This window comes from Canis lupus, chromosome 38, assembly GCF_011100685.1.
Source record: "Canis lupus familiaris isolate Mischka breed German Shepherd chromosome 38, alternate assembly UU_Cfam_GSD_1.0, whole genome shotgun sequence".
Lineage (NCBI taxonomy): Eukaryota > Metazoa > Chordata > Mammalia > Carnivora > Canidae > Canis > Canis lupus.
In genome coordinates, this window is record NC_049259.1 from 17,451,604 (window position 1) to 17,565,247 (window position 113,644).

Genomic DNA, 113,644 nt, shown 5'->3' on the forward strand with positions numbered 1-113,644 from the left:
TACAATGTGGAAAATTAGAAAAAAAGGATTATATATATGACAATAAGGTTATATTATTACTGTTGCATATTTATAAAATATTTAAAAATATTTTTACAATATTTATAAAATGGACTTTATTTTTAATTTAAAATTTTAATGACAATTATTCATTTCAAATCATCAGCTCCTCCCATCAACCTGAGAAATACCATGTCGTGGAAGAAAAGGGAGTCCTTTCACCTCATTTCAGCAAGAAATTCAAGGCTCAGAAAGGCTAAGTGATTTATCTAAGGTCTCATATCTTTTAAGTAGATGAGTACAAATTCCAACCCAGGTTTTCTGATTCAAATAAGGTCTATAAAATGAAAATGCTACAGGTTCTGGATAGCTTATCAGTCAGTCAGTCTCTCCAACTATTGTCCCTCCTAGAATATTCTTCCAAATTACAGTGCCACATCCATCTCATTAGCAAACTCTATCTCAAATTTAAACCCTCCTCTTGCAAATTGAACTCCAATAAAAAATTTTTAAAAAATTAAAACCTCCCTAACATCTTCCCAGTTCTACATGCCTCCAGGCATGTCCAGTGCCTCCAGCCTCAGTGCTGAATATATATAATTCTGTAAAATTATTTACACATATGATAGCTATTCAAGGAAAAATAGGACAGGGGACTTGCTGGTTTAAGAGATGCAGTTTGGTGATTTTGCTGATAGCTTAGTATCCTATTAGAAATGTGAACTTTGCATTAGGTATGATAGCTTCAGTGTGGTCTTCAAGAAAAATAGCCACTTTTCTAGACCATAAATGTTAGTTCTCCACGGAAAGAGTTTCAAACAAAATACTTTCATACAAAGGGGCACCTGGGTGGCTCAGTAGGTTAAGCATCCAACTGTTTTTTTTTTTTAATTGGAGTTCGATTTGCCAACAAATAGCATAACACCCAGGTGACAGTGCTCACCTGTCAAGTGCCCCCCTCAGTGCCCATACCCAGTCACCCCAACCCCCGGCCCACCTCCCTTTCCACCACCCCTTGTTCATTTCCCAGAGTTAGGTGTCTCTCATGTTCTGTCTCCCTCTCTGATATTTCCCACTCATTTTCTCTCCTTTCCCCTATAATCCCTTTCACCATTTTTTATATTCCCCATATGAGTGAAACCATATAATGTTTGTCCTTCTCCGATTGACTTACTTCACTCAGCATAATAATACTCTCCAGTTCTTGATTTCAGCTCAGGTCTTGATCTAGGGGTCATGGGATCAAGCCCTGGGTCATTGGGCTCCCATTCAGTGAGGAGTTTGCTTCTCTCTCCCTCTACCTCCTAACTCACACTCTCTCTCTAAAATAAATGAATAAATCTTTTTTTAAAAAAGCTTTTGTACGGATGTAGATCACCAACTTATTAAGTTTACATGAAGTTCTTTGGAATATAACTACCTGTTGAAAGAATGGGTTAGAGCAGTGTTGTCTAGTACAAACATAATGCAAGTAATTTTATGTTTTTTAAGATTTTATTTATTTATTCATGAGAGACACAGAAAAAGGCGGAGACATAGAGGGAGAAGCAGATTCCATGCAGGGAGCCTTACGTAGGACTCGATTCCTGGACCAGGATCACACCCTGAGCCGAAGGCAGACACTCACTGCTGAGCCACCCAGGTGTCCCAATGCAAGTAATTTTAAATCTGATAGCCAGGGATCCCTGGGTGGCGCAGCGGTTTAGCGCCTGCCTTTGGCCCAGGGCGTGATCCTGGAGACCCAGGATCGAATCCCACGTCAGGCTCCCGGTGCATGGAGCCTGCTTCTCCCTCTGCCTGTGTCTCTGCCTCTCTCTCTCTCTCTCTCTCTCTGACTATCATAAATAAATAAAAAAAAAATTTAAAAAAAAATTAAAAAAAAATAAAAAAAAATAAATAAATAAATCTGATAGCCACAATTTTTTTTGATAGCCACAATTTTTTAAGGCATAAGGTAATAGATGTGTCTGCCTGGTTCCGCCAGTAGAGCATGAGACCCATGATCTCAGGATCATGAGTTCAAGTAGTTTTCCATGGAAAGTAGTGGGTAGTGTTTACTTTAAAAGAAAAACAAGAGGAAATAAGTGAAGTTAATTTTAGTGACATATGCTATTTAATTCAAAATATCCAAAATTTTATCATTTCAACATGTAATCAACAACAACAACAACAACAAAAAACTATTAATGAGATAGTTTACATTCTTTTTATTTTTGTCCTAAGCCCTAGAAATCTGGACTAGGGGAGCCCTGGTGGCCCAGTGGTTTAGCGCTGCCTTCCGCCCAGGATGTGATCCTGAAGACCCAGGATCGAGACCCGAGATCGAGTCCCGGGTCGGGCTCCCTGGAGGGAGCCTGCTTCTCCCTCTGCCTGTGTCTCTGCCCCTCTCTGTGTCTCTCATGAATTAATAAATAAAATCTTTAAAAAAAAAAAAGAAATCTGGACTAGCCACATTTAAAGTGCTTGATAGCCACACATTGCCAGTGGCTTCTGTACTAACCAGAGCAAGCTTAAAGATATCTACTTATCCAGAGGGATATTCATGGTGTGTTTTTAGGGGGGAAATGCAAGGAAGGGGATATTAGACACTAAGAGCTCATAACGTTTAGAGGAAAAAAGAACCTATGCATGTCAGGTATGTTTGTGAGGCTGGTAGGAGCATGACTTTATACAACAGGCTTTTAACACTGATTATTTCATAAGGATAGGATTTAAGGTGGCTGCTTTACAGACCAGCTGTTACTAGCTATTTTACATATATCTTTGTATTGTTTCACACATTACAATAATCCTATATTAATTTTGTAGTTTTTCTTTATCTACTAAATAAATTGCAAGAGTTGAGTAGGGCAAGAAGAGGAGAATTTTAGTTGATACAGCAATTAGATAGGACACAAGCTTTCAGGAAAAAGGAAAATTAAAGAAAATTTCTATTTTACTCAACACTCATAATAACAAAAACAAAGTTGTTTAGAGATTATGTAGAAAAATAGTGAGTTGTCATTTAAATCTTAAAATCAAAAAATATTAGGGAAGCAGAAGTCACCTCCTCCTTCTGCCCCATCAAAGGAACTCTCCTACCACACCTTGATAGGTAGACATTTGGTATCTTATCAGATACAGCCAGTGCTGAAACCTCACTCCTGTGCCAAGAATCCCATTCCAACCCATCTGCCTACCCTCCTGACCAAGGTTCCACTCCACGTTCAAATGAAAGCTCCAGAACTTAGAGTCAATTAATAATAGGGCAGAAGTAATAAAAAAGTACAAGTGAGACCAAGCTGTGGGATACTCCAAGGAATAGGAGGCAGACAGTATGGTATCAATATAGTTCTGAAGGTAGATGAGGATCACCAAGCCCATTCAGTGGAAAGGGACTAGGCTAGAGAAAGGAATTCAAGGAAGTCTTGGGCTAGTTCCCCAAGATTACCCTCCCCACCACTCCTTGATAATTCTGCTGCCTTTTCCTGTAATTCACCAAATTGTGGCATATTCTTTGCACAGTGTGAAGTGATGTGGAAAACTGTATCAACAATCCTGAAAATGCTGACAATATACCCCAAACACAAATGATCACTCAGATGATTCATGGAAACTAACTAGAAACAAGAGTTGTCTAAATAACTGGGTTTTTATTCCAATTGTTTAGGGAAGCAGGCCCCTTAAAAACAAGATAGTATGTGAACTTTAAACTGCTCTAAAAAAAACAATCTTAATTAGAAAAAGGAAAAAAAGACAGCATGACAGCCCTTTTCTCATTCTGCTGGAATTCTTTTCTATAGTCCTTTCTAGAGGATTATTCTCCATGTCCTGCAAATCAATGAGACTTCTACTTACAAATCAATTCATCCAGGGGCCATATCAAATAATGAGCTAATGTCTTTCTCTTTGGCTGACTCTCCTGCTAACATGTGTAAAAGAAAGTCCCACCATGGTGAACTTGAGACTTAATTTCAGAGTTCTGGAGGAAATAAATCAGCAGATACTGGTGATTAAATATATATATATATATATATATATATATATATATATATATATATAATCTCAGCTGTATGGAATCAAGGTCTAAGGAAAGGAAGCAAGGAAAGAGAAGCCCAACAGAGGACACATGGATGAAGTCTGAAAGGTGTAAATGGGTAGTGAGACGTGTAACAGACATGTAGTTTGTTGTTTGCAATTAGTCATAGCTCTATGTGGCTAAGTCTCTCTTCCAGAAAAAAAAAAGAGAGAGAGAAAAGCTGTACAAATAAAAACATTATTAGATATATATTACTTAAAACATCCACTTAGGGAAAGAGCATTATCATAATCATCGGGGGTCTCATGTTCCATGTCTCCCAGTATCCCCTTCTGGTAGTGTCATTGAGGCCATTTAAATCTTCCATGATGCCAAAACTTGATAATAACATGATTTATTCCAAATAGCTCTTGATTCCCTTAGCAGCCCATTATGAATCCATCACACGTTAATCGATCCAAGGTCTTGAACATCTCTATAACTCAGTCTGTGCTACATTTTAGAGAATAAAAGTTCCATAAAGTAAACTCTAGAAAGGCTTTGCTTGTATTTGTCCTTAAACTGTCTATCTCAGGCTTTGAAGGTTGCCTCGAAATTCTGTTACTGTGAGACTTGTTATCAAATCCATGTTTGTACCACATTTGTTCCCTTTATAATTAACTCAAATTCTAGTGTACCACCCTCAATCTCTATATACAGGACATCCAGAAAACCAGCCATATTGGACTGTTCTTATGCCTAGAAGGTTTGCACAGTGAAGATTTTCTGTTAGAAAAAGGCTTCAAGGGATGCCTGGGTGGCTCAGTGGTTGAGCCTCTGCCTTTGGCTCAGGGTGTGATCCCAGATTCCCGGGATCGAGTCCCACATTGGGCTCATTGCATGGAGACTGCTTCTCCTCCCTCTGCCTGTGTCTCTGCCTCTCTTTCTGTGTCTCTCATGAATAAATAAATAAAATCTTTAAAAAAAAAAAAAAAGAGGCTTCAAGAGCCCTAGCCCCAAATAAGTTTCCATTTCATGTCAAGGTATTATGTCCATATGGAATTTCCAAGCAAGATTCAAAATGGAAGAGTATTTATAAGAAACATAGCACCTATTCAACAAATTGCCTGCCAGACTAAAAGCATTAATCACTGTCTCTAGCTCTTTATCTTCTTACCTCTGCAGGGGAGGGAAAAAATTTTTCTCTACCCTTCTAGGTTATTTTGTCTGGTCTATTAATTAAATTGGAATAAGACATATTAACAGGAGAAAAACAAATCGATTATGTATGTACAGGAGCCTCATAAAAAATATGAGACCCAAGGAGAAGTGAGCCAGTTGAGGATTATATGCCATCCTGAGCTAAGGAACAGGATAAGTGCCTGGGTCTACAAAGGGAGGAGTCATTCACAGAACAATAAGATCAGATGTTTGGCAATCAGCTGTTTGCCCTGCCATACAGAGAGGTCTTTCAGATAAAAGTTATCTTTTGTAACAGTTCTCTTTCTGGGCCAAGCCCTCTATATAAATTCTTTTAGAAAGTTTAGGGAAAGCTAAAAGTTCTTCTTGTGTCTACCAGTTCTTGATTGCCTTCAGCTCAAAGTAATCAATATGCCAAAGTGGCATATTTGGGGGTCATATTTTGTTCTCCTCACCTCCTATCCATCCTCTAGTTTAAGATGGAAGTTTAAGTCACTTCCCCCAGAAAGCCCCCATGAGCTCCCAGGTAGAGGTTGTATGCTCTCATGGACTACCCTAGCAACTTCTCATTGCTTTTTCTTCACACCACATTGTATTATAATTGCCTTTTGTTCATCTGCAGCATGTCCTCCAACCCAGATTGAAGTCCTACGGCAGTCCTTTTCTCAGACATGTGCCTGGTACCTAGCAAGGCACCCCAGACAGCGTAATAAGTTTATGAAGAATGCAAGGATGAGCCACTTTATCATAAATGACAAACTTTTTACCTGCTGTAACAAAACTATTAAATGTGCATTCTTTGTGGTTCTATAACTAGATCATGTGCCTCCTTGGTGGTTCTAAAACTAGATCATGCACAACCTTAGTGGTTTTCTAAGCCACACATGGTCACATCCCACATGAACCACCATTACAACTTCCATTCTCGCAGCACTTTTAGTACCTCCCAGATATTGATCAAACTTCATAATTCATTAATACAAAGGAATAGTTCATTGAAGATTTGTGGGAAAGCAGGAGAAAAGGTCTACATTCTCACAACATAAGCAAAACTTTCTTTAAAAACCCTGCATAGGGACACCTGTCTGGCTCAGTTGGAAAAGCATGTAACACTTGATCTTAGGGCCATGAGTTCGAGCCCCACATCGAGTGTAGAGGTTACTTAAATAAATAAAAAAACTTTTTAAAAAATAAAATCCTTTGGATACTTTTCTATTCTTTCCCATAAAAATTCTCCTAGCACAGCCACTCTACCCCCTTCTCTTCTCTCAGGCCACCTCTGCAGCTTCAGTAGCCCCCTGGTCAAGCCCATCTCCTCACCAGCCCTTACTCAGTGTCCTTCCATCTCCATTTTTAGGTGGAAATGATCACTGTAATTTGCTTCTGCCCTATCATCACCCAGCCCAACACATAAACATTTAACCTTGAGATCCACCCTCATTAGAAAGCCAAACTAACTAACTGAACTAAACAAAAATAAGTTCTTTTTCCCTAAATCCTATTTTTTAATTGTTTAGAATTTATTTATGAGAGAGAGTGGTGGGAAGGGGTAAAGGGAGAGGAAGATGGAGAAAAAGCAGACTCCCCACTGAGAGCAGAGCCCAATGCAGAGCTCAATCTCATGACCCTGAGATCATGACCTGAGCAGAAATCAAGAGTGGGACGTTCAACCAACTGAGCCACCCAGGTGTCCCCCTAAATCCTATTTTTAGATTGTAAGCTTATACAGTGTTAGAGGTCATGTCCACTTAACTGTCCAATTCCATATCCAGTCTACCTTCCCAGCCTCAACTCCTGAGAGATTGACTAAAAGATCTTTCATTTTATTCTGAGGATTCTGTGACAATAATCTGTCTACTCAGAAATGGGAAGGGACAGGGATTTGAGCAGAAACTGTTTCAAGCACTTTGAAATACCTCCTACCAGGTGGACATAAAATACTATGAATTCTAATTGTCTCAGTACGGTTCAACCAGAGAAGCAGAACCCTTGGAGCTACACATATTAAGTGATTTATTACAAGGAATTACCTATGTAGTTGTGACGGCTGGCTGAGCATGCCTGATATCCCTAAGGCAAACAAGGAATCAGAAAGGAAAGATGTCAGTTGGGCTGAAACCCACAGGCACAGGCTGATGCTGTCATCCAAGGGAAGATTTCCGGCTTTCCCATGGGTAAGCCTCAGTCCTGCTTTTAATGCTTTCTGCCGGATTCAGCCAGGCCCACCCAAGTGATCCAGCATAATCTTCCTTACTTAAAGTCACCTGATTAGAGGCATTAACTGTATTTGCAAAATAGCTAGATCAATGTGTCTTTTAAGTAATCTCTACACCCAACATGGGATTCAAACTCACAACCCTAAGTTCAAGAGTCACTCATTCTACTGAATGAGCCAGCCAGGCCCCTCCTAGAAAGACCTAGATCAGTGTTAGTTTGATTGCATAACTGGGGACTAGAGCCTAGCCAAGTTGACACATCAAGGAAGCCATCACACCATAATAAAAATGAGAAGCAGCAGCACTGTTGGTGTAGTCCATGCTAAACACTTTGCATATGCTCTCTCCTCCACTTGCCACAACCACCCGAAGGGATATTATTATCTTCATTTTATACAGACTCTTCAAGTGATTATTGGTTAAAATGCCATTGTAAGGCAGTGGTTTGTACTTCAATTCATTTTATAGTTGTTAGCTAACTACTTTATATTAGGAGAGAGAGGAACATGAATGACAGAGAGGAATCCCTCCTCCAGCATCTAGCGGGGCAAACTTGTGAAAAGGCTCTTGGCAGGTGCCTCAATATCCCTCCACTACCAGCCAGGGGGCACACTTACCATCTCCTTACAAAAGTGCTCTTGCAGGGAGATCAGAGGTAGAGAATTGGTGCAGAGACTTGGATTGCCATTTTTCAGCAGCAGTATTGACATTTGGGTCCTGAGACCCTTTGTTGGGGGACTGTCCTTTGCATGAATAGAATGCTTACCACTATCCCTAGCCTGTACCCACTAGATGACTGTAGCGTCCAACCCTTCCAATTGGGACAACCCAAAAATGTCTCCAAATGTTGCCAAATGCCTCTGGAATTGGGGGTGGAGGAGCATAGCGAAACCCAATTGAGAAACACTGGTGTAGACCAAAAGTTCACAAAGATGACTCCTATAAAGAAAGAGGCAATCCAGTCATCACTCTCCTTAAGAGCATTCTTTTGGAATACAGTGCACTCTCTCTCACCCTCAGGCACCCCTCCCCTTTGGATAATATCCACGTATCCCTCAGATTCCCTGAGCTCCTCAAGTGTGGGAAGCCCTTCCACGTACCCCTTTTTGAGGCATTCACTGCTTGGTTTCCTGGCCTGTGCCCCCACTAGACGTATGTTCCATTCCAGCACTAACTGTTTCTTACCCAGGACTCCAGATCTTTTCTGCCTATCACAGTGCCTAAGATTCATTCTCAATTAATGCTCTTTTTTACATAATGCTAACTTCTAAATTTTATTGGTTGTTTTTGCCCTTTGCCAGGCAAAGGGTAAAGAAAAAATGAAAGAGTTCATTGTAAATGAGGAGTGAATGAACGTTGAAAGGGAAATATAGAATAAGCTATACATTGTCAATCATGGTCAAAATTGTACTAATTATCTCAATACTGAGAGTATTCCTAAATACAATGTAAAACTTAACAATTTCCAAAGAATTTGTATCCTTGTGGGATATTGTGATTTATAATAAATATATATTTTGGTCTTTGTCTATGATCCCTTGCTCACAGTTCCCAAAACACTTGGAATTTCCTGAGAAGAGCAATGGGAGCATCTTTTTTTCCTTGAGAGAGGGAGAGAGAGAGAAGGCATGCCCAGGAGTGGAGGGGAAGGGCAGAGAGAGAGAGAATCCTAAGTAGGCTCCACACCCAGTGGGAGCCTGTCACAAGGACCGTGAGATCATGACCTGAGCCGAAACCAAGAGTTTGATGTTTAACTGAATGAGCCACTGAGGCACCCTGGAAATATCTTTTGTTCTATTCGGTCTTTTACCCTCTGTTATTGAAATCCCTTCAGAACCATAAAAGTAAAATGAGTGTCTTGTTATTCACAACAAACTCCTTTCTACCATGACTGGGTTTATGTTAATGAGGTGACTTTTGTTTTTTGTTTGGGGGGTTTTTTTCTTTTCAAAAATTTTTTTTAATATTTTTTTTCAATTTTTATTTATTTATGATAGTCATAGAGAGAGAGAGAGGCAGAGACATAGGCCGAGGGAGAAGCAGGCTCCATGCACCGGGAGCCCGACGTGGGATTCGATCCCGGGTCTCCAGGATCGCGCCCTGGGCCAAAGGCAGGCGCCAAACCGCTGTGCCACTCAGGGATCCCTCTTTTCAAAATTTTTTAAAGATTTAATTTATTTATTCATGAGAGACATGGAAAGAGGCAGAGGCAGAGGCAGGGGAGAATCAGACTCTCCGCAAGAATCCTAATGTAGGATTCGATTCAAGAATCCTGGGATCATGGCCTGAGCTGAAGGCAGACACTCAATCACTGAGCCACCCAGGTGTCCCTCTTTTCAAATTTTTATTTAAATTCTGGTTAGTTAACATACAGTATAATATTGGTCTCAGGGGTAGAATTCAGTGGTTCATCACTTATATACCACACCCAGTGCTCATCACATCAAGTGCCCTCCTTAATACCCATCCCCCACCTGGCCCATCCCCCACCCACATCCCTCCATCAACCCTCAGTTTGTTCTCTATCCTTAAGAGTCTCTAATGATTTCTCTCTCTCTCTCTCTCTCTCTCTTTTAATAATGTGACTTTTGGAACCAAGGATGGTTGCCTAGGGAGCCAACCTGAATAGCAGATTAGAACTTTTATTCTCCCCACTGATGTCTGGGGAGAGGAGAGGGGCTGGAGATTGAAGCAATCACCAATGGCCAATGATTTGCCTGTGTAATGAAGCCTCCATAAACCCCCCCCCCCCCAAAAAAAAGGACAGGGTTTGAAAAGCTTCCAGGTTGATGAACCAGAATGCTTCCATGTGCCATTGTATGGGGTCCCAAATTTCAAAGGACATAGAGTCATCCTTCCTATCCTTTACCTGGCTGTTCATTCATATCCTTATATCCTTTGTAATAAACTGATAACCTAGCAAGTACACTAGTGTCCTAAGTCCTATGAGTCACTCTAGCAAAATAATCAAACCTATGGAGAAGGTCAGATGTACAGGTGACAACATGGACCTGAAATTGGCACCTGGAGTGGAAGACTGAGCCTTCAACCTGTGGGATCTGATACTATCTCCAGGTAGATAGTTCCAGAATTGAGTTGAGTTGTAGGACCCCCAGCTAGTGTCCACGAATTGCTTGGTGATGTGGAGGGAAGAAAAACACACTTTGTAATCCTCCCCAGAATTGGACCTATGAAATGCATTTTACATTAAAACTTCAGTGAACAAGATTTGTCCATATGTAATGAGAGGAGGGGCTTCTTCAAGTATTTCTATCTTGAGGGGTCATTATTAGGAATATCATTGATGGGGGAAGAGTCATTCAATATTCAGTCCTGTTGACAGGATATCAGGTAAACACCCTGTTGTGAGGCAAAGACATGGCTTCAACACAAACTTAGTCACTTCTGAACCCTTGAACCATAGCAAGAGGGTCACCGAATTTTTCCTCCCCCTAGAGTCAGTTCCTACAGGCCCAAAGGGACATTTTTATTTGGTACTTAGCCTGGCTTTTACACAAGGGACTAATATGTTATATTATTTTGGGCCAGATCCATCAAAACTAATGAGGCCTCTGCACTTTATGGCTCTTCTTCTCCATCATAGACTATTATCGGTGACCTATGAGTTCTCCCCTTCTGAGAGCTGCCCCAGGGGCTCAGCCACATAACTCGGGCATAACTGCCTCCCGGTCCTGCAAGCAGCCCTGCATTTCTGTACAGATGGCCATGCTGAGAATCAATTCATCAGATGGCTCCAAAGAGCTCAATACAATTAAGAATATACAATCTGGAAAAGCCCCAAGCCCAGGCAATTCACCCAGTGTTCTCTGTTCTGGCCTTCCAAAAGTAATTGGCTCAGCCCTGTTCCTCCAGTGGTACGAAGAGTGACCTAGAAGGAGAGGGACAGACATGCTCCTGTTCAGTACCCAGTGGCCATTTTGAAACTGCAGAAGGAGAGCAGATGGAGAAGTAACCTCACATGAATATTCATAAGAAGAAAATCAATTATCCACCTTATGTGCCACCTGCCCTATCAACCCAACTTAGCACACAGCTGTGAGAGGCAGGGGGAGCATTTACGCAAATCACAGGCTCCACCTCAAAGGCATTCACAGAGTCCAAGGGTCCAATGCCAAACCTGGAATTTTGGCACACCTGACCTGAAAAGGTGGAATATGTTGTGTTTGTGACCTTTAAAACAGGAACCAAAGCCATAGAAAGATGGCAGGGTGTAATGGAAAGAGCAAAGCTTTCCAAGTCAGACTAGCCTGGGCTCAAATCCCAGCGTTGACCCTTCTTAACTCCTGCCCTTTTGCTCTGACTATACTGGACAGAGGACCCAGACTCAGCCTCCCTGTCCTCACCTGCACAAAAGGGAGAGACACCAAACTGTGTCGAGGGTGGGGAGACAGGACAGAGGAACCTCGTGAGATGATAAATGCAAAGCACTCAGGCGTGGCAGGAATAAACAACTCTTAGTCCCTCCTGCCCAAAGACACCATGACTGAGCAGAGAGCCTGCATCTACAGGCACCAAGGCCATGGAAACAGATTGTCTAGTGATGGATGAAGATGTGAGATTCCTAGAAGTTCATGACTCCAATATAGGACTTTTTAGGGACCCAAGACCTATTTAAAGGATTTGATATTAATATAAAATGTTTCTTGACAATTTTCAGTTGTTATTTTAAATAATATAGCTCCCTTGCATAGATCCTTTATTCCTGCATCCGGAGCTCTTACAAGGACAAGGCCACCGGGGTCTACCCAGCATTAAAAAATATAAAGAAGGGGCACCTGGGTGGCTCAGTGGTTGAGCACCTGCCTTCAGCTCAGGGCGTGATCCCGGGGTCCTGGGATGCAGTCCTGCATAGGGCTCCCTGCAGGAAGCCTGCTTCTCCCTCTGCCTGTGTCTCTGCCTCTCTTGCTCTGTCTCTCTGTGTCTCTCATGAATAAATAAATAAAATCTTTTTTAAAAATAAAATTTAAAATACAAAGGATCTCAAAATCAAAAACTGTGCTTCCAAAAGCATTTTACACAGTAGCAGAAACGAATGGAACCAGAGAGCCAAGGTTAAGGGCAGGGACCCCCATTTGCCCCAGGGCCCCTTTCTGAGCTCAGGGTATGCAGCTCTCCCAGTGGGAGGCAAAGAATGGTCTCCATCCCCCCCAAGCAGGTGTTCCCTGGCATTACCCTATTCCTAACTGTCTTGCGAAGCCATCGCAACACCAACTGGGGCTTCCTACAATGAAAACTCCGGCTTTCAAAATAATTTCCTTAATATGGAAAGGATGGGGGTGGCAGTTAAAAGGAGGAGGTCCTGTGAAGACAATTTCTATTCTTGAGTGCTTAATGATTTGCCTCCAGGCTGCTGTGGGGTTGTTTGTTGGTTTGTTTGTTTTGGCTTGTCTTTTGTTTGTTTTCCCAGTTTGCTGCTTGCTTTTGAAGAAAGCAAGCGATGGGAGGGAGAAAGGATTTGTGTGATTGATCACCCCACCAGATAAACACCCTGACCTCGTGATTCAGTGATGCCAAGAGAGAAGTGAATCCCTCGAATTCAGGGCTGCAGACCAGCTTCCCTTTGCCAAACCATAATAGGGAGCAAGTCGTTGGAGGCACCTGGGCCCCTTCCTTGCCTCTCAGACAACCAGGCGGCCACTACGTCCTGATCCCTCCAGGTGGGGACAGATCACCAACGACCCAGAGCCCTGTCACCCAGAATTCTGCTGTGACCTCAGAGTGTCTTACCGTCCCCACAGGAAGCAGGACAAAAGCCTGACTCAATGTCCCACATAGGCTTCACCCTCTCCAAACCTGTCTACGACGATCACACTTCACTGATGGCTGTGGCGACCCCTCAGCTCCCCCCAGACAGAGGTGGACAACTTGGAGGCGAAAAGGCAGCCGACAGAAGGCCCCTCGTCCATCCTCACCACCTCCCGGACGCAGGGAAGCAGGCACAAGGTCCAGCCCAACGTCAGAAGCTTTGCCCTGTCTCCATTAGCACCTCAGCCCTAACTCACACAACCCCACGCTCCCTCAAGGCTGGGAGTCATGTGGGTTGGCCAGAAAGGGTGGGGGCCACCTGGAAAGAGGAGGAGGGAACAGGAGGAAAAGAAAAGCATTGGTTCATAAAACCCTGCTGTTTGGGGTCAAGCTCCCAGCCCAATCTTCTTTCCACAAGTTCACGACCATCCTCTTCCTCCATAGTCTGGCTTCTAGGGGCTTTGAGAACGGCTCTAGGAGGAAAAGTGTAGCTCCTTCCCTGCCCTTGGTTCTCTGGAAGCCTTGTCTTCATCTCACCACCCTGAGACCCCACAGCCTGGCCTCTGGGCCGCACCCATGGTACACAGGTCCCCTCCCCTGCTCTGCTCCCTGGGCCTCTTGGCACCCGGGACCTTGCCTCTCTCCTGGCTTGTGCTCCTTGGTCCACAAGCTTGTCAGGTCTGCTCACCCAGTCTGTCTCTCAGGCTGTCTCACTCCCCAGTCCACCCACCACAAACGCCTGCTTGACCCCACTGGCTCTGCAGAGGTCTTGGTGAAGAGCACCAGAAGGACCCCACAGGCCACTGAGCCAGCATGGGTCACCATCATTCCCATTCCCTTGGTTCTCTCCCATGACATTTCCCTGCCATTATTCCCTAGAAACCTATTATTCCCTAATCACTCTGTGTGATTAAGACAAATAGGGGGGAAAAGCAAGCAAAATCTTCATGCATCCTATTCCAGGGAAGCCTGGGCCTCTTGCAGCAAGCCGAGCCTCTCAGTGACCAGCAGGCTCGGGCCGGTGTTTATTCACAGAGCCGGGCCCAGCTGGAGTGTCAGGGAGAGACCAGAGAATTACTTAGGGGAAGATGGATGTGCCCCCTGTGAGCATATGGAGGTCAGCAAGTCGCTTTGTCCAGCTTTAAATCTCTGAGGTGTGACATCTTGGCACACATAGAGATCTCCTTTATTTTGCTTTCGATGGCCACTCTGGACACTGCATATATTTGGGCCCTGACAGCCCTGCAGAAGGCCTCTCCCCAAACAGTGGGGGCATCTGGTGCAGCCCGTACCTGAGGGCTTGCCTGCCCCGAAGGTTCGGGAAGAAGTAAGGATCCTGCCCATCACTTCCATGCTGCCCAGGCCGGAGGGGTACAGTCAGAAGGGGGTTGAGGTGAAAGATGAGCTTCAGGCGCCCAGGTGGCTCTGTGGTTGAGCGTCTGCCTTTGGCCCAGGATGTGATCCTGGGGTCCTGGGATCGAGTCCCGCATTGGGCTCCCTGCATAGAGCCTGCTTCTCCCTCTGCCTGTGTCTCTGCCTCTGTGTGTCTCCATGAATAAATAAATAAAATAAAATTTTTAAAAACCCTTATAACACCAGTGGGGAGCAAGGGGTCAACGACATGCCAGGAAGAGCAGAGAGCCCCCTGCACAGCAGGAGAAGGGCCTCAGAGCCTGGCTTAGCAGCAACCATGTCCCCTATCCTCTGGCCACCAGCCTGACCCTGCCAGCCCGGCTGCCTGCTTCACAAGCCCCTTCCCCCGAGCACCAGCAGGCAGGAGCACCCCCCCACGCAGGGCATCCAAGCCCGGCAATCACAGACCCCTGGCAGGAGCAGGATGCTTCATCCAACATCTTTATCCTCCTGGCTCATGTTGGCAAGTGATTCTTTAGCAGAACTTGGGGACACGTTTCATAACCCACAGTTTCAGCAGATGGGAAAGGGAAGCAACTTGGTGAAATTACTTGAGGATCCTTATAAAAGCCGTGGGACTTGGTTGATCCACCTGCACTCTGGGCCCAAGGGCAGCTGCCCCTTCTTCACAGGGGTCCCGGGGTTTGTGGGATCTGGCCACCTCTCAACTACGTCTCATGACAGAGAGAGAGCCCTACAAGGTGGAAGATCTTGACTGTAGCCATGGGGAAGACAAAACAAAGCCAAACCTGGACCTGACTGACCCCTAACTAAGTCCTTTACTGTTTGTATCTACCTGTTTCCATCTCACTGGTTAAAAAGGCAAGAGGCGTCATGAAGAGGGACCAGGTAAAAAAAGATTGTCATCTGGAGTGACACGGTGCAGGGTTCAAATCTCAGCTCTGCCGTTCGCTAGCTGCGTAACTGTGAGCAAGCTCCTTGGCTTCGCTAAACCTCAGTTTCTTGATCTGTAAAATGGAAATGAAAATGTGCAGCTCAGAAGGCCAATACGTGACATAAATAAGACAATGTCTATAAAACATCCAGCATGTTTCCTGAGAAGGAAAAAGCTCGGGGAAATGCTATTCCCTTCACTGTAATCCAGGTTCCCAAAGTGTGGGTATGATAACATGTAAAATGGGTTTTGTACTCAAAGAAGTTTGTGAAGTGCTTGGTGAAACAAATTAGCACCCTTCTCTTCTCTGCAGGACTTCTCAGGGCCTTAACAGCCAACAGCAGCTGTGAATTTCCAAGAGGCACTGTAGTCTTCAGGCTTCCCAGGCCCCTGTGACCACAAAACTCTCTTCCTGGAATATCACTCTAGGGCACAGGTCCTTGGCTTGTCATTGAGGAAATGAGATTTTAAATTAAAGGAAATTAGCAATTAAATGTCACATCTAGGGCTCAGATGCCCCCTTCCTCTGGAGTCTATAAATGGCCACCATTTCCCTTCAGAGAAGCCATCACCAAAAACAGAGAATCCAAACGAGGCCGTCTTCCCCTAAACTGCTGCAGAAAATGACTGTTCATTCCAACCCTGACTTTTTCCAAGACGTGGTACCCACTGCCTCAGCCTTCACTGGTCACATCTCTGCTGACGTCCCTCAGTGCTTATGTCTCAGGGAGGAATTGGAGTCAAAAGCTAAAGAAAAGAGAGGGGCGAATGGTTAAGCATGGTGTTTAGGATCTTCTCTGAGTTTATGCTTTACATCCAATTTACTCTTTATAGAGATTTTTGAGCCCATTCGTAGCTGCAGAGAGATCATCAGCCATCCTCTCAACTTTGCAGAGCCCCATAGAGGAAGCAGGCTGAGGACTCCCAGGGCCCTCAGAGGGCAGAGTTAGAAACAGCCAGTTAGAGCAGTTCAGCCGGAGAGCAACCGCCCTGGGAGGAGGGCACGGGGTCCCCAAGGCCATCGGTGAGCCTGAAAAGTGCACTGTGCGATCCCGATCGCTTCCGCACATCAGCCATAGATCCTGCGTTGTCCTGAAAGAAGCTGGGACCACGCCAATGTGGGTTTCGTTTTGCAGAAAAAGGGAATTAATATGCACGCTCAGTCTTTCCCGACTATCTATCAGGTATGGAGAGCCACTCTAGACACTCCGGTCCAATAAAGCTCTGCCTAGAGACCTGCCTAATAGCTTTACACTTTAGAGTGTGGATTAGATTCAAGGACAGTTTATCCCGTCGTGCAGATGAGAATGTCAGACGGCTCACCTTCACCACTGTCCCCTGAATCCAGTGGCACTCTTAATCCTGCCAAGTCACACGCAAAGTACAATCGTATCAACTGGGGAGCGGTAGATGAACTGGAGAAAGAGCTTTGAAAATAAGGATTAATGTTACGCAGTTTCAATGTCAAAAGCCTCATCTCCCCACCCTCCACCCCCACCCCAGCTGCCTCCAGCAGCCTTCCTCCACACTTAGTAACACCCCCACGTGGAGGGCAGGGCCTGGCCCCAGGGAGGCACATGCTCCTCGCTGCAGAATAAAGACCCGTCTGTTGAGCACTTAGGTGGAGGAGCCCCGTGTGGAGGTCTTATCCTCATGCCAGCTTGATGAAAGACAGTCTCCCATTTAACAGATGAAAACATCGAGACTCACAAAGGTTAAAAACATACCCAAGGAGGTTCTCACAGCATCTAAATCACAGGTAGGCTAGGGATGGTGAAAGAAATGTACCCCCAAGGGGCACCTGGGTGGCTCAGTGGTTGAGCATCTGCCTTCGGCTCAGGTCGTGATCCCAGGGTCCCCGCAGGGAGCCTCCTCCTCCCTCTGCCTGTGTCTCTGCCTCTCTCTGTGTGTCTCTCATGAACAAACAAATAAAATCTAAAAAAAGAAAGAAAAGAAGGAAAGAAAAGAAAGAAAGAAAGAAAGAAAGAAAGAAAGAAAGAAAGAAAGAAAGAAAAGAAAGAAAAGAAAAGAGAAAAGAAGAAAAAAAAGAAAGAAAAGAAAAGAAAAGAAAAAAGAAAAGAAAAAAGAAAAGAAAAGAAAAGAAAAGAGAAAAGAAAGAAAAGAAAAGAAAAGAAAAGAAAAGAAAAGAAAAGAAAAGAAAAGAAAAGAAAAGAAAAGAAAAAGAAAAGTACCACCAACCTCCCTACATCTGAAATGCAGGGCGCCCACCTCACTCATCATTGTGCTGCCATTTCCAAGTCTTTGAATATCGTTGAAAATGGGAGATGTGGTCCTGGCTCGTGTTGTCACCCCCCAAGGGTAATTACTCTCCTGCACCTAGGGCTTCCTCTTTACCAGGCATTATCTACAAAATCTATATATGTTACATACCTTATCCTCACAACAACCCAGTTGACAAGCCCTGAGTCTTGTCCCCCATTTTACAGATGAAAAAATTAAGGTACATCAAGGTCTGATGCCTTTTCAAAAGTTTAAGAGACAGAAATCAAAACCAGACCAGACAGGCTGGCTGCAGAGGCCACACAAACTCCAAGCCGGCAGTGTTTACTACTGGCCTGCTTGTGAATTCCCGGCAGGTGGACTTTTTTCCTTCAATGTAGTAACAAATCCTATTCATCTTGTATATATGTGTGTGTACATAAACACACACACACACACACACACTAAGCAAAATACACGGCACATAAGTACTTAATAAATTTTGATTTCTTCCATTAATTAGCCCCATTCATTTTTTCTCTTATGTTCCCGTCTTATGGGTGAGAAATCGTCTTTTACTTTGGTCCCATTTTACAGGCAAGTACTTCTTACATCTCTGCAGAGCTTTCAGAACTCATCAAAAAATAAAAAGCAAGTTCACTTGCAACAAAATGCCAGAAGCTGTATCTGAGAATAAGGTCTTCTGAACCAAACACTTCAAACCCTCGGGGGGAAGTTTAAGGAAAAAACCTGGGAAATCATTTTGAGACAATCCCACCAACGATCACCAACAAACTGCCTGCTGAAAGGCAAAGTCTAAGGAGATTCTTTCCTCTAAGGTTTTGACAAGAACTTGTTTCAATCTTGATGCTGCTAGAACCACCTGGGAAAAGTCAAATATACACGGATGCCCAGGCCCCACCCCAACACTGATCCTGTGGTCCAGGGTGGGCTCCAGCACATCGGCAGCTTTTCAAAGGTCCCAGGTGGTTCTAACACGTAGCCAGAGCTGAGCCCTGATATATGGCACTCAAAGCAGGAAGGATTTGTCCATAGAGAACATTCCCAAACCGCAGCCCAAAGGAGGGAGCCACACCCAGGAATGGGGTGTTGTGTTCTTATTAGGTCTCTTGGGGCACCTTCACAAACAGAAGGTGTATGGGTGGGTGGCTGATGTTTGGGCACCGAGAAGACAGAGAGGTAAGTCCACGGCAGAGAGAAGGCAGCCGCAGGTGAAGACTCCCAGAAACCACCAGTTCACCAGCTCTGAGGTCATCCTGGAAGTCACTGGCCACCACATGGAAAGAGCTTCTGCTCCCCACCCCTCTGTAGAGCACCTGGGAACAGCCTACCAGCCCAGCCCATGGTGTGCACCCAAGGGCACACTCACAAGGATCGTTCATCACTGGACACCCAGTGATGTTGTAAGGCTCTCGGTTTGTCATTTGAATAAAGAAATTGGAAAGTCTACAAGCAAAGATGGTCAACCTGTTCTCAATAAGTCAATGGGAAGAGAATAATTCAGATACTGAGGCCATCTTGTGAGGACTTGTTTCAAACAACAAGCATTTCATCAGAGCAGCCAAGAGCTAACTGAGCTAAGGTGACCAGGATTGTATAAAATGGTTTTACGTGTGATCCAACCTAAACTTCAGGGTAACCCTAAAAAGCAGAAACTAGTATTAATTTGGATTTTACAGATGAGGAGACTACAGTGTATACAACTCGGCCAAGGTGAAACAGCAAGTAAGTGATAAGGCTGCTTGATACAGAGTCTGTGTCCTTCTCACTCTGCTGCCCCGGGATTTGCAGGATAAGAGGCTCACGGCCACAGGGACAATTGGGAGAAAGAAAGCACGGACGTCCACAGACTAGATCCTCTGTCCCCCCAGGGACAGGGAGTTGCAGGCAATAACATGACCGTGTTGTGGTTTGAGAGAGAGACTTGAAAATCCTACCAGTCCTCCTGGATTTGGGAGACCAAGTTGGGGTCACTGAGGTCATCCAGTTGACTGTCCCTCTTCTAGGGAACCCCCACCCCGAGCCATTCTGGGGATGTGGAAACCAAGCTCTAAACAAGACTGTGGGAAGAAGGGTCCCCACCTTGCTCGGGTCAACCATCTCTCCACCAGAGGAATCAATAGCACTGAAACCACTTGACTCTGGGTCCTTGGGGTACATCCTGTGAACTCCACTTGTAATCTGCCCAATCTGGCTCCAGCCAAATCTTATGCCTATTTCAAGAACTAACTCATTGCCCACTTTCTTCATGAACCTCCACTGACCACCCAGGTGTCTCTCCCTCAAGTGAACACTTCATCTGTTCCTACTGGGCATTTGTGATATTTGATATTACTCATGAACTCCTGTCCATGTAAATCTTCCTCCCACACTGTGTGGTAATTCCCCGAGGGCAGGAACCGTGGCCCACATGTCCTTGTATTGCTCAAGGTTACCCAGGACAGTACTTCTTGCAGAAAAGATACTTAAATATGTGTTGATTAAGGCATACACTTCAATGCACTGGGGAAAAGCTCAGATCTGAGCTTTAAACCCAAGTACATTTGCAAGCTGCCTAATTAGAGACAAGGTCATCCTTAAAGACATCTCTAAATCGGCTAATTGCTGAAGACATCTCTAAATCAGGCTAATTACATAAATAAATGCATATAAAGCACCTAATAAGTACCTGAAACACAGTGTGCCCTCAATAAATGTTAGTTCCCTTCCCCAAGGCACCCTCCTTGAAACTGATGACACATTTGGTGGCAAATGTGTCATCAGTTAGGGCACAAGCAAGTTGGCAAAGCTCAGATATCAGGTCCAAGAGGCTCGACTTTTAGACAAAGTGTGAAAGACAAGGTGATTCTTGACTCTAAAGGGGCCTGAACTTGATGGGATGAACACTGGGTGTTATTCTATATGTTGGCAAATTGAACACCAATAAAAAATAAATTTATATAAAAAAATAAAAATAAAAATAAAGGGGCCTGAAATGAGTTTTATGTGACAGCGAGATACTAACCAATTAGAAGTCAAGATTATCTGAAGAACCACTTCCAACCCAAAGCTTTGACCTCAAAAGGGTGCTAAGATCCTCTACCACTTTGTCACTGCAGGAAGGTGAGTGTTCAACCCTGAAGCATCACTGGCCCAGACAGCCCTGGTTTAATATCCCAGGGTTAGGAGTCTGGCCTATTCTAAACCAAAAAGGAGCAGACAGGAGCTCCCTTGGTTGGACCTGGACCAGCAGGCTCATGTCCCCTCACATGTTGGCAAATGTCTTAGCTGGCCATGAGGAGAGCCACTCTGCAGGACACCCAGTTGAGTCCATGGGTGTTTATAACACAATGAAGGTGTGCAACTGGGGATAGAAACAAAGCTCTGCACCTACGTGAAGGGGGGTGTGTGTCTGTATGTCCTTTGAAGTATTGTTCATGATCAAACAGGAGCTCATGGTATATTCTTTCCAGGGCAGCTTTGAGACATTCTATAATCTGAGGAAAAAGGCGGAACCTGTGCTTCTCATATGCGGCAGCTGAGTCGTGTGCCCAGCTGCTTCCTCTGGCAGACCTGAGTCAGCCTCCAGGCCCTCCTGCCCACCTGCCAGAGGGCTGTCCACAGTGACTCACACGTCCCCTGCGTGTGAGAATACTTGCCTCACAGGTGCTTGCACACATTAAACTGAGGGGATGAGTATTCCTAAAGTGCTCGTGCTCTGTGCTCGCTTCTCCGACCGTAACAGCTACTGTTCCATCATTAGAGGCCAAGAAACAGAAGAACTGCAACAATTTACTGAGCATGGGTAGGGACCAAGGCTAGGCAGCCACAAGCAAAGATGAAAAAGAGCTTAAAGTGTTGAAAACGGCATTTGCCCGTGTCCATTGGAGGCCCCTCCGCTGGGTGTCACACTTCCTCCCACGATGCCACTCGGGGCTGTTTGGCCCCTTTATCTGCAAATCTTCTCCGTTTCCCACTGCTGCGAGCTCCTTTGGAACGGTTCTTGCAAGCTTCCTGGCCATTTTATCCACCTTTACACATGACAGCACCAAGGCTTGAGTGAAATGACATATCCAAGGTCAAAGGGCCAGTTGGTGGTGGCGGCAGAGCTGGAACGCAAGACTGCTGGGCTCAGAGCCACCCTCTCCGTCCTGTCGCTGGGGCCCTTCAGAAAGCACGGCCTCCCTGAGACTCCATGGGGAGGGCGACAAGAGGGTGGACAGGTCAAGAAGATTGTGAACTTGGTCCAACCCAGTGAGTCCGACCCCCACCCACAGGGGAGTTGGAGAGCCCTGCGGAGACTGGACTGCACTTGGTCCCCTGAGCAGCTTGATGGCCCGATGCCACAACAACCCTCAGCGCCTCCCCATCCTCACTCCCATGCACCGCCTCCCTCCTGCGATCCTCACTTCGCTTACCTTCCAACAGGGGCAACGAGCCTGCTCCCATCCCACCTGCGGACACTGATGCCCGGGGCCTCCTCGGGGCAGAGCCAGCCAGGCCATGAGAAGGGTCTCCACGTGGCACCTGCACATTTGCACGACAGTCATCGGGGAGGAACCCCGGCAGATCCCAGACCTATGTATGGCCCAGCCTGGCTGGTTCTGCTCCTCTTCGGAGGCCGGGCCTGCTGCATGGTTTCATTTAATTGCATCTTTTTATTTTTATTTTTATTTTTATTTTTTTTATCGTTTGATAGCGGTAGCCAGATGCCTGTAGGCAGTTCTTGCCCTTTTCCATCAGTTCAAGCAAGAAAATGTACCTGCCATGGCAGTATTTGCTTCACTGGGCTGCTGACTTATTTTAAGAACTAAGTCTTGCCTGGTACCCTATTTTTCACTCGGGGTGTCTTGCAGCCGCGGGGCCCTGGGTCCCGGGCAGGGCTGCCCTCCGCCGCGAGGACGTAGCGCCACCTAGTGCCCGCGCGCGCCCCCTGCAGCCCACGTCCCTCCCCGCGGTAACCTTGACCGCTCGGGGCTCCTCGGGAGCCTTTTTTACAGGCCTTCTCCTCTCCTCGCAGAACACAGCTGGCCTGGCAGGGTTGCACTTATCTTATTTTGAAGATAAATAAGTTAAGACACAAGGCTCCAGCGAGAAAGCTGAGTAAGGCTCCCACTTGCCAGCTTGGTGTCATACTTTCTAATTTGGGTGGCTTGTCATTTATAAATGATGAGCTCATGAGACAGGAGACCGAATGCAAGGCCCAGGTGCCCAGAGCACAACCATGGGGCAAGACAGCCCTCCCGTGGGACCTGATGCAATCGTCTTGGCGCTACTGACGCCCGTTCATACCAGCGTCCCCAAGCTCTAGGTTTGGGGATTATCCTCACAGCACCTCTCAGGGGGTATAAACACCAGTGTTACTACTGCCTGCAGGTTGCCGCAGGAACCCATACGCCAGGAGGTAGAAAATCTATCCCCCCCGTGGAAGATGAAAGCAGAGATGGAGCTGCTCACTGTCCCCTAGGCTCGCCGTTGCCCCTGCTTCGTCATCAGCGCAAGAACCAAAAATTGTGATCCTAATACCACCCAACAGCTCTGGCCTTCAAAACCCCAAGTGGTAAAACATGAGAGACACCTAACTCTGGGAAATGAACAAGGGGTAGTGGAAGGGGAGGTGGACAGGAGGTGATGGGTGATGGGCACTGAGGGGGGCATTTGGCAGGATGAGCACTGGGTGTTATGCTATATGCTGGCAAATTGAATTCCAATTTAAAAAAAAAAATTTAAATCCCAAGTCTTTTCAGATACCTTGAACAGGGTTTTTTTTAATCCTTGGTACACTAAGGTGGGATAACTCTTTGGAGGTGGCCAGGGAGGGAGGGGAACCTGTTCTGCGTGCTGTAAATGTTTAGTAGCATCTCTGACCAACACCCACTAGACGCCAGTTGCATCTCTCTCCCCACCCATTATGTCAACCAAAATATCTCTCAACATGGCCAAATGCTCCCCGGGGGTACAAAATCTCCCTGCTTGAGAACTGCTATTCTAGAAGGCAAATACATCGGATTATAAAAATAATACTAATAACAACTCCTATGACTGCTCCCACTTAAAAGGCATAAACTGTATGTTAAGAGCCTGATGACAATATTCTATTTAATCTTTGCATTCAAGAAACCAAGCTGTGTTAACTCTCTAAGGAAATATTCATGTTAGATTAAAAAAAAAAAAAACAGAAGCTCAGAGAGGTTAAATAACGTGGCCAAGGTCACACAGCTCGTAGTGGAAGAGTTACCATTTAAAACCAACCTTTAGTCACTCCACAACCTGAGCTAATCACCGTCTTCAGATCCTCGGACCATAGATCACAGATGTTTCCAGAAGAGTCTTGGTTCTCAACGGTCCTTGTAAAGTATGCTCACACTGTTCAGATACTACATCCAGATTTATCTTTAAAGACATAAACATCATGGCTATTCTCTGTAAGAACACCAACCCTAAGTGTTAATGCTGAGGAGATGTTGCTATAGGATAATGGTGAGAGCTCTGGTCTGAGTTCAGACCCTGGAGCCAATAACTGACTGTACAGTCCTCATTTGGGGTCAATTTCTTAAGCTCTCAAAATCCCTTTATCTTCATCTACAAGATAAAAAGGACTGGTTAGATCAGGCGCTCAGCCGTGGCTGCACACGGAAATCACGTGGGGACATTTGAAAGAGGAATGCCTAGGCCTCACCCCAAACCAATAAGCCAGAATTTCCGGGGCTTGGGCAATGACATTTCTCAAGCCCCAAGATAACCAATGTGCAGCCAGAATTGAGACCCATGGGGCTGGATGGACTCTAAGACTCTCCAGGTCTGTGTTTCTGCCTTCAGGCCCAACTCCCCTTAAGCTGGATGGCTTTTTCTCCCCCTTCCCACCAGGATCATGGGACATAAGAGAGCTTCTCGGTCTCATAAGACTGCCCCAAAAGCTTTGAACAATTTTCTGAGAGGCCCTCAGGGTCTCAACTGCCATCTGGCCCCAGAATTAACCATTTCTAGTACCATTCTGGAAGTAGGCAAGTAGTGCTCCCCCACCCCACTGGCCAGGGGCCGGAAACTCTTCCAAAGGAGTGCAGGGAGCAGGGGAAAGACAGCTGCGTCATCTGAAAGACGATCCTCTTCCTGGCTTCGTTGAGCCCTTGCCCTGTCTGACCTTAATAACGTTCATTCTAATCCATGGTCTTTCAAGAGGTGAGAGAAGCTCCCCTTTCTGGACATGACTCACCCACTCCTGTGTCAGCTCCCAGAGAGTGATAACGTCTCACTCAGCGGGTGCCTGAGAGGAGCTTTGGCTGCAGAGAAGGGGCTCTTGGGCCCCGTGAGCCCCATGCTCTGTATCCCCTCCTCTGCCTACTGCCACCCAGCCTTCTGGGAGAGACCCTCTTACGACAGGGGGGGCTTCACACAGTACTTCCAGGTACAACTAGGAGTACAAGCAGTGTGCATCGTGAAGCACTTCCCGGATGCCAGGTCCTGGGTAAAGCATTTACACACATCACAATCGCTTCTCGGCCTTTTGGCTAAGATCAAGTGTACACACATCACTTCATTTATTCTTCCCAAGCACCCCCATGAGAGGCTATTGTTGTTCACATTATTGTTGTTCACATTTTATCATCATCATCATCATCATCATCATCGTCATCATCATCATTTGGTTTTATATGCGAGGAAACCGGGCTGTCTGTATCCACTGTTCCTCTTTCCCAGCCGGCCATGGACCCCATGATACCAACAATTCTCCAAATGACAGTGGCTTCCCCCCTCTGGCCCCCTGGGGTTCTGCAAGAGCAGAGACCACATCTGCGTTGGCTCACAAACTGGCAGGAGAAGCAGCACAGCTCAAGGCAGGCAGGCTGGCCCCTGCACACCTACCCCTGCCCCAGGGAGAGGAGGGCTGAGAAGCAGCTTCCTGGGAAGTGGGCCATAAGGGACACAGAAGACAGTCTTCAAGGAGGAGAAAGTGGTCAGTGGGGTCAAGTGCAGCCAATTCACCAAGGTTTTACACACGTAGAGCCAGGGTGGGTGGGGAGCAGAGGCCCAGCTGAGTGAGTGGCAGCTGAGGGAGGGAACCAGGGCAAGCAACTCACTGGAGTGGAGGCCTCGTATTCCCTTCTCTTTCATGTGATGCTTTCTGTGGGAGAGACTGGAGCGTGCTAAAAGCCGATGGGAAGGGTCCAGGGGACAGAGAGAGGCTGGATGTCCCCGGGATCAAGGGCAGAAAGGGGACGGCTGGGATCCCGATGAGGACAGAACGAGGAGGGATGGCTTGATCCGGGGCCAGGGACAGCCCCGCTACTGCAACCTGAGGGAAGGCGGGAAAGCAGACCGGGCCGCGCACGTCCAGGTGGGCAGCACCTGGCGGGGAGGCCAGGCCACCGGGCTGACCACCTCCCTCGCAGCCGCATCCACCTGTTGGCCCCACCGCACCGGTGAAGACCGGGAGCCTTGGAAGCACGGAAACCCCGGTGCCTCCAGCAGGGCGCAGAGCTGGGCTGGCAACCAGGTCCATCCAGGAGTGGCCGGTCACCCCCTGCAGTGACCAGGTGTCTCCACAGGTCCCCAGATTCGAACTCAGGTCTACTAGACCTCAAAGGCCCAAGATCTTTCCCCTGCCCGCCGGCTTCCTTCTTTGGATCTGGAAGTGAGGACACGCAAGGCTGGGGGAGCCCACCAAACAGGACTTTGAGCTAGTAAATTCGTTCTGCAAGCCAGGTATCAAGGTGGTGGGGCTGGGGGTGCATTTTCTCCATCCTTCTCTTCAGTCTTCACCCCTCCCGACTCCTCCCTTTCAGAACAACCTAAACACCACCGGTTGCCCCTGTCCAATTGCCAAGTGGCTGAGCACTCCCACCCAATGCCATCCCTGCACGACTGGTGCACATTATCTCCGGATGCAAAATTGTAGTCCTTTCATGAATTCCACCCAAAAACCCAGCAATCTTACTAAAAACCTACCCAAGAGAGGGCTATTTGGTGTGGGATAGGATCAATATCCAGGAGATGAATTTGGGTACAATGATTTTAATAAGTGAGTGCATTCCATTGGGCCCACCTAAGTCTGGCAGGCATTCACCATTGAGCTGCCCACCCACTTTCTGAGCTGTCTACCCGAAGACTTTCCCATCTGGGATGGTGAGAAGGGTTATGCCCTGAGTTATTCTAGAGGATGCTACAGCCCCTCCTGCCAAGTATCCAGGCAATTGGAGGAGAGGGTCAGCTGGAACCAGAGTCCCTGACCCCAGCACCCCAAGTTCTAAAGCCCCCCGTCTGTGCCCTGGGTTCCTTCTGGCCTCCCCATCCAACAGTGGGAAAGGGGCTTGGCGGGGAGTGGGGTGGAAGAGCTCAGACACTGGACCAGGTGGCCGGCTTCATGTAAATCTGTGTGGGTTTATAAAGCAACATGAAGAGCAACTTGCTTCCTGCCCCCTCTCCTTCTTTAGCTTTGGTCCTCCTTCCCTCTGGGTTTCTGCTGGCCACAGGGGTCCTATCCTCTACCCTCCACCTCTAGCTGGGTTGTGGGTGGGTGTAGGGAGGGACCAGAACAGAGGAAGGACCCTCTACCTCCTTCCCTCCTTCCCCGTCCTGACCCACCACCACCACCACCACCTCACCCCCATCCCCAGGTTCTGCACTAAAGAGCCTACCGTTTTCTTGGATGAATTTAGAAAGCCCCTTTGCCCTCTGTTTTGGGTGGTGGGTTGGCTGGCTAGATTATACATGTGTTTGTGCTTTGTTTGTTTTGTTTTGTTTTTTAACTTTCTTTGGCCAACCTTTGAGTAGGAAACAAAAACCATGGAAAGTCCCAACCCCCACAACTGCGATGTGCCTTCTGTGACCATTGCACTGCACCATGTGGCAAGCCCCTTCCACTGCTGGGCCAATGCTTCCCTGTCTTCAAAATGAAGCCCAGCTAGATAAGCTTGGAAGTCCTTCCTGGCCCTTGCACCCTCACACCCTCTGACCTTGAGTTTGACTTTGGAGACAGAACATGGCCTGCTTCCAGGAGGAGAAGACACAGGACAGTGAGTCCAAGGAGAGGGCGAGAGAGGGTGGGAGCCCCTGCCCCAAGCCGGGGAGGGGGGGAGCTGTCTGTCCTGCTTCCTCGAGCCCCAGGGCTACAGCAGACTCCTGTGGAGAAAATGAGGGCCGGGGTGAGCAAAGGAAACTCTCACCTTCAAGCAAAAAGAAATAGAACAGCAAAGGGATGCTGCTGAGACTTCTGTTTCCATCTTGTCCTCTCCCTCCACCTAAACCGGACCCTAGGATGCCTCCCCTTCCTATCGTGTTTGCTTCTGGCACTTCACAATTTCCCAGCACTCTCAAGTTCATTATTGGGTTGAATTTCCTGGACTGCTGTGAGATAGAACCAAAATGATCACCTCCATTTCGAAGGTGGTGGATGCATGGTTAAGTGCTCCATAAGCCCCCACAGGGGGGAAGAGGGGACAGGGAGAAGAAAGAGGAGTCCTAGGATTCAATGTAAAGCTCTCCCAGACTTTTTCTTTAAGGCCGTGCTACACAAAAGCAGACTGAAGTCTTTATAGGATGTCCACCCTGCCTAGCTTTTTTTCACCTTGTCCTTTCATCTTTGTAGGCTTTATCCTACAGTTCACAAGTTAGAGATGAGAGAAGGAGAGGTTCCATTTTTCTATCACATCCCTCCTCCTGCTGGGGGGCTGCTGGGGATTTATCATTTGTCTGGAGAAAGAGAGGGGGAGGCAAGTGAAGGTTGCTGGTGAGTTCTGCTAACAGAGGCAGTCAGGGAATGAAGGAGGCATTGCTCCTGCCTTAACTGAATGCCTGCCTGCATTTGTTACTGATTGTGTCCCTTCAAAATTCTCAAGTGACAGCCCTAACCCCAGTGCCTCAGGATGTGACCAATGCGAAGACAGAGTCTTCACAGAGGTGGTCAAGTTAAAGCGAGGGGGGTCCTAATCTAATCTGACGTCCTTATAAAGTGGGGGAATTTTTTTTAATTTATTTTTATTTATTTATGATAGACATAGAGAGAGAGAGAGGCAGAGATACAGGCAGAGGAGAGGGAGAAGCAGGCTCCATGCCGGAAGCCCGACGCGGGACTCGATCCCAAGACTCCAGGATCGCGCCCTGGGCCAAAAGCAGGCACAAAACCGCTGAGCCACCCAGAGATCCCCCTAAAGTGGGGGAATTTGAACACAGAACTGACACGCACGGAGGGGAGAGAATGTTAAGAAACAGAGAGAGAAGCCAGCCGTCTATAAGTGCCAAGAAGAGAGGCTGAGATGGGTCCTTCCCTCAGAGCCCTCCAAAGGATACCACCCTGCCCACACCCACATCTTGAATCGGACTCGTAGCCTCCAGAACCGTGTGGCAATGCAAAGAGTGTTAGCCAAATTCCAGCTTGGATGCAGAGGCGGTGCAAGTGGAACTGAGATGAGAAGCCTTCTCCCCAAGCACTTTCCTGATTTCTCCTAGCTTACAAAATTAACATAGATGTCAGTCATTCAGCATTTATTGAGTACCTACTATGTGCTACACACTATTCTGGTTATAAAACAAAACCCTTAGGCCTCAATAAAGCACATTACCTAATGGGAACGTAGTACGGGGTAAAAGGGACAGGATAAGGACCATGGTGCAGTTTCAAACAGAAGGTCAGGAAGGGTTTTGTTGAGCAAGTGCAGGTGAGCAGACACTTGTAGGAGAGAGGCCCGCAGAGCACTGGGCCGCACGGCCTCCATTCTCTCCTTCCTGCAGGAATGGGTCATGCTGTAACCATAACTTCATTCTTTGGGCAAACAGTTCATTAATAAGCAAAAAAGAATGAGGCATAGTTTTATGATCCCAGCCATTAAAGAAAGAGCAGGGACGCAGCTTTACTCATCCACCCTATCTCCAAAGTCCAGGGGTGTGCCAGGACTCCATAAATACTGTTAACCCCATTAATTCATCCATAATCAATAGCTTATCTAATTTATGAGAAGCAAAGACACTCCCCATAACTTCCCTGGAAGTACTAAACTTGATACAATGTGTCATATAAACAACGGCTCCCAGGCTTTTTTCACACGTAAAAGAACCACTCAGACTAGGACCAGAACACGATTCAATTTTTGCATGTTCCCTGCCAGCCCTTGTCAGTGGCATAACTTAGTGTTTTGTAATCCTAGACATAGGACCTTGACTTTGGGATTTTTTTTTTAATGCTTGTCAAACTGTAGGCACTTTTCTCTAGCAATTCATAGTCTTTCGGATCATCACTGATAATGGATGCATGAGGTCAGTGGTTTGCACAGGCTGCCAGCTAACGCAATATTGCTTCCAAAGTCCCTGAACGGGAGCAGCCCAGGTAACGAGCAGGCTCCATAGCTCAGTGGTTAGAGCACTGGTCTTGTAAACCAGGGGTCGCGAGTTCGATCCTCGCTGGGGCCTTTTGCTCGCGCCTGCTTTTTTTTTTTTTTTTTTAAGAAACCCTCCCCTTCTCGGAACAGAAGCTCCAAAATGGAAAAGCCATTTCCGAAAACGTTACTTCGGGCAGGATTAACAATTGACTCCTCCTGAAATGCAAATGATGGGCGTCCTCGAGGGCGTTAGAGGTGACCCGGAAGAGAAAATCCTGGACCTACACAAACAGCAGGAAAAAGACAAAAAAGCCGCCCTCGGCGACCCCGGTGCCACCGGGACCTGCCGCCCGGGCCCCGGCAGAGGAGACGCGAGGCTCCAGGGGCTCGTTTCCAATTCCCTGTGCAAGCCGAGCCCCAGCCCCGCATCCCGAGAGGTTGGGGGGACGCGGGAGGGCGTCCGCCGCGGGATCCTGGGGCGGCGGGCGGGGCGGGCCTGGGGCGCTTGCGGTGGGGGCGGGGGCGGGGGCGGGGGCGGGGGCGGGGCGGGGGCGGGGCGGGGGCGGGGCCTGCAGTGATGCCCGAGCGGGCCTAGGGGGCGGGGCGGGGACGGAGGCGGGGTGCGCCTGCAGTGATGCTCGAGCGGCCTCGGGGATGGGGCGGGGGCGGGGCGGGGGCGGGGCCTGCAGTGATGCCCGAGCGGGCCTCGGAGGCGGGGGCGGGGCCGGGGCGGGGCCTGCCTTGCGCCTGCAGCGATGCCGCGTGGCCGGCGGGGGAGGGGCCGGGGCGGGGCCGACGCTGCACCTGCAGTGACGCCGCGCGACCGACAGGGGCGCTGCCGGCGGGGGCTGGGCAGGGCGGGTGGGCCTGGAGCGCCGGCGGGGGGCGGGGCCGGCGCTGCGCCTGCAGGGATGCCCGAGCGGGCCTCGGAGGCGGGGGCGGGGCCGGGGCGGGGCCGGGGCGGGGCCTGCCTTGCGCCTGCAGCGATGCCGCGTGGCCGGCGGGGGAGGGGGCCGGGGCGGGGCCGACGCTGCACCTGCAGTGACGCCACGCGACCGACGGGGGCGCTGCCGGCGGGGGCTGGGCGGGGCGGGTGGGCCTGGAGCGCCGGCGGGGGGCGGGGCCGGCGCTGCGCCTGCAGTGCCGCCGCGAGGCCGGCGGGTGGCGCTGCCGCGCCGGCTCCCACCCGCGCCCCGCCCCGCCCCGCCCCGCCCCGCCCCGCCGGGTCCCGAGCGCGGCCAGCGTGGCCGGGGCGGGAGCGCGCGGTGACCGCCACGTGGCAGCCGCGCCGCGCGCCGGGCCGAGCTCCCGGGGCCGTGGCCCTCCGCACCGGGCGGGGGAGCGGCTTCCGCAAGCAAACAGCCGCGGGCCGCTGGGAAGCCGGAGCTTGCGGGCCCCGCTCTGCCCGGCCTCCCGGAAGGCCGCCCGCGCGGTCTGCCCAGCCCAGGCCTCCCGCCCCCGCACCTCGGACCGTCCGCGAAGGAGCGCGTGGCCCCGGGCCCGGCGGCCTGCAGTGGGGCTCGGCGCGGGCGCGCGGGCGGGAGCCGGGAGCCGGGAGGCACCGCACCTGCAAGAGCGCTGCGCTCTCCGGCTCTAGTTCTTAACTGATCACGTGTCAAGTAATATTGTAGCTGGGCTGGATTAAATAAAATACATGATTACATTAATCTGACCTGTGTGTGTGTGCGTGTGTGGCTACCGGAGCACTTCCCATCACACCGGAGGCTCCCGTGTGCATGCAGCTTCCCTAGTTCTGTTGGACGGTGCAGCTTTAGAGAGCCTGGGACCTAGAGTTCAAGGTGATTCTTAACCCGGGCTCCCATCAGGTAAACGGGTGGGCAGCCTAGCCTCCCTGGTGTGTGGGTTTCCCAGAGCCAGTCCCGTGTTGGGGAGGCAGGATGTATGGCATCGGTTAATATGAAATATCTTCCCGGCCTAATCTTGAACCCCACAGGAGCAAGAGAATGTCTTTCTTTCTTTTTTTCTTTTTTTTTTTCTTGAGTTTCGTTGGCAATGTTACATTCAGGTGTACAACATAGTGATTTAACTTCTCTGTGCTGTGCTCAGCGCCAGTGTAGCTCCCATCTGTCACCATACAACACTATGACAGTATCATTGACTTAATTCCCTATGCTGTGCCTTTTATTGTCCTGATTTACTTGGTAACTGGAAACCTGCACCTCCCACTCATCCTCACCCATTTTGCCCAGGCTCCCTCTTCTCCTCTCCTGCAGCATCATCACTTTGTTCTGTGTATTTATAGGTCTGATTCTGCTTTTTTCTTTTTTTAAGATTTTTGTTTGTTGTTTGTTTATTTATTTATTTATTTATTTATTTATTCATAAGAGATACAGAGAGAGAGGCAGAGACACAGGCAGAGGGGCAAAGCAGGCTGCATGCAGGGAGCCCAATGTAGGACTCGATCCCAGGACTCCAGGGTCACAACCACTGAGCCACCCAGGGATCCCCTGATTCTGCTTTTTGTTTATTCATTTGTCTTGTAGATTGCACAGATGAGTGAAATCATACGGTATTTGTCTTAAGAGAATGTATTTCCTCAGTTGAGGTAGCTTTGGGAATGATGCAATTGTTAAGACTTTCCATCTTGGCTTGCAAGATTCTAGGTCTGGAAAAACACTCACACTTTTGTTGGTTGTTGGCCCTTCTGTAATCAGGATAGCTGCTGTTGGGAATGCTGTGGAGGTGAAATGCTCAGGGTGCCCGAGGAAATAGGCCCCACTGGTGCAAAAACAAGATCCATAGTGATCACAGAAGGGTCAGCGCTTCACTGACACTGAATGCCTTTTTGCAAAACCATTGCAGATCCTCAAATACCATACTATTAGTAATAACATAGCAGGAAAAAGATGCCTTTGAAGCATCCCCATCCCCTCTCCCTCCAGCATAACCACTCCTCACACTTCCTCCCCCTTCCCCTTCTTCCAACCAGTCTCTGAAAAGAACAAACACAAGCCTGTGTGCCTTTTTCTGAACTTCTCAACACCTTAGCCTCCATGGAAGCCAAGAACACTCAAGCTGCGACCTAAGTGATTGTTCTCTCATAGTACCAGACAGCCCACGGGCATTGCCAGCCATCTTCCAGAAAAGAAAACCGCTTTGGCAGAGAGGAATTGTGCTTCCTGTCCCCCGGCTTCCTGGCGTTTCAGGGATACCCGTCCAGTTCCCTTCTCTAGACCCGACACCCTCCTACTCAGAACCTGTGTTCAGACGGCCTAGAACCTGAAGGACACATGAATTCTGAGTACCTTCCTCTGAGAGCTCAAAACTCTTCCAGGCCCCACCCTATTTTTGCCACGTCTTTGAAGGAAAAGTGTACAGAAAAAACGTGACAAGTGAGTTCAAGTATTTGTTCAAGAGGTGGGTCTAACCAACCGAACGGACTCAGGATGTTTAGCCATCTTTCAACAAAACAGTCCAGGTTAGAATTCCTCCCATGTTTATGGTGGTGTCTTCATCTGAGAAGACGCTAACAGTGTAAAATATCAGGGCTGGTTAGATCCCAAAGTTCACGTCTATCCTAGAGTGTTCATATGAGTTACAAAGGTAGGCAAAAGTAAAGAAAAACAAAAGCTATGAGAAAGGGCAAAGGAAAAAGCTAAAAAAAAAAAAAAAAAAATCCAGAAGTGATCTTGAGAAAATGATGACCAGTGTTTTTTTGCATCTTTCATAAACCCAGGACAAGAGAAAAAGAATGAAAAAGAGGCCTCATGTATTTAGATTAGGTTAGGTTAGCCTGCAAATAAAGATTGCTAAAGAAAAAAAATGGAATCTGCCTCTCTGGAAGTCTAAAAGAATCTGCGCAGGGTACATCCAACTGTGGGGAAAGCAGTGATTACGTGACCTCGGAACGTCCTCCACAACCCTGGCGTTTTGTGTTTTTGTTCTTAGAAAACCAAATTGCCTACACTGTTCTGGATGATTTGCAGGATTTGGAGAACTTCCTAAAGATGGGGAACATTTCCTCTCTTAGCTCTTTTATTCCTCAAATACCTGGTTAAAGGCCACAGAGACCCTCACTGAGGGCCCTGCTGGGGGGCAGGTGCACAAGATAGTGACAGGGGGGTTGGCTGAAGTTCAGCTGAACAATTCCCTGTTCCCTTCCTGCTGTGGTCTAGGACGGATAGCTTATGCTCATGACCCCTCACTTTCCTCCTCTTCAAAAGGCATTACATGGCAACACATAAACAGCAAGGTTTTGAGGTTTCAGATAATGTATATAATCTTGGCACATCATAGGGACTCAGAATGTCATTACGTCCACGGTGCTATTTGCCAGGGCAAATTAGTGGGCGCTGGAGTTACCGACGGGAGCCCACCCTGAGCCGGCCAGTGAGTGGCAGCCTGGGGAAAGGAGGGGACCACTTTAGAGACGCTTTCCTTGGAAACACGTCTCTATGGGCCTCCTCCTAGACCTGGGATGGAGGCCAGAGAGGGAGATGGGGTTCGTAGGCCAAATGATGAAGCACACCAGATTTCTTTCAAAGGATACATGACCTGATTGTGCAAGTACTGATTTATTACATTAGGTTGTAGAGATTTATAAAACAGCAGAGATGCGCAGTGGGACTTCCAGACCACCGCACAAGGTTAGCCAGGTGCGTCGGCAATGTGGGATCTGGTCTCCCGGCAGAAGCAGATATGGAGCATCCGTCCATTCAGAGAGCAAGATTCCCGTGCAGAGGACAACCACACTGGCCCGGGGTGCAGTTCCCTCCACCTGCCCCCCCCTCCACCTCCACCTCCAGCTCACATACTGCTAAGGCCTGAGTTCAACAGCAGCAGCAGCCTGCACACGGAGAAGTGGTTCTCCGCTGGCACGTCCCCAGGTCAGCCACCGGGACAGAAAAGGCCAAGGGAGACTCCTGCCAGCTCGCCTGGGCTGTGCTGACTGCCTGGCCCTGCCCTGGTGGGGTTTCAGGCTCGCTTCCTCTTGCCCTGGGGGCCTAGGGACCTTGCTCGGGCTCTCTTCTTTGTACCAGGCCTTTGAAACATCTTCCTGCTGCTTGTCGGAGAAGCCAGCTTCTTGGAGAGGCCTTTCCTGGGTGAGGCCCGGTCTGGGCTGGAGGCTGAAGTTGCATTGGATAATTTTCTAGCAGCTTTCTCCGACTGCTCCTTTAGCAGGTCCAAGACTGTCTCTGGGAAACAAACGTTTATTTAGTGAGAAACAGAAATCCTGGAAAGGAAACTCTAAAGGAAGCACCACCCGGATACCTACAACTACATGAGGGCTCTTTAATATAAATTCTCGAGGTCCCTGGGTGGCTCAGCGGTTGAGCACCTGCCTTCGGCCTGGGGCGTGATCCTGGAGTCCCCAGATCGAGTCCCACGTCGGGCTCCCTGCATAGAGCCTGCTTCTCCCTCTGCCTGTGTCTCTGCCTCTCTCTCTCTCTCTGTGTCTCTCATGAGTAAGTAAATAAAATCTTTAAAATATATATACATAAATTCTTTTCAGGGGCGCCCGGCTGGCTCAGTGATAGAGTATGTGACTTTTGATCTCAGGGTTGTGAGCTCAAGCCCCATGACCGGCCTTGATCTAAATAGATTAAAGGGTCACTCCAGGGATCCATGGCTCTGGAATAGTTCCCTTAAGATAGTCTTGCTCCTCTCTAAGCCTTTCCTGAATCCCCACCCTGCCTCTGCTCACTCGAAGGGCCCCTCGTTCCCCAGGACACCCTTCTCTACCAGAACCTCAGTGCTATATATATGTTTCATTTGCCTGCACGCTACATTTAACTCTGAGCTACAAGCCAGGTTCACGGCTGTTAGCCCCAGGGATTAGCACAGTGACGGCTGCAAAATCAGTGCTAAAGGAACGGTGTCCAGTGAGGAAGAGATGAATGGACAGAGGACAGCAGGTCTCTGAGGAAGCGTGCACTGCCCGGTGTGTGGACTGTATAGACCAAGCCACGGTTACGGTCCTCATGCAGAGCACCTTGCTGGGGTGGGAAACAGATCTCCCACCCTGGGAGGACTGGAGCGCTTCTGCCAAGGGCTCTGAGGCCTGAGCCTGAGACAGAGACGGACTCACTGGCGAGCGGCCGGAACTGGACCCTCTTGCTCTTGGTTCTCACTGGCACAGGCCTGTACTTGCACTTGCCTGGGGGCGCACGCCTAAAAACAGAAAAGAGGAGGACACAAGATTCTGAAGACGGGACAGGAAAAAAAGATCACCACAAGGCACACATCGGCAAGAGCTGGCTTCAGCTCTCTTTTATCCATGGGGATGGGACAGATGGAGGAGGAAATAAGTGATGAGCTCAGAGAGGGAGAAAGAACAGGGACACTGCAGGCTCTGGGGACACAGCGTAGTGAGCAGGTCAGGGGCACCGGCACAGTAACAGAACTGGGTTCAAACTCTGGGGTAAGTAACCTTGCTAGGCATCAATTTCCACATCTATAAAACAGAAAAAGTAATAGTACCCATCCGAGAAGGAATAAAGAAGAGCTGTGTGGGGCGCCTGGCTGGCTCAGTCGGGTGAGTGGCCAGCCAACTCTTGATTTCAGCTCAGGTCATGATCTCAGGGTCCTGGGATCAGGCCCCATGTGGGGCTCCGTGCTCAGTGGGGAGTCTGCTCGAGGATCTCTCTCTCTCTCCCTCTTCCCCTCCCGCCATGCACACACTCTCTTGCTCTCTCTTAAATAAATGAATAAATCTTAAAAAGAAAATAAAAATAAGAACTGTGTACTTGGCCTACTATAAGTGATTAAGTCACTTCTAAAATTATTCTTTAAGGAGATTTAAAAAACGACACTTGGAACAGTGCCCAACACATAATGAGTGCCCCAGAGATGACAACAATGGTGATAATGGTGGTGATGGTGGTTGGTGATTCTCTATAAAGAGAATTCCATCGAGAACTCATGGCACAGGGGCACCTAGGTGGCTCAGTGGCTGAGCGTCTACCTTCGGCTCAGGGCGTGATCCCGGGATCCTGGATCAAGTCCCAGGGAGCCTGCTTCTCCCTCTGCCTGTGTCTCTGCATCTCTCTGTGTGTCTCTCATGAATAAATAAATAAAATCTTAAAAAAAAAAAAAAGAACTCACGGCACAGCCCCTGAAGGATTGCCAGCCTCTCTGCCTACTAGAATTAGAATTTCATAACTGCTACTCCCTAGGTGCATCTTCTGAAATAACATGGACCCTGGAGACTAGGAGCACTCGCTATTCAGAGCAGAGATAGAACTTTCCAGTCAGTCCCACTGCCTCCTCTTCTGCTGTCCTTGCTCCAGCTCAGTCTCTCCTTGCTATCATCCTCAACCCAAGTGGGAAAAAAAAGTAATTTTATTTATATAAGGGACACCGAGTGCTCAGGCGCTGCACTAATGCTTCATAAATCCAACTCACTGAAACCTCACGACAAATCTATGAGTTAGGTGCCATCATGATCCCCATTTTACACACGGGAAACGGAGCCACACAACGATTAAGAAACAGATGCAGGGGATCCCTGGGTGGCTCAGCGGTTTAGCGCCTGCCTTTGGCCCAGGGCGCGATCCTGGAGACCGGGGATCGAGTCCCACGTCGGGCTCCCTGCATGGAGCCTGCTTCTCCCTCTGCCTGTGTCTCTGCCTCTCTCTCTCTCTGTCTGTCTATCATAAATAAATAAATCTTTAAAAAAAAAAAAAGAAAGAAAGAAACAGATGCAAGGCCACAAAGCTAGTTGGTAGCAAAGTCAAGTTTCAAACCCGGGCTCTCAAGGAAGGGCAGGAAGAAATGATGAAAGGAAGGGGTAAAATATCACACAGAAATAAATCATTTGTTCCTCAGAAAGCTGGCACAGGTGCATGCAGTGCAAAATAGGCTGAATAAGTAAGCAGAGCAGAATCTGGACCCAGGGCACCTGGGTGGCTCAGTGGTTGAGCATCTGCCTTCGGCTGGGGGCGTGATCCTGGGATCGAGTCCCTCATTGGGCTCCCTGCATGGAGCCTGCTTCTCTTTCTGCCTGTGTCTCTGCCTCTCTCTCTGTGTCTCTCATGAATAAATAAATAAAATCTCAAAAAAAGAAAAGAAGGGCAGCCAGGTGGCTCAGCGGCTTAGCGCCGCCTTCAGCTCAGGGCCTGATCCTGGAGACCAGGGATCGAGTCCCATGTCGGGCTCCCTGCATGGAGCCTGCTTCTCTCTCTCTCTCTCTCTCTCTCTCTCTCTCCCCCCCCCCCCCGTCTCTCATGAATAAATAAATAAAAATCTTTTTTAAAAAAACTGGATTCACTACTGGAGAAGCTCAGAACGTCTGTACAGCTCAACATGATTATAGCCCAAGTGAATGAGAGCTGCTGAAAGGACTCTGACCCACAAAGGGAACAGTGTCCCCATCCCAGGCCCCCTCTTGCTAGCTGTCCCTCAGGCAAGTAACTTAATGTGGTCAGGCTCAGTTCCTACCTTCCCTGTAGAGTGACAGTGTGAGCCTGTCCCTGGGAGAGAGAGGCCCCCCTGCACCAGCACAGTGCCTGGCACACAGTGACAACTCAGTAACTGTCATCCTGAGAGAAAGGTGAGCGAGGAGGGATGTCTTCCGTGTGGAGAGGCTTTACACTTGTTTTATGGCTGCTCTGATGATAGAAGGGAGCTAGACTGTCCCCTAGCCAAATCAGGAAACTGTCAAAGGAAAGGCAAAGTGATTCACACAGGAAACTTTCGAGTGGAAAGGACAGCACTGCCCCCGGCCCCAGCCATTTTCTGCTGCCTGAGGTGCTTTAACTGGGTGCTGGGTTTGCTCCCCCTAAACACAGGAAATATGCAGAGCCCATAGAGAAGCCAGCCCAGTACCTGCTTCGTCCCTTAGGAACTCTGCACGTGCCATTAGGAGAGCACCCCAGGCACCGCCTCGGGCACTGAGCTTCTTCCAGGAACTCTCGAGAACACTGAAACTCAGCTTCCAAACAGTGCTGAGCTGGGCCTGGCTCCTGAGCCCTGAGCCCTGACCCACGTGCAGCCCATTTGTCACACGTCTTCTGAACATCACCTGAGACAGGAGTCAGGTAGCCTCACAAGGAAGTTTTCTTCTGCGGGCCTGTCTCAAGCTGAATCGTGGGGCAGACTTTCTTGCTTTGGGGAAAAATCCTGAGATAAATCCATGCACAGCCCCAGGCTCTCACGAGGGACACGCTGCATCACCCTCTCAGGAGGGTCCCAACCACACACTCGACACCTTCCCAGATGGGAAGCTGTACTGTAGCCTTGGTCTGGGCAGTCGGTTAGCCTCTGACAGAGGTTGGCAAAAGAGCAGAAGTAAACCGAATGGAATCTACCAAGTGAATAACTATTGCCACTGAATTCCAAAAAGGCTCAGGTGGAAACACCAAGAAACCCATTAAAACCAATTTGCCGGGAATCCCTGGGTGGCGCAGTGGTTTGGCGCCTGCCTTTGGCCCAGGGCGCGATCCTCGAGACCCGGGATCGAATCCCACGTCGGGCTCCCGGTGTGTGGAGCCTGCTTCTCTCTCTGCCTGTGTCCCTGCCTCTCTCTCTCTCTCTCTCTCTGATGACTATCATAAATAAATAAAAAAAATTAAAAAAACAATTTGCCTAGACCCTCTTACGCTGCTGGTGGGAATGCAAGTTGGTGCAGCCGCTCTGGAAAACAGTAGGGAGGTTCCTCAAGAAGTTGAAACTAGAGCTATCTTATGACCCAGCAATTACAGAGCTAGGAACTGACCCCAAAGATACAAATGTAGTGACCCAAAGGGGCACCTGCACCCCAGTGTCCATAGCAGCAATGTCCACAATAGCCACACTATGGAAAAAGCTCAGATGTCCATTGACAGATGAGTGGATGAAGAAGATGTGGTCTATATACACAATGGAATACTACTCAGCCATCAAAAAAAGATGAAATCTTGCCATTTGCAATGATGTGGATGGAACTGGAGGGCATTATGCTAAGTGAAATAAGTCAATCAGAGAAAGACAATTATATGATCTCACTCAGATGTGGAATTTAAGAAACAAACCAGAAGATCATAGGGGAAGGGAGAGAAAAGCAAGATGAAATCAGAGAGGGAGACAAACCATAAGAGACTCTTAACTCTAGGAAACAAACAGCGTGACTGCAGGGGGATGGGGTAACCAGGTGACAGGCATTAAGGGGGGCACATGATGTAATGAGCACTGGGTATCATATAAGACTGATGAATCACTGACCTCTACCTCTGAAACTAATAATACACTATATGTTAATTAATTGAATTTAAATTTAAAAATGCTTAAATAAATAAGTTGTCCCAGATTTGGCCACTAGGAGCCCTTCAAAGCTGGCTCCTGTAAATAAATAAATAAATAAATAAATAAATAAATAAATAAATAAATAAAAAAGCTAGCTCCTGCAGAAAAAAAATAATAACAATTTAAAACATTTTTTTAATTTTAAAAAATAAATTAAAAAGATGTTTGCCTAGGACCTGGAGACCTCAACCAAACCCAGGGGATAGGGCCACAGTCCTTACTTAGGTGGTCACAACCATACACCCATTGTTAGATGATCCCAGACAGAAGTTTCCAGAAGCATGTTAAAAAAACAAAAAAAACAAAAACAAAAAACAAAAAAAACAGGAGCCAAAGGTCTAGGCTAGTCATCCTAAAAAAAAGCTCACAGTCCTCATTTCCCACCACAAAGAGACTGTATCCCAAATATTTCATAATTCCTAGAACACTGTCCTACACATTCATTTGCCCAATCTGCTTTTTATCGAAAGCAGAGATTTGCTTCAGTTGATCATTTCTGGTAACTCCTAGGGAGCCAGGGCTGTTCTTATGATCTGCCATGAAGATCGGGCTGATGTAGATGCGCCTAAGAAGAAAATGAGACCAAAGCTCACCTGGATGGGTCAACAAATTTGTAAATCGATCCGTGCGGTGCATAGGCGCTGGGGTAAGACGTGGCCAGGAAATAGAGCTCCCCTAGGAAACAGGAACAGGCGATCAAAAACATGGTCGAGGCACAGAGCTGATGCACAGAGAAAGCTGTCAACATGGGGTTAGAGCCCCAGGAAGGGAACCCCGGAATCCTGACAGCGAGGCCTTCACTGGGCCGTGAGCCCCCTACAGAGGAAACCCTTGTCTGGACCCCCAAAGGCTACCTCAGAGTGCACCCCATAGAGGCCCATTTGTGCACCAAACTAAACTGGCTCCCCCTTTATCATCACTTTGCTCTTAGAAACGTCACCTTAACGAATCTCCCCTTCCTTCCCCATCTCCTTACTACTGATAAGGATTCTCTGAAAAACCCTGAGATCACTGTAGGTCAAGACAGTGTATCCATCACTTTCTATTGCCCTTTCTTCAGGCCTCACTTTTCTCTCCATCTGCACCTTCCTTCCTTGGTCCCTGGAGCCCTGGTTTCCCTTTACCCTCCCACTCTTCAGGCATCCTGCTGGCTTTCTCCACACCTCCAGAAATCACCTCTACCCATGTCTCCTGCTCCTCCCATTCACCCCTGTCTGAACACACTCTGCCCACGGTCACTACCTCATTCCACCTCTTCTCCCGGTTACCTGTGAGGGACAGGATGGGATAGGGTGGACAAGCCCAACTCTGGAGTTGGAGCCGTCTGACTGAATTCTGACAACACCAGCTGCTGGCTGCGTTGTCTTGGGCAAACTTTCAACCTGGGTAACCCTGATGTTGTGGATTAATTCATTTGCAAAATACGTCACATGATAATTAGGGATTACACTAGAAGGTGATGGGGCATCTGGGGGGCTCAGTCAGTCAAGTATCCGACTCTTGGTTTCGGCTCAGGTCATGATCCCGGGGTCATGAAACCGAGCCCCACATCAGGCTCCACACTCAGTGGGGGTCTACTCAAGGATTTTCTCTCTCCCTCTCCCTCTGCTCCTCCCCACACCTCTCAAATAAAAAAATAAATCTTTTTAAAAAAAATACTAGAAAGTGATAATCAGCCGTTACTCTTACCTTCTTATCTCTACGCCGTCACATTTGTGCCAATGCACTGAATGGAACTCATTTGCTGTAGGCTCTCTCTCAATTTCATGGAAGTTAATGTCTACCAAATGGCTAATTGGAATAAACCTAGAACTTCAGGCAGCTCTGAGTTATTTCCACAACTTTCTTCCTTGAATTTGTGGAGGACAGTGACCAACATTTGTCTCGTTCTGAATGCAAGGCTTACAGGCTTCGCAGAGCCCCTGTGCACAGCCGCCTAATAAACTCTGGATTTTGTGTATTCATGAACTATATCATCATCCTGCCCTATACGAGGTCTGAGGCATTAGGACACACCCAACCCTAAAGCCAGTTTGCCTCCTCTGATTGGAAACTCGGGCACTGTCCATTAGATAAATGAGGGACTTACCAAGTGTCTGCATGTACACAATGCCATCATACAGAAGCCCCTCTAAGCCATACAGAGAATTCCTGCTTTAATTGAAAACCCCCCATTGTGGCATATTCCCTGCACCAACAACACCAGTTTATGTAAGAAGTATGTCCTAAACATGCCACAGACTTCTCATTGTATTTTTAGGGGAAAACAATGCTGGAAGCGAATTTCATCTGTAAAGTTCAACCGAAAATTTTAAAAATATATTTTAGGATCAAAAAAGACCACCCCAAAACACTGTAATATGCCATGTAAAACGAAATGTGTGTGATGCAAATTTACTGCAAGCAGTAATACTTTGAAAGCCAGCCCTCTTGAGAATGTGACTGACATGCAGAAATCCAACCCAAAGGGACCCAGCCCAGCCAGCAATGGGCAGCCCTGTCCCCACCCCTCCCTCTGCAGTCACTTATTTGCACCAGCTGTCAGCTAGAAAAACCTGGAAATACACCGCAGCAGTACTGGGGGTTCAACCAAAAAGGACGGGCCTATGGCTGGTGGCTGATAACAAAAGAATAAAATGCTCAGATCTAAAAATATGTCCCTAAGTGGCAAAGGCTATGACATGAGCAAAAAGTCTGAATCACTCTGCACAAACACACAACAGCAAGCAACTCTGGAAGAAAATAACTTGCCTTAAAAAGAGCCTTCCTGGCTTTAGGACCATCGGGCAAAGTCTGGCTTGGGAACACCCTGGCAAGTCCACTCGATAAAATTCAGCCAAGGACACTTAGTTTTGTTTGCCAGATGTACTGACTGATACTTAAAAGCTGCCTGTTTTCTCCTGCGAGAAGCCTACAGGCACAGCAAACCAAACCACCAAAGCCAGGGGTTCTGAGGCCTCCGAAAAGGAAAAGCCACAGAACACAGCAGCCCAGGATCCCAGGGCAGAGCCGCCTCCGGGGCTCCAGGCTCCAGGGCTCCAGCCTCCAGGGACAGCAAGCTCCAGCCTTCAAGGACTCCAGCCTCCCTGGGGCACCAGGCTTGAGGGGTTCCACCAGGGCAGAGACCCCAGCAACCATCCACTTTCACATCATCCACTTTCCACTGAGCATCACCCTGCCAGACTGTGGTTTCTTTTTTTTTTTTTTTTTTTTAAATTTTTATTTATTTATGATAGTCACACACAGAGAGAGAGAGAGAGGCAGAGACATAGGCAGAGGGAGAAGCAGGCTCCATGCACCGGGAGCCCAACGTGGGATTCGATCCCGGGTCTCCAGGATCACACCCTGAGCCAAAGGCAGGTGCTAAACCGCTGCACCACCCAGGGATCCCCCAGACTGTGGTTTCTCTCCTTTTTTGTATGTTTGGACTTCCAATTTGGAACTCATTTATTTAGACTTTTCTTTATTAAGAATGCTTGAATTCTCTAAAATATCCTCTGCTCCTCTAAAATATTCATCCCAAACTATAAGCTAGGAAAAGGTCCAGCAGCCGACTGGATCTCCTTATGTCTTGCTCAAGTCAAGGTCTGGCACAGGCACCCCATGACTCAGCGTGGAAAGAAACCCAGTACTGAGGAAACCTTCAGGGCTCTAGTTTACACTCACAGAGAAGCCCAGGTCTGGAAGGGACCCTGAGAGAGCATTTTATTCTCTTCTGAGACTCCAAGCATGGCTAGGATGCAGTGCCAAATACTAAAGAGATCGTAGGCCCCATCCTCCTCCCAAAATAAAACTGTATCTTTCAGAATGCAATATAACTTATGTAATAAGCACAAATTAAAAATCCATTTTCTGATTACAGAATTTGAGGAAATTTGGAAGAGCTGAGGCTGTCTCTCATACGTGCACACAGGCTTTGCTCTGCCGATGCCCTTAACAAATACCTCATCTGTCTAGTGAATAGCGCCCTAGCTGGCTGTTGACCCATTTCCCAGATCTCTCAGGAAATAAATTATCCTTGGCTCACTCATAGCACTGGCCTCCCAGACTCCTGGCAGGGTCAGGAAAGGGAGGATCACCAGAGGTGCTTCCTCCCAGGCAGCACCAGTAAGATAAACATCAGTGTCACCAGGTCGGCCCCACCACTGGCCCTGTCCACGTTCCTGTGATTGCAGATTAGATAAAATCAGGACACGGATCTCCTTCATGGTCAAAAGACCGAACAAAAGACCAGAATATAAAGCCTGATTTGCCCCATAGAGTGAGGTATGGGCCTCAACCAAGAAGTAGGGATATTTGATCTGTTGCCTCACTGGTGAAATAAGCATAATTACATCATGGGGGTGTTGTAAGTACTAAATAACATAAAGAAAAATATAAAGTGCTTAGAACAGTATCCAGTATATTATAGAAGTTGACTATGGGGCACCCAGGTGGCTTAGTAGGTTAGGCGTCTAACTTTTGATTTTGGCTCAGGTCATGATCTCAGGGTCATGAGATCAAGTCCTACATCTGGCTCTGCACTGAGTGTGGAGCCTGCTTAAGATTCTCTCTCGGGGCACCTGGGTGGCTCAGTGGCTGAGCATCTGCCTTTGATTTAGCTCAGACCCTGGGGTCCTGGGATCAAGTCCCACATCAGGGTCCCCGGAGGGAGCCTGCTTCTCCCTCTGCCTATGTCTCTGCCTTTCTCTGTGTGTCCCTTATAAACAAATAAATAAAATCTTTAAAAAAATTCTCTCCTCTCCCTCTGCTCCTCCCCCATCACACATTCTCTCTCTCTCTCTCAAAAAAAAAAAAAAAGTTGACTAAATGATAGTGAAAATACAAGTGTAGTTGCTATTTAAATAACAATAATAATAGTAATAATAATTATGACAAATGTTTAGTTCACAATGCCTGTGATGATTTAAGTTCCCATAAGCAGAAACAGAATAACCCTGTATATTTCTTACCTGCTTCATCTTCCGCAAAAGATATGATATATTTGCTGTATGTGCTGATCAGCCCTGGGAAGGCACAGGACTCAGTGTTGCCCAGACAAATGTCCTGTTTCTTCCATTTCTTGGTTTCTCTATCTTCCTGCAAAGCCATAAGTCGACTAGATGAAAAGCAAAACGCTTATTATAGGAATCCATATTTTCACCGTGCAGGATATTTTTCCTCCTGGAAACAGAGAATCTGAGTACTAGAACTGAGTCTCCCCTAGGAGATCAACACCTAGTCTCTCCCAGGAATCAGAAAGCTGCTTCAGAGTTACCTCAGTCACCCGCTGGCCCCAGATAGAGAAGCTCCTCTTATATTACAGGAGGAGTCCAGTGCCCTGTGCAGGTTGCATCACTACAAAAAACTGATCTTTTTTTTTTTTTTTTTACAGATTTTATTTATTTATTCATGAGAGACACAGAGAGAGAAAAAGAGGCAGAGACACAGGCAGAGGGAGAAGCAGGCTCCATGCAGGATCACACCCTGGGCCAAAAGCCGGCCCTAAACAGCTAAGCCACCCAGAGATCCCCTCAAAACACTAATCTAATTTTTTAAAAGATTTTATTTATTTATTCATGAGAGAAAGAGAGAGAGAGAGAGAGAGAGGCAGAGACACAGGCAGAGGGAGGAGCAGGCTCCATGCAGGGAGCCCGACATGAGACTTGATCCCGAGACTCCAGGATCACTCACGCCCTGGGCCGAAGGCAGGTGCTAAACTGCTGAGCCACCCAGGCTGCCCAACTAATCTAATTTCTATTAGTTTGTGACCTTCACTAATCGCTCAACTGGCTAAGCCTCACTTCCCACATCTGTAAAATGAATTTACCGCAGACAAAAGTTGCAAAGGTTATGTAAGATAATATACACAAATAGCTGCCCAGTGTGCCTGGCACATAGTAAGGGCTCAAAAACTAGAAGCTATTTTTGCTATTATGCCTAGTAGCAGGTAGATGCTTCATCTCCCTCCATCATCTGTCTGACCTAAAAGCAGGTTTTTAGAACAAAAAGAAAAGGAAGAGGGGTAAATTAGGGCATCACCTGAAACATTTTATAGAAACAGAGATGTTCAATCCCAGTGATTCTGGTGTGTATGCTTCGACTAGGAATCACTGAATATCAACCAAGTGACATGTAAGGAGGTGGAACTGTGGATGAGAGTTGTGGGGAAAACCTAAAGAACAATTAAACCCCAAAGATCTAACAAGTGATGACAAAGGAACTGACCAATTACTAGTTTTACCCCATTTCTGGAACCAAGAATTGCAGTATGAAAATATTACCACCCTTTCTAACAAAGATGGGGTAACAGGAGCTAGACTTACCCTCACACCCTAAACAGTCAAAAGCCTAGACAAAAGGGAATGACAATTTTTAAAAGACATTGGAAATCAGAAAACAAAGGACTACAATCCCTAAGAGATGGGAAACAAACAAGGTAAGCCCTAAAATCGTCCCAGCTTACTGCCTTAAAAAAGTTTCCAGAATGAGGAGGAAAAACACAGGCAGAGCCAGCAGACTCCTCAAGGTGAAAAGACAGAGATGAGAGTCCAGGAAGACTAAGCAGGAAGAACCTGCAGCACAGATAATGGGAAGAACAGGCCCCAGAGATCTGCAAAGTATCTCGCTTGAATATCCATCACTACTTCATAGCATATACATGTGAGGAAACTACCTAAAACAGGGGAAAGAATTAGAAAGAAAGTACCTGGAACTTCCTCAGGATCAGGCATAGTTTAAGTATAACTCAGAGAGCATTGGGAAGAGTTTCTAGCAAACTCTTGCCTCAATATTGAGGAATAGATAGTTCTAGAATAAGCACCACACTGATCCTCCATAACAAATATTAACAGCAAGACTTGAAAGGATCAAATTATTTTGAAGTAACTTAACTATGTCCCAGAACATGGGATGTCGCATGGCTCAGTGGTTGAGCATCTGCCTTCAGCTCAGGGCGTGATTCCGGGTCCTGGGATCGAGTCCCCCATCAGGTTCCCCACAGGGAGCCTGCTTCTCCCTCTGCCTATGCCTCTGCCTCTCTCTCTGTGTCTCTCATGAATAAATAAGTAAATTTTTTTTAAAACTATGTCTCAAAACAAAGCTCAAGGATATTTAGAGATACAAAAATATTCAACACCCACAACGTTAAATTTACAATGTCTGGCATCCACTAAAAAACTGTTAGGCAGTAATGAAAGAGGTAAATACAAGCCATAATAAAGAGAAAAATCAATCAAAACTGTAAAAGAATTGACACAGATGTTAACTTCGGCAGAGAACATTAAATAGTGATTTTTACTCTGATTCCGTATGTTCAAAAAGCTAAGTAGAGAATGGGAAATATACAGAAGACCCCAATCAGGTTTCTAGAGATGAAAAATACAGTGCTTAAGATTTAAAAACAAACACTGGATGAAATGAATGGCACATTAGAAGCTGCAGAAGAAAAGATTTGTGAACTGAAGACATAGCAATAGGAACTACCCAAATTTAAATACAGAGACATAAAATTTAAACATGAATAGATCATCAATGAGCTGTGGGAAAAGTTTAAGCAGCCTAATATACACATAATTTAAGTATCCAAATAAGGGACGCCTGGGTAGCTCAGGGGTTGGGTGTCTGCCTTCAGCTCAGGTTGTGATCCCGGGGTCCTGGGATCGAGTCATGCATGGGGCTCCCTGCAGGGAGCCTGTTTCTCCCTCTGCCTGTTTCTCTCATGAATGGATAAATAGAATTTAAAAAAAAAAAAAAGTATCCAAATGAGACAAAAAAAGAGGGTGGAGAATCAAAAAATATTTGAAAAAATTATAGTCAAAATTTTTCTTTATTTGACGTACACTAGAATTCAAATCCATTAAGTGCAACCAAATCCAAGCACAAGAAATATGAAGAAAACTACACCAATATATACCAAAATGAAATTGCACAAAACCAATGTTAAAAACTCAAAAGCTGCCTGAGAAAACAAGACATGTTAAACATGGAGGAAAAATATAAGGATGACAGTAGATCTCTCACTGGAATTAAGGCAAAGAAGAAGATAATGGAGAAGTTTTTTTTTTTTTAAGATTTTATTTATTTATTTATTTATTTATTTATTTATTTATTTATTTATTTATTTACTTGAAAGACCATGTGTGAGCAAGAGCAGAGGAAGGGCAGAGGGACAGGGAGGAGCAGACTCCCCGCTGAGCAGGGAGCTCAATGCGAGACTCATCCCAAGACCCCAAGATCATGACCTGAGCTGAAGGCAGACACTTAACCAACTGAGCCACCCAGGTGCCCATGGACAACATTTTTAAAGAATTAAAGAAAAAATACATCAACACAGACTTCTATATTTTGCAGAAATATTTTCATAAAGGAAGGGATAAAAAAGACAGCAAAAGCAGAATTCATCACCAATGAATCCATTCTGCAAACAATGCTGAAGGAAATTCTTCAAGCATTAAAAAAAGGACATCCTGGGAAGGAAATGTGCACAAGGCAATGAGGAGTATTGAGAAGGGTAACTCTGTTTCTTGCCACCACTGTAATACATCACCACAGCTTGGTGGCTGAAAACACTCACACTTACTCTCTTACAGTTTTGGAGGCCAAAATCCTGAAATTGGTTCCACTGGGTCAAAATCAAGATGTTGGCAGGGCTGTGCCCCCTTTAGAGTCTCTGGAGGAGAATCAATTTCCTTGCCTTTTCCAGCTTCCAAAGGCTGTCTGTCCTCATGTCTTGATTCGGGCTCATCACACTGCTTCTGTTGTTACACTGACTTCCATCTCTTCTGCAAGTTTCCCTCTACCTCCTTTTTCCAGTGATATTTGTGAATACATTTAGGACCCACCTAGATAATCCAGGGTAATCTCCCAAATCAAATACAGTCTGTTTGTGACCACAATCAAACTAAATCACAAATCAATAGCACAAAGATCCAGGAAAACTTCGGATATTTGGAAACTACATAACCCACTTCAAAATAACTTGGGAGAAGATAAGTCAAAGGGAAATTAGAAAATATTTTTAACTGAATGAAACCGAAAACATGATGTATCACAATTTATGGGATACTGTTAAAGCAGGATTTGAGGGGAAATTCATAGCACTAGACACATGTATTAGAAAAGATGACAGTCTCCAGGGACCTGAGTGGCTTGGTTGGGTCTCTGTTGCTTTCAGCTCAGGTCATGGTCTTGTGGGTCATGGGATCAAGCCCTGTGTCCAGCTTCATGTTTAACATGGAGTCTGCTTAACAGATTATCTTCCTGGCACATCTGGGTGACTCAGTTGGTTAAGTGTCTGCCTTGGGCTCAGGTCATGATCCCATGGTCCTGGGATTGAGACCCATGTCAGGCTCACTGCTCAGTAGGGAGTCTGCTTCTCCCTCTCCCTCTCTCTCTGCCCCTCCTCTCCTGCTTGTGTTCTCTCTCTCTCTCTCTCTCAAATAAATAAATCTTTAAAGAAAAAAAAAAGGTAAAGAAAATGACAGTCTCAACTCAGTGATCTCAGTTTCCATCCTGAAGTAGTATGTTATTTGAATGTGGATACAGATTAGTTGTACATGTATATTGAAAACTCTAGGCAACCCCTGAAAAAGGAAAAAAATAAAGTATAACTGAGGCGTTAAGACAGGGGAGAAAATGGAATTCTATAGAATGCTCAGTTAAATCTACAAGAGACAGAAGAAGAGTGGAAGTCAAAAACAGAATAAAGAACAAGGGCAACAAATAAGCAGCAGTAATAAATACAGTAGATATTAATCCCACTATGTCCATAACACTTTGAATGTTAATGGTCTAAATGCACCAATTAGAAGACAGAAGGGACGCCTGGGTGGCTCAGCAGTTGAGTGTCTGCCTTTGGCTCAGGGCATGATCCTGGAGTTCCAGGATCGAGTCCCACATTGGGCTCCCTGCATGGAGCCTGCTTCTCCCTCTGCCTGTGTCTCTGCCTCTCTCACTGCGTGTCTCTCATAAATAAATAAATAAGATATTTTTTTAAAAAAAGGAAGACAGAAAAAATAAAAGGGGAGCTTGGGTGGCTCAGTTGGTTAAGTCTCTCCTCTGACTCTTGATTTTGTCTCAGGTTGTGATCTTAAGGTCTGAGATTGAGGCCCACGTCGGCCCACGCTCAGTATGGAGTCTGCTTCTCCTTCTCACTCTGCTCCTTCCCTTGCTCTCTCTCTCTCAAATAAATGAATAAATAAAATCTTTTTATTTTAAGAAGAAATAATAAACAAACAAATAACAAAGATCACCAGCGTGGATCAAAAAACAAGACCCAACTATATATATGTTGTCTACAAGAAAACTTAGGCCTGAATGACTTCACTTGGAAGAAACATATGAGGAAGAAATAATAACTATTTTACACAAACTCTTCCAGACAAGTCAAGAGGAGAACACCTTCCCCAACTCAGTCTATTAAAGCCTGCCTTACCCTGATGCCAAAATCTTGCAAAGTTATTCCAAGAAAGAAATCCCTTTTATGAACACAAATGCAAAATTTTCAAACAACATGTTACTAAATCAAATCCAACAATATATTAGAAGGAGAATACATCATGACCAAGTGGTATTTACTCCAGAAATGCAAATGCAGTGATTTTTTTAAAAATCAATGTAATTCACTATATTAAAAACTAAAAATGAAGTTGAGCACTGGGTGTTATACTATAAATTGGCAAACTGCTTGGGTGGCTCAGTGGTTGAGCACCTGCCTTTGGCTCAGGGAATAATCCCAGGGTCTTAGGATCAAGTCCCACATCGGGCTCCTCACAAAGAGATTGCTTCTCCCTCTGCCTATGTCTCTGCCTCTCTCTGTGTGTCTCTCATGAGTAAATAAATAAAAATTTTTTTTAAAAAATGGAGAAAAAATTTCTTAAAAACGAAAAATGAGAAAACCACAGGATTCTCTCACTAGATGCAAAGATGCATTTGACTAAACTTGACATCCATACTTAATATAAACTCTCAGTAAACTAGGAATGGAAGGAAAATTTCCTCACCTGATAGAGGGCATGTACAAACACCCACAACTGACATCATACTAACTGGTGAAAATGAAAGGCTTCTAATCGACATTGTACTAAAATTTAAGATGAAGCAATAAGTCAAGAGAATAACAATAAAGGCATTGCAATTCAGGAAAAGAAAAAAAATCAAAGTATCTATATTCACAGGTAAAATGATCTTGTGCATAGAAAATCCAATAGAATTTACACACACACAAGCTAATAGAGCTAATAAGAGTTTGGCAAGGTAGCTGGTTACAAGCTCAATACACACACACAGACACTTAAATATGTATAACAAATGTATAATAAATATAAATATATAGTAAAACTGGAAACAGTCAAACCAGGAGAATACATGAGTAATTTGTGGTATATCCATGCAATTGAATATTACAAAGCAATAAAAGAGAAAAACTACTGACACATGTGACAACAGTGATGAATTTCACAGACATTATTGAATGAAAGAAGCCATACATGTACAAGAAAAGAATACATATGCATGACTCCATTTATATTAAGTTCTAGAAGTAGAATTAGTGTGTGATGGGAGTGGTTGTCTCTGGCTTGTGTGTGTGAGTGTGAGAAAGGACAGGAAAGGACAGGATGGTATTCTAGAGTGATGGCAATGTTCCGCATCTTGACATTGTCACAAGTATATATTGTAAAACTTTATCCAACCGTGCTCTTAGAGATTCTATCTCACCACATGTAATCTATATCTCAATAAAAAGGTTAAAATAGAAGAAAAATGAAAGGAGACATCAATCCTCTTACCCACTCACGAAGTCCCCAAAGATGTAGAGGCCATTGAGATTTGGGGATTCACACCCACGGTAGACATATCCTCCAGTGACTGACTTCCCCACTGTATGGCCGTAAGCATAGATCGGGAGAATGTCATCTGTCCAGGAACAAAGAGAGGGTCACAGCTAAAAACTGAGGCCTGCAGGTGTCTGGGTGGTTCAGTTGGTTAAGCGTCCAACTCTTGATTTCAGTTCAGGTCATGATCTCCGGGTTGTGAGCTCGAGCCCCCTGTCACACTCCATGCTGAGCATGAAGCCTACTTGGGATTGTCTCTGTCCCTCTCCCACTGCCCCACTCCCCCATCCTGCTCATGCAGGCACGTGCACTTTCTCTGTCTCATTAAAAAAAAAAAAAAGTAAGAGCTTCAGGGAGGAAGATGGGGACTTTCAAATGTAGTTTGCCTGATTGAGTGGAGAATGTTTTATCTCTTTGTCTTCAGTAGGGCAAGCAACCAAGAGAATCACATTTATTTTTCCCAACAGACCAGCCACAGTATTCGTGAGCTTCCCATTTGACTGGTCTCTGCAAGCAGAGAAGAAGCCGAAAATTCCCCCACCTGTGAGGCAGTGACCTCAGAATCCACACACCTATGTTTATCCCCTAGGCTGACACAGCAGATACTCAGGTTTAAGGATCTGAAAACCTTTTGAGGGTCTCAAGGACGCCTTTGTAACTTAGAGGACCGAAACACACTGGTGATAAAGCACAACTGAAAAGCACACCTTGATTACTGACGTTGAGGGATTGTGCATGGACTATACCACCTGACTCTACATGGGAATGTCATTTCAGTGGGCTGTTCCAACTGGGAATAATTTAAAACACACAACCACCAATCTTCCTCTGCTAGTGGTTCTCAAAATAGCATGCCTAAAGATCATGTGGGTAATTTATTTGAACTATAGATCCCTAGGTCAATCCCAGTCCCTGAATACACCCAAGATTCAAATGCATCAGGTCAACAGGCACCACTCATGCATTTCTGGTGCCAGTGGCTGGAGGGCCAAGCTGAGAAGTCCGATCCCACAGGCCATGAGCCAGGACACCTGGACCACCTGCAGGGCACAACACTCTCAGGTTGTATCCCCCACCTCCACCTCCAACTCCCACGATTCCTTCAAGAAATCACCCAGAGACCATCTTACTTACCCAGAGAGGCATTGTGACAAAGCTTTCGGTCGTAACATTCAAATCCTTCCTTTGCCCTCCAACCATAGTTCCCACCTTTCACAATGATGTTAACTTCTTCGAACCTATCTTGTCCCACGTCCCCACAGAACAGGCGGCCACGGCCCTGGCGTGTGACGGGGTCCCCTCGGTCCACGGCGCAGCGCCACATGTTTCTGACCCCGTAGGCATAGATGGCAGGGTGGGCCCCCGGCTCAGCCACGAATGGATTGTCGGGGGGCACTCGGTACCTCTTGCCCTCTGAGCCGGCACTGTTCACATTGATCCTCAACACTTTCCCCAGCAGGGAACTTCTGAAAGAAAGGAGCCCAAGCAACAGGTGCAGGATGAATACCCCAAAATGGGATTGCTGCATCATCGGCTAGTTTTATTTGTCATGTTTTTGAAGCATCTCCACCATTTCCCATAGCCGCTGCACTATTTTGCATTCCCACCCACAGCACACAAAGCTCTCCCCATCTTCAGCAACACCTGCTGTCTATCCCATCGTGGTTTTGATCTGCACTTCCCTGATGATTAGTGACACTCAGTATCTTTTCATATGCCTGTTGGACATTTGTTTACAAGAGGAGTAAGTTCTAGAGATCTGGGGTAACTTGTCCCTATAATTGACAATATTGTACTTACGATTTTTTTTAATACTTAAGTCTTTTTTAAGAGGGTAGATTTTGTGTTAAGTATTCAAAATTTAAAACTAATTAAAATAATAAAATATAAGATAGGGGGGTCTGGATGGCTCAGTGGTTGAGCGTCAGCCTTCCCCTCAGGTCGTGATCCCTGGGTCCTGGGATCGAGTCCCGCCTCAGGCCCAGTAGGGAGCCTGCTTCTCCCTCTTCCATCAGTGGAAGTGGACCCCATACGTTTTACCTTTCCTTTTAGCTTATCATTTGTCTTAGTAAAAACTGTTGAGTATAGAATGTGAGCAGAGGGGTGGCGTGCCTCACTGTATACAAAGTGAGGCATATTGTTCTCATATGATTGAGATATTGATCTCAATATTGATATTGATTCTCAATCAGTTCCAGTCTGTTAGATGATACTCTGCTTCTCTGTGTCTCTCATGAATAAATAAATAATATCTTTAAAAAAAGAAAATATAAGAGAAAATAAAATGGCACCAGACCAGAGACTGCCCAGGAGGGCCTACTGATAGTCAATGCCAAACAACCTCCAGGAATCACATGGGGAGACATGATTTTATACACACACGATATTTATGTGTGTGTATATATATATATATATATATATACACATATGTGTGTGTGTGTGTGTGTGTATATATACACACACACACACATATGTACACAAGATATATACATGAAGTCATGTCTATACTAGATAGATAGATAGATAGATAGATAGATAGATAGATAGATGGATAAGTGTATAGATTTAGGCAAAATGTTAAGGCTCACCCAGTTTGGGCTCAAAGAAAACTGGTAGGCAAAAGTTTGATGTGATCCTGGCCCGTGTGACCCTGAGCAAGCAAGATGCAGCTTCAATTTTTAAAATGTTTTCGATGGGATGGTTTCTCTCAGATTTGGTTTAATACTGAGAATTTGGGGAGGGGGGGATTTGGAACACTTCATGAATTTGCACATCATCTTTGCAGAGGCCATGCTCATCTTCTCTGTAGTGTTCCAATTTTAGTATATGTGCTGTTAAAGTGGGCACAAATACTATAAATTTTTAAAAGGTTGATTCTTCCTCTTACAGCACTGTGGTCACAAAAACAGAAAGAACAGGGCTTTTGGTGAGGCTCTGCCAGTAACTGTGATCTCTGGGCCTCAGTTTCTTCATTTGTAAAACAGAGGAGAGAAACACTACCTCGAAGTGTGGTTGTGGTGTGAGTTACTCTGCACGCAGCAGGTGAGGCAATTCCCGACAGTAGGCATTTGACAAATGTTAGCTCTTGATTATTTTTTTTAAGATTCATTTATTGGGGCATCTGGGTGGCTCAGTGGTTGAGCGTCTACCTTTGGCTCAGGGCATGATCCTGGAGTCCCAGGATCGAGTCCCACATCGGGCTCCCCACAGGGAGCCTGCTTCTCCCTCTGCCTGTGTCTCTGCCTCTCTCTGTGTGTGTCTCTCATGAATAAATAAAGTCTTTAAAATAAATAAGTAAATATAAAGATTTATTTGAGAGAATGGGGGGAGGGGCAGAGGGAGAGAGACAAGCAGACTCCCCATCTGAGCCAAAATCAAGAGTCGCCCACTTAATCCACTGAGCCGCCTGGGCACCCATTAGCTCTTGATTATTAGAACTTCAATATTTTGTTACCAGGGATAATGGGATTCAAGTGCTTGCTGGTGCAAAGGGCAGAAGGATCACATGACCTTTATCAAGGTTAGCACGGCCTTCACTGGGCTCCCTCCCACACCAGCTTGAGTTTGAATTTTGGTTCTGCCATTTGTTTGCTGTGTGGCCTTGGACAAGCTACTTTACTCCTCTGTGCCTCTATTCTTTTGTCAGCAAAATGACTATCATAATATCTACACTTCATAGGAGTCGTCCCTTCCATAAGTATTTCTGAAGGGACTCCCAGGCCAGGCTCTATTCCAGGTGTTGGGGATACATCAATGAACAAATGATGCCCTTGTGAGATGTTAGAATTACATTCTCTCTCTCTCTCTGTATTTCTCATGAATAAATAAATAAATAAAATCTTTAATTAATATATAATATAATTAATTATATATATTATATTATATATTAATATATAATTAATATAATAAAATCTTTAATTAATTAACTTAACTAAAATAAATAAGATTTATTTATTCATTCAGAGAGAGCGAGAGAGAGGCAGAGACACAGGCAGAGGGAGAAGCAGGGTCCATGCAGGAAGCCCCATGTGGGACTCGATCCTGGGTCTCCAGGATCACACCCCGGGCTGCAGGCGGCGCTAAACCGCTGCGCCACCAGGGCTGCCCCTAAATAAAATCTTTTTAAAGAATGAAATGGGTAAGACCTTGGTGTGGTAAATAATATTCTGCTAATATATATCCAACTCTAAATTCATCTCTACATAGTGTTCTCAGGTGAGCATCCAAAGTATTACTTACCAAATACACTGTGCCTGAAATGTATAGGACCGAAAACCTAAACGTTCCTCCCACTTGGTTCAACAAAGGGGGTTACATCTTGCAGCAAGTGATTTGGGTTTGACCTTCTGAAGACTTCATCTCAGCAAAAATGTACCAGGGCTCACCCCTACAGGGACAGGGACCTAGATCCATCCAGCTTACTTGTTCTGAGCATTTCCAAACTTGCCAAAGGGATTCCCAGCCCGTTCTCCATCCCCAGTGAAGATGTACAGGTAGCCATCCACACCAAAAAGAAGTTGTCCACCATTATGATTTGAGGCTGGTTCTTCTATCTCTAGGATGACTCTGGAAGGAAAAGAAACCATGCATTGGGCTTTGATACAAGCTAAAACTGCATCCTCTTGAGACACCCAGAAAGGACTGGTCCAAGCCAGTCCTGCTTCGGAGTTTCTAAGGTCACAAAGGTTGGAGCTCTATGACACTCCTTGTTTCCCAGGATGTCGCCTTCATTTTTCTTTCATATCATGATTCCATATCATTTCATATCATGATTCCATGAGCTGTAGACACAGCCAGACTAACAATCACCCTTTTCTGGGGCTGGGCCTTACTCCTGGCTCTACCAGAATTCTTAATCCCTTCCTTTGAGCAACCCAGTAGGGGTTAATGTATCAGTTCACCATGTTCTTTTCAATCCCCCAACTTGGCTATTTGGGAAAAGAGAGACACGGCAGAAAGGACAAGAAGGGAAAAGGGCAGAATGGCGGAGTAGAAAGACCATGAGCTTGGATTTGATAGAATTAAGTCCTTATCAGACTGAGCATCCATAGCTCTATGGCCTTGTGCCACAGGCTCCTGTGAGGATAATACCCATGTTCAAGGCAAAGGGCCTGGAATCCAAAGGCCACACAATAAACAGAAGCTGCTATTATGTTTAATATATTGATATTATCTATAATCATTTCTCAAACCCTTATGGCTGCTGGCCATCGCTTACATTCTATAAAAACAAGTAAGCATGGGATCCCTGGGTGGCGCAGCGGTTTAGCGCCTGCCTTTGGCCCAGGGCGTGATCCTGGAGACCCGGGATCGAATCCCACGTCGGGCTCCCGGTGCATGGAGCCTGCTTCTCCCTCTGCCTGTGTCTCTGCCCCTCTCTCTCTCTCTCACTGTGTGCCTATCATAAATAAAAAAAAAAAAAAAAAAAAAAAAAAAAACAAGTAAGCATAGCTCTGATTAGGTAACTATAAGGTGATGATGGCTATACCCCATGAAGACCCCCCACTCAAAAATCTAATTTGTCTGTCCTTATTAATCAACAATGACTCCTTGGTCAATATTATAAGCCAGTGGCTCTAAAACCAGAAACGTTTCCCTTTATCATCTTGGAGGACAGGCTGGCATTGTCTTGGAGCAGGGTACAGAGGTGCCTGTTCTTACAGGCATGTCTTACCTTTCTGATTTGGGGTCAGCTCTGTTGGGATCAGCCCGAGAAACCTTCATCTCACTAATCCGGATCTTTTCTACCTTATTCTTGCCCAGACACGAGTAATAAATATAGAACTTGCGGTTGCACTGGAATTTGGGATGAAAAGCCAACCCCAAGAAGCCTCTCTCGTCCCCTACCCAGGGGGTAGTCAACACGATACTCTTGAGGTCCAAGAAGGGTTGTTCCAGGCGACTCCCGTCAGGCAGATAGACCCACACCACCCCCAGCTGCTCGGCCACAAAGAAGCGATGGGTGCCGTCCCCTGCGTGGACCATGGAGACCGGGTTCTTCAGCCCATTGGCCACCTCGGCCAAGCAGAGCTGCAGGCAGCCCTGCTGGTCCTGGGCCACCACACCCAGGTTGCGGTTGAGATGGTCATTCCTCAGGACGTTGGGGAAGCAGTAGTCCTCATCAGGAAGGTTCAGGAGGTGGCAGAAATGGGCGCCGTCCACTTCCTGTGGCCCCCGGGGGCGATGGTCATTGGTCAGTAGGGAAATGGCAGAGTGGCAGTTAGAATGGAAGGCAGAGCAGTAGTCAGAGCAGAGGCCAGGAAGGTTCCGGAAGGGCGTCTGAGGGTTCTCGGCGTCGTAGAGATGAGCTGCATAGGGCGAGCACTCCTGGGAAAGGAAAAGAGGCTTGCTGGGTGGTCAGACCGGCCGCAGGGGGGCTGGGCCCAAGCTTTGAGCAAGGGGAAGGAAAAGTGGTCTAGGAAAGAATCAGAGGGACCCTTGGGTGGCTCAGCGGTTAGGCGTCTGCCTTCTGCTCAGGGTGTGATCCTGGGGTCCTGGGATCAAGTCCTGCATCAGGCTCCCTGTATGGAGTCTGCTTCTTTAGATTTAGATTTAGATTTTTTAAAGATTTCTAATAAAATCTTTAAAAAGGATAATTAAAGGAAAGAATCAGAATTCTGGAGTGACTATGACCAACGCCCCAAATTTTCTTTTCTTTTCTTTTCTTTTCTTTTAAGATTTTATTTATTTATTCATGAGAGGCACAGAGAGAGAGGCAGAGACACAGGCAGAGGGAGAAGCAGGCTCCCTGCAGGGAGCCCAATGTGGGACTCGATCCCAGGACTCCAGGATCACACCCTTGGCCAAAACCCAGGCATCTCAACGCCCCAAATTTTCTAGCCAGTTAGTGCTCCTGGAAGGCAAAAAGGGTTGAGAAATCTTTCATGTTCACAATACCTTCTCTAGCATTTCAACTTAGTTCTTGATACTTAATTTTTTTTTTTAAGATTTTATTTACTTATTCATGAGACACACACACAGAGAGGCAGAGACACAGGCAGAGGGAGAAGCAGGCTCCATGCAGGGAGCCCAGGCGGGACTCAATCCCAGGTCTCCAGGATCACACCCTGGCCTGAAGGCGGCACTAAACCACTAAGCCACCCAGGCTGCCAGACACTTAAAATTTTAGTAAGCGATGACTTTTTTAAAAGAATATTGATTACCCCACCGATAAATGCTGCATCCGTAAGATTTTATGTCTTTATCCAAATCTGAAGCCACGTGGCAAAAGTTCCACATTTGCTGAATCTGGGTGTTGGATATATGGTGCATTTAATGAGTTAATTTTCTGTGCTTTTCCGTATGTTTGAAATAGTTTACCGGTAGTAGTAAAATTACCAACTGGACATGTGATCTATCACTTCCATAGATTAGGCATCTAGTCATTTCTTCACTTACTAATTAAAAATATGTAAGTGCTAAAAAAATAAAATAAAAAAATAAAATAAATAAAATAAAATAAATAAAATAAAATAAAATAAAATAAAATAAAATAAAATAAAATAAAATAAAATAAAATAAGTGCTTCATCTACACAAAGCACCACGCTGGGAGTTAGACAAATCTCAGCTGTGGCTACGGGGTCACACCACTGCTCTTGACACAAACACACAAGACCTGCTGCTCGGGGCTCCCTGAACTACAGTGTTTTTTAGGAGAATAGAATATTGTGGGCAGACAACCAACTCCCAATAGTCATGAAAGACAAGCAACCGGGACTAAGTAAGAAAGGCCAGTTTAAGGGGCACGCTTGTGGGCCTCGGATGGAGCCCAGGGCCTGCAAAGCCCCTTCTCATCACTGACACCCCTCCCAGGGGCCGCAGGGGCAGGACCATCCCTGACACCCCCCACCCCCCAAGTTCTCCCCACCACAAAGGGGCAGCAGCATTTCTCAGATGTGCAGGACTTCCCTGCTCACTCTTATGCCAACCTTGGCCTCAGCAGCTTGCAGAGCAAACTCCCTGCTGTTGGAAAGAGGGGAGCATGTGGAAAGAAAGGGAAGGGGCTTCTAATAAACAGACTCATCTAGGTTATTCTGATTCCTCAAATCCCTAAAACAGGAGAGCTGCTGAATTCGGCTTTTGGAACCTTCACCCAGTAGGCAAAGTGGGAAGGAGGGTGGAGACACTTTTACCAGAGGGGTGTCTCAGAAATTCACAGTCTTAGTGTTGTTCCTGAGAGCCCAGCGTCTGCCCTAAGTGTCATCCCAGAGTTAATTCTCCAGTTGACAGCGGAGGGTGGCGCCGGCGGTGGGGTAGTACAGCCCGGTGATGCCACCCAGGTGGCCGGCGACTGGGTCGGGATCTGCGATGTTCCCTGCGAAGGGCCGCTGCACTCGCTCCGGGTCGTGAGCTGGTGGTGGTGGTTGGGGCGGGGGTCTCGGGTCACAGGTCGGCCTGGATTTCCCGCCTCCTCGCCCCCAACACCTCATTCAAGCACCCCCACCCGCAACAGCCTCTTTGATCGGCTCCCCAATGCAACTCTCTCCCCTGGGCCCTGGGCTGCTGTCCCAGAGTCGGTGATGGTGGGGGGGGGGGGGGGGCGGTGACGCCTGCCAGGGAGGTGGATTTGGGCCCTTGGAGAGCCAAGAGAAGCACAACCCCTGTGAGTCATTGCCACCAGCGGCCTGAAGCTCCAAAGCCCCAGCTCCAGATGCTGGGGGGGCCCCGACCCCGCAGAGCCCCCAGCACAGAGGAGCCAGATGAGGACCGGGCCCCAGCAGGTGCCACCTCTGCCCCCAAGCCCTCCGTAAGCCACCACAGTTGCGCCCGGTGCCCCAGGGGGACCCAGCCAACGCGCTCTGGGAGCTCCACGGACACCCATCTCCGCCTTCTGCCTGGGAAAGCACAAGGGCCAGCAGAGCCCGGGGATGGGGGCCACCTTTGGGTCTCCCAGCAGAAAGCAAACCCAGCACCCCCTGCCCCCCGTCTCCGTGTGTCCGTCCAGAGCTCCAGGGGAGGCAGCTGCCAGGTGAGCTTCTGAAGGGACCCACGCCACCCAGCCCGGCACCCGCACTTTGCTAGGCGGGCTCCCTTGCTGCTGCAGGGCTACGCCCAGGCCCACCTGGCACAGGATGTCCTTAACGTAGCCGCCGCACAGCTCGTAGCCCTTGAGGTCTAAGTAATCCATGATGTCCTCGTAGCGGGCGGCGAGGCGACGGTCCTTGCGCTGGTCACAGCAGCCGAAGGACTCGTAGTCGGAGCAAAACTCGAGGTGCAGCGCAGGCTGGAAGGGGGGCCCGAAATCCAGGCACTGGGGGTGTCCCAGCAGCAAGCCCAGCTGGCCCAGCAAGAATGTGAGGCAGAGGTGGGAGACAGCATTAGAGGCAAGGAGCCTGGGGGCCCAGCCACTCAGGCCCCCCCCAGGAACGCACCTCCTCCGCATCTGGGTCTTGGGGCTGGGAAGCCGCAGGTGGCCGTGTGCTCAGGTTGGCTCCGGGAGGTGCTCTAGCTCCCTTCCTCACTCCCCACCCGCCCCAGCCCCAGGCCCAGCCCCAGCCCCAGCCCCAGCCCCAGGGTGTTTTCTTCCTTCCCTCTGCCCCCACCCCCACCGAGTTCCCTGAAGTGGTTTCTGAGCTGTGTCCCTTCAGCGGTCTGGGTAGCTGAGCAGCCTGATAACTGGGGAAGGTAACCATCCCGGCTAATCCCATCTGAACAGGAAGCTGGTGCAAGTCCTGACCCCCCACTGCCGAGTTTTCGGGGTGCCTGGCTGCTTAGGAAAAGGTACAGTGGATAGAGTCCCTGGCAGACGAGCTGTGATTTCATTAAAACTGCAAAGAATTCCTGCCGTGCTGGGGGGAGGGGGAGGAAATTCACACTTTGTTTACACTTTCTTCGCAGGCCTGAAGCCGCCCAATCCGAGTGTGAAAGGGCAAGGATCCCCGAGCTCCTGTAGTGATGAAAGGTGTGGACCTGGAAAGATGCAGGGGAGGCAGGGGGAGGCAGGGGGAGGCAGGGGGACTGTCTGGTCTCTGTGATCCGGAAAGTTCTATCCTTGCAGTGGTGGGAAGAGAGGACATCCTGTGAATCTGGCGTCTACACCAGGAGCAAGAAGAAAGGAGGGAGCCTGGCCTGGTGGACATGCAAGGAGTCAGCGCGGGCCACTGGGGACAGTGCCATCAGAAAGCACGGAACCTCTGGGCTCTTTCTTTTTGCCAAATCTATACTTGCCCCCCCGGGGCACCTCCTCACTTAATAGATGTTTCAACATTAGCATTTAAGAATGTGTTTCACTTTACACATGGTCCTTTGATAAATATTTCTTAAATGAGGGGCGCCTGGGTGACTCAGTCGCTTGTGTCCAACTCTTGATTTCGGCTCAGGTCATGATCTCAGGGTCGTAACCCTTGATGCTGGGTGTGGAGTCTGCTTGAGAGTCTCTCCCTCTCCTTCTGCCCCTTCCCTTGCTCATGCTGTTTCAAAAAATAAATTTAAAAAAGTATATATATATATATATATATATATATATATATATATATATATATATTTCTTTAATGAGTGGAGGAAGGACATGGAGTTCCAAACTCACACAACCCCAAACCCAGACGGAGGCATGAAGCTGGGCATAAGCCTGCAGAAGCATCAGGTACCTGAGTTCACTTCTGGTACTTTCCATGGTTCTATTCCACCCTGAGATCTCCTGGGGTGGGGAGGGGGAGTTGCCCTTTGAAATGCAGATGAAATCAAAGGTGGGCTCCTGCTCACCATCCCAAATAGCCTTTCCAGACTGTGTCGAGAGAGAGAGCACAAGGAGCCTCAATCTAGTCAAGTGGGTCCTCACAATGCTTTGGGTTACAAAGGCCCCAAATGGCTCTTAAAATACAAACAAACAACATTTTTATAACTAAGGGAAAAGTCTGGAGGATTTAGTCATTAAGAATAATTGACAACACATCCCTGCTCTCCTATTTGTACTGCTCAATATCATCCCTACGTGAATATTGCTTTTTAAATGTAATACAGCACCCATGAGTCACTGGTGACTCTCCTGTTTCCATGGGATTGTTTGCTGAAAGGTTAGATAATGTCATCACTCTAGAAGCCTTGGGCAGGAGGAGTCACAAACAGCCTGCAGATTGACGTTCCACGGCCTTCTCAGAAAGGTCCTGTGAGGCATAAGAATGACTGCATTCTCTCCTTCCATGTGGGACCTGAAAGTATTTTTAGATGTTTTTTTTAAACATGTTATTTGAGAGGGGGAAAACATGAGCCGGGGGAGGGGCAGTGGGAGGAGCAGACTCCCCACTGAGCGGGGAGCCAGACGCTGGGCTGGATCCCAGGACCCCAAGATCATGACCTGAGCTGAAGGCAGATGCTTTACCGACTGACTGAGCCACTCAGGTGCCCCTCTTTTAGATTTTATTGACATTTATGTCTGTTTTCCCTTTGCCACAAAAAATGAGTTCAAAAGGAATGCTTCCTTCTTGGAAAATAATTCTTAATGATTGTGTTTAAAGAATTAGGGAGGCCCCGGGGGGCTCAGAGGGTGAGCGGTCTGCCTTCAGCCCAGGGTGTGATCCTGGGGACCCGGGATCGAGTCCCACATCGGGCTCCCTGCATGGAACCTGCTTCTCTCTCTGCCTGTGTCTCTGCCTCTCTCTCTCTCTCTCTTTCTCTCTCTTTGGCTTTCTCATGAATAAATAAAATCTTAAAAAAAAAAAAAAGAATTATACAGCACAGGGGAGCCTGGTTGCCTCAGTTGGTTGAGCACCAGACTCTTGGTTTCAGCTCAGGTCATGATCTCACGGGTTGTGGGATTGAGCCCTTTGTCTGGCTCTTGTCTCTGGCTCAGGGGCTCAGGCTCCCGGCTCCCCAGGGAATCTGGTTGTCTTCCTCTCTCCGTTGCCCCTCTCTCAACTCATGCTCGAACAAGCACTCTCTCTCTAAAATAAATAAATAAAATTTAAAAACCAAAAACAACCCAATCCTAAAAAAAAAAAAAAAAATACAGCATAGCACTAAAAAAACAAAACAAAATATTAGACATAATAATTTCTATCCACCCAGGACATGTAAATTCAAATCAGATCTTCTTGTTTTAGGCAAAAAGGGATTTCAAAATTAGCAGGAAAACATCAGCAAGCAGGTCCCATCAGACACAGTGATGGCATAAATTTCTGACTATTAAGAGATGCAACATTTCAGGTGGGACTACATAATATTTTAGATATAATTACATAATACATGTGATTTTAAGTTTTTTTTTTTTTAATTCATGAGAGATGGAGAGGGAGAGAGAGAGAGAGAGACAGAGACACAGGCAGAGGGAGAAGCAGGCTCCATGCAGGGAGCCCCACGCAGGACTCGATCCCAGGACTCTAGGATTATGCCCTGGGCCAAAGGCAGGCACCAAACCGCTGAGCCACCCAGGGATCCCCAATACATGTGATTATATAATAATCATGCAGTTACTAATTTTACCACGGATATGTTATTATCATGCTCAAAGCGTTATGCTGAAAGAGGAATGTTTAACAGAAAACAGATGCACAAAATACACTTTTTCAAGGAGTTTGTGCTCTGAGAAGAAAGGTTAAAAATAAGAGTCCAGGGATCCCTGGGTGGCGCAGCGGTTTGACGCCTGCCTTTGGCCCAGGGCGCGATCCTGGAGACCCGGGATCGAATCCCACGTCGGGCTCCCGGTGCATGGAGCCTGCTTCTCCCTCTGCCTATGTCTCTGCCTCTCTCTCTCTCTCTCTCTCTCTCTGTGACTATCATAAATAAATAAAATAAACATTTAAAAATAAGAGTCCAAATAATACTAGGCAGATGATATTAGGATAACAATAAGGAACAAACTTGCTACTAGAAATCCCTCGAAGGGAAAGATGGCATCAGGCTGGAGTGGCTAAGAAAATCCTAATAAGGGTTGCCCAGGGTGTTCAGATGAGGTACAGGTGGAGAACAGGAAACAAGTTTTGGCTGTTAGATGAACTTAGAAGTCTGGAGCTACAAGCTAGGACCAGACTGGGTATCTGAAATCACTTGAGCTCCAACCTTGGAGCCCAACATGGAACTCAAACTCACAACCTTGAGATACAGAGTCACATGCTCTACCAATTGAGCCAGCCAGGCATCCCAAATAGATGAATTTTTAAAAATGAACTTATTAGGAGATGCTAGCTCTAGGATTTGTAGGTCACATCCATCAAGGGTCTGCTTATTTTTGAAATATTTAAAATATATTCTAATTAAATCCAGCAGAAAAAGCCCTTGTGCTTTTTTGGATGCACAAGGCATGGATGCATCCATGGATAAATAACTCAATCCAGAGAGGCCACTTACCCCTTCATTAAAGAATGATCTGGTTTTGTATTCATTTCTTAGTTTCTTTACCTTTTTTTTGTTCATAGTAAATATTACCACTTACTGAGAGAAAAACAATACACCAAGACTCATGCTAAATATTCTTTGCCTTTCCTCAGATCACCTCATTACAGCATAAACCTGAGGCTAAATTACAGCACAAACTTGAGGTGCTTTGTTTGAATCCAGACCTTTCTGACTCCATAAAGCTTGCTGATTATTTTTTTTGGTTGGTTCTTTTTGCTAAGCATCATTGATAAAATTCAGACAATATACAACTGACTCATTTTGTGTATGCTTTTTAGTATATTCAAGAGTGAATTGTGCAACCATCACCCCAAATTGGGGATATTTTTCATCACCCCAAAAGAAGCCCTGTACCCTTTGGTATCACTCCCACCTCTTCTTTCCGCCTACCCACCCCCCTCCCTCCATCCTAGGCAACCACTAATCTACTTTCTTCATCTTTGTAGACTTGCTTATTCTGGACATTTCCTATAAATGGAATCATATATTGTATAGTCCTTTTTATTGTTTAAAGTGACCTGAAGTAGGGATGCCCGGGTGGCTCAGTGTTAAGCGTCTGCCTTCAGCCCAGGGCATGATCCTAGAGACCCAGGATCGAGTCCCACGTTAGGTTACCTGCATGGAGCCTGCTTCTCCCTCCCTCTGCTTCTGCTGTGTCTCTGCCTCTCTCTGTGTCTCTCTCATGAATAAATAAAGAAAATCTTAAAAAATAATAATAAATAAAATAAAGTGACCTGAATTGCACAGGATGGGATAAATCACAATCCCTGGCTCATAATTCACTGTCAACATTAGTCCATGAAGAGCTTGCTGCTTAATTAAGAAACTAGACCACAGGGGATCCCTGGGTGGCTCAGCGATTTAGCACCTGCCTTTGGCCCAGGGCACGATCCTGCAGTCCCGGGATCGAGTCCCACATCAGGCTCCTGGCATGGAGCCTGCTTCTCCCTCCTCCTGTGTCTCTGCCTCTCTCTCTCTATGTCTATCATAAATCAATCAATCAATCAATCAATCAATCTTAAAAAAATAAAATAAAACAAAAAAATATTAAAAAAAAAAGAAACTAGACCACTATCAGTAATTCACGTCCCTACTGTGTTTCTCTGCCATCCTACAGCTCTGCTTCTCCCATTCAGAGGTAACTACTTGTGTTCACTCTTCTCTGGTTTTTTATATGCAGTTTCATCACAACCTGTATGCATTTACAAATATTTTAGTCATTAGTTTGAACGTTATGAAGTCTGATCTCTACGTAGCCACAAAGTAGTAAGTTGGGACTCCCTTCTTTCACTTGGTATGTTACTGAGACCCACCTATGTTGGTGTATAAATCTATGGTTTATTCATTTTTCTTTACATGATTCTACCACAATTTATCCAGTCACACACCAATGGACATTTGTGGGTTTTTTTCTAGTTTTTCTATTATGAACAGTGCGACTGTCCCTTGGCATACATGTACAAGCATTTCTCAAGTGAATCCTCAGGGAGAGTATTAGAAAATGGTAAAGTGTTCCCTAAAACAATTTTCCCCCCACAATTTCCCCTTTTTATTGATTTCTGACATCAACACACTAAACGTACTAAACATGGGTATGGGGATGCGTGGGTGGCTCAGCGGTTGAGTGTCTGCCTTAGGCCCAGGGTGTGATCCTGGAGTCCCGGGATCAAGTCCCGCATCAGGCTCTGTGTGGGAACCCTGCCTCTCCCTCTGCCTGTGTCTCTGACTCTCTCTGTGTCTCTCATGAATAAATAAAATGTTTAAAAAAAGAAACAAAACAAACGTGGGTAAGTACACTCTACTTCAGAGGACAACAGAGTTCTAGAACCAAGTAAGCACTGGCTCACAACATGCTTGCCGATTCCAGTCCTCCAACAGCACTTTATTTTTCTTCTAGCATTGATTCTTCAGTTTCAATACTGCAGCAGCAAATCATTCCTCAGATAAAGAAAACTGAGATCCGTATTTTCAAACATTTTAAGAGAACTAGAGATAGGTTAGTGACTACAATATTTTATATCTCACCAGCCATGTACAAGAGACCCTGTGGACCCACATCCTCCTGAACCTTAGTATCTTACTTTTTGCTAGTTGAATGGGTCTGAACTGGCAGTCCACTACACTCTTGATTTGCATTTCCCTGAATTAAGTGCTTATGGTCCATATTTGCCCTCTTCTGTGAAATACTTGTTCATGGGCTTTGCCCATTTCTTTCTATTTTGAATTTATCTTATTCTTTTGTCAGTTTACATGTTGCAAATACTTTTTTTTTTAAAACCAATCTCTATACCCAAAGTGGAGCTCAAACTTACAACCCGGAAATTAAGAATCACATGCTCTACTGACTGAGCCAGCCAGGTGACCCACAGATACTTCTTTTAATAGACTGTATTTAATTTTCTTAAAGGTAACATTTGATAGGCAAAAAGTCCTAATTTTAATTTAGTTAGTTTACATATCATTTAATCTAGATAGAATATATGGGACAACTGTTTTTAAGGTAGTGGACAGACCACACACAAGACAGGGATTACTGAAGTGAATCTTTTTTTTTTTTTTTAAGATTTTATTTATTTATCATGAGAGACACAAAGAGAAGCAGACATAGGCAGATGAAGAAGCAAGCTCCCTGTGGGGAGCCCGATGTGGGACTCAATCCTGATCCCAGGAGTCCAGGATCACATCCTGGGCTGAAGGCAGGCACCAAACCACTGAGTCACCCAGGCGTCCCTGAAGTGAATCTCTTAAAATAAGTTCTACAATAGCCTAACTTCCCTATCTTAGGACAACTTCTCATGAGCAGTGCATGGAGGAGGAGTCCAAGCAAAGCATGGCAATCCCACGAAGCTAGTGAGCCCAAGATCAGAGTTTGGGGCAGCTGAGCGAGGAGAGAACTATGCAGACTGAGTAATCTCAAATATGTGTGAAGCCCTCCAGTCCATGGTTAATGGCTAGATGGTACACAGACTGAAAGATGGGTATGTTTTCATGGGAAGTATTAACTCAACTATTACACAATTTCTATATTTCAGAGGTTTCTAGGAGAAAACAAGATTTTAAATTATCTTTATTTAGTTCCTGTTATTTAGTGTTTAAAGACCAATCATGATGGATGGTCACTTAAGATTTGTTAAGTAGGAATTACTCCTAGGCATTCATTATATCTTTCATTATTCAAAGCAATCCAATGAGATAAATTCTACTCTCCCTCACCTGCAAGTAAACGAACTATGAAAGCTCAGTAACCTGCCCAAGAAGTCACAGAACTACCTAATGATAAACCCAGAATTCAAGCCTAACAGTCTCCCGAGGCCTCCCACTTGGCACAGGCACCCCAAGATACCACTCCCTATGACAAAGGCAGACTAGGTCAGTATGTTTCATGAATTTTCATTTAGTTCTACTCATTATTTAATGAGCTAGAAATTGGTAAATAGGTAGGGGCTGACAATAGATTATCAAGCCCAGATAATATACTATTAAAAAAGACAAATGTACAAAGTCAAGGTAACAATGTAGTAATTTAATAAGAGGCTGTATAGGGAGGGACCAGTGAGGATACAGAGAGGGAACCTACCAAGCCTGGCAGGGAGGACAGGTTTTGCTTGAGCTGACAGGCTCTGGGTTATGAACCCCCCTCTATTGTTTGCCTTGCTCCCTAGCTCAGTGCTCTGCAGGCTATAAACATTAAGTGAGGAGGAGGTACAGATAGGACAGAGACAGTGTGATCTTTCGAATCCACATCAGGCTGAGGTCCTGGGTCAAGTCACTTAATCTGTGAGACCCCCCACTTTCTTTCTAGATAAAATAGGGCTAATTCATAGAACTGTGGTGATACTAAGACGAAATGTAAAGCCCAAGGTACTTGATCAGCTTCAGCCATTATTATTCATGAAACTGACTTTAGTGGACCTCAAGCAAATTTCACAGCTGATTTACACTGCTCTGCCTAATGAAATTTGACCATTTGATATAAAAACTATAGGAAACTAAGCTTTCCGTAGACACCAAGAATCGTATCTACTCATTTCTCTTTCATTCCCACCTCCATTTGCCAGAGATCATGAGAACTCATAAATCCTATCTAATAGCTTTTGACTAAAGGTTTCAGGGAGCAGATGCCCTGACAAACTCAGCCTTTGGTTTGAGATTTTGTCCACATTGTCTGGGGATTTCATTCCCAGTGCTGGTCTTCTACAGAACTTACATAATCCACTCACCAACTCCCAGCAGTAAAGCTGGCCCTACTCATGTGGTAGCTGAACCTGGCTTATGTTAGTCTGCAGGGCACCTACCGGTTTCATATGTATATTATAAGGATGAGTGGTTATTTGTTGATAGTCATCTCACTAAGTACAAAATACTAAATCAAATTATTGACAAAGCATCACTCGTCCCTCAATTTTCTTGCAGATGGTTTCTAATTAGAGAGAACATAAGCAACAGGGAAAATGGGTGGTTTGTCATCTACATACAGGAGTTGCTCTAAGGCTAGTGGGCCTTCCTGGAACTCAAATACAAGTTATCTGCACCATAAAGGTGTAAGAGCTGAGACAGTCTGGAAGAAGCACTCGCTCTACTAGTTACCACAACGTACTATAAAGCTCCGGCTTCTATTCCAGGAAGGCCGTTCCTGGCTTTTGCAGCACGCTTTCCCACTGGGCTGACTGGGTGACCTGGGGACACTATTTCACTGGCACAATCTCCTCCACTGCCCAGCTGCCTACTGCCACATCCCAGGCTCCAAAAGAAAGGTGAGGGACACAGGATTCAAGGTATGTCTTAGATTATTGCTGTGCTCAGCAAAACAACAACAAACTAGAGCCCTTTGAAGTTAGGCCACCCCTCTACTGTCTCTGACCCAAATGAGTCTTCTAGAGTCAAAGGTAGCTCTCTGGCAGAAGGTCACTTGGCCCCAAACTGCCATGTCTTAATATCAAATAAGAAAGAGGAGTCCTTTAATTCCTTCTCTGTTCCCAAAATTCCTTGACAGGACTCATGACCAATATATATACATTTTTAAAGATTTATCTATTGGAGAAAGAGAGCGTGTGCACTTGCATGCACCTGCAAATGGGGGAGGGGACAGAGGGAGAGGGAGAGGGAGAGAAGAAGACTCCCCTGCTGAGCATTGAGCCTGCTGAGGGGCTCGATGTCACGACCCTGAGATCATGACCTGGGCGGAACCAAAATCAAGAGCTGGGCACTCAACCAATGGAGCCGCCCAGACACCCCTCAATGTATTCTTTATGAAGGTAAACCTAACACAGATCATTCAGAATCTCAAAAAAAGAATACAGATTCACTTAATACTACAAGTTATGTTTTATTACATAAGCAAATTATCTGGAAATGGCAATAACTGCTCTGTAACTGTATTCTCTGATTAAACAAATATATTTCTTACATGGGAGTTATTCTTTAATAAATATATTTCACAGTACAAAAAAAAGAAAAATGTATTTACAAAGGACAAAGGCGGTGAGACTGTTTCTTTAGCTACAATTATAATAAAATATAGAAAAATATAAAAATAACTTTTTTGTAGCCATATAAACGACCTCCTAGAAACATCCAGTAAATAAATGCATTCAATAATTACCCCCAGAGCTACTATTCTGTGGCTATCATCTGAGATAACTAATATTCAAGATCACAGTCCGGGATTTGCAATACTGTATTTTTTCACTGATTTCTTTATCCGCTTAATTTTTTTCTTTATGACTTGATCATCTTGCTTGGAAATATATCGAAAATACCTGCAACCTAAAAAACAAAACAAAGCAAAATAAATGGTAAGTTTTACTACTTTTCAATTCTTCAAGTAGATTTCTACACTTTAAAAATTTTGCTTCAACTCTGGCACACCAATGATCATGAAAATGGGGGGATCTGTATTATGTATACCAACATGTCCTAAACACACTCTAAGAGCTGTTCCAGTGAAATGTACGCTTCCTATATATGAAAATGTTTCTGATCCGTCATGATTAGAGCATATACCTCCACTGGTTTTCCACCTGCCTCCCAAGCCCTGGTGATATGAGTATTATACACACATTCATATATTATATGAGCCCTCCCCCAAAAGCAAACAACTGCAGCTTCTCTTTCAATGTTAGCTCGTCACACAGCCAAAGAGGCATCTGTAACAATAAGAAAGTTCTCTATAAGGAAACCTCGATGTGAAGGATCAGAATAAACAACTCACAGGTCAGAAGAGAGCAGAACCTATCAAGTCATTCTAGCACCTAGCAGAGCAGCTGGGTGGTGAGCGTGCAGCTCTGACCAGGGCGCCTAGTGCTCATCAGAAGTGCTTTTCATAATCTTACAACGCTAAGCGGATCACTGGTTAAATATTTCAGAGATGAATCAAATTTCTGTTAAAAAAAATGTAAACTGGGTATTACAAGCGATTTTTTTTATATTTGATAAATGAACGAGACCATAAATCACATAAGAAAAACTAATTTCATCATAATCTCAGCATGTATAAATCCATCTTCTCTGGGAAATTGCTAGGACATATACTGTACCTAACTAACCATTTTTATTATCCCTGAAAACAGTGTGCCAGAGTCACTAAAATTTCATTAGCTAGGAAGCAGTGGTGTCTGTGGTGTTAATATTATAACCTGTATTTCTAAACACATCTCTACTACTTTAGCATAAATAAAATGCTTTGTACCCAGACCTCTGCTTCTATCTAGAATACAGAAAGATGAAAAGAACTTCGCTCCCACCTAACACAGAGAAAAAGCCAAGTAACTACGAACTCCTACCTCATCATGAGCCACCAGACCTCATGAAGTCTCGAGGGGTGGGACTGGCTTGCCTTAGAAGAGCATGGGAAGAAAGGCAGGTACCATGCCCTACTGTTAGCATGAAGCAAAGGCAGGCCATGACCAGAATTTGAATCCTGTGATTTAAAGAGGGTAACCAGAGCCCAGACAAAACCCAGCTCAACTCCTGAACGGACTGACTCAACCAACACTACAGCCCCAAAGAAGAGATGTACCCACTTTCAGGCATGATTATGCCTGATATTCATAGAGCAGTTTTGAATCTATGAAGCACTTTGATGTGATGCTCACGTGATGCTTACAAGAATCCTGTAAGCAACATGGACAGGTGTTAACAAACCCCACTCCCAGAGAAGGCTCCCAAAGGTTAACTGTTTGACCTAAGTGACAGGGAAAGGTGACAGAACCAGAAGATCAGCCCAGGTCTCCAGACTCTGCTCAAATACAAACACCTTTAGATATCTGTTAGATGCATCTACCCTGCTCCTAAGTGAGAAATCACCATCTGAATCCTATTTCTATTCCTTGGTGTGGGTTGAGAAATGTTACAACTGCTTTCATATTTAATTGTCCCTCTTAGAGGCCAGCATTTTATTAACCTTAGTAACCACCTGAAACACTCACTTGAGAATACTAATTCCACAATAATAGCACCCATATTTAAAACCACACTGAAGAATCTGTTTAGGATACTCTGAATTCACTAGCAACAGACTCCTTACTCATGGACACGGAGACATTCAGTTCATCTCTGAGCAGACCCAGCAGTGGTCCCATCTTTGTCCTCATATAGCAGTGGCACAATCAGAGTCTTAACAGCCAAAATAATCCACAAAGAAAAGATCAATTTCCCTTTGTTTTAAGAGGATTTTTAAGGGGCACATGGGTGGCTCAGTGGTTGAGCGTCTGCCTTCAGCTCAGGTCGTGATCCTGGGGTCCTGGGATGGACTCTTGTGTCAGGCTCCCCACAGGGAACCTGCTTCTCCCTCTGCCTGTGTCTCTGCCTCTCTCTGTGTCTCTCATGAATAAATAAATAAAATCTTTTTTTAAAAAAAGAGGATTTTTAAATAAATTAATAGGAAGTATACTTTTTTTACAGGAAGAAATGTTTCATCCAATAGGAACAGATAAGTATATATTATAGAGAGTGATTATAAAACAATGAAGTCCGGTAAAGGGTATTTTTCTATTTCTAATACTGTAAGGTAGACAATGTCAGGAAACTTTCTACATCGTTGTTGGGAAAACAGTCTGCATCCTCTGCCTTGATTGGCTGCTGAGGATACTCAAGTTACAGCATACAAACCAACCACCACAATCAACAAGACAAAATCACTGTTTCTAGCCTACGGACAGTCCTGACAAGCAGATCACCTGGCCAAACTCAAGATTCATTTTCCCATTTGCCAGTTATGTCTCCAGTCTCTAATGTCCTTGGGCTGTGGCATGAATGAATGGTCACAATTTGTAATTTCGAAATCATCCAAAAGCTGTGTCTAGATAAGAAGAAAACAAAACCTGGTACCTTTTCCTAACAATATTCCAGCTACCAAAGCTTTCTCACAAGCCAAAGCTTTATCCTCTTTCCAATTGGTTTTTGCCCAAAAGAAGCTGAAGTGAAAGCCTGGCCACCAGTTTTTCCTGGAGTTCCATTCTTCTTGAACCCAAGCAAGGTGATTCCTAGAAAAGAAAAATATCAAAAGGGAAGGTCAATGATGGAGGGGAACCTATACTGCCAGAATCTGAACCTAAGAGTCTGTGAAGTCCTTTATTCAGGCAGCTGAGAAGATGGCGGACAGACTGAGCGGGCCTACCAAAAGCAGTCAACCATTTTTCAAAATGAGAAGAGTCCTGCTTGGAGAAACTGGCAAGGAGAAGCTCCTACAATATTACAAAACATCAGTCTGGGCTTCAAGATGCCGAAGGAGGCCACAGAGGGCACCTTTACTTACAAGAAATGCCCCTTTCCTGGTAATATCTCTGTCCAAGCACAGATTCTGTCTGGGGTGGTGGGTGACCAAGATGAAGATGCAGAGGGCCAGTATCATCTGCTGAGACTATGTCTACTACATCCAAAAGTGCCACCAATTAGAGAAACACCACAAGAACAAGTCCGTGTACTTGTCCCCCTGCTTTAGGGACGTCCCGATAGGTGACATGGTCACAGTGGGGGAGTGCCGACCCTTGAGCAAGACTGTGTGCTTCAATGTGCTCAAAGTCACCAAGGCCACCGGCACCAGGAAGCAGTTCAGAAATTCTGAGACTAGACAGACATTTGTCCACACCCTCAAAAGAAAACAGTTTATTTTCCCCAGTCAAAAAAAAAAAAAAAAAAAAAAAGAATTCGTGGAAAGATGACAAGGAAGATGTTCTCAAAGTAATTTCTGAGTGCCGCTATCCATGGTATGGCACATGCATGAAAGCAAATTCTTTTTAGTTCTCTTTGATTTCTGCTATCCATTTAAATAGCCAGTTGGATACACATAGTGATTAACAGCACACAGTCTGAACTCAAGATCCTGGATTCAAATCTCAGATCTTCCATTTACTACCTATGTGCTCCTGAGCAAGCTGCTTAACGTCTCTGAGCCTCAATTTCCATAGAGCTATTAACAGTACCCATCTCACAGCACTGTTATTAAACTGGCCCAAGAGGGGATCCCTGGGTGGCTCAGGGGTTTAGCGCCTGCCTTTGGCCCAGGGCGTGATCCTGGAGTCCCGGGATTGAGTCCTGGGATCGAGTCCCGCATTGGGCTCCCTGCATGGAGCCTGCTTCTCTCTCTGCTTGTGTCTCTGCCTCTATGTCTATCATGAATAAATAAATAAAATCTTAAAAAAAAACAAAACTGGTCCAAGAGTATAGGGGTCTCATGTAAAGCTCTTTGCATGTTGTCTGTACATAGTAACTGTTCAATAAATATTAGCTATTATGATTATTAAGTAACTTAAAAGTTACTTTAAAACCTTACTTTATATGCCACAAAGAATTCTACCACTCAAATTAAGATGCCATTATTACACAAATTGTTAACACACAGGTTTGACAGTTGAACCCAGACAACACTATGTGTTCGTCAATAATTTAATTGAGCAAATATTTATTAACACCCATGTTGACCCTGTGGCAGAACTTCCAGAGGTTAAAAAACTGAATAGTAAACTTCTCTGCCTTCACGAATCTTGCAGCTAGCTGGGGTTTATACGCTGCTGTAAATGTGGAAGGTGGTTTACAGTTACCACACCAAAAACATTTTATCAGCAGCATTCTTCCGTCTCCAAGATCAAGTCAGATCTGAAGCCTGACCCAAGTTCCCACTGACGAGGAAGCTTCTAACCAACTAAGATAGATATGATAAATGAAACTTAATTTTGTGATCTCTCTTCTCTCAAAGTAAAAATGTCAAGGACCACTCCTGCTTTCACTTGCAATGTGACACTAATAATATTATGATCACAGCTATAGTTTTAGGTATCTAGCTCACAATGGACTTAACAAATATTCGCTGAATGAATAACCTACAAAGATCTTTGGGGCCCTCAAAGCCTCACTAAAAATTACTGAAAAACAGCTGGGAGAAAAGCTGCTTCCTATGTGGTCTTGTAAGATGACGACACACAGGTCACCAAGAGCTTTACAAAGAGTCTAGCGAAGACTGGGAATGACCGGTTTTTGCCACTATTTCCAACTTGAAAACATACATATTCCCTAGTACTTCAGCGGTAAGGTACAGTACTTATTTTGACAGCATAAAATATCTTAATAGAATTTTTGCATGTTTTACTTGGGACTGTATTTTCTTGCTTCTGATATACTCAGAACAGCTGAAGACACAGTTCAAGAAATCTAAAAACATAAGCAAAGAACTTAAACACTGAGAAATATTAGCTAAAATACTGGGAAATTTTATTGACACTGATCCAGGAATAAATACTGTGTCTTTTACTTACTCCATTAAAGTCTGTCTCAGATATTTTGCCAAATATTTCCAAGCAGTTATATTTTTCGTGCATCCAGCAAAATCTAAGACTCCAAATAATACCTCCAATGCCAGTTTACGGTGGTCTTCTTTGTCTGCAATGGGCAGAACAATTAAAGAGTTTACACGAGGTATTGAAGTGCACAAGGCTAAAAATACATATTCAGTTGATAAAATATTACTGAGTTGTAAGCCTTCTAGTTTGGTTAACAGTTTAAAATAATTCATTATGCTCATATTTTGCTGTGATAAATCTGAAAATTCAGTAATTTAGTCCCTGCTAATGAAAGTTAGAGTGGTGGGTCTGATTTCTAAATCATTCTACTATATTCTACTGAGGGAGGACATTATTTAAGGAACCGGCCCTGTTTGGGCATTTCATATATGTTCTCTTCTAACAGGAGACGGACTGACGTAGCCCGAGTACCACTGGACTTAAGCTGACTTCCTTCTATGAACAAGTATGTTCTTTTTTTATATTGAACTGAAATGCAATAGAGATTCAAAGGTGAATTATATAAATTGAAGCCATTTATCTTGTGCTAACTATTGCCTAATTTCTATAGCATGGGTCAGCCAACTCTTCCTATAAAGGGACAGAAAGTAAACATTTCAGCTCTGTGAGCCATATGGTCTTTGTCACAACTACACAACTCTGCTGTTGTCGTGCAAAAGCAGCCATAGACAACACAAAAATGCTTCAATAGAACTCGATTTATAAAACAGGTGACGGGTGGATTTGCCCCACTGGACACAGTCTGCTAGTCTATAGCTTGTCTACACAAAGAGATATAAAACAAAAACTATTTACCTGATTTTCTCAGTAACCTATGAAATTCTAACATCAGTTTATGAGATGGTACAATCTGATACAAAATCTAAAAGAAAAAAATAATCATAATTTTGATACGTTATAAAAGCATTTCCCAAATTTCATTTTACTTTCAAATATAGTTCTTACTATCTAATAAACCCTCAGTAAATCAATCAAGGATTTAAAAAGATATCTTGCTTTTGTCCACCTTTAACTTGGGTACAGAAAGGTGTTCTAGGGGTGCCTGGGTGGCTTAAGTCGGTTAAGCATCTACCTTGGGCTCAGGTCATGATCCCAGTGTAGTGGTATCGAGCCCCATGTTGGGCTCCCTGTTCAGTGAGGAGTTTACCTCTCCCTCTGTGATCTCTCATTTTCGCTCTCAAATAAATAAGTAAAATCTTTAAAAGAAGAAAATCCCTGTTAATAACAAGATAGTCAGGGGGAGGGTAGGAGAAGTAGACAGGAACTTTTTATTTATTCCTTATACATTTTTATATTGTCTACCACATTAAAAACTTAATTTATTTGAGAAGCCTAGATAGAGAGCAAAAAAAAGGAAAGAAAGAATCAAAATCACAGAGAAAAGACAATAAATATTTATTGATCACAAAATGTCACAGGTTATTTATATAAATTAAAAAGCCCAAAAAAGGGATCCCTGGGTAGCTTAGCAGTTTGGCACCTGCCCTCAGCCCAGGGCATGATCCTGGAGTCCCGGGATCAAGTCCCACGTTGGGCTCCCTGCATGGAGCCTGTTTCTCCCCCTGCCTGTGTCTCTACCTCTCTCTCTGTGTCTCTCATGAATAAATAAATCTTAAAAAAAAAAAAAAAAAAGCCCAAAAAAACAGGGGTGGCTACTTTGGAAGATTGTGTTCAGGAACACAGCCCAGTAAGAGTGTTCAAGAAAATATTTTCACCATTCTACCATTTATCATTTTACACAATAGGGAGAAATTAAAGGTTTTTAAAACCTTTTTATGGGGGATCCTTGGGTGGCTCAGCAGTTTAGCACCTGCCTTTGGCCCGGGGCGTGTCCTGGGTCCCGGGATCAAGTCCCACATCAGGCTCCCTTCATGGAACCTGCTTCTCCCTCTGCCTATGTCTCTGCTTCTCTTTCTCTCTCTCTCTCTCTCTGTCTCTCATTAATAAATAAAATCTTTAAAAAAAATTCTTATTCTTCTAAGAATAAGAAATACTATACACATACACACATATATTTCATTTTTCTTTATTTACTTATTTATTTGAGAGAGAGAGAGACAGAGCATGAGCATGAGCAGGGGGAGGAAGCAGTGGAAAGGGAGAAGCAGACTCCCTGCTAAGCAGAGAGCCCAATACAGGGCACGATTCCCGGGACCCTGAGATCATGACCTGAGCTGAAGGCAGATGTTTAACCAACTGGGCCACCCAGGCAACCCAAGAAAGACTATTTTTATGAATACATAAAACATGATTTAAAGTAAAATCATATTTTTCATTTCAATATATTTCTCATTAGAAATCAATTTATTCTGTCTGCTTGCTGGGCTCCTTTGACCTTAGAGTGAAATTATTTCCTACAAAATGAAAGATAAATTTTATTAATTTTATTAATTACTCTTTTAAGTGAAGATCAATCACAATCAATATACCAATATCAAAGAGTATTTTTAAACCTCAGTTCCTATGAAATCACATTTGTCTTATGATTTATAGAATTCTGCAGTAAATAAATTGTGTGTGCCATTCAACACACTCTTAAAAAGTTATACGCACTCATATAATCAGCACCCAGATCAAAAACTAGAACATTATCAGAACCATAATAGTCTTTAGTTAGTTTTGGAGAATTCTTAGCCTTTAGCTCTTCAAATATTGGTTCTGTGTATCTGCTTTTGCCCTGTTCTCTCTCCTCTCCCTGGAACCTTAACCGAGTTCTCTGTACACCCTTTTATCCTTTCTGCTTTCTGGGCTTTGGCCTGATATTTTTTATACAGTTCATTTACCCCCTTCTGCTATGTTCAATCAGCTATCAAACCCATCTACTGAGTTCTTAATTTCAAACACTGCATTTTAAAATAGGAAAACGGAGATGAGCACTGGGTGTTATACTGTATGTTGGCAAATTGAACTCCAATAAAAAAATATACAAAAGAAAGAGAAAAAAAGAAAACAGAAGTTCCCTAAATCCATTTTATCTTGAACCTAATTAAGTATTCAATATAGTTGTTTTCTGTTACATTTTTTTAAAGATATTATTTTTGCGTAATCTCTACACCCAATGTACGGCTCATACCCACGACCCTGAAATCAAGAGTCACAGGCTCTACTGACTGAACCAGCAGGGCCCCTGTTACATTTTTTATTAAAATATTTTCAAAAATACCATTAGTGATTTACAATCTAAATTTAGGAAGTCACCAACTTGCTTTTTATTTTGTTAATAACTATACTCAATATTTTGTTGCAAAATGGGTAAAAATAAGTCTTGGACATTAAAATACCAACTTTAAAAATATTATCCAGTGAAATAAAGCCTGTTGAAAACTTTAAAATGTATAGTTTCCACATATGAAGTTTTGATAACATCAACTTTATAAATACATAAGTATACGTTAGAGCTAATGGAATCTTTTTTTAAGGCTTTATTTTTAAGTAATTTCTATACCCAGTGTCTGGCTCAAATTCACAACCCTAATACTCCACCAACTGAGCCAGCCAGGCACCCCAGCTAATGGACTTTTTAAAAGAAGACTGTTAGATAAGAATTTTTTGGGTAGCCCAGGTGGCTGTTTAATGCTGCCTTCAGCCCAGGGCGTGATCCTGGAGACCCGGAATCGAGACCCACATCGGGCTCCCTGCATGGAGCCTGCTTTTCCCTCTGCCTGTGTCTCTTTCTGTCTCCCTGTGTCTCTCATGAATAAATATATAAAGTCTTAAAAAAAATTTTTTTTTCCCTGGGGCCCCAGGGGTGGCACAGTCGCCTAGGTATCTGACTCCTGATTTCAGCCTAGGTTGTGGTCTCAGAGTCGTGAGATTCAGCCCTACATCAGGCTCCACACAGGGAGAGATTCTTTCTCTCCCTACCCCCATTCCTTCTCTAAATAAATAAATAAAAATTAAAAAAAAATTTTAATGCATTCAAGTGTATATTTAAAATAAGTCTTACTATATGTAAATTAAATTTCAATAAAGCTGATTTTCAAAAAATATCAAAGCAGAACTTTCCCACAAGGGTGGCAAAGGGTTTCCAAAATTCTGACCCTTTGCTCTCAGGCTCACTTGGACAGAGTGGTAGAGAATGACAGTGGAGGGCCACAGCCTGCTCTGTCCACCTCAGGGCACACACACAGTCATTTTCTATGAATGCTAGAATTTGAAAGTTGGAAAGCATGACCTAAGGATGTTTCAAATTTTACTTTTTTTTTTTCTTTAGTAATCTCTACACCTAACACGGGGCTCAAATTCATGATCCTGAGATCAAGTGTTTCATGCTCCACCAACTGATCCAGCCAAGCAGCCCTAAGGATATTTTAAAGTAGATCCCCAACCCTGTTCAAACTTTGAAATGAACATTTTATACCTTAAGCACGCTTATCAGTTTCTCTCTCGGTGCCTTCTCTCTCTTTAGAAAGTTGTATAAGTAGATATGAGCATTTGGATTTGATGGGAACTTTTCATCATAGGCATAATTGGTGAGTACCTCTCGGGCTTCATCTCGATCTCCATAGAATTCCAGCATCTATATAAAATAAGTCATAAGGTCTTGGCTAAATTCTTGAAAACAACTGTATGAAAGATAATACACGACTTTCTTGAGGGGTACAAAAATTCATTAAAATGACAAACAGTACTTACTATAAAGGGAACAACAGTCATGCCAGTTTTTGCTTTCACCAGAATGTTACAACTTCTGTGGAACACAGATTACTTACAACAAAGGCCTACATGGGTTTCCATTTCTTCCTTACCACATTTTTGTTACTGAAAAATGCAGCAACTTCAACCTAGGAACTATTCCTATAAGAAATAAAGTCCTCCAAGCAGGGCACACTAGCAACTGAAAAAGACCACATGAAGCAACTGACCTCAGGCCCGACAAAACTGCAGCCACAAACGGAGTGCATGGGAACTAGAACCCCTCTCCTTTCGTTCCCATCCGTACGTGGGAATTCCAATTCACTGGCATGTGGTTTCAGAGATTATCTTTTGACAACATAAATATCATGGTAGCATTCATGAAACTTCCAGAAAGCCAATTATTTTGAAGGCTTATGCCTAGTGCCCCTGCCACGGCTCCCTGTCCTTTCACACGAACTCGGGGATGACACGGCAGCGCACTCTAAACTTCTTAAAAGCCATTAGTCTTCATCCCACAAATTATGACCTATTTTCAGATTTTTGGCCCCTGGTCTTCTCTATTCCACTAAATCATAAAATATCTCCCTGCTTTTCTTCTAAGTTTATTAAGAATTATATAGGATGAATATTTATAAACTATATTGCTATTTATAACTATTTGACCATGACACATTACCCAGTGGCGAAGGAAAAAAAAAAAAAAAAACAGTAACATTTACAGTATATTAGTAAAATAAAAATTATTCAGACCAAAAAGAGACATAGTTTCTTTTTTTAATTTTTAAAACATTTTTGTTTATTTATTTATTTAAAGATTTTAATTTAGGCAATCTCTATACCCAACACGGGGCTTAAACTCACAACCCAGAGATTAAGAGTTGTATTCTCCACTGACTGAGCCAGCCAGGCGCCCCTCTCTTTATTTTTTTATTTTTTTTTTTTTTAAAACTGTATTTGATCATGACTTTTTTTTTTAATTTTTATTTATTTATGATAGTCACACACAGAGAGAGAGAGAGAGAGAGGCAGAGACACAGGCAGAGGGAGAAGCAGGCTCCATGCACCGGGAGCCCGACGTGGGATTCGATCCCGGGTCTCCAGGATCGCGCCCTGGGCCAAAGGCAGGCGCCAAACCGCTGCGCCACCCAGGGATCCCTCTCTCTTTTTTAAAAACAATTTTCTCGGGACGCCTGGGTGGTTCAGCAGCTGAACGTCTGCTTTTGGCCCAGGGCACGATCCCAGGGTCCCGGGTTCGAGTCCCACATCGGGCTCCCTGTGGGGATCCTGCCTGTGTCTCTGCCTCTCTCTGTAAGTCTCTCACGAATAAATAAATAAATCTTTTAAAAATAGAAAATTTAAAAAAAAACAATTTTCTCCGTTTAGTTGCCTTTTGATCAATAAAGATACGGTTTACAACAAAATGAAACTAAGAAAACTTTATACGAAGCCTACTTGCCTCTACATAACTCTTCACAAAAGGGTCCCAAACTCCAGGAGTTTGAATCAATGTACAAAGGTTTACAGACATCTTCCCGCTGTGGTTGAGCATATTCTGGAATGCTGTGTTGTAAGCATAATCCTCTTTATCTGTCCAAAGATAAAAGATTTTTCAAAGTTATTCAGTACTGAGGGCTTTGCTGACGGTAAAAGCAATCAACAAACTATCCACAAGGAAAGTTCAGGCTCCAATGGCTTTGCTAATAAATTCTAACAGAGACTTTTAAAGAATAATTTATAATATTAAATATTTAAAGAATAAAACTAATTCTTCACAAACTTTCCCCACTCCCCGCCCCCCAAAGGACAGAACGGGAGGAAGTGCACACACGGGGAAATTCAAGGATGAATCTAGCTGGTAGCTACGCTGATATTTGTTTTAAATTATTCATCTTATCACGCATTTGTTTTATATACTTTTTTTCGTGTTATGTTTCACACTATTAAAGGTTTAGAAGGAAAGTTAGTCCTTCAAAAGAGACAGCTAATAGAGCAGCCCAGATGGCTCAGCGGTTTAGCACTGCCTTCAGCCCAGGGTGTGATCCTGGAGACCCAGGATCGAGTCCCATGTAGGGCTCCCTGCATGCAGCCTGCTTCTCCTTCTGCCTGTGTCTCTGCCTCTCTCTCTGTCTCTGTGTCTCTCATGAATAAATAAATTAAAAAAAAAAAAAGAGACAGCTGATAGAAACAAAATCTTTTTATTTTTGGCCACTTTTTGGCCAAAAAAACCCAGCTCTCCCCTCCCATGAAAGGCACTGGTGTTCTCTTCCCAGAGGCTCAACTAAATAAATATAAATATGGATTTGGAAATGAAATCATAAAGGGAAAGTAGGTAAGGAACTATAAAGAAAGAGATTAAAAAAAAAAAAAAAAAAAGGCAGACCCCTGAGTCAGAATAAGTTGAGTGTGAATTTACCATGGAAGGGGGATTTCCAGTCACCAAGTGCATGAAACCCAAGCAGGACAGGCCATAGCCATGAGAAAAATCCCAAGCCAACACTGAGCATACATTCATGTGTTATGTTCTCATGAGTCTGGTTATACAGAACTAGTCCTAACCTTTTTCTCTTATTAAACAGACATTCAAGGTTAAAGATAATCTAAAGGGCTCCACACATTACTCCATCTTTATCTCTTGTTACAGAACAAAGTGTCAGCTGCAGAAAGGTACTGAATCATCTGCCCATGGAAGAGACAGTACAAATGCCATGTTCCAACTGCTTTAGTCATCAATGTTTGCTTGAGTTCTACCCACCCAGGTGTAAGAAAAAGGTAAATATTGATTTTAAAACTCATCCAATCAATTAATATCAACAAGCCAAAAAAAAAATATATCAACAAGCCTTTTTTAAAAGAAATATTACACCAAGCATTATGGAAAGGTTAACAGAATGTTAACAGAAAACATGAGAGATCTGTGACCTCAGAAGACCAATTAATCTAGAAGAAATACAACATAAAATAGACATGAAAAAACTTGGATAATTAAAAAGAGAGAAAGAACTGAACAATATGGGTTGAACATGCAGCTGACATATGAGGTTTGTGGCATGGAAATCACAGGTCTAATGAGTCCTGCAGGGCAGATGGCATTCTAGATGAGGAGGCAAGCTTATCATAAGATAGCATATCAGAAGCGTCCTGGGAGAGAGCCTACTCAGAGGGAAAGGAATTTTAAGATTAGTAAAGCTACATGCCCAGGAGACAGAGGAAATACTACTTATCAAACATAAGGTTAATATGGAATCACTGCTCATACTTATGACCCAATATATATAGGGACTGAGATTTGGATGGAGGATGAGAAAATGAAAAGGGTTCGTTCTAGAGATGCAATGGAGAAAAACTATACAAAACAAGGAAAATGCAGAGAATCAAATACAAATCTGTGGATAGAGGAGGATAACACCACCATGGGAAGTAAGAGAAAAGGAACTCTGTTTGAGAAATAAGGACACACAACCAATCTTGGTGTGGTCAATCAAGAAAACTGTTATGACCTTTGTATAGAAATAAAATAATTTTACCTTATCCTATTCTCTAAGCATGTTATTCTGATGAATAACATTATAAAGCAGGGGCACTTGGCTGGCTCAGTCAGAAGAGCATGAGACTCTTGATCTCAGGGTCATGGGTTCGAGCACCACAGTGAGTGCAGAGATTACTTAAAAATAAATAAACATCTTGTGCTCACTTCGGCAGCACATGTACTAAAATTGGAATGACACAGAGATTAGCATGGCCCCTGTACAAGGATGACATGCAAATAAATAAACATCATAAAAAAAAATCATAAACTAAACTCCATTCTAAACGTATGGGAAGAAATACTTCTTATATGCAATATCTAATGAAACAAATTTGCAACCTTTCTTAGAAATAATTTTAAAAAGCAATAAATCTAAGATGGACTTAATTTATGAATTATCTAATTTATGTCTGAAAAGTTTGATAAAAACAGAAATACTACAAAGGATGATCAAGAATTTTACATCAGGGACGCCTGGAAGCTCAGCGGTTGTGCATCTGCCTTCAGCTCAGGGCGTGATCCCGGAATCTGGATCAAGTCCCACACTGGGGTCCCTGCGAGGAGCCTGCTTCTCCCTCTGCCTATGTCTCTGCCTCTCTCTCTCTCTCTCTCTGTGTGTGTGACTATCATAAATAAAAAAAAATAAAAAAAAAAAAAGAAAGAAAAGGAAAACCAAAGCTGGTGGCATCAAAATTCCAGACTTCAAGCTCTATCATAAAGTTGTAACCATCAAGGCAGTATGGTACTGGCACAAGAAACAGACATATAGATCAATGGAACAGAATAGAGAATCCAGAAATGAACCCTCCACTCTATGGTCAACTATTCTTCAATGAAGCAGGAAAAAATATCCAATGGAAAAAAGATACTCTTCAACAAATGGCATTGGGAAAATTGGACAGCCACAGGCAGAAGAATGAAACTGGACCATTTTCTTACACCATACATAAAAATAGACTCAAAATGGATGAAAGACTTAGCTAAATGTAGAGACAGGAATCCATCAAAATCCTAAAGGAGAACACAGGCAGCAATCTCTGTGACCTTAGCCGCAGCAACTGCTTACTAGGGATCTCTCTCCAAAGGCAAGGGAAACAAAGGCAAAAATGAACTATTGGAACTTCATCCAGATAAAAGGCTTTTTTGCACAGCAAACAAAACCAAAAGACAACTGACAGAATGGGAGAAGATATTTGCAAATGTCTTCTCAAATAAAGGGCTAGTATCCAAAATCTATAAAGAACTTACCAAACTCAACATCCAAAGAATAAATAATCCAATCAAGAAATGAGCAGAAGACATGAATAGGCATTTCTCCAAAGAAGACATACAAATGGCCAACACACATGAAAATATGTTCAACATCACTCAGCATCAGGGAAATGCAAATCTAAACCACAATGAGATACTACCACACAATGGCTAAAATTAACAAGTCAGGAAAAACAACAGATGTTGGTGAGGATTTGGAGAAAGGGGAACCCTCTTAACACTGCTGGTGGGAATGTAACTGGTACAGCCACTCTGGAAAACAGTATGGAGATTCCTCAAAAAATTGAAAATAGAGCTACTCTATGATCCAGCAATTGCACTACTAGGTATTTACCCCAAAGATACCAATGTAGTGATCCAAAGGGGCACCTACACCCCAATGTTTATAGCAGTAATGTCCACAAAAGCCAAACTATGGAAATAACCCAAATATCCATTGACAGATGAATGGATAAAGAAGATGTGGTATATATACACAATAGAATGCTACTCAGCCATAAAAAAAAAAAAAAAAAAAAAAAAAAAAAGAAAGAAAGAAAAAAGAAATCTTGCATTTGCAACACCATGGATGGAACTAGAGAGAATTATGCTAAGTGAAATAAATCAATCAGAGAAAGATAATTATATGATCTCACTCATATGTGGAATTTAAGAAACAAACCAGAAGATTATAGGGGAAGGGAGAGAAAAATAAAACAATATGAAATCAGAGAGGGAGACAAACCATAAGAGACTCTTAACTCTAGGAAACAAACTGAGGGCTGTGGGAGGGAGGTGGAGGGATGGGGTAACTGGATGATTAATTAAAAAAAAATCCTAACAGTCTCATCGACACAAGAAGCACACTCCTCTTCACTCACCAAGCCTAGACAATTCCATCTTGTTTTTAGACCAAGTATAATACTGTAAAAGCCCTTTATAGGCCTGAATAAGATTGATTAACACTTCCTGGGAAGCTGACTTTTCACCGTATCTCCATGTCTCCGCATGACTGAGATTTCTATTTGCGTCTTCAAACATTCCATGATGCAGAAGGTATAATGCATGTTGTAAGGAGATCTGAAACAATAATAAGAAAAAGCCCAAATAGGTCATTAGATATTCATTATCCAAAAACTCAGTGAATATATATGCTAGGCTAAGACCTTGGTAAGGCACAGATGATATAACAACACTGTCATCAAAAATGTCAATTTAGCAAAGAGGAAAGATACATGAAATAACATTATGTAAATAAGCTAAATTACATAAATTTACAGAAGACAGTGTGATCTGGTGACAGACAGTCCTGGCTCAGATACTACCTAAAGTTAATAAACCTGAGTATGTTACTTGCTTTTGTGAGTCTTATGGGTTATAGGGAACAATTATTAACTCTTCAGAAGGCTGTTATGAGGACTAAATGAGATAATATTTGCATACTACCTAGTACCTACTTTGGCCCATAGCAGGTGATCAATGACTGATTTTATACATGTCACATAAGCTCAGAGAAAACATCTTAAGAAGGAGTACCAAAGAATGGCACTGGTTCAGATGGAAAAGTGAATGCCTGATACAGAAGCAGTAAGATTAAATACACAAAGGTCGGGAGGACACTTAGAAGGGGAATAATGGAAGTACAGCTAATCATGTGAGTAAAGTCAGAGTTCAAGGCCTTCATCGCAAACCAATGCAACAATTTCTCAACTGGTTTCTTCAACCCTGTCCCCCCTACAATCCACCTTCCACGTGGTTGTCAAAGAAATCTCATTTATATAAAACCCCTCAATGGCTCCCATTGCCTACAGGATAAAATCTTAAGTTCCATAGGGATGGCACAGAGGGTCCAGCTGACTCCTCCTGGCTTCTACTCAATCGACTTTTAAAGTAACGAAAGCACTGGATAGAGGGCTATCAAACTCTCATCAATGCCTGCCATGCCTGTTCACCCTCTTTCCTAATAGGCCCAGGTAACACCCACTTGCTTTTTCAGCCTCATCTGAAGCATCACTCATTTGCTCACAGCACTCTCCCGATTCTAGAGAGCTGATCATTCCCCTCTTTTGCCTTCTCACTGCATCTGGCATTTCTACTCTGTACCCACAATTTATTCCATGTACATGCCTGTCTCCCTCTACAGCAAGGAATATGTCTGGAAAATAGCAGTAAGTGTTTTTTTTAAAACTATTAACAAGAAATGCTTCATTGCCTATCCTAATTATCACCCTCAGACCCTAAAGTGTGAAGTAAGGTTCCTTTCAGATTTCTTCACTTCAATTGAATAGATTCTATGGGCTTCAAAGAACCCAACCAATAATATAGTTAAGATTTGACCCTCCCTCCCCAGTCAAATGGCTACCCAGTTTGTTCTTGAAAGAACAGAAGGGAACATACATTAAGACAGGCCATTCCTTTTTCCAACTGCTCAGTTGGAAATTTCTTCGTTAAGCAGAACCTTAAGCCGCTTCCATTTAAATTCTACTTATAGTATACCTGGGCTACTAGAGAATAAGATCATAAGAGAGCATGTGACACATAAGTGGAAATTCAGAAAAATTTCTTCTAATAAGAATCTTAATCTGGGGGAAACCTTTCTTCAAATTAAGCAAGCAGTGAGAATGTAAGATGGTGCAAAGTTAAATGTAGAGTTAATCTTTTTATATTTTATATTTACTTATATACATCTTTCTATATACATTTTTGTATAAAACATGACCCAGCAATTCGACTCCTAGGTATGTATATACTCAAAGGAATTCAAAATAGGAACTCAAACAGATACTTGTCTTTTGTTTTTGCTTTGTTTTGTTTTAGATTTTATTTATTTATTTATGAGAGACACAGAGAGAGAGAGGCAGAGGGAGAAGCAGGCTCCATGTAGGGAGCCTGATGCAGGACTTGATCCCAGGACTCCAGGATCACGCCCTGGGCCAAAGGCAGGTGCTCAACCGCTGAGTCACCCAGCATCCCTCTCAAACAGATACTTGTATACCAATGTTCACTCTGGCACTATTCACAATAGCAAAAAGGTTGAAACAACCCAACCACAGATGGATAGCAAAATGTGATAGGTACAGACAACAGAATGCTAATAAGTCATAAAAAAGCCATAAAAAGTTGTACAATATAAATATAAATAAATCTTGAAAATACTATGTTAAGCAAAAGAAGCTAAACATAAAAGAACTAATACTACGTGATTCCACTTACATAAAATACTGAGAATAGGTAAATTCATAAACAGAGAACAGATTAGAGGTTACCAGGGGTTGGGAAGAGGAAACAGGGAGTAATTGCTTAATGGGTACAAAGTTTACATTTGGATGATGAAAAAGTTTTGGAAATGCTGGTGATGGTCACATGACACTGTGAGTTTATTAGTGCCACTGAGTTGTACACTTATACTCGTTAAAATAAGGTATTTTATGTTATATGTATTTTACTGCAATAAAAAAATTGGAAAATAGGAAAAATAAAAACAAAACAAAAAAAGAACCACTGAATACTATTTAGGTTTTGCAGGCCATATGGCCTCTGTCACAACTACTCAACTCAGTTATCTGTCATGCTAAAAGCAGCTATGAAATGAATGGGTGTGGCTATGTTTCAATAACTTTATGTAGAGATATTGGGGGAAAAAAAGTAAAGCATTTAAAATCTTATTGAAAAAGTGCTCTTTTAGTCAAACATATACCATAAAGAGGGAGATATCTAACACTGGAAACATCTCAATGCTTTTGGATGAGACTCTAATTTAAAAAAAAAAAAAAATTAGGAGACGAAGTTCCACCTACACCTTAGGAATATTAACACATTTTTATGAATGGATTAGGGTTAATATTGCTAAAATATTCATACTATGCAAGCCATCTATAAAATCAACATAATCCTGTCAAAAGTCCAGTGGCATTTTTCACAAAAATAGAAAAAAACGATCCTAAAATGTGTATGGAACCACAAAAGACCCCAAATAGCCAAAGCAATCCTGAGAAAGAACAAAGAAGCTGGAGGCATCACACTTCCTGATTCAAACTATATCATAAATCTATAGTAATTAAAGCAGTATGGCATTCACATAAAAACAGACACACAGGCCAACAAATAAAGCCTGTAATAAAAAGCCCAGAAATAAAACCACACATCTATGGTCAACTAATATTTGACAAGGAAGCCAAGAATACTCAAGGGAGAAAAGAAATCTCTTTAATAAAAGGTGCTGGGAAAATGGGATATTCTCAAAATAATGAAACTGGTCCTGTATCTTATACTATTCACAGAAACTAACTCAAAATGAATTAAAGACTTAAATGTTAAGACATGAAATCATAAAACTCCAAGAAGAAAACAGGAAAAAAAGGTCCTCAACATTGGTGTTGGCAATGATTTTTTTTTAAATATGACACCAAAAGCACAAAAGCAACAAAAGCAAAAGTCAACAAATGAAGCTATATTAGCCTAAAAGGCTTCTGTACAGCAAGAGAAATAATCAACAAAATGAAAAGGTGGTCTATGAAACGGGAAAAAATATCTATAAGTTATATATCTGATATGCAGTTAATATCCAAAATAAGTAAGGAATTCATACAATTCTACAGCAAAAAACCCCAGGGGCACCTGGCTGCCTCAGTCAGTGGAGCATGAGACTCTTGATCTCAGAGTTGTTGAGTTTGAGCCCCGTGTTGGATGTGGAGATCACTTAAATTTAAAAATTTTTTAAATATATATTTTTAAATATCCAATTTAAAAAATGGGCAGAGAACCTAAATAGAGATTTCTCTAAAGAAACACAATTGGCCAAGTACATAGAAAGCTGTTCAACATCACCAGCCATCAGGGAAATGCAAATCAAAAACAGAATGAGATACCAGCTCACATTTATCAGATATCACTATTAACAAAACAAGAGGTAACAAATGCTGGCTAAGATGTGGAGAAAATATAACTCCTATACCCTGTTGGTGAGACTGTAAATACAGCCACCAAGGAAAATAATATACAGGCTTCTCAAAAAAACTAAAAGTAGAACTACATATCATTTAGCAATTCTACTTCTGGGTCTATATCCAAAGGAAATGAAACCAGTATCTTGAAGAGATTTCTATACTCTCATGTTCACTGCAGCATTATTCACAATAGCCAAGACATGGAAACAAACTTGGGGTCTATAAGATGTCATATAGGTCTACATAAACACAATGGAATATTATTCAGTAATTTAAAAAAAAAAGGAAATCCTGCCATTTTAACATGAATGGAACCTCGGAGCATTACGTTCAGTGAAATTAAGTCAGAAAAACACAAATATTGTATGATCTCACCACCTACATGTGGAATTTAAAAACATCAGACTGCGAGAGAGTAGAATGGTGGTAAAGGGGTGGAGAAAATGGGAGATGTAGGTCAAAAGGTACAAACTTACAGTTAAAGATGAGTAAGTTCCAGAGATCTAATGTATGGAATGGTAACCATAATCAGTAACAATGGATCATATACTTGAAAGTTACTGTAACAGTAGAGCTTGAATGGTCTCGCCATAGCAACAATAAAGTGGTATACATGAGGTGAAGGACGTGTTAACCTTATGTGGTAAACATTTCACAATATACACATGGATCAAGTCATCACACTATACACCCTAAGCTCACACAATATATACTATTTTCCAAATTCAAATTCCAAATTTATTTTAGCTCTTTCCTTTTTGCAAAGGCATCAGTTCCTAGAGAAATGAAATGACGTAAGCAGAGATGTTAGAATTTGGCCCAGCGCCATAATGAAACACAAGTGCCATCTCTCAAGGACTGGTTTTGGCAGCCAGAGATATACAAAGAGAAGGTATTTTCTCTCAGAGAACAAGGTAGGCAGCAGGAAATTGAGATGCAAATGGCTTTTAAAATGTGACTTCCTTTCAGCCTCCTTTATTTATCCAGGTGTCTCACCCATTTCCATGCCTTTTACATTATTACCTACCTATCCCTCAAACTATTTTTTAAAAAATGAACATTGCAAATGTAAATTCACAAAGCCTGCATTCTCACCTTTAAGTAATTCATGACACCAATATTCTTCATCCTGTCAGCAAAGGTATTGAAAGTCTCCATGTTGCTTTTGGGATGATAAAACAGAATTTCACTTCCAAGCTTCCAAATAATCTATCAAAACAGAAGTTACTAATAAAAATGTAAAATCCGTACCTTAACAAATTTCTAAGAATGCTATTTTTGTTCTGTTTACAACCTATAATTCATTTTCCCAAATAACACTCCTGTCAACATTTTACTGTTTTTTATTTCACCCAATAAAACTAAATACTTTATCTTACGCAAGAAAGTTTTTTTCCAATTAAATTAAAATACCAGATGGCTATACTAGTGCCACTTTAAAGGTAGTAGTCTAAAGAAGGTAGTCTATTGAAGACAGAATTTTTAATTAGTATGGGGCAAGAATATTAAGGTCAGAAAACTTGGTTCTTCACTGCTCTTGGTCTCATCTTTATTATCCACAAAATGAGAGCAACAGACTAGATGTTTCCTGAGACATCATTAAGCTCTGTAACTACTGACTATACTTAACCTATATTTAGAACTACAACTTAAAATTTGTCATCGGCTACAGCCAAATTTTAATAAAGTATGTTTTCTCTCCAGAGCACCAGAACTTTGATGATAGAACTTGGAGCCCTTCTTTTTCATGGGGGCGAAAGTCTATTTCTTTTGCCCCAATTTAAAGTATTCCATTATTGACCTTAAAAGTAAATTTAAGAGAATTTTAAATCAATTCTTTCTGTGAACAGACATAATAGTTGTTTGGTATAATCATAATACTTACCTTCCCAACTCAGAAAAAAAAAAGAGGTTAAGATTTCCTTTGTAGAATAACCAAACTATAGTCTCTGGAGCTTAAAGAAAATTTGTAGATTTTCTACCACAGCTGTTCTTAAACCTAGTTATGTGTAAGAATTACCGAGGACACTTGTTAAATATAAATATTCTGATTCAGTATCAAGAATCTGTATTTTCAACAAAAGCCCTAGCTAATTCAAAAAGAGGCAGATGGGGCACCTGGGTGGCTCAGTCAGTTAAGTGGCTGACTTTGGCTCAGGTCATGATCTCAAAGTCCTGGAATCAAGCCCCACTTTGGTGGGGTGGGGAGTGGGGGGGAATTCATGATGCTCAGCAGGGAGTCTGCTTCTCCCTCCCCCTGTCCCCCCACTCATATTCCCTCTCTCTCCTCTCTCTCAAAATGAATAAAATCTTTAAAAAAAAAAAAAAAGAGGCAGACAAGTGTCTGAAAACCAAGGATTCAAATCCTTCATTTTATAATACAATTTTGAAAAGAACCTAACCTATAAACTTGCCCAGTGTTTAATAGATGCACAGTAGCTTTGTCCATAAACTAAATTTTTAACCAATAATTAATTTTTTTTCTCTCAGATTTTATTTTGGCTCCACTAAATTATCTAATTGATGCAATGCTTACTGTACTAGTCAGAGCTACTTGAGATATTCATGTGAAGTTATTTATGGGTAAACTGTGTATTACTGAAGAAATTTATAAGTGTATTCTAGGCCCTGTTCTAGATCCCTCCTCTCATGAAATTTACATTCTATTGTAGAGAGACAATAACCAAGAAATAGAATAATTAAATTGCAAGTACTGTGGGAAAAGAATGGAGCAGGCAAAAGGAATCAGGAGTGACTGCTGGAAAGTGGAGAGAGGTGGTATGGAGCTGCAATTTTAAACAGTCCCTGGAGGCCTTGCTGAAAATGAGACTTGATGGATAACCAATAGTGGTATCTGAAGAAAGACCCTTCCGAGTAAAGGAACAGCTAAGGCAAAGGCAATCAGACAAAAGTACAGACGGCCTGTTCAAGCAAGAACAAGGAGCTAGTGAGTTTGGAGGAAAAAATAAAACAAATATCTGAGTAACAGGAAATGAGGTCAGAGAGGTCAAAGGGGGACAGGGAGTGAGCAGACCATACAGAACTTGCTGGCAGTCATAAGGACTTTGGCTTTTCTCTGAGTGAAATGGGAAGTCATTACAGTTTCCAGAACAGAAGTGACATGATCTGGCTTGTGTTTTAAAAGGATCATGCTGCATCATTAGCCACTGGGGAAATACAAATCAAAACCACAATGAGATACCACTCCCCAACCACTAGCACAGCCTTTATCAGGAAGACACAGTAACAAAAGCTGGCAAGCCTGTGGAGAAATTGGAACCCTCACAGATTGCTGGGGGGTAGGGAGCGGATGTAAAATGGTGCAGCCACTTTGGAAAACCATCTGGTAGTTCCTCAAGAGGTTAAACACAATTACTGTATGACCCAGAACTCCACTCTCAGGTACATACCCAAGAGAAATTTCAACCAACATCCCCAACAAAAGTGTGCACGTGAATGTTCATAGCAGCATTAATCATAACCAAAAAGTGCAAACAACTCAGATGTCTAACAACTGATGAAGCGATACATAAAATGTGATGGAATATTACTTTGCAATAAAAAGGAGTGAAATACTGGGGCACCTGGGTGGCTCAGTCAGTTGAGCATCCAACTCTTGATTTTGGGTCAGACCATGATCTCTCATGAGATCGAGTCCGGCACTGGACTCTGCTCAGAGTGAAGTAAGCTTCTCTCTCTTTTTTCCTCCCCCCACCCCAACACACATGGACTCTCTTGTTCTAAAATAAATTACAAAAGAAAATGAAAGGAATGAAATACTAATACATATTGCAATGAAGCTAAACTTGAAAGCATTATGTCTGGAGGAAAAAAGTCATGTACAAAGGTTGTATATTATAAAATTCACTTACATGGAATATCCAGAATAGCAAGTAGATTAGTGGTTGGCTAGGGAATGGGGTAACGAAGGGAGGAATAGTGAGTGACCTCAAGTGGGCATAGGGTTATTTGGGGGTGGGAGGGAGCAAAAATGTTTGAAATTCAGATTGTGGTAATGGCTGCACATCTCTGTGAATATATGAAAAAATACTGAATTGTACAATTTAAATGTGTGAACTGTATGTGTTAATCATAAAACCGTTTTTTTAAAAGGATCACCCTGGTCACTATGTTGAAAAGAAACTGGGGGGGGGCACAGGATGGCAAGCAGTCATCTAAGTGAGGGGACAGTGGCTTGGATCAGCATGCGGCAATGCAGGGGTGAGAGGTATTTGGACTGAATTTTTTTTTAAAGATTTTATTATTTGAGAGAGAATGAGAAGCGAGTGAGTGAGCACGCATGAGGTAGGGAAGGGGCAGAGGGAGGGAGAAGCAGACATCCCACCAAGCAGGGAGCTCAACGTGTGTGCTCAAGCCCAGGACCCTGGGCTCGTGACCTGAGCTGATGTCAAACACTTAACTGAATGAGCCACCCAGGCACCCCTCAGACTGAATTTTGAAAGTAGAGCCAACAGGACTTTTTCATGGTTTGGATAAGGGGGCATAAAAGAAAGAGAACTTAAGAATCTGCCGCCCTTCCCCCCCCCCCCCAAAAAAAAAAGCAACAAAAACAAAACAATAAAAAGAATCTGGCCCCAGTGATTAGATACATAAAATAACCATCACCTGAGATGAGGAAAATTAGGTTTGATGGTGAAGATCAGAAGACCTATTTTATGTTATTGTGACAGGATTGTTCACTATCCAAGTGGTGATGTGGGATATGAATGCTGGGATATGGGAACATGGACATGAAGAGATGTCAGGGCCAGATATACAATTGGGAATCGTCCACCATATAGACTAAATTTAAGGACATGAAACTGAATGAGATCATCAGAAGTGAGTTCAGATAGAGAAGAAGACTAAAGATTGAGTCAAAAGGCCGAGAGACAAAGAGCATTCGCAGAATGAGGCTGAGGAAAGCCAGTGAGGTGAGAGAAAACTGAGAGAGATGCTGTAGTGTACTGGAAGCCAGATGAAGAAAGTTTATCACACAGGAGGGAGTGATCTACAGTCTTAAATACTGCTGATGGAGCAAGTTCTATGAGCACTGAGAACTGGGCACTGTTGACCTTGACAAAGTAATCTGGAAGAAGTGTTGATGCTGGTGATCAGGGGAGCCTAACTGGAGAGGGCTTAGAACAAGTATTCAGTCTTTTAAGGGGTTTTGCTGAAAGTGGAAATGGGATAATTGGGCACACCTGTGGAGGAAGTGGGGGTCAAGAGATGATTTTAAGATGGAAGACATAATATGTTTGTATGGGGATAGGAAACATTCTACAGAGAGGGGGGGAAATGATACAGGGAGAGAAGAATTATTGGAAGATATGAATAGTGGGGAATATGAGAGTTTAGAGTTCACACTTTTGAGTTTCCTTTAAAATCTTAATATTTTGGGAATCCCTGGGTGGCTCAGTGGTTTGGTGCCTGCCTTTGACCCAGGGCATGATTCTGTAGTCCCAGGATCAGGTTCCGCATCGGGCTCCCTGCATGGAACCTGCTTCTCCCTCTGCCTCCCTTTCTATGTGTCTCTCATGAATAAATAAATAAAATCTAAAAAAAAAAAAAAAAAAATCCTAATAAGTAGGGACACCTGGGTGGCTCAGCGGTTTAGTGCCTGCCTTCGGCCCAGGGTGTGATCCTGGAGTCCCCCCGATCGAGTCCCACATCGGGCTCCCTGCATGGAGCCTGCTTCTCCCTCTGCCTTTGTCTCTACCTCTCTTTCTATGCCTCTCATGAATAAATAAATAAAATCTTTAAAAAAAAAATCCTGATAAGTAAAAGAAGTGTGAGAAACAATGTTCCAATACAAACTCTCCACCCAAAACTACTTTTAATAGCTTTTAGAAGAATTTGAGATCCTGCAAATGCCATTCAGGGACCAGCTTAGGCAGAAACTCAAGTATCTGTGATCTCCTCCAGCAGACTCACACTTCACTTACCTCAGGTGCGGCCTGCCTCTTGTAGCTATCTGAATCTTCCAAGATCTGAAAATAACTGTGCATGTATTCTGCAGCTTGCTGCCACTGGTGCTTCAGCAGAGCTTCTTGAATAAAACTCAAACAAGCACTTGTTGTCTGAGCAAAATCCTTCTCTTTTTTCCCTCCAGTTGCTACAGATTAAAGAGAAAAGTCTTTAACCACAGTGATTCCAATTCAAGTTTAAAAAACTTACTTCTGATAAGCAGAAGTTTTATCGAGTGGAACAGCAGTTATAACTTAACAGGCCATCCCTAATATCAAAGCAAGCTTTACTTGAAACAAACTTTTCCACACTATTTTGACTAGTCTTAGCAAATGAAAAAAAATGTCTAATTTGGAGATACCTAATTTGATATTTTTGGGCTACCAGAGTACCAGAGGCTCCAAATCTGACTCAATCATCCTTTTATCTTTGCACTCAACAATCTGTATAATATCTCCCAAAGAGGGCCCCAAAAGCAAGACCCAAATATTTTGAATGGGTAAAAATCATTAGGTTATCCTAGACAAGCATGGTCTTTACTACCTAGCAGCGTTCTAAAAACTCCAAAAGGTGAGTTTTTATTTTTCAAGTTCCCAGTAACTGAAATGATATTTAATATTTAATGATATTAAATACAAATGGGATTTAACAGTTATAGACATTAGCATTTATATCTCTAAAGTATGGACAATCTTCATGTTAAGAATATTTGGACTTAGTTACAACCCCGTTTTAGGAGTGACTGGTTGCACACTGCCACCTCTTCTTCTCTTTCCACACCACCATAGGACCCCTATAGGCCAGCGGTCTTCCATCAAGGGTACCCTGACCCCTGGGAATACACAGACACATAGAGGCACTGTGCAAAGATAGTTTGAGAGAAATCAACTTGCAGATCTTCACTTTCCTCATACTCTTTCCTAAAATTAATCTCCTAGAGAATTGTTCTACAGTCAAGGCTGCACAACTGAAATCATTATATATTACCTTAAGGTGAGAATATAAGGGTAAATATTGAGAAAGTGAATGACTACAACACACCCTTTTGCAAGTCGGGTGGTTTCCAAGTCTTTGCTATCAAAAGTGTGGGGGACACCTGGGTGGCATAGTCGAGCACACAGTCAGCTGAGCATTGCACTCCTGATTTTAGCTCAGGTCATGATCTAAGGGTCCTAGGATCAAACCTAGCATCAGACTCTGCCCTCAGCTGGGGACTCTCTCACCCTCTCCCTCTCTCCTCAGGCTCTCCCTGGCCTGCTCTCCTGGTGCACGCTCGCTCGCTCTCTCTCGCTCTTTCTCTCTAAAATAATAAATCTTTTTTTTTTTAAGTGTGGAAGGGCCGAATAATTCTTTATAATAGATCCCTACACAATTTCATCATGAGTTCTTCAAAAATTCAAAAACCTTATACACTGCTATGATTAAACTCTATCTGGTGCCATCTACTTACTTATGTAACTAAGAGTTCTCAGAAATGTATCAATGAAAACAAAATAGAACCAGAGCTAAATCTTTTCTCACTCTGGAAATACATATATTCCTTCACAGATATTTAAAATAATTGGAAAAAAATGATAACCTTATTTTTTAAATTTTTATTTGTTTAAAGAATTTATTTATTCATGAGTGCCATGGAGAGACAGAGGCAGAGATACGGGCAGAGGGAGAAGCAGCCTCCATGCAGGGAGCCCAATGTGGGACTCGATACTGAAATTCTAGGATTATGCCCTGGGCCGAAGGCAGATGCTTAACTGCTGAGCCACCCAGGCATCCCAACCTTGTTTATTTTATTAAAATAAAGAAGCAATAAAAATTTACTTTTAATCAAATTTTAACACAACTTTTAATACTTATGTTTTCATCAGCTGTGTACAATTATTAATTACGATGTCTCACCCCAGACAAAATTTTAATACTTTAAGCCTTATCGGATATTAACAAAAAATAATTAAAAGTAGATACATAGCTTTATTGCAAAGATAAAAATATGAAAGGAAAATAAATAGTATAAAATCTCCATCACTTAAAATCTTTTTCATAAATATTTTTAAATGGATGATGAAAGGCATATCACATTCCTATGTTCTTTAGATTTCACTGGATATATTTGTAAAAGTAGTAAATGAATTTCATTTAAAAATGGCAACCTATAGTGGAAATTATATCTTTTGCGACTATTAAACTTACAATTTTTATTATTTTTTTGTTTTATTTTTTTTAAACTTACAATTTTTAGATGGTATCTCAAAACCGTGCAAAGCAATATGTGATTTTTTAAAAAAGAGGATATGGGAGCAAAACAGATTTGAAGACTACTGCTCTACAATAGTGCTTCTCAAACTTTTTAAAAATACACACAGAAAAAAAAAAAAAAAAAAAAAACACAGATCTGGGATCCTTGCCTGGCTCAGTGGTTTAGCGCCTGCCTTCAGCTCAGGGCGTCATCCTGGAGTCCCCAGATCGAGTCCTGCATCAGGCTCCCTGCATGGAGCCTGCTGCTCCCTCTGCCTGGGTCTCTGCCTCTCTCTGTCTCTCATGAATAAATAAATAAAATCTTAAAAAAAAAAAAATACACACAGATCACCTGGCGATCCTGATGCTTACTGTTCAGTGTGTGCTCCTACAAACAAAAGCCTTACCATCCCTGGGGATCTTATCAGAAATGCAGAATAATATGCCCCACCCAGCTCTCTGAATAAGAAGCTACATTTAGCAAGATCTACACACAAGCTGCCCAGGACTAATAGCAACACCAGGGAGGTAGTCTGGGAAAATGACAAAACACCTCTCCCTTAAAACCTCATTTATTGGGATCCCTGGGTGGCGCAGCGGTTTAGCGCCTGCCTTTGGCCCAGGGCGCAATCCTGGAGACCCGGGATCGAATCCCACATTGGGCTCCCGGTGCATGGAGCCTGCTTCTCCCTCTGCCTGTGTCTCTGCCTCCCTCTCTCTGTGTGACTATCATAAATAAATAAAAATTAAAAAAAAAAAAAAACTCATTTATTCACATAAAGGAGGACTGACCTCAGGCCAAGCTCCCATCTACCCCTCAAGTTTTCACTACTCAGAATGGAAATTGGACTTTAGACTAGTGTCCTTACATCCTTGGAAAATTCTCCTTCTGTCTTCCAAATTAGCCTAGTTACCCTACTAATATCTCTCACTTCATTCTTTATGAGCAAAAGATTATCCTATTTGTTGCCAATACACTTTCAAAAATAATTGCCTAGGAAAAGAAATTTTGACACAGAATGAGGTACAATAAAGAACAAGTGCCATCAACCTATCTCTAATGCCCCTGAAAAAACCTGGAAATGTGTCAGTCAACAAATATTTTTTGAGCACTATTTTGAGCCAAGTACTATTCTAAGGTACTCAACATTCAGTTTTAATCCAGATTGGCCTCTGTCTTCGAAGTTTTTATTCTAGGGGGCATACCCTTCAAAACCCCAAAAGATATCTACTAGAATAAAAAATAAGCAATTGCTAGGCAATTCTGTTTTCCTATTATGGCTATTTTTTTTTAAATCTCTACAATGTCAATATTACCTGAAATTATTTTCTCATTGCAGACATAATGTATTTTGGGTTTAACAGGCTATCCATAACTTATGAAACATTTCTAAATATGTAAATTCTGGACTTACACCTATCTGCTCAGTTCCTAGTAAGTATTGCTAGAGAAAACAAACAAACAAAAAGTGTACCTACCATAATACAGACTGCTATTAGTTCAAAGGAAAAATAGAAAAAAGGATCTATTTTTTTTTTCTTACAGCCTCAAAAACCCTTATATAGTCCCATCCTGAAAACTGAGTAAACCAGTTTGGTTATTCACTTTGTATCCAGAGTTTTATCATCTCTCTGCATTACAATTAAAATGGCTGTATGTGATTTTACTTACCCACAGTCTCTATATGCTTCTGGAGCCAAGGAAAGGACATTCCTGTACCAGAGAACATGCATGATTCCTCTTGCTCGTCCTCTGTCTTGGACCTTACCAATTCTTCACTGAAATCACTCATACCTGCTCCAAATTGAGATTATCAGTTCCTTTCTGTGTATCTTATTTCACAGAATTCTTAAACAGAAAAAAATGCCATCTTTTTATCTAATAAATAACACTCAATCAGCAAAATTATCTACTAGGTCACTCCTTTAAAAAAAAAAATTTCATTTATTTGAGAGAGAGCAAGGGGGGGGTTGGGAGGGAGGGAGAGAGAAAGAGAGAGAGCCAGTGCACAAGCAGGGGGAAGAGGCAGAGGGAGAAGCAGACCCCCCCCCCCAACTGAGCAGGGAGCCTCACTAGGGGCTGGATCCCAGGACCCTGCGATCTGAGCTGAAGGCAGATGCTTAACGGACTGAGTCACCCAGGCACCCCCAGGTAGCTCCTTTATTTATTTATTTTTTTTAAATTTTTATTTATTCATGATAGGCACACAGTGAGAGAGAGAGAGGCAGAGACACAGGCAGAGGGAGAAGCAGGCTCCATGCACTGGGAGCCCGACGTGGGATTCGATCCCGCGTCTCCAGGATCACGCCCTGGGCCAAAGGCAGGCGCCAAACCGCTGCGCCACCCAGGGATCCCCAGGTAGCTCCTTTAAAGAAAGGAGTAAAATTATGCCAGCAACAGCCAAAAAAAATGATCCATTCAAAAAAACTTTTTAATCTTTACTATGTTACAAGAACAAAGATAGATAAGATAGTGCACCTTAATAAATACACACATAAAAATAACAGCTCAAGCTTAGAGGAAGAAACAGCAAAATGATACATAATAATAAAACCACACAACCACAATAACAGTAGTAATGGTTAATATGTATTGTCTCTATCTATACCACCAAGCTTTTAAATTATCTCGTTAATTCCTATAAAAATCCAGAGGAAACTACGATTATTTTCTTCCACGTTCATATTGAAAAAAAACTGAGGGGCTTAATTAAGTTAAGCCAACATAAGAAAAGTGAAGACAATATTCCAGGACATCAAACTTGGCATCAAACTACTTGGCATGAATAGTCTTGGGTCCATGTAGAGGAGGGGGTAGGAAGACAGGACTGAGGGTCACCTGGGTGGCTCAGCGGTTGAGCGTCTGCCTTCTGCAAAGGTCGTGACCTGGGTCCCAGGTGGAGTCCCCCATCGGGCTCCCTGCATGGAGCCTGCTTCTCCCTCTGCCTGTGTCTCTGCCTCTTTCTCTGTCTCTCGTGAAAAAAATAAATAAAATCTTTAAAAAAAAAATCAAATTCTGCGGTTTAGGAGCATGGGTTTGAAATAACACCCGAAACACGTGTATTTTAACGAGCCCTTACAGAAGAAACTCTCCCTTCCCAAATTCTCAAAAACTAAGTGGGTGCCCCCCGCAGTTGCCACGGTAACCATCATAGCTTCTCCACCCCTTCCGCCTCGTTCTCAGCAATAAAGGTTTCAGAACATCAAGAAAAAAAAACATCAGCAGAACAAGGGTGAATCCTAGCGCAGCCCTTCGGGTGCTACTCTGCACGGCGGCGAGGACGGACGGACAAACGCAGCGGCACTCACCTGCCCGACGCCCACACTTCTCCGCGGCTCTAACGCAGCCCAGCGACTGGGGCCCAGCGAGAGCCAACCGCCACCGGAAGCGGAGTTAGAGACGCCTCGCTGCGAGCATGCGCAAAGCCGCCCCCTCGCACACCTGCGCTCTCAGGCGGTGCGCAGACGCGGCCCCGCCCCTAACCCCTCCTCCCGCGGCGGAGGCGTCGCCTTCGGCGGCTCGACCCCGGAAGTGGCTGCGGGCCGCTGCCCTCCCTCGGGGTGGGTCCCGGTGGGGGAATGCGGGACTCTAAGTGCCTCTGGAGACCGGGACGACGGGATGATGGACGAGGGGAGCAGTCAGAGGAGCGGAATTGCACCGCACCGAGTGATTCACGGAACCGGGGCCTTTAGAGTTTTGCTCGGCCTAAGGGTTAGGAGGCCTGGGGCGGGGGCGGGGGCGGGGGCGGGGGGGGCGGAGAAAGGGACGGGGTCCTGACCGAGATAAACCTGCAGAACCTCTTTTTTTTTTGTTTTGTTTTTTTGTTTTTAAAGATTTTGTTTATCTATTCATGAGAGACACAGAGAGGCAGAGGGAGAAGCAGGCTCCACGCAGGGAGCCCGACGCGGGACTCGATCCCGGGACCCCGGGGTCACGCCCTAGGCCCAAGGCGGGGGCGAACCGCTGAGCCTCCCAGGCAGCCCCTAATCTGCATAACCTCTTAACCGCTTCCTCGAAATCTTGTTTTTCTCTTTGATTAAAGTTTTAACTTTGAATTTATATATGTCCCCAAATTTTGGGCAAGAATGTGTTTTTGCCCTCTCGGCAGAGATGGCTCTGGGGACACGTCTGGGGTCATTTTTCCTGAAGAATGTTGATGAACATACGGGAGAGAGGCAGGGAGGCGTCAAAAGTGAGACGATCAGGGCAGCCCCGGTGGCTCAGCGGTTTAGCACCGCCTTCGGCCCAGGGTGTGACCCCGGGGTCCCCGGATCGAGTCCCACATCGGGCTCCCTGCATGGAGCCTGCTTCTCCCTCTGCCTGTATCTCTGCCTCTCTCTCTTTCTCTTTCTGTCTCTCATGAATAAATAAAATCTTTAAAAAACAAAAAAGATGAAGACAGTAAAATGAAAACAACTCATCCAATAGTGTAAACAAGATTTAAAAAAAAAAAAGATGACAAAAATGCAAATATAAAACAAAATGAAGCATACAGAAGGTTTCTAGACTCCAATCTAGAAGAAAACATATTCTAAGAAGCATAAAGATGTCTTTACAATTGTGTTATGCTGAAGAACAACTTAATATAATAATAACATTTTTTTAAGGGCAGCCCAGGTGGCTCAGTTAAGTATTTGCCTTCCACTCAGGTCAGGATTCCAGGATCCTGGGATTGAGCCGCACATCAGGCTTCCTGCTGGGCTGGGAGCCTGCTTCTCCCTCTGCTATCCTCCTCTTTGTGCTTTCTCTTCCTCTCTCTCAAATAAATAATAAAATCTTTAAAAATAACATCTTTGAAAAACTGCAAACTTATTTAGAAAATATTGTTTCCACAAACCCTTCAGTGATTGCCACAAACACTCTATTTTATTCCCCGCAGTCTAATAAAGAACAAGCTTTAGACAACCAGTTGGAAAGACATCATCATAAACAGTCTATACTAGATCACAGCTGATAATATGGACGAGATAAAAAAGTAGCAAAAATGAAAAGATAAAACAAAGGCAGCTTACATAATAATATAGAGGAAGATACTATCTAACTATAAACTCTCTATAAAGTACATGGATGAAGATCCCACCCCAGGCTCAGAATTGAGGAAAAAAACAAGCAACTGTATTCTCAAAGGCATGGCTCCATTTTTTTTGCCCATTTGATGCCCCAAATCCCTCATAAAGAAGTTCAAGCAATTGTACAGGAAAGGCCACATGAAGAAAAAAGTTCCTAATGGGTAAAACAACCACATGGAGAGAGGCCACATGAAGCCCACAGTCTACATCTTAATTCCATACATCTGAGGCAAACTTTCACGGACCTTGTGACCCAGATCAGTCTACTGCTGAATGCAATTGCTTGAGTGAGTCTACTTGACAACATGAAGGAAAGGTGAGCTATTCCCACTGAACTCTAAAAATTCCTGGCTTCCAAAATATGAGCAATAAAATTGTTGTTTGAAGCTACTAAATTATGGAATAGTTTGTTATATGGCAATAGATATCTAAAATACTGATATCGGCCATTTGTATTTTCCATCTTTCTTTTCTCCATCAGTCTAGTTAGAGATTACCAATTTATTTATGATGTGATCAGAAACAAACTTTGTCAGATGTCAATATTATAAGAATTGTTGAGACTTATTTTATCCCCCCAAATATGATTTATCTTGGTAAACGTTCCATGGGCAGTGAAAAAGCAATGTGCCCTGCTGTTGTTGAGCATCAGTGTCAATGAGGTTGAGGTAGGTGATAGTTTTGTTCAAATTTTCTATCACTGACTTCACATATAGTGCTGTTATTAATTTCTGAGATAGGGGAGTTAAAAATGCATACACTCTGTGGATTCGTTTCTTCTTTAGTTTTATCAGGTTTTCCTTTACATATTTGGAAGTTTTATTGATCACATTAAACTGATAGCTCTGGGATCCCTGGGTGGCGCAGCGGTTTGGCGCCTGCCTTTGGCCCAGGACACGATCCTGGAGAATCGGGATCGAATCCCATGTCGGGCTCCCGGTGCATGGAGCCTATGTCTCCCTCTGCCTGTGTCTCTGCCTCTCTCTCTCTCTCTCTCTTTCTCTCTGTGTGTGACTATCATAAATAAATAAAAAAATAAAAATAAAAAAAATAAACTGATAGCTCTTATGTCTTTCTGATGATATAACCATTTTATCATTATGAAAAATCCTTTGTCTCTGATAACCCTTCTTTAAAAAAAAAAGACTTTATTTATTCATGAGAGACACACAGAGAGAGACACAGGCAGAGACACAGGCAGAGGGAGAAGCAGGCTCCATGCAAGGAGCCTGATGTGGGTCTCGATCCTGGATCACACCCTGGGCTGCAGGCGGCGCTAAACTGCTGCGCCACCGGGGCTGCCCTCTGATAACCCTTCTTATCTTGAAATGAAATTTCTCTTATATTAATACAGTCATTGCAGCTTTCTTAGCTTACTGTTTGTAGGTTTTATATTTTTTCCATCTTTATGTGGTCAACCTATATATGTTTTTTTAAATGTGATTCCCTTATAGACAGTACTTAGTTGGATCTTCCTGTTTTTAATTTAATGTGACAATCTCCGTCTTTTAATTGATGTGCTTTATCCTTTTGTGTTAATTGTAATAATTTATATTGTCAAATTTAAGTTTATCATTTTGATGTTTTTTTCCAGTTTGTCTCATTAGTTTTATGTTCCTCTCCTCTCTTCTTCACTTATTGCCATTTCTTTGGATTAATCAAATGCTTTAGTATTCCATTTGAATTCCTCTATTGGCTTTTAACTATGCCTTTTTTGCATTATTGTTTTAGCAAAGTTGTAAGGAATTATGATATGCATTCTTAAATTTGGTAATTTAAGTTATATCTACTAATATCTACTTAGAGTTAAAATTGTGATACTTCACATAAAATAAAAGAGGCTTACCTTGTATGGCTTTATTTACCACCACTCCTAAGTCCTTTGTGCTTTATTGTCTTATGTGCTACATCTACATTCATTGTCATTTTTGCTTTAAATGGTCATAATGTACTTTAAAGAAATTAAGAGAAGAAACATATATATTGCCTTTTTTTTTTTTTATTCATGAGAGACAGAGACAGAGAGAGAGAGAGAGAGGGGCAGAGACACAGGCAGAGGGAGAAGCAGGCTCCACTCAGGGAGCCCGATGCGGGACTTGATCCCGGGACTCCAGGATCATGCCCTGGGCCAAAGACAGACACCAAACCACTAAGCCACCCAGGGATCCCCCAATATGTTGCCTTTTAAAAAAAAGATTTTATTTATTTATTCATGTGAGACACAGAGAGAAGGAGGCAGAAACATAGGCAGAGGGAGAAGTAGGCTCCATACAGGGAGCCTGATGTGGGACTCGATCCCCGGACTCCAGGATCATGCCCTGAGCCAAAGGCAGATGCTCAATTGCTGAGCCACCCAGGCATCCCTATATATTGCCTTTTATATTTACCTGTTTACTATTTTTAGCACTATCATTCCTTCTAATAGATTATTTTCAAATAGCTGTCAGAAATTCTTCCCATTCCTGCCTGAATGTACATGTTGCTTCTCTCATTAAGAGATAGAGTCCAGGGGTGCCTGAATGGTCCTGTTGGTTAAGCATCAACTGGTTTCAGCTCAGGTTATGATCTCAGTATCATGAGATTGAGCCCTACATTGGGGGATTAGGACTCCCACATCGAGCTCCCTGCATGGAGTCTGCTTCTCCCTCTGCTTGTGTCTCTGCCTCCCTCACTCTTGTGTCTCTCAAGAATAAATAAATAAAATCTTTAAAAAAAAGAAAAAAGGGAAAAAAAGAGGTAGAGTCTATTTCTCCATCCCTTGAATCTGGGTGGGTCTTTTGACTTGCATTGGTGAATAAAATGTGCCAAAAGTGATGTCATGCCAGTTCTAGACACAGACCTTAAGAAGCCTTGCATTTTGTACTTTTATCTTTTAGAAATATAGCCAGCAACTAAGTAAGTTTGGGCTAGATTACTAAATATCAAAAAATACTTGGAATGAAAAAGGCCCATCCCAGCCATGGCAGGAACCACATCTGAGTCACCAGACATGTGAATGAAACCAATTTGGAAGTTTCAGCCCTAACTAACTTCCCATCTTAGTGCAGCCACATGAGTGACCTAGGTCAATAACACCCAAATCTGAAGAACCAACCAGTTAAGTCTAGATAAGGCACAGAATAGGGAGAAATAATAAATGACTATAATTTTAAACCACTAAATAGGGCAGCCCCATTGGCTCAGCGGTTTAGCGTCGCCTTCAGCCCAGGGCGTGATCCTGGAGACCCAGGATCGAGTCCCACGTCGGGCTCCCTGCATGGAGCCTGCTTCTCTCTCTGCCTGTGCCTCTGCCTTTCTCTCTCCCTCTCTCTGTGTCTTTTATGATTAAATAAACTAAATCTTTAAAAAAAAAAAAAACCACTAAATGTATTACACAGTAAAGAAAATTAAAACATTGTATCTCTTAGTTTCCATAAAGTATGTCATCATCTTTAATCCTGAAGAATTTTTTTTAGCATTGCTTATGATACAGGTCTATTAGTGTTGAATTTTCTGTTTTCATTTACCTAAAAATGTCTATTGTGCCTTCAGGTTTTTTTTTAAGATTTTATGTATTGACACAGAGAGACAGAGAGACCACAGCAGCGGGAGCAGCAGAGGGAGAGGGAGAAGCAGGTTCTGCCCCAAGCAGGGAGCCCAATGTGGGGCTTGATCCCAGGACCCCCAGATCACAACCTTAGCCAAAGGCAGACGCTCAACCACTAAGTCATCCAGGTGCCCTTATCATTCTGGTTTAATATCATTAATTCATCCTCTTATGTATTCCATACCTTTCACATCTCATGTAGATTTCAATGGAACGAGCTTTCATATGTGCAGGGAACTCTTACTCTTTCTGTATACAATTGATCGGTTTTCACACTTGAATAGTCTTCATAATGGTACTTATGTTCCTGTTCTTAATTCTATACTACATGTATTATTTAAAATACTGAAGATTCAGGAAATTTGCTTTGTCTTGTGGTGTGATCTGTAACAGAGGTCTACTGTGATCGTATGTTATCCTGAAGAATATATTTTCTTCTTAATTTTTAAGGTTACCTCCAGGAGTCGCTTTGAACCTACCAGGCATAGCTTAGGAAGATGTTACCTGCTCTGCTGATTTATACTAAAAGGGAAGTTTTTAGGGAAGGTAGTTGTCAAAAAAAAAGGTGTCCCTTTGGGGCGTCTGGGTGGCTTAGTCGGTTAAACGACTGCTTTCACTCAGGTCATGATCCTGGGGTCCTGGGATCGAGCCCTATGTTGGGCTCCCTGCTCAGCAGGAAGTTTGCTTCTCCCTCGCCCTCTACCCCTTCCCCTTCTCCTCCCCCCTCTCTCTGCACCCTCCCCCCTCTCTCTGCACCCTCCCCCATCACCCCCTCCCCTACTTGTCTGTGTGCCAGCTGCCGTACTACTCTCGCGCTCTCTCTCAAATAAATCAATAAAATCTTTTAAAAAACAAAAAGGTCTCCTTTGTGACAGTCATTAACTTACTGAGACTTTTGTACCATTAACCATCTGTGTTGGCTAAGAGCCAGATACATTGCTGTTTAATTATTTAAACAACACGAATGGGTAACCTTTTAATATATCATTTGCTTTTTAAAGGAACACTCTGGTTTTAACATTTGCCCCAATTTCATAGATGAAGAATCTAAGATTCAGAAAAATCAATGACTTGCCTAAGGTCACACAATTGGACCTCTGGTACCTAGGTTAGTGCTTTTGATTACTTTCCTTGCCTCTGCTGTTGTCTTAGCAAGGAAGTAATTCATATCTGAAAACTGTAAATGGATAAAGCCGAACAGTCTACACTGTGGATATTGAGTTCTACCCACCTCACCTTAGAATCTGTTACACATTTGTTTCAAAGCTCAAATATTTGACTTCTGTGAATATAGTGCCAAGGTAAATTAGGCATAACCGGAAACAGGAACTTATATATCAGTCTGTATACCAGTGGCAATTTCAGATGTTTGAGTTTCTTTCTTTGTACAGTAGAAATTGGGATAATATTTGTCAGGACTAGACAAATAGTGCATGCTGATAGATATAGAACCTTGTATATGACTCACTCCCCGTACAACATACCCTTTGACATGACCTTGACATGGCTTTTTGATTGTCAAGAAGAATTTAACCCTGCTGTCCATGCCCAACACAGAACTCCATCCTCCTTGGCTTTTGGAACCGGATATTTGCTTAAATTCCACTTCAGTTATATGATCACTTTACTTAAAATCTGATAGCTTTCTGTTTCTTACTCTATTAAGTCTAAATTCTTGTACTTGATTTTCAAGGGCTTTATATAACCTGACTTATTCTAGCTGCCTGAATTTATCTCCCACAACTCTTTACTAGAATCATTTCACTGTGGTAAGATTAGATCCCCTTATTGTCCTTTGAACATTCTGCTCTCTTTTCTCTTATGTCACTTTCTTCACCTGCCCTTTCCTTTCTTTTATTTTCCTTTTTTTTTTTTTTTTTTTGGTTAAGATTTTATGTATTTATTTATGAGAGAGAGAGAGAGGCAGAGACACAGGCAGAGGGAGAAGCAGGCTCCCTGTGGGGAGCCTGATGCTAAACTTGATCCCAGAACCCTAGGGTCACGCCCTGAGCCAAAGGCAGATGCTCAAACACTGAGCCACCCAGGTGTCCCTGCCCTTTCCTTTTCCTTTTACAATCTGACTCCTATCTACTCACCAAGCCCTAACTCAAATCCTACCATTATCTTTAGTGCTTAGAATTTGTACCTGTGTTGAATGTGAAAATGTATTTTCATTTTAGCACTTATTGTGTAGCTGGGTTCTGTGTCTGCATCCCCCGCACCCCCAAGTTACAGAGAGAAGTGGTTGGCATTAACAAGAGAGATTTGTTTATCTTTTAGGAGTTTCCACTCTGAAGAATATAATAGAATCCAGAGTCCTCCTGCACTCTTGAGGGTAGGAGCCAAGATTGGGCCTCCTTTAGCACAGGTATAACAAGTGGACCTATCTCTCAGACACTGGCCACAAAGGATGACGTTAGACACGAGAAGTCAGAAATCTGGCAAGAGAGAAGATCTCAGGGTGCCCAGCAGGAAATGATACCATGCAGGCTGACCGGATGGAGTAAAACAAAAATGTGTTTCTTGCTCTTCTCACTATATTGTAACCAATCATAGTGTTTTCATGTTTAACCTGACTTATAACTCTTCAGTTACCTTTAAGGATAACCATATTTTATCTCTTTCTGCCAATGATTGCAAATTACTTTTCCCCATATAATTTTTTGACAACTTTCTTGAGTTGTAAATGCTGTTTCAAACTAAATAAATAAATAAATAAATAAATAAATAAATAAATAAATAAATAAATAAATTCTATTTAAGTATTTAAATGATACAGTTTTATGAGTTCTGACATATGCTTACACACCTGAGACCATCACCACAAGGGAAGGAACATAACCATCATCCACAACTTTCTTTGTGTTCCTTGCCTCCCTGTCCTGTTACCAAGCAACAATTGTCATTATAGATTAGTTTGAATTTTCCAGAATGTTATGTAAATTGAATTATAAGTATATATTTTTTGGTCTGGTTTATTTCACTCAGAATTTCCTTGCCATTAGTAGTACCAATAGCTCCTTTATTATTTTTAAAAAAGATTTTATTTATTTCGAGAGAGAGTGAGAGAGAGCGCCCATGTGTGAAGTGGGGGTGCGGTGGGGGACAGAGCACAAGGGAGAATTCCAAGCCGACTCCTCACTGAGCACAGAGCACTGAGCACAGAGCCAGATGCTGGGCTGGATGCTAGGACCCTGAGATCATGACCTAAGCTAAAATCAAGAGTCACCTGCTTAATCGACTGAGCCAGCCAGGAACCCCAGGAACTCCTTATTGCTGAACAATATTCCAAAATTTAATACCTATGTATCTCTCAATGGACACCTGGGTTTTGGTTGATTTGTTTGTTTTTACTATTACAGGTGAAGCTAATAAGAACATTTGTGAAAAGTCTTGGTGAAGAAATAACTTTTGTTTCTCTTGAGTAAATACCCAGGAGTGGAAAAACTGGGTTCATATGGTAGATGTGGTTCAATTTTTAAAGAAACTGCCCAATTGCAATTATAGCCAGCAGTGTCATGAGAAATCCAACTGTCCTTATCCTTGTCAACACTTGCATGATTAGCCTTCTTTAGTAATTCTAGTGGATATGCAATGATACTGATTGTGGTTTTGATTTGCTTTTTTCCTAATGACTAATGATGTTGAATATCTTTTCATATACATGTTTTCCATGTGTGTATCTTCTAAGGTGAAGTGTCTACTTAAATCTTTCATCCACTTTTTTGAAATTGGGTTATCTTCTCATTTGTAAGTTGTAAGACTTATTTAGATATTCTAGGTTTCTTTCTTTTGGATACATGTTTTGCAAACCTTTCTCCTACTCTGCGGCTTACCTTTCTGTTTTCTTAACAGTGAATATAGGAGTGAGAGCAAAAGTTTTGGTTTTGATGAAGTCCCAATTTATTGATTTTCTTTTAGAGTTTATGTTTTTTGTGTATTTAGAAATTTGTCAAGCCCAATGTCAGGATCATAGGAAACATAGAAACATAGAAGAACTATGTTTTCTTCCAGAAGTCTTATAGCTTTAGTTTCTACATTTAGGCCTATAATGTATTACCAATCAATTTTTGTATATGTTATGTGGTAAGGGTCTAGGTTAATGGACTTTGTCTATTTCATCCTAGTTGTATCATTTATTGGCATAAAGTTATTCATAATATTCCCTTCATATTCTTCTAATGCCTGTCTTCTCTCTCATTTCTGATATTGATAATTAGTGTCGTCTCTCTTTTTTTTCTTCCTACTCACTCTGAATAGAGGTTCATCAGTTAATATTGAAATTCAGAGAATAAACTTTTGGCTTCATTGATTTTCTCTATTTTCTTTTTGTTTTCTATTTTTTTGATTCCTGATATTTATTATTTCCTTTCTTCTGCTTGTTTTTTTTTTTTTTAAGTTTTATTTTATTGTATTGACAGAGACCACAAACAATGGAAGCAGCAGAGGGAGAGGGAGGAGCAGGCTCCAAATGAGCAGGGAGCCCAATGTGGGGCTTGATCCCAGGACCCTGGGATCACGACCTGAGCTGAAGGCATATGCTCAACCGACTGAAGCACTCAGGCGCCCCTTATGCTTGGGTTTTGATTTGCTCTCCTTTTTCTAGTTTCTTTTTTTTTTAATTTTATTTATTTATTCATGAGAGACACAGAGAGAGAGAGAGAAAGAGAGAGAGAGAGGCAGAGACACAGGCAGAGGGAGAAGCAGGCTCCATGCAGGGAGCCTGATGTGGGACTCGATCCTGGGACTCCAGGATCATTCCCTGGGCTGAAGAGAGTGCTAAACAGCTGAGCCACCGGGGCTGCCCTTTTTTCTAGTTTCTTAAGGTAGAAACTGAAGTGGTTAATTTAGAAACGTGTCTGGCTTTCTAATATAGACATTTAGGTTTAAGTTTCCCTCTAAAGTACTTTCATAGTATCCCACAAATTTTGATATGTTGTGTTTTCACGTTCATTCACTGTGAAATACTTCCTATTTTCCTATTTGATTTCTTCTTTAACTCATGGGTTATTTAAAAGTGTGTTACTTAGGGTTGCCTGGGTGGTTCAGTTAAGTGTCTGAATATTGATTTTGGCTCAGGTCATAATCTTGAGGTCATGGGATTGATCCTCATATTGGGCTTTACACTCAGTGCAGAGTCTGCTTGACCCTCTTCCCCCTCCCCTTCCCCCGCTTTCTCTCTTTCTCTCTCAAATAATAAATAAATAAAATATTTTTCTTACAGATTTTATTTATTTATTCATGAGAGACACACAGATAGAGGCAGAGACACAGGCAGAGGGAGAAACAGGCTCCCCATGAGGAGCTTGATGTGGGACTTGATCCCAAGACCCCAGGATCACACCCTGAACTGAAGGCAGACACTCAACCACTGAGCTACTCAGGTGACCCAGAAGTAAAATCCTTAAAAAAATAAAAATTTGTTACTTAATTTCCAAAATTTGGAGATATTCCAGATGTTTTTTCGTTATTGACTTCTTTTTTTTTTTAAAGGTTTTATTGATTTATTCATGAGAGACACAGAGACATAGACAGAGGGAGAAGCAGGCTCCCTGTGAGGAGCCTGATGTGCCACTAGATCCCAGTACCCTGGGATCATGACCTGAGCCGAAGGCAGATGCTCAACCACTGAGCCACCCAGGCATCCTTGTTATTGATTTCTAATTTAATTTCATGTGGTCAGAAAACATACTTCACCTGTTTGGAAAAATTTAAAATGTATTGTTTCATGGTCCATGATCATGGTAAATGTTCCATAGTCCAAAAAAAATGTATATTTTGCTGTTGTTGGGTGGAGTGTTCTAGAGACATCAATTAAGTCAACTGATGGTGTTTAAGTCTTCTATCGTCTTATTGACTTTCTGTCTACTTGTTCTATCAATTATTGAGAAAGGGATATTGAAGTCTCCAACTATAATTGTGAATTTGTGCAGTATGTTCATAAGTTCTGTTTTTGCTTCCTGTATTTTGAAGCTTTCCTATTAGGTGTATAAACATTTAAAATTGTTATATTCTCTTGATGAATTGATTTCTTTAAATTATGAAATGTTTCCCTTTACTCTTGATAAACATTCTTTGCTGTGAAATCTATTTTCTCTGGAAACAAATGAGCAAAGGGGAAAATGAGAACTGCCTACTTAAAGGGGGAGAGAGATAGTAAAATCAAGAAACAGATTCTTAATTATAGAGAACAAACTGATGGTTTGGGGAGGATGTGTTAAAAGGTGA

The 113,644-nt window shown here is 43.6% G+C and overlaps 3 protein-coding genes, 3 long non-coding RNA genes, 3 other non-coding genes and 1 pseudogene across 13 annotated transcripts; 5 read left to right on the forward strand and 5 right to left on the reverse strand.

Annotated features, from left to right (window-relative positions):
- Positions 1–21,479: 21,479 nt before the first annotated feature.
- Positions 21,480–24,328, reverse strand: LOC102151727. The gene is made up of 3 exons (XR_005385538.1): positions 23,960–24,328; positions 22,126–22,234; positions 21,480–21,898 (listed from the first exon to the last, which is right to left on the reverse strand). It is a non-coding gene; the product is annotated as an uncharacterized LOC102151727 (long non-coding RNA).
- A 5,708-nt stretch (positions 24,329–30,036) lies between these two features.
- TRNAT-UGU lies at positions 30,037–30,109 on the forward strand. The gene has a single exon. It is a non-coding gene; the product is annotated as a tRNA-Thr (tRNA).
- Positions 30,110–30,609: 500 nt separating this feature from the next.
- On the reverse strand, positions 30,610–32,219 carry LOC119877940 (basic proline-rich protein-like). Its single transcript, XM_038586441.1, has 2 exons — positions 32,178–32,219; positions 30,610–31,611 (listed from the first exon to the last, which is right to left on the reverse strand). Exons 1-2 carry the CDS (start codon positions 32,217–32,219, stop codon positions 30,610–30,612), a joined length of 1,044 nt encoding a protein of 347 aa, XP_038442369.1.
- A 2,318-nt stretch (positions 32,220–34,537) lies between these two features.
- HHIPL2 (HHIP like 2) lies at positions 34,538–61,511 on the reverse strand. 2 transcript variants are annotated; one of them, XM_038586190.1, is made up of 9 exons: positions 61,137–61,506; positions 57,748–58,400; positions 56,496–56,639; positions 53,208–53,539; positions 52,029–52,155; positions 45,213–45,358; positions 40,854–40,935; positions 36,068–36,150; positions 34,538–35,174 (listed from the first exon to the last, which is right to left on the reverse strand). In XM_038586190.1, the coding sequence occupies exons 1-9, from the start codon at positions 61,455–61,457 to the stop codon at positions 34,954–34,956; spliced, it is 2,109 nt and encodes a 702-aa protein (XP_038442118.1). In that variant the 5' UTR covers positions 61,458–61,506; the 3' UTR covers positions 34,538–34,953. The 2 variants fall into 2 exon arrangements, 1 of the variants encoding a protein (XP_038442118.1); XR_005385738.1 differs by lacking the exon at positions 34,538–35,174 and having other exon boundaries at positions 36,090–36,150; positions 45,213–45,423; positions 61,137–61,511.
- On the reverse strand, positions 54,816–54,920 carry LOC119868099. Its single transcript, XR_005385869.1, has one exon. It is a non-coding gene; the product is annotated as a U6 spliceosomal RNA (small nuclear RNA).
- On the forward strand, positions 60,698–62,397 carry LOC119868051. Its single transcript, XR_005385739.1, has 3 exons — positions 60,698–61,043; positions 61,913–61,976; positions 62,073–62,397. It is a non-coding gene; the product is annotated as an uncharacterized LOC119868051 (long non-coding RNA).
- Positions 62,398–70,705: 8,308 nt separating this feature from the next.
- TAF1A (TATA-box binding protein associated factor, RNA polymerase I subunit A) lies at positions 70,706–102,218 on the reverse strand. Of its 4 annotated transcripts, none has more exons than XM_038586195.1 (12): positions 102,070–102,198; positions 101,600–101,730; positions 100,433–100,555; positions 96,507–96,676; positions 91,657–91,770; positions 86,497–86,695; positions 82,295–82,425; positions 80,561–80,719; positions 76,996–77,062; positions 76,156–76,279; positions 73,733–73,887; positions 70,706–71,170 (listed from the first exon to the last, which is right to left on the reverse strand). In XM_038586195.1, the coding sequence occupies exons 3-12, from the start codon at positions 100,551–100,553 to the stop codon at positions 71,058–71,060; spliced, it is 1,353 nt and encodes a 450-aa protein (XP_038442123.1). In that variant the 5' UTR covers positions 100,554–100,555; positions 101,600–101,730; positions 102,070–102,198; the 3' UTR covers positions 70,706–71,057. The 4 variants fall into 4 exon arrangements, with proteins under 4 accessions (XP_038442123.1, XP_038442121.1, XP_038442120.1 ...); XM_038586193.1 differs by having other exon boundaries at positions 100,433–100,610; positions 102,070–102,197; XM_038586192.1 differs by lacking the exon at positions 101,600–101,730 and having other exon boundaries at positions 100,433–100,610; positions 102,070–102,218.
- Positions 73,923–75,526, forward strand: LOC106558341 (annotated as a pseudogene).
- LOC119868096 lies at positions 84,522–84,626 on the forward strand. The gene has a single exon (XR_005385867.1). It is a non-coding gene; the product is annotated as a U6 spliceosomal RNA (small nuclear RNA).
- LOC111094502 lies at positions 101,792–110,181 on the forward strand. Its single transcript, XR_005385863.1, has 5 exons — positions 101,792–101,795; positions 101,895–101,902; positions 102,005–102,472; positions 107,867–109,185; positions 109,697–110,181. It is a non-coding gene; the product is annotated as an uncharacterized LOC111094502 (long non-coding RNA).
- Positions 110,182–113,644: the final 3,463 nt, after the last annotated feature.

Bases quoted from the DNA above. Each gene is read 5' to 3' on its own strand.
- LOC119877940 (XM_038586441.1), bottom strand. From the start codon at position 32,219: ATGGGTGAGGATGAGTGGGAGGTGCAGGTTTCCAGTTACCAA. The intron at 31,612-32,177 runs GTAAATCAGGAC...GTTAAGAACTAG, and splicing joins TGCAGGTTTCCAGTTACCAA to AGCCGGAGAGCGCAGCGCTC.
- HHIPL2 (XM_038586190.1), bottom strand. From the start codon at position 61,457: ATGCGGAGGAGGTGCGTTCCTGGGGGGGGCCTGAGTGGCTGGGCCCCC. The intron at 52,156-53,207 runs GTAAGTAAGATG...GTTCCTGGACAG, and splicing joins TTGTCACAATGCCTCTCTGG to ATGACATTCTCCCGATCTAT. The intron at 45,359-52,028 runs GTAAGAGGATTG...CTTTTCATCTAG, and splicing joins TTTGGGGACTTCGTGAGTGG to TCGACTTATGGCTTTGCAGG.
- TAF1A (XM_038586192.1), bottom strand. From the start codon at position 100,553: ATGAGTGATTTCAGTGAAGAATTGGTAAGGTCCAAGACAGAGGACGAG. The intron at 82,426-86,496 runs GTGAGTGAAGAG...ATCTTTGGACAG, and splicing joins GATGGAATTGTCTAGGCTTG to ATAAAGAGGATTATGCTTAC. The intron at 76,280-76,995 runs GTAAATAGTTTT...TGCCCATTGCAG, and splicing joins TAGGTTACTGAGAAAATCAG to ACAAAGAAGACCACCGTAAA.